The sequence below is a fragment of the Ranitomeya imitator genome, chromosome 5 (genome assembly GCF_032444005.1).
Source record: "Ranitomeya imitator isolate aRanImi1 chromosome 5, aRanImi1.pri, whole genome shotgun sequence".
Taxonomy (NCBI): domain Eukaryota; kingdom Metazoa; phylum Chordata; class Amphibia; order Anura; family Dendrobatidae; genus Ranitomeya; species Ranitomeya imitator.
The window spans coordinates 554,376,630-554,520,808 of record NC_091286.1 but is presented as its reverse complement, the minus strand read 5'-3'; positions in this window follow the sequence as shown (position 1 = coordinate 554,520,808).

Sequence of the window (144,179 nt, the reverse complement as noted above, 5' to 3'; positions counted from 1 at the left end):
CCAGAGACACTTTATTGTACTATGAGGGACCCAGTGGCAGTGCCGTCGACCAAAAGCGGCCACACCCACCTCTTCAGACAAACAGCACTCTCAAGGGTCCAAGCGCAAAGTGGCGATAGCACGGCCCCGTGTGGGGAGTTTGGCCATTTCGTGAGGTGGAAACATGTCGTATGCTGGACAATCAGGTGAAGAAAATTACGAGATTGGAAAAGTCATTCAGAATAGTCCACAGGCAAGACCTTTTCATAGGAAAGCTAGGTGTCAGCCGGGCAGGGTGGGGCAAAAGATTTTGAAATCCAGTTGTGGTTCATTTTAATGAAGGTTAGATCATCTACATTTTGGGTAGCCAGACGAGTCCTTTTTTCTGTTAGTATTGAACCTGCAGCACTGAATACTCTTTCTGATAGGACACTAGCTGCCGGGCAAGCAAGCTCCTGCAATGCATATTCTGCCAATTCTGGCCAGGTGTCTAATTTGGATGCCCAGTAATCAAATGGGAATGACGGTTGAGGGAGAACGTCGATAAGGGATGAAAAATAGTTTGTAACCATACTGGACAAATGTTGTCTCCTGTCACTTTGAATTGATGCTGCAGTACCTGTCCTGTCTGCGGTCATAGAAAAATCACTCCACAACCTGGTCAGAAAACCCCTCTGGCCAACGCCACTTCTGATTTCTGCCCCTCTAACACCTCTGGTCTGCTGGCCCCTGGAGCTCGTGTGAGAACGATCACGGGCGCTGTGTGCAGGGAATGCCAGAAGCAAACGGTCAACAAGAGTTGATTGTTTTGTTGCTAATATTAGTTCCAAGTTCTCATGTGGCATAATATTTTGCAATTTGCCTTTATAGCGAGGATCAAGGAGGCAGGCCAACCAGTAATCGTCATCGTTCATCATTTTTGTAATGCGTGTGTCCCTTTTGAGGATACGCAAGGCATAATCCGCCATGTGGGCCAAAGTTCCCGTTGTCAAATCTGCGGTTGTGCTTGGTTGAGGGGCAGTTGCAGGCAAATCTACGTCACTTGTGTCCCTCAAAAAACCAGAACCCGGCCTTGCCACGCCACCAATTTCCCGTGCCCCCGGGAAAGCTTCCTCATTAAAAATATACTCATCCCCATCATCCTCCTCATCCTCCACCTCCTCTTCGCCCGGTACCTCGTCATGTACACTGCCCTGACCAGACAATCGCTGACTGTCATCAAGGCTTTCCTCTTCCTCTGGTGCAGACGCCTGATCCTTTATGTGCGTCAAACTTTGCATCAGCAGACGCATTAGGGGGATGCTCATGCTTATTATGGCGTTGTCTGCACTAACCAGCCGTGTGCATTCCTCAAAACACTGAAGGACTTGACACATGTCTTGAATCTTCGACCACTGCACACCTGACAACTCCATGTCTGCCATCCTACTGCCTGCCCGTGTATGTGTATCCTCCCACAAAAACATAACAGCCCGCCTCTGTTCGCACAGTCTCTGAAGCATGTGCAGTGTTGAGTTCCACCTTGTTGCAACGTCTATGATTAGGCGATGCTGGGGAAGGTTCAAAGAACGCTGATAGGTCTGCATACGGCTGGAGTGTACAGGCGAACGGCGGATATGTGCGCAAAGTCCACGCACTTTGAGGAGCAGGTCGGATAACCCCGGATAACTTTTCAGGAAGCACTGCACCACCAGGTTTAAGGTGTGAGCCAGGCAAGGAATGTGTTTCAGTTGGGAAAGGGAGATGGCAGCCATGAAATTCCTTCCGTTATCACTCACTACCTTGCCTGCCTCAAGATCTACAGTGCCCAGCCACGACTGCGTTTCTTGCTGCAAGAACTCGGACAGAACTTCCGCGGTGTGTCTATTGTCGCCCAAACACTTCATAGCCAATACAGCCTGCTGACGTATGCCAGTAGCTGCCCCATAATGGGAGACCTGGTGTGCAACAGTGGCAGGTGCGGATGGAGTGTTTGTGCGACTGCGGTCTGTGGACGAGCTCTTGCTTCTGCAGGAGGACGAGGAGGAGGAGGAGGAGGAGGGGGTGCGAACGGCTACAGACAACTGTTTACTAGACCGTGGGCTAGGCAGAACTGTCCCAAACTTGCTGTCCCCTGTGGACCCTGAATCCACCACATTTACCCAGTGTGCCGTGATGGACACGTAACGTCCCTGGCCATGCCTACTGGTCCATGCATCTGTTGTCAGGTGCACCTTTGTGCTCACAGATTGCCTGAGTGCATGGACGATGCGCTCTTTAACATGCTGGTGGAGGGCTGGGATGGCTTTTCTGGAAAAAAAGTGTCGACTGGGTAGCTCGTAGCGTGGTACAGCGTAGTCCATCAGGTCTTTGAAAGCTTCGCTTTCAACTAACCGGTAGGGCATCATCTCTAACGAGATTAGTCTAGCTATGTGGGCGTTCAAACCCTGTGTACGCGGATGCGAGGCTAAGTACTTCCTTTTTCTAACCATAGTCTCATGTAGGGTGAGCTGGACTGGAGAGATGGAGATCGTGGAACTAGCGGGGGTGCCGGTGGACATGGCAGACTGAGAGACGGTGGGAGATGGTATTGTTGCCGCCGGTGCCCTAGATGCAGTGTTTCCTACTACGAAACTGGTGATTCCCTGACCCTGACTGCTTTGGCCTGGCAAAGATACCTGCACAGATACAGCAGGTGGTGCGCTAAATGGTGGTCCTACACTGCCGGAAGGGATGTTGCGTTGATGACTAGCTTCATTGGCCGAGGGTGCAACAACCTTAAGGGACGTTTGGTAGTTAGTCCAAGCTTTCAAATGCATGGTGGTTAAATGTCTATGCATGCAACTAGTATTGAGACTTTTCAGATTCTGACCTCTGCTTAAGGAAGTAGAACATTTTTGACAGATGACTTTGCGCTGATCAATTGGATGTTGTTTAAAAAAATGCCAGACTGCACTCTTTCTAGCATCGGATACCTTTTCAGGCATTGCAGACTGAGCTTTAACCGGATGGCCACGCTGTCCTCCACCAGGTTTTGGCTTTGCCACGCGTTTTGGGCAAGATACGGGCCCGGCAGATGGAACCTGTGGCGATGTTGATGCCTGCTGCGGCCCCTCCTCCTCCTCTGCTTCAGAACTGCTGCCGCCTGCACCCTGTTCCCCCAATGGCTGCCAATCGGGGTCAAGAACTGGGTCATCTAATAACTCTTCTTGTACCTCCTGCGCAACTTCGTCTGTGTCACCGTGTCGTTCGGTGGTATAGCGTTCGTGATGGGGCAACATAGTCTCATCAGGGTCTGATTCTTGATCAGCACCCTGCGAGGGCAATGTTGTGGTCTGAGTCAAAGGACCAGCATAGTAGTCTGGCTGTGGCTGTGCGTCAGTGCACTCCATGTCAGATTCAATTTGTAATGGGCATGGACTGTTAACTGCTTCACTTTCTAAGCCAGGGACGGTATGTGTAAAGAGCTCCATGGAGTAACCCGTTGTGTCGCCTGCTGCATTCTTCTCTGTTGTTGTTTTTGCTGAAGAGGACAAGGAAGTGACTTGTCCCTGACCGTGAACATCCACTAACGACGCGCTGCTTTTACTTTTACCAGTTTCACGAGAGGAGGCAAAAGAGCTAGAGGCTGAGTCAGCAAGATAAGCCAAAACTTGCTCTTGCTGCTCCGGCTTTAAAAGCGGTTTTCCTAATCCCAGAAAAGGGAGCGTTCGAGGCCTTGTGTAGCCGGACGACGAACCTGGCTCCACAGCTCCAGACTTAGGTGCAATATTTTTTTCCCCACGACCACCTGATGCTCCACCACTACCACTACCCTCATTACCAGCTGACAATGAACGCCCCCGGCCACGACCTCTTCCACTAGACTTCCTCATTGTTTTAAAAACGTAACCAAACTAACGTTATTTGTTGCAGTCACACAACTTACACGGTGAGCTATAACTTCAGTATGATTTAGCTACCCCTTTACAGGTTGGTGAGACCACAGCGAAAATCAGGCCCAATGTTACACACTCTTTTTTTGGTGGCTGCAAATTAGAGAGATGCCCCACACGCAGGACTGTCACTGAAGCACAAATGTTAATATTAATGTCACACTATTATTTTTTTTTTATTTTTATTTTTTTCAGGAACACTTTAGAAACCCCCCCAAAAAAAAAACATTGATTTTTGCAGGGAGAATTTAGAAAACAAATGTAACAAACTATATGCTTTCTATGGGCCACTGAGTGAGAGATGACGCACACAGGAATCAGGAGTGGCACACAAGCCCAGAGGCCAATATTTTTTTACCAATGATTGATGGAGTTATTTTCTCTGGTAGATTTTGGAACCCAAATCAAGGAAAAAAAATATAGGCTTTCTATGGACCACAATTGGAGAGAGAGAGAGAGAGAGAGAGAGATGGCACACCCAGGAGTCAAGACTGGCACACAAGCAGAAAGGCCAATATTAATCTCCCACTGTTTTTTTTGGTTGTTTTTTTTTTTTTTTTTTCAGGGAGACTTTAGAAAAAAAAATAATAAAAAAAATATGATTTTATCAGGAAGAATTTAGAAACCAAATAAAATAAAATGATTTTTTCAGGGAGAATTTATAAAACAAATAAAACCAAAAATAGGCGTTCTATGGCCCACTGACTGAGAGATGACGCACCCAGGAGTCAAGACTGGCACACAAGCAGAAAGGCCAATATTAATCTCCCACTGTTTTTTTTTTTTTTTTTTCAGGGAGACTTTAGAAAAAAAAATAATAAAAAAAATATGATTTTATCAGGAAGAATTTAGAAACCAAATAAAATAAAATGATTTTTTCAGGGAGAATTTATAAAACAAATAAAACCAAAAATAGGCGTTCTATGGCCCACTGACTGAGAGATGACGCACACAGGAATCAGGAGTGGCACACTAGCCCAGAGGCCAATATTTTTCTACCAATGATTGATGGAGTTATTTTCTCTGGTAGATTTTGGAACCCAAATCAAGGAAAAAAAATATAGGCTTTCTATGGACCACAATTGGAGAGAGAGAGAGAGAGAGAGAGAGAGAGATGGCACACCCAGGAGTCAAGACTGGCACACAAGCAGAAAGGCCAATATTAATCTCCCACTGTTTTTTTTGGTTGATTTTTTTTTTTTTTTTTCAGGGAGACTTTAGAAAAAAAAATAATAAAAAAAATATGATTTTATCAGGAAGAATTTAGAAACCAAATAAAATAAAATGATTTTTTCAGGGAGAATTTATAAAACAAATAAAACCAAAAATAGGCGTTCTATGGCCCACTGACTGAGAGATGACGCACACAGGAATCAGGAGTGGCACACAAGCCCAGAGGCCAATATTTTTCTACCAATGATTGATGGAGTTATTTTCTCTGGTAGATTTTGGAACCCAAATCAAGGAAAAAAAATATAGGCTTTCTATGGACCACAATTGGAGAGAGAGAGAGAGAGAGAGAGAGAGAGAGAGAGAGAGATGGCACACCCAGGAGTCAAGACTGGCACACAAGCAGAAAGGCCAATATTAATCTCCCACTGTTTTTTTTGGTTGTTTTTTTTTTTTTTTTTTCAGGGAGACTTTAGAAAAAAAAATAATAAAAAAAATATGATTTTATCAGGAAGAATTTAGAAACCAAATAAAATAAAATGATTTTTTCAGGGAGAATTTATAAAACAAATAAAACCAAAAATAGGCGTTCTATGGCCCACTGACTGAGAGATGACGCACCCAGGAGTCAAGACTGGCACACAAGCAGAAAGGCCAATATTAATCTCCCACTGTTTTTTTTTTTTTTTTCAGGGAGACTTTAGAAAAAAAAATAATAAAAAAAATATGATTTTGTCAGGAAGAATTTAGAAACCAAATAAAATAAAATGATTTTTTCAGGGAGAATTTAGAAAACAAATAAAACCAAAAATAGGCGTTCTATGGCCCACTGACTAAGAGAGAGAGAGAGAGATGGAACGCTTAGTACTGGCACACAAGCCCAAAGGGCAATATTAATCTCCCTTTTTTTTTCCAGGGAGAATTTCTAAAACCCCCAAAAAAAAAAAAATAGGCTTTCTATGGCCCACTATTTGTGAGAGAGATGGGACGCTCAGGACTGGCACAGATGGCACGCTCAGGACTGGCACAGAAGCCCAGAGGCCAATATTAATCTCCCTTTTTTTCTGGGAGAATTTATAAAACCAAAAAAATATTTAAATAGGCTTTCTATGGCCCACTATTTGTGAGAGAGATGGCACGCTCAGGACTGGCACAGATGGCACGCTCACAACTGGCACACAAGCCCAGAGGCCAATATTAATCTCCCTTTTTTCAGGGAAAATTTATAAAACCAAAAAAAAAATTAAATAGGCTTTCTATGGCCCACTATTTGTGAGAGAGATGGCACGCTCAGGACTGGCACAGATGGCACGCTCACAACTGGCACACAAGCCCAGAGGCCAATATTAATCTCCCTTTTTTCAGGGAAAATTTATAAAACAAAATAAAAAAATTAAATAGGCTTTCTATGGCCCACTATTTGTGAGAGAGATGGCACGCTCAGGACTGGCACAGATGGCACGCTCACAACTGGCACACAAGCCCAGAGGCCAATATTAATCTCCCTTTTTTTCAGGGAGAATTTATAAAACCAAAAAAAAAATTAAATAGGCTTTCTATGGCCCACTATTTGTGAGAGAGATGGCACGCTCAGGGCTGGCACAGATGGCACGCTCAGGACTGGCACACAAGCCCAGAGGCCAATATTAATCTCCCTTTTTTTCAGGGAGAATTTATAAAACCCCAAAAAAAATAAAATAGGCTTTCTATGGCCCACTATTTGTGAGAGAGATGGCACACTCAGGACTGGCACACAAGCCCAAAGGCCAATATTAATCTCCCACTGTATTTTTATCAGGAAGAATTTATACACCCCACAAAAAAAAATACAGAAAAATAAAAAGGCTTTCTATGGCCCACTATGTGAGAGAGATGGCACACACAGGGATGGCACTCTAGCAGAAATGCCAAATTGCCAATCTTAATCTCCCACCAAAAAAAAAAAAAAAAAAAACACAGGGAATGTCCTACAATTACTATCTCCCTGCCTGCAGTAATCTCAGCCAGGTATGGCAGGCAGCTACTATCTCCCTGCCTGCAGTAATCTCAGCCAGGTATGGCAGGCAGCAATAAGGAGTGGACTGATGCACAAATGAAATAAAAAGTGTGGACAAACAAAAAAGATAGCTGTGCAGAAAGGAAGGAACAAGAGGATTTGTGCTTTGAAAAAAGCAGTTGGTTTGCACAGCGGCGTACACACAGCAATGCAGCTATCAGGGAGCCTTCTAGGGCAGCCCAATGAGCTACAGCGCTGAGGGGAAAAAAAAAAAAAAAAACTTCCACTGTCCCTGCACACCGAGGGTGGTGTTGGACAGTGCAAATCGCTGCAGCACAAGTGGTTTTGTGGTTAATGGACCCTGCCTAACGCTATCCCTGCTTCTGACAAAGCGGCAGCAACCTCTCCCTAAGCTCAGATCAGCAGCAGTAAGATGGCGGTCGGCGGGAACGCCTCTTTATAGCCCCTGTGACGTCGCAGACAGCAAGCCAATCACTGCAATGCCCTTCTCTAAGATGGTGGGGACCAGGACCTATGTCATCACGCTGCCCACACTCTGCGTTTACCTTCATTGGCTGAGAAATGGCGCTTTTCGCGTCATTGAAACGCGACTTTGGCGCGAAAGTCGCGTACCGCATGGCCGACCCCGCACAGGGGTCGGATCGGGTTTCATGAAACCCCGACTTAGCCAAAAGTCGGCGACTTTTGAAAATGTTCGACCCGTTTCGCTCAACCCTATCCATAGCCAATCCCTGGGCAGAGATGATGTAGCCTAGGAAAGGTAAGGACTCCTGCTCAAACATACACTTCTCCAACTTGGCATAGAGGGAGTTTGCCCATAGGAGGTCGAAGACTTTGCAAACATCTCTCCGGTGGGAGTCAATATCTGGAGAGTAGATGAGAATATCATCCAGATAGACTACGACCGAGGTGGAAAGCATATCCCGGAAGATATCGTTCACAAAGTCTTGGAAAACGGCTGGGGCATTACAGAGCCCGAAGGGCATCACCAGATATTCATAGTGCCCATCCCTGGTGTTAAAAGCCGTCTTCCATTCGTCCCCCTCACGGATGCGAATCAGGTTGTAAGCACCCCGCAGATCTAGTTTAGTAAATACCCTTGCTCCCCGAAGCCTATCGAAGAGCTCATATATCAAGGGCAAAGGATACTTATTTTTAACGGCGATGGCATTAAGACCCCTGTATTCTATGCATGGACGCAATTCCCCATTCTTCTTCTGCACGAAGAAGAACCCTGCCCCAGCAGGTGACACTGACTTCCTAATGAATCCTCTTGCCAGATTTTCCTGGATGTACTGTGACATTGCCTCCATCTCCGGGAGAGATAGCGGATAGACCCGACCCCGGGGAGGCTCAGCACCAGGCAAGAGATCAATAGGACAGTCATAGGGGCGATGGGGCGGAAGGATCTCCGCCGCCTTTTTGGAGAACACGTCTGCATAAGACCAATACTGCTTGGGGAGAGAGGAAAGATCTGTGGGTACCTCTGTAGTAGCAACCTGAACGCACTCCCTCTGACACCTACCCCCACAAGATTCGCCCCATCCCAGGATTCTGCCAGAGGACCACTCGATATGAGGAGAGTGGTACCGTAGCCAAGGTATTCCCAACAGGACCTCATCAATTCCCTCAGGAATGATGAGCAGAGATATAATCTCCTGATGAGATGGCGACATGGACAGAGTAAAAGGGATGGTCTGGTGTGTTATCTGTGAGGGCAGTGTCGACCCATTCACCACTCGTACTGTTACTGGTTGAGCTAGCATAACCAGGGGTATTGCGTGACGTTGGGCAAAGGCAAAAGACATAAAATTGCCCTCCGCCCCAGAATCCACGCAGAGCTCTACCGAGTGGGAGAATGAGCCTATAGTAATTGTCCCCTTAAAGGACAATTTAGAGGCAAACGTCGCCGTGTCTAGTGTACCTCCACCTACTACCACTAGACGCTGATGTTTCCTCGACCGCTGAGAACATCTGGTGGCTAGATGTCCTGACTGCTGGCAAACATGACAGACCTTGAGTGCACAAGCGGTCCGGGACTTAGATCCCGCTTGTGACACTTCCCTGGCCTCATGTGACTCAGGAACCAGGACCGGAGATTCCAGAGGTTTGGCGAAGGTAGGAGCCAGCCGAAACCTCTGCTTACACTGGGCTCTCTCTAACCTCCGCTCGTTAAAACGGAGGTCAATTCGAGGGGAGACAGTTATTAACTCCTCCAGTGTGGCAGGAATCTCCCTAGTGGCCAGAGCGTCCTTAACGTGGTCAGTAAGGCCCCTCCAAAATATGGGGATAAGAGCTTTATCCAACCAATCCAGCTCAGAAGCTAAAGTGCGGAATTGGACGGCAAACTGACTGACCAAGGACTCACCCTGAGTTAATGCCAGCAGTTGGAGCGCAGTATCATGGGTGACTTGAGGTCCTAAAAAGACCTGTTTCAGAGTGCTCAGAAACAGCGGAGCACTCTGCACCACATGATCGCCACGCTCCCACAGCGGCGTAGCCCATTCCAACGCCCTGTCCGACAAGAGAGACACTATAAATCCCACCTTAGCCCGCTCTGTGGGAAAACGTGCAGCCAGGAGCTTGAGGTGAATAGAGCACTGACTCAGAAATCCCCTACAAAATTTGCTATCACCAGAAAATTTTTCTGGCAGCGGGAGGCGAGAAAATGTCGGAGCAGGGGTGGCAATGGAAAGGGTTGCTGCAGCCACGCTAGCAGCCTGTACAGCAACTGCGGTAACATCCACAGCTGAGGTTGCGCTCTCAAGAGCCGCCAACCTACCCTCCAGCTGCTGGATATACCGCAAGGATTGATGTTTGTCCGTCATTACTAGCCAGACCCTGGCGCTAGTGTAATGTTAGGGCTAGCGGAACGCACCAAATACTAAGACAGATAGAGTATGGTGCGTTCGTAGCCCGGGGTCCACCGTGCAGAGATGGAACCTGCTGCCAAGTAATGACGGACTATATGGCGGTACTCATAAGTATACACACGTGGGTTAAACTTCACCCAGCGTGAAGGAAGCGATCCTGTTGCATCACAGGATCGCGGTACCGCACATAGAGCGCGAGCAAGTAGTCAGCGAACTCAACCCCAACTAGGATTGAAGTCCGATTAGACCCTTGCTGGCACAACACCGCAACTGGGTGTGTAAGGAAGCTCAATAACAATATTAGGGCACAAGAGTGCATGCGGTGCCGCACTGACGAACGCCACTAACCACCCAGGCTTGGGTAAGGAAAGCACAGAGGAAGTGCACGGCGCCGTACTGGCGGTCACAGCAACTGGACGCTGTAATGTGTGATTCGTGCTGTAGGATAAGTCGGGCGCTAGATAGCAACCATACACCTTCCGCGAACAGACATTCAATAGTGAAGGGGTATCCAAGGACAACTTGCACTCACAACAAACACACGTATGCAAATGTACACTAGCGCATGGCCGTGCGGTCATGCGCAGTTTATATAGTTGCAGCACAGGAAGTGGCCACAGAAACTTTGCCCTTCCAAGACCTGCCAAGAGGACCAATGGAATGTGCTGCAGGGCCTGAGCACATGACCCTCGATCTCCAACAAGAGATCTTGCCCTGGGCATGCTCAGTGTGTGCAGACAAGGACTTAGTCCCAGAGAAGTCTGCTCGCTGCTGACCAGCACTGGCTTTAATGGCAGAAGCTGAAGAAGCAGCAGTAACTCTCTGTACACAGTGAGACTGAGCAAGACGCTGGGACCGACGTCCCTGCTGAGCAGACTCCACTGCGGCTGGATAAGAATGGGAGACCGCAGCGGAGATGGCTCGAGATTCCCCCTGTGCAGAAGCGGGAACTCGAGACCTAACAAACACTCACCCCAGTTTACAATCTATAAATAGACCAAAAAGGTAATAGGCCATCCTAACAAAACTTATATATAACCCATGCAAAATGCTAGAAGTAAAGCAGCCATATAGAAAAATTCAATACACTTTATTAAGTACATATAAAACACTTTTGCTTCTGTATTCTGACTGATAATTAAAGCTTTGCTGATCTTATAACCTTCACCTTTCTTGTGTAAAAAATTATTTTCTCTCTCAGGTCTTGTGACATTTCTTTTCCATGTGGTGCCATTGCTGCCAGCAAGAAATTGGAAGGAGTTTCTTTGTTAAGTAATGTTCTTTTGTAGTCAGCTGTTGGCTGGACACCCTGTTAGAGTAAATAGAGAGATGTTATTTGGTGCGTTCGCAGCCCGGGGTCCACTGTGTAGGAGAGAGCCTGCTGCTGGCAAATGGCAGCCCTATATTGCGGTAGTAACAAACTCTGTTACTTCACAGAGTCGCCTAAAGAAAGCACTGTGTCCTGTTAACCTCACAGGAGTACACAACGACTGCCGAGCAGATAGCAGTTGGTGGTTACGCAAACATACAATCTCCTCACCAAAGGAGCCGGTATTCTAGGGGCTTATTTCAGCCAGGGCCCTAAGTCCATACACACAATCTCCTCACCGGAGGTGCTGGTATTCTAGGGGCTTATTTAAGCCGGGTCCCTGAACACATGCAAGTGTAACCACACTGGCGCAAAGCACATAACTTAGATTTGATACTAGCACATGGCCGTGCAGCCATGCAAACCTTTTATAGCTGCAGCAAGTACAGGACCTTCCTAGAAGGACCAATGAGAGGCTGCCACAGAGCCTGAGGAACTTCAGGAACTTCCTGGAGAACCAATGGGTTTTTGCTGCACTATCTAAGCATGTGACCCTCGATCTCCAATGAGGGATCTTACCCTGGGCATGCTCAGAAGGGAAAAATCAGGACTTAGTCCCAAAAGCGTCTGCTCGCCGCTGCCCAGCACTGGCTTCAATGGCAGAAGCTGGAAAAGCAGCAGTGACCCTTTGCACAGAGTCAGACTGAGCGAGATGCTGGGACCAACGTCTCCGCTGAGCAGGCTCCACTGTGGCAGGAGAAGAATGGGAGACCGCAGCGGAGATGGCCCAAGATTCCCCTTGTGCAGAGGTGGGAACTCAACCCCCAACCCCCAACACACCCGTTTAATGAATAATTAGACTTACCTGTAGTTGAATTTTTGTTAATTAGAGTTTTGCAGTCTAACCTTTATCTTTGCTCCTAAGATTTTAATTGTGTTGTATTCATTTTGCAGCATGATCTTGAATGAATTTTATAAGGAAAATTATTTTTTTTGTGTGTGCAAAATAAAAAAAATCTTGTTTGCAATCAATCGCCTACATTTGTGTGAGTATTTTGTAGTTTGATGTCCCATAGAAAATGTTGATTGGGAAAAGATCTGAAAGGAAACTAACAGTTTTCTGATGAACTATGGAGGTGCATTTATTGTATTGAGCACTTCTTATGATTAGGAGGTTCTAAGGAAAATGCATTTTACCGAGATTCCTTCTTTAACATACTTAATTTTTCCTATTAGTTTTGCCCCAGTCTTTTATAATTTGCTATTTTGCATCATGACCTTTGTCCTAATTCTAACCTTTCCAACTTGGGTTATCTTATTGGCTCATTAACCTACCGGAAGTGTCAGGTTGGCACCGTTGTACTGATTACAGTGTTACCTGGGTGATGAAATCAGTCTTGTGGTTGTTGTTTAATCTGTATTTGCAGACATGATTATTCTGTTATTTGTGATTTAACTTTAAGTATACTTAATGATCCTTGATGGTACATAATATATCTGGGGCTAGGGGGTGTTATATCTATCCTCCACTTCGTGCAATAATTGCCACCTAGCCTTGCTTACAATTAGGTATACCTTTTGTGTTTGCTGGTTTTAGTTAGCTCTATTGGTCTGATCGAATTGTAGGGGTCCGCTACTATGGCTCACTAGTGTAGCTCCTTCAGGCACCACCCTTATACAGTATCCCCAATTTGTATAGGGATTCAGTAAGGGTTAATAGGGATATTCGTCGAGGAGCGGGGGCGCCATTTGCGTTCAAGAGGGTGCCAACCTCCGCTGGTAGGCAGGGACGCCTGGCTAGGGACTCGGTAGGGTGTACTAGCCCTAAGTATAGGCAGTTTGTGCAGGGCGGTGTACGGTCAGACCAGCCCACGTGGGCTTAGTTGTTATTTTTGGTGATTTACCACTTGGCATCGGTTGGTTTTGTTCATTGTTATTTTTCGGGCCCTAGTGTGTGGGCTACTTGGCAGTATTTTCAGTGCTATAGGTTTCCCATGTAGGTATAGGGACCCGTAGGGCCTATAGGGACAGCCGTCGAGGAGCTGGGGCGCCACATTGCGTTCAAGAGGGTGCCAACCTCCGCAGACAGGCAGGGAGTTTTGCAGGGACGTATAGGATCTTGATCCCTTTTTTTACTCCCACCCGTAGCCCTTTATTCTTCGGGCCAGGTTTTTATTGACCCACTCCCATCACATGGGGTTTGGGTGTTGTGTCGATTTTTTAATCCTAGCAGTTTGAAATAAAGTTATTTGAATATTAGTTTTTTTTTGTTTTCTTGTTTAATACTAATTTGGATTATCGGACGTTATACTTCTTTTATCTTAATCATAGCCTCAAATGCAAGTATAGAAACCACTGAGATAAACAGAATAAATTTAGCAATATATTCCAGCGGTGGCCTTTTGTCATCATTTAAATCATGCGCTTTACTTGATATATGAGTAATAAATGTAGCAAAAAAACTAAGAAGTAGAGATAAGCAAATGTTTTGAAATCTGAATTGCCGACTTGCCATATTCTCCCGAAAAATTTGATTTGCAGCAAAAAACATTAGGTGAATCTCAATACTGGACAGCTTGCAACTGCTCAAAAAATACATTTGGGGAGAGAAGAGAGAGAAAAAAACACCCTGCTGACCATAAGAGCTTACACTTTATAGGCAAGAGAGAACGGGAGACCAAGCTGATCGTAAGAGCTTGTACTCTACAGGAGAGAGAGAGAGGATCCCATTGACTATAAGAGCTTAAACTTTATAGACAAGTTTTATAAAAACTTACACTCTACAGGTAGGAGAGAAAGAACACCTCAAGAGTTTGCACTCTACAGAAGAAAGAAACTTCCCTAGTGACTCTGAAGATGGATAATAATGCTGCTGTACAACGTGTGCGTCTCTAGGAGCTGTTGATCTGTGATGTCCCAGGTACTGCCCACCATTGTACAAGATATGATAATTATGGGATTATAATCCGCTACATGTAATACATGCTGCTCATTATCCCACTCTTTAATGTTTTAGCAGTATTTGAAATTGTGCTTGGACAGGGTTGTTGTTTTTTTATAACCATGAATCAAATCTCAAAAAGTTGGAATTAACATGAAACTGTGAATTTCAGGAAATTCAACTCAAACTCAATCTTCTGCGGATCGATCTGCTCATCACTAAAATTAAGTACAATGGTTAAGTTATGTATGTTACCATTACCATTATGAATAGAGAGGAATTTCAAAGGTCATACAGAGGTTTTCAAAAAGTTGAACCATTCTGAAATTCTGCAGTAACACATGATTGACCTGTCAGATGCTAAATCCCAAATTCCTTGTGTTCAACAAGGTCGGATCTTATAAGCAATATTTATGAACATGCATTTTATTGCTATACATAGAAAGAAAGTCATGATAGCTCTAATGTAGTTTGCTAGATGGAAATGATGTAGTTCAGCACATAAATATCATATAATTCCATAACTATGATTCCAAATACGTAGAAAGTCCTTACTAAATTTATGTGTAAGAGCTTGTATTACTAACCCCAGCCCAATTACCTTTAACATGATTTATACATGAATAGTAACCGAGAGCCAGTAATATACAGTATTTAAAACTGTGGACATCATTATCTAAGTCAAAAGGAAATCAATGGAATTAAAAACAAAATAGACCTCCACGGACACTATGGAATTCTATGTTGACCGCTCATGGTGACTATGTTTTTTCAAAAATGTTTACCTTGTTTCAAATGTAAAATACAATTTTTAAAAATCTAATAATGATAATTATATGACCATGAATACACAATATTAGGCCTCGTATCTGATTTTCATCAGTGTTTTGTCAGTGTCAGCTTTTACCATCAGTATTCTATCAGTTATTTTTTACTGATGTAAGGAGAAAAAAAGCACAGCTTCTCCTATCCATTACATTATTATTCAGGGATAGCACATGGACTGTACTGTGATGCCATCTTTGTGCTGCCCACGAATTTCATAGACTTGCATGGGTAATTATCATTCTTGACCTGGCTCAAAAATGGACAATTGAATAGCATCTTAGACTATCATGAGCATGTGTTATTTCCATGTAAAGAACAGTTAACCTACATCTGAATGAGAACTTGTGTTTTTTTTATAATTACCATAATCTACTGCATGATAGATTTTTGTAGGAGAAAAATTAAGCTAAGTGAACAACATTAGAATTGAGATAAATTATAAAAATGACCCAGGCTTCGTGAAACGTCAAGAATCTAATTTCACTTGTTATGTCCATTCTATTCAAGATTTATAAGGAATCAGAATTGAAAAGTATACTCTTAACAAAAAATTGGATGGAGTTTGGAAATATGAGAAATATGTAAGATCTGCCTTAGATTTTACAAAGTAGTGTGTGAAAAAAGTGTTGATGTGCAAAGTATAGTTTAGTAATTATCTATGAATTAGCTATATTTACTAAATAAATCCCAATCCTTCATTACACCTGCTAGTGTGCTGAGAAAGTGGCTGAGGCAGAAAGACTCATTACTCCAGTTTGACAAAGGTCCTCTACCAGACAACCAGACTACCACACCCAAGCCTAAGGTGTAACCAATATTCAAATGTCATAAAGGGCAAAAAAGAATACTACACATTCAACACATTGATGGTATATACAATAACATGTCCTTAAGGCCTTGTATACAGTACGTTAGTGAAACAACACAACGCATACTGTATATACTTGGTTATGATGCTTTTTTTATTCATAATATTTCCAGAATAACTTTGTATAAGTCAGTAATCATGGTCTATTATATTTTTGTAGTTCCAGCTATGCATAGTAACTTTTATAACTACCATAAATGTTGCAAATTATTTATCCAATATTGCCTTAGATATATACTTTACTTATGACTAGTAGTATAAGGAATTAATACAAGAGTTGAGAGAATTAATTAGTTAAAAATCAAATTTGTTACAAATCTCCTGAAAAATTCCAATTTGTCTTCCACTGTTGACGGTGCTCTGATTGGTTTTTATAGCTTTGTGTCTTCAATCTTCTTCTCTTTCTGGGCTTTGCATCATACCTTACACATGGGGCCTCATAAAGAATTAAACCACTGAAGCCCTGGAAAGAGAAGAAGATAGAATGCAGAAGAGAGAAAATGGCATGGAGATGGCCGAGGAGAGGTGAGCATAAGAGGTGTTGTTTTTATTGCTTCCTGGCTGATTGAATTCTTACAGAACCTATTTTACAAGAATCAAATTTCTGGCTAAATTTGTGCTGATGAAGAATTCAGATGACTTTGAAACACGTTGACAAATAAACCCTATTGAATATTCTTCAGTCTCCTGGATCCTTCATCAGCGCAGTTAACCCTTATTATTCCTGCTCCATTTTATGTCTAAAATGTAAAAGTTTGGGCACCTCTGGTAAAAATTACTAATATTGTGAACAGTTAAGCAAGTTGAAGATTAAATGACCTCTAAGGCTACTTTCATACGTCCGTTTTGTGGGGTCTGTCATGGTGCAGCAAAATAACGTATCGACGGACGTCATGAAAATAGGGAAAAACGTGTGCGACGGATCCAGTGTAATGATGGATCTGTTGTACCCAAATTCCGGGAATTAAATGTCTGGGGGATGAGAGAGAGAGAGAGAGACTTTTTCCCGGACTTGAAAATCCTTCTGGGCATGCTCAGAAGGAAAAAACTGGATCTGTCGCTGGATTCCAGTGTGTGACGGTCAGCGCCGGATCCTGCGTCCATAAGCTTCCATTGGAGCCGACGACGGGCAGCGCAGGATGCGTCGCTGACCGATTTTCCGACGTGCACAAAAAACGTTACAATGAACGGTTTCTCTGCATGACATACTGCTATTTTACGACGGATCCAGTGCACGACAGATGAAACGGATGGCCATCCATCACAATCCATCGCTAATACAAGTCTATGGGAAAATGCACGATCCTGCAAATTTTTTGCAGGATCCTGCATTCTCAAAAATCGACGGATTGTGACGGATCTGAAAAGACGGAAGTGTGAAACAGGCCTAAAAGGCCTAAAGATGGTCATTTCCTTTGCATTTTAAAAGTTGCAAAAAGGAAAATGGGCAAATTCCAAAGTTTTGGGCGCCCTTAGAGATTTGTGCTCTCAGATAACTTTGACCAAGCTTTCAGACTTTATTTAGCCTGTTATGGTTGTGGTTTGTTCACAATCATTGTTAGGAAAGGCCAGGGGCCAGGTGATGCAAATTTCCTAGATTATAAAAACCAAGCCTCCTCTAAGCCTGTGCCAAAAAACAGCAGCCATGGGTTCTTCTAAGTAGCTGACTAGCACTCTGAAAATCAAAATGGTGGCGGCCCACAAAGCAGGAAAAGGCTATAAGAAGATAGGTCAAACACCAAAACAGAAAAAAAAAACCTTAAGCAATAACTTTTAATCTTATTCACTTAAAAGTTTAGCAATGTGTAAAATACTCTTTTTAAAACATGTGTAAGATTGTAGTAGCATCGTACACAGTGAAGAAGCAGTGACCCACAAAGTTCCAACACAAAAGTCTCTTTAATGTGTTTCCTCACAGCATTAGAATCCAATTCACACAAATGCATTTAACTTCATTGTATATTATCAGTGTACAGTTCATAGCAATACATATCATATGGCTTTAAACTGCAGTCACTAAACAGGCCAGACATCCCTTGTCCAGTTTCCCTGGGGGACCGCACACCATATTACAGTCTTCATACACACAGACTCATATGTTGCAGACACTGCACACGCCAGCCCCCTCTGACTAGTTCCCGTGGGTGTCCTGCATAACTGTATCACAGTCTCTTAGTGTCTTTTTACTCACGCAGCCGTGCACAGCCAAAGATATCCTCCTTATAGCAGCCGGGCACCATACCCACCTGTTTGCAATTGTTACACATGCTAGTCCTCTTTCTGGCACAGGACATCCATCTCCGGGCACAGGACTGTCCACATCCATCTCTTTCAGGCACAGGACATCCTTCTCCAGGCACAGGACTGTCCACATCCGAGACCAGTACCATGGACGACTTGCATCGCTGTATATGCTGCGGGTGCCAGGCTATTCAGCTGCCCTGGGTGCTGGCTCCACTGGCCTGTGCCTCCATGCACTCAGCCAGCGCTCTGCAGGCCTCTGCTCTGCACACCAGCACACACCAGACTGACACTGATGAGCACCTCACACACCTCACACCTGACACACCCATACCTCTTACTGCAGGGCTTTTAACACACACAAACCTGGGGCCTTCATCCATCTGCATGCACAACCTGAGAATGTCAAGAGTGTGCAAAGCAGTCATCAAAGCAAAAGGTGGCTACTTTGAAGAACCTAGAATATAAGACATATTTTCAGTTGTTTCACACTTTTTTGTTAAGTATATAATTCCACATGTGTTAATTCATAGTTTTGATGCCTTCAGTGTGAATGTACAATTGTCATAGTCATGAAAATACAGAAAAATCTGTAAATGAGAAGGTGTGTCCAAACTTTTGGTCTGTACTGTACATACAGTCCCAGAGATTACTTAGCTCAAAAGGATTGTTCAATCAGAGTCAATATAGTACATTTTTTTTACAAATCCACTATCTCTTCTCCCGAGATCTCAATCTGTGTATGTGCAGCCTCTATCAACCATTTTCCCAAAACCCACCACAGGAATATCAATGGGAAAATGAACTCTGCTTACCGGCACCAACACCTTCTGAGATCCCAGGCCCCCCGTCAAGGACCTGCTCCTTCCATCGCCAGACTCCAGTGACCTCGCTCCACTGCAGCCGGTAAGATAAAGTTAAAAGGGAATGTAAGACACGCCACCATTTTATTTAAATTAAAAAATCCTATTCTTCTCTACAAAACTTGGGGTGCATCTTATGGTCCAGTGTGTCTTATAATCCGCAAAATCCGGTATATACTTATGCCTCATGGCCTATTGCTATGTTTTCCTCTTAGGGCCTTATTTTTATGGTATGTATGGATATACAGGTGCTTCTCACAAAATTAGAATATCATCAAAAAAATGTATTTCAGTTCTTAAATACAAAAAGTGAACCTCATATATTATGTAGAGTCATTACAAACAGAGTGATCTATTTCAAATATTTATTTCTGTTAATGTTGATGACTATGTCTTGCAGCCAAAGAAAACCCAAAAGTCATTATCTCAGTAAATTAGAATAATTAATAAAAACATCTACAAAGCTTCCTAAGCATTCTAAAAGATCCCTTTGTCTGTTTCAGTAGACTCCAGAATCATGGGGAAGACTGCTGACTTGACAGATGTCTGGAAGGCAGTCATTGACACACTCCACAAGGAGGGTATGCCACAAAAGGTCATTGCTGAAGAAGCTGGCTGTTCATGTAGTGCTGTATCCAAACATACTAATGGAAAGTTGAGAAGAAGGAAAAAGTGTGGTAGAAAAAGGTGCACAAGCAAACGGAATAACTGCAGCCTTGAAACGATTGTTAAGAAAAGGCCATTAAAAAATTGGAGGGAGATTCACAAGGAATGGACTGCTGCTGGAGTCATTGCTTTAAGAGCCACCACACACAGAGGTATCCAGGACATGGGCTACAAGTGTCACATTCCTTGCATCAAGCCACTCATGACCAATAGACAACACCAGAATCATCTTATCTGGGCCAAGGAAAAAAAGAACTGGACTATTGCTCAGTGGTCCACGGGGCTGTTTTCAGATGAAATAAAATGTTGCATTTCATTTGGAAGTCAAGGTCCCACAGTGTGGAGGAAGAGTGGATAGGCACACAATCCAAGCCGCTTGAGGTCTAGTGTAAATTTTCCACAATCAGTGATGGTTTGGGGAGCCATGTCATCTGCTTGTGTAGGTCCACTAAGTTTTATCAAAACTAAAATCAGCGCAGCCATCTACCAGGAAATTTTAGACCACTTCATGCTTCCCTCTGCCGACAAGATTTTTGGAGATGGAAATTTCATTCTCCAGGGTATTGTCAGGAGGAAGATGAGAGACACCAGACCCAACAATGCAGATGAGCTGAAGACTGTTATCACAGCAACCTGGGCTTCCATAACACCTCAGCAGTGGCAGAGGCTGATCGCCTCCATGCCATGACGCATTGATGTAGTAATTGGTGCAAAGGGAGCCCCAACCAAATATTGAAGGATAGTTTAACTGTGCTTTTTTATTTCTATTTCAAATAAAGGAGCCATATCTTCCATTCAAATAAAGGATTTCATTCTGGCTGTGTCTTTTTTACAATTCAACTATGCGATTAGTAATGGAGAGGCATCTCATAGATGCCTCACCATTACTAACCTGTGGGCTTCATGTCAGCGGGCAATATTCTTGGCCCCTTACCAGCCTGAGAATAATAGTCCCTAGCTGTCTGCTTTAGCTTGGCTGGTTGTCAAAAATGGGGGGACCCCATGCCGTTTGTTTTAATTGTTTGTTTGAATAATTTACAAAAGCAGCATGGAGACCTCTCTGTTCTTGATATCTAGCCATTGGTTGCAGCCCACAGCTGTCAGTTCTGCCTGACTGGTTATCAAAAATTCACAGGAATCCACGACTGGTTTTTCTTTTTAAATTATTTATTTAGAGAGCAGGTACTCTTTAATCAGCCTATGCCTACAGCTTGTCATCTGACAGCGTGGAAACCGCATCTCTCTAATGGGAGGTAACTCCTTTACTGCTGATCAGAGCGCCGCTGTTTCTCACGGTGTCATGCAGATGACAGCATAAAAAACACCTGATGTTTGGGATGCTGAACTCGAACAGGAATTAAGTGTTTGGGGACTGGACCTGACATTAGATGTTCAGTAGGGACCCCGAACTTTACTGTTCGGGTTAATTCTTCTCTATCTAGTGGCAAAAGTAGAAAATGTTCTGGAAAACACAACATAAATGTAATGACTTACACATTATATGCTGGTATAATTCTATATTACCATATATCTTAAAATCCAGACATGTATTTGCTGCTTCAATTGTCATTGATCTAATAGGCTATTTTGTAAGATTTATTATTTATTTAATTAAGAAACGCCACCTTCCACACACAGGGTTTCCTTCATTCTGCTTTGCAAATAACTATATATTTTGTTAGGTTGCCTTCTTTTTTTCTCATTTCTCCAAAAAAACGCAAGTTTCTTTTCAAATAAATTTTACATTTTTTAATTCCATGTGTAGATCACCATCATCTTAGAACAGGAAAATGTTCTCAATAATTTGCTTTGGAATTGAAACGGCAGCCAAGACAGTAACAAATTCATTTTTCCAGGTGAGGCTGTAAGAAGTTATAGTCTATTTTAGAAGGACTGTTAAATATGTAAAAGTGAACCACATGTTACCAAATATTCAGAATTAGTTATACTTAAAGCCTAAATGAAATTCACATAGTAGTTGTCAATGCTTATAAAATGTTTTACTGAGAAATATTGGAGCTGTGAAAGTAAAATAAAGAAAATCTAGAAGCCAGAAAAAGAGACTTCATTTTAAAGGGGTATTCTACACCATGATTACAAAAAGAGTAGAATTATGATTAGATCAAAAAGAACAGGGTGGTGGCACCCAAAGCGAGGAAAACTTATTGGTAGAAAAATGCTGGTTATTAGTGCAATCCTCCTAAAATCCTACCCATATGTTGATTATTATAGCCATTTTAACTCTTTATGGAATCTGTCATGAAGTTTTTGCTACCTAATTTGAAAGTCCAAAAACACAAAAATTGAGTTTGATATAAGGTGGTATATATTCAGCACATAAACGCATGTTCACTTCGGCCATAAAGCATACAAAACCTACAAGAACCAAAATAAACATAAACCCTACTGCAGGTAAATAAGTAAAAAGCAAAAATGCATTTAAATAACCCAGGTTTCTTAGTAATACTGTTTTTTATCAAAAATAGCATAAAAGCCATCCCACCGTTGACAAGGTGACCCTGATCGGGACGGTCCTATGCTGTATAATATTAAAACCCCTACCATGTGTCACTTCGTTATACCAAGAAACAGAAAGATGATCGGCACAGAGCTTCACTATAGCGCAATTGGAGATTCGCTTAAACGATCTGTTTCAGAAGGACAGATGAGGTCTCCCTTACTGTGAGCTGCGGGTGTTGCTATGCAATCGTCAGAGTTTTGTACAAGACCATATAATGAGAAGAAAAATGATGCAGCACTCACCCTTGCGCTTCTTCCAAGTGTGCTCTTTATTCAGCGAAACATACTATACATAGTATGAACCGGCATACGCAGTGATCTGTGAGGGAGCGGGAGTGAGGAGAGACCGGACTCTCCTCACTCCCGCTCCCTCACAGATCACTGCGTATGCCGGTTCATACTATGTATAGTATGTTTTGCTGAATAAAGAGCACACTTGGAAGAAGCGCAAGGGTGAGTGCTGCATCATTTTTCTTACCATGTGTCAGAGTTGACCTCAATGTCTGAATAAGGGCAGACAAAAGGACCGGGTCTCGACCTATGGACACCAGTCTAGGGAAGCCTTTGAATGTTTAAAAATTGAGCTTGAGTTAAGTTGGTATACATGCTGCGCATATTCACTTTGGCCATAAAGCATACAAAACTAATTTGAGAGTAGCATAATGTGAGACAGAGACCCTGGTTTCAATGATGTACCACTAACTGGGTTGCTTAGTGTAAATATGATAAAATTACTGTTTCATCAGCAGATCATCATTCGAGGACTAAAGGTACCTTCACACTAAACGATATCGCTAGCGATCCATGACGTTGCAGCGTCCTGGCTAGCGATATCGTTCAGTTTGACACGCAGCAGCGATCAGAATCCTGCTGTGATGTCGTTGGTCGGGGCTAGAGGGCCAGAACTTTATTTGGTCGCTGGCTCTCCCACTGACATCGCTGAATCGGCATGTGTGACGCCGATTCAGCAATGTCTTCGCTGGTAACCAGGGTAAACATCGGGTTACTAAGCGCAGGGCCGCGCTTAGTAACCCGATGTTTACCCTGGTTACCATCCTAAAAGTAAAAAAACAAACGCTTCATACTTACCTTCCGCTGTCTGTCCTCCGGCACTGTGCTTTCCTGCACTCACTGTGAGCACAGCGGCCGGAAAGAAGAGCGGTGACGTCACCGCTCTGCATTCCGGCCGCTGTGCTCACAGCCAGTACAGAGAAGCACAGCGCCGGGGACAGACAGCGGAAGGTAAGTATGAAGCGTTTGTTTTTTTTACTTTTAGGATGGTAATCAGGGTAAACATCGGGTTACTAAGCGTGGCCCTGCGCTTAGTAACCCGATGTTTACCCTGGTTACCGGCATCGTTGGTCGCTGGAGAGCGGTCTGTGTGACAGCTCTCCAGCAACCAAACAGCGACGCTGCAGCGATCCGGATCATTGTCTGGATCGCTGCAGCGTCGTTTAGTGTGAAGGTACCTTAACAAACCCACTGACAGGTAGCCAAGCATATTTAGGAGTTGTGTATAACCCCGCCCCCACCACTGATTGGCAGCTTTCTGTGAAGACTGTACATGGGCATTCAGAGAAGTGGTAAATCTGCAGAAGATGAAAGTGATTTTTATTATTGCGTTATTATTTAATTGCTACTCAGAATAAGCATAACTTTTTTAAATATACCGTATTTTCCGGCGTATAAGACGACTGGGCGTATAAGACGACCCCCCAACTTTTCCAGTTAAAATATAAAATCTTAAAAATCGGGGGTCTTCTTATACGCCGTATGTCATCTTATACGGCCGGTGACTAATGTGCCTTTTTTTGGGGGGGAGTGATCCCGATGACGGAGGGGCGTCTCACAGGGAAGTGTGAGTATGCCCCATTACCTCATATTGTAGCTGCAGCGTCAGTGTGGGGTGCTGGGGAGCGGTGGCGGCTGCTCCTTTGTGCCGCGTGGGTGCTGTGGGGCGGCGGTTTTTTTTGGTACAGCGCCAGGGCTCTGTGCTGTGGGGCGGCAGCGGCGGCGTATCTTCAGGGAGAGTCAGTCGGGGCTCCTCCGGCATCTCCCGAAATCCCGGAGGCGCCGGCAGCTCCATTGCTGCGATGCGGTGGCCTCTGGGAAAATGGCCGCTGGGGGCGGCGCAGGCTCAGATTCAAATCTCGTCTCCCGAGATCTCGGGACGAGATCTGAATCTGAGCCTGCGCCGCCCCCAGCGGCCATTTTCCCAGAGGCCACCGCATCGCAGCAATGGAGCTGCCGGCGCCTCCGGGATTTCGGGAGATGCCGGAGGAGCCCCGACTGACTCTCCCTGAAGATACGCCGCCGCTGCCGCCCCACAGCACAGAGCCCCGGCGCTGTACCAAAAGGAACCGCCGCCCCACAGCACCCACGCGGCACAAAGGAGCAGCCGCCGCCGCTCCCCAGCACCCCATGCTGACGCTGCAGCTACAATATGAGGTAATGGGGCATACTCACACTTCCCTGTGAGACGCCCCCTCCGTCATCGGGACCACTCCCCCCCCACCCACCTTAGATACTCGGCGTATAAGACGACCCCCGACTTTTAAGAAGATTTTCAGGGGTTAAAAAGTCGTCTTATACGCCGGAAAATACGGTAATTATGCCCACGTAATATACAAATTTGAAATGCTCTAAAAATCATAAATGCTAGCTTTGTACATGAGCAATATTGCATGTAAAAACAAAACATGTTTTATGAAAGCTCCGATCCAAACCACTAACATTTTTATTTTAAACTAAAAGAAATGAACTGGAATCAAGCTGATATTCATGCAAAATAGAAGCATGTTCACACTGGCCTAAAAAACGGACAAAACCCAAGACAGAAACAAAATAAATAAATATCCTGCTTGTAAGTAAATAAGTAAAAGCAATAGTGCACATAAATAGCATTGGGTACTTAGTAAACGCCGTTTTTAATTTTAAAAAAGCGTAAAAGCCATCCCACCAACTGTAAGGCTATGTGCACACGTTCAGGATTTCTTGCAGAAAATTCCTGAGAAAAATCTGAACTTTTCTGCAAGAAATCTGCAAAAAAATTTGCATTTTACCGCGTTTTTTATGCGTTTTTGATACAGTTTTTTCCGGACATTTCCCAATGCATTTTATAGTGGGAAATCCGCAAAACAACACAAAATTAATGAACATTCTGCGTTTTTTACCGCGATGCATTTTTTTTCACGGAAAAAAACGCATCATGTGCACAAAACATGCGGAATTCATTCTAAATGATGGGATGCATATTGTATGCTGTTTTCTTCGGTTTTATAGCATTTTTATTGCGAAAAAACGCTAAAAAATCGTGAAAAATCAGCAATGTGTGCACACAGCCTAAAGGTGCTGCCTCCCTTCCTTTGAGCAGGATATCACATTTAAAAAGCTCCCACTAGCTGAGTGTCCATGTTTGGGACCCGGTCATGCTCAGCCCTTATTCACATAGGATGTCACTATGAAGCAGGGAAAAGTTTTAATACTAGAGGTTTGGACCATCCTGAATTTGGGTACACATTGATGCTGGTGGGATGGCTTTTACGCTTTCTTTTTTTATATATCAAAAAAATGGTCTTTACGAAGTACCCAGTGTTATTTATATGCACTATTGCTTTTACTCATCTACTTACCGCAGGGTATTTTTTTGTTTTTGATTCTGACTTGGGTTTTGTTTTTTAACTTTTTTATTACGTAAATGTGTCTGTACATGCATGTAATGTAAAAGAGAGAACTTGTAAGGAAGCCAGAAGAATCTATATGCACATTAACAGGTTAAGCCTGAAAGGTAAATGATATAGTAAATAATGGTGATGTGTACATATATCTTGGGTTTTAATGCCAAAAGACTAATTGGTAACAAACTGTATATGTGAAATAACAGAAACAATTGATAATAAAGTCAATAGGACAAGTCACTACAATATAATTAATAATTAAAAACATATTTTATTAATTCAGTAAAAGTGTGACCGGGTTCACACTGCGTTAGCAGCAGCCCGTTCAGCACATACGTTAACGGGCTGCTGTAACTCAAGTGCTGACATTTACATCGCGCTACCGCAGATGGAGCATCTGCTAGCTCTATCTGCGCTAGCAGTGACGGACCCGGAAACACTGCAGCCCACGTCTCAGGGTCCGTTACTCAATGACGGCACATCGCTAGCGCACGCCCATTGTGGGCGTGCGCTAGCGATGCATCGAACATTGCTTTCAATGGTGGCGTTAATGGACTACGTTACACCGTGTTATGCTGCGGTGTAACGTAGTCCGTTTAATTTACCACCATAACGCAATGTGATCCCAGCCTTTGGTGCCTCGTTCTGATGCTCCATAGGCTCACATTGTAAAAGATACTTCTGGGTGTCACATGGAGAGTCTGCAGAGTGGTGATGTCATTGAGAAGCAGAGAAAAATTGCACTGGACACCAGACAGAGCAGCAGTAGGTGAGTTTATTAATACACTTACATTATATGACATGTATGTACACACATTTATTTTATTAAAAAGTTAGTGCGAGTGCTTCTTTAAATGTATCTTTATATTCCACATTTTGTTCTTTTTGAGCTAAATCCAAGAACAAATCTGCAATTAATAACATACCATGAGATATGTGCACATAGGGCACATATGCAGCTGGTTCTCCAGTGTCTTACAGTAAATGTGCTGTGTTGGAGATTTTAAGAAATCTTATGCACATGCGACAGAAAATATTATGAATTAAATTGAGCAGCCTTGTGGCTTTGATATAATCAACCTGTCAATTTATGCTTAGGATTTCACCATGGATTTAACCGTTTGGTGCGAAAAGGGTAAATGTGCAGCTTAATTGTGTCTTTTCCACCTTGAAGTACTGGTTGTCATGCTGTAGTACTGAGGGTTAATGCAGAGTAACACAGACTCCACTAGATGGCAACAGAGTGGAGAGTGAGCTGAAATTCCTGCAATGAAGCAGACCAATAGTAATACAGCAAAGCTACCACTAGGTGGCAGCGGAGTAGTCAGAGAGCCGAGTCAATACCAGAAGATAATGCAGTATAAACGGAAAACCACAGAGCAAAAGTCAGACGAGATCAGAACCAGTCAGTAACAGATATTTCAGAGAGGAGAGACAGAATCAGGTCAGAACCAAGCTAACGTCAAAATCGGTGAATCCAAACACACAAGGGAAAAGGGGCAGGAACAGGTAGGTGAAGGTAAACAGACACAGGTTCGGTCCGAAAAGCGCAGCAGGACAGATCAGGAACTCACCAGAGCCAGCTAGCATATGGAAGGCAAGCAATATAACTGGCACTGCACACAGGTAGCAGCACCAAGATATAGCAGACCGGACAGGGGAACGAGGCACAGAAAGTTAACCCCTGACATGATTAGACTGGGAAAGGAAAGACAAAACCAAAACCCAGCCTGGATCATGACACTGGTGCAGATTTTGCTTGGATTTGCTTGTCATAGAAGGTCCTCAGCATAAATTTGTGCACATACCATGAAAGTTAGAAAAATAGTAGACAGTTAAAATAGTAAACAGTGAAATTCATTTTTTCATATTCCATCAGCCAAAAACTGGGCACTTTATAAAAAAATGTGGTCCTTACAATCTGAATAAAAACTTTTGGGAGAAAAATGTCTCTTGCACTTGTTCCATCGACTGTCTTAGAGAAGTTCAAAACACCAGGAAACACAAGTTTAAATGGTTGTCCAGAATGGGAAAAATGAGACTGCTTATTTTTTTAAAAGCTTTACCAGCCGTTTACAAGTTGTGAGTGGCATTGTAGATGGGCACCATTCACTTCAATGGAGCTGAGTTGGAATACCAGGTATAACCTGTAGACAGGAGCGGAGGTGTTTTTAAAAAAAGGCAAACATTTTTTTCTAATCCTGGACAACCACTTCAAACTGTTTGAAAAAAAAGAAGAAAGGAATTATACATGTGTAAAAAATGATGTTAAATGCTAAAAACAATATATTTTCATAGGTCCATAAAATAAAAAAATATTGGTATAAAGGAAGCTTTAATAATGAAATTTAATTCTATACATCAATATTTATTACAAAGTAAAACCAGTCCTATGAAGGCTTATTCCACCACGTTACCACAATAACAATAAAGTTAAATAATCCTAAATAGTGTGACAAAAAAACAAAAAATGTGTCTGGTCCCAGAAAAGGTCATTAATAATGTCGATGATTCCAAATTCATTGACCAGCTTCATCCTAATAAAGAGAGCATTAGTTGTATATGATGTATTTTAATTTTAAACGTGCACCTATGAAAACAAAATCTGCAATATTTTTTACAGCATAACATATAACTTTTCCAGAAATGTGTGTCCCTTTAACGTTTCCTAGTTTCTGTAATTGAATTTGAATGTTTTCCTTTGCGACGGGGTGTGTGCCGTACTGCCTGACTGCAGCCCATACTGTGGAACAGTTGTAGCTTTGCTTCTTTTCAATGGTGATATAAACATGTAGACAACATTTCATGACAAATGCCCGTGGAGCAGGTCGCATCTGGGTTTCATTAACTTTCACACGATCAGTGATGCTAAGAGGAGAGAGGTCTGATGAAATACTTTGCTGATTGTATTAAAAAATAAAGTTGCAGTTAAAACTTTGCTGCTTATCCATCATAAAATGCCTTGCAAATCAATGCAGGCCGGACCAGCAACACAAATATAATTAATCAATTTCCTCCAGATTTCTGAAGCAATTTAATGGTAAAGCAGGGCCAGATGGAGTGGAAATTGTGACTGAGGAAACTTTTAGGGTACAAAATGTGTAGCCTGGAGCTTACAAGCTCAGTATGAACTTTAGCCATGGATAGGGTGAACATGTCACAAAATTCCTAGGATAAGACTGCTGTCTTAACAGTAAGTCCCCAACCACCATGTGGAAATATTCAACCTTTTTTTTGCATCACCTCGATGTTCTATCTTCTAATTTAGGTCTTTGAAAGTGCGGCAATTCCGAACTCCAAAGTGTTCAGACAAAAAGAATGAGCATGGTAACCTATAAGAATAACTATTATTAAAAGTTGGATACCGAAATGAACTGTTCCACTTTATGCATTTTGGATAGCCGTTTAGTATATTAACCCCTTCACGACGTATGACAAACCTACAGCTCTAGCAAAAATTAAGAGACCACTACATCAAAACCTTGTCATGGGCAGCCCAATCTCCAGACCTGAACCCATTGATAACCTCTGGAATGTAATCAAGAGGATGATGGATCGTCACAAGCCATCAAACAAAGAAGAACTGCTTACATTTTTGCACCTTGAGCAGTGTGAAAGACTGGTGGAAAGCATGCCAAGACGCATGAAAGCTGTGATAAAAAATCATGGTTATTCCACAAAATATTGATTTCTGAACTCTTCCTGAGTTAAAACATTAGTATTGTTGTTTCTAAATGATTATGAATTTGTTTTATTTGCATTATTTGAGGTCTGAAAGCACTGAGGTTTTTTTTTAAGCTTGACCATTTTTCTTTTTCAGAAAAAAAAATCTAAATTTATTGCTTGGAAATTCAGAGACATGTTGTCAGAAGTTTATAGAATAAATGAGCAATTTACATGTTACTCAAAAATATACCTATAAAGAGAAAAATCAGACAAACTGAACATTTTGCAGTGGTCTCTTAATTTTTGCCAGAGCTGTATATGTCATGGTATGGTGGGGGGTCCGGACAAGGGATGAGCGAACGTGCTTGGTTATACTCAGATATCACTCGAGTATTTGGGTGCTTGGATGTACTCGACACTTGATGAGCATTGGCTGGTGCTCGGATTTGAAGCTCAAATCCCCGTCTCGCATGTTTGCTACTGGTACATAGCCAATAAACATGAATAAATTGTCTGCCAGTCACTGTAATGCCTTAGCCAGCTTGGTAGTGGCATTACTGTGATTGGCTGGCATCCTTACCTCATCAGAAGTTATAAAAGAACAGGTGCCGCCATGCTCAACTCACTGACGTCATTGCACAACCCAGAAATAGTTGTGATTTGATGGAGAGAGCAGTTATTTAGGCCTGTGTGTGCACAGTTTAACAAATGAGGGTCCTCTAGTGTTGATCATAATGCTGATGCTGAACCATCATACTAACAGTCATTCTAACCCGCTAACTCTAGAGGACCTTGAGGAGGTCGATCTGCTATATGTGCAGACCCTAAATAGCATTCTTCACATTGAAGACAGTGGCATCACCGAGGAAACCTTCCATGAGATGATACCCCTTGATTCTTTTGTGGGTCAAAGCGCTGATGGAAAAATGGTGCCCATTATCCCTGGAGGGAACAGCATACCCCTAACCTTTTCTAATCGCAAGGAATATGTAGAGCGAGCAATCGATTACAGACTCCATGAAATGGACCGGCAGGTAGCCGCAGTGCGAGAGGGAATGTCGTGGATCGTGCCAGTTCCCCTCCTGTCACTTCTCACTGCCCGGCAGCTAGAACAGATGGTGTGCGGGATGCCAGAGATCTCGGTGGAAGTTCTGAAGAAAGTGGTGCGATACCGAGAGGTCGATGAACAGCACCAGCTTGTGCAGTGGTTCTGGCAGACCCTGGATGAATTTTCTAATGAGGAGCGAGTCTTGTTTATGAGGTTTGTTTCTGGCAGGTCCCGACTTCCAGCTAATACCGCGGACATTTCACAGCGCTTCCAGATTATGAAGGTTGATCGGCCTCACGACAGTCTGCCTACCTCACAGACATGCTTCTTTCAACTTCGACTCCCTCCATACTCGAGTCAGCCAGTGATGGCCGAACGCCTGCGCTATGCAATCAACAACTGCCGATCTATTGACATGGACAATTATATGTTATCCCGTAATGTGGATAATACAGAAGGATCAGACACGGACTACTAGATTCCACCTTAATTCTCCGCTCTCCTGAAGTGAAGAACCATCAAGCATTTTACACCTGCAATTTTTTTCTTTTTAATACCAGAGAAGACTTGTTTTAATTTAATTTCTCTGTGTCATTGTAAGGACTAAACCTGTGCTTTGCTGTTTGTATCAGACACATTTTGCATTTAGCCTAGGGACTGTTGCAGGACAGGGAGAGTGGCAGAATACAGCCTAAAGGCAGGGCTTAGGGCTTTGCAGTCCGTTGATAAATATATAGTTGCTGCACATGACCACATTCTTTTCAGGGGGGGGGCGAAAAAAATGACTATATTATCATCCATGATACAGGAAAGATTTTGAATCAGGGCTACCATCCAAGAACAATTGAAAACCAGATTACAAGAGCCACCAGAATATCAAGGAATCACCTGCTACATTACAAAGCTAAAGAAGAAAATAACCGGGCACCTCTAGTAGTTACCTACATTCCAAATCTGGAGGTGCTAAGGGGAGCTGCACCGAAATTACAACCTTTACTACAAAAAGATGCCAGCTTACAATCCATTTTTCCAGACCCCCCGCCACTGTGTTTTAGGCAGCCCCCAAATCTAAGAAGCATCATTGTCAAGAGCTCCCTCTCCTCTCCAACAGCTGCAGGTACCTTTCGTTGCAATCAGAAAAAATGTAAAACCTGTTCATTTATAATGACCATGGACAAGATAAAGATCCCCAATTCACATCAGAAATACAAGATACCAGGTACTTTCAGCTGTGTCACTTCTAATGTGGTGTACTTAATTATTTGTACGTACTAAATGTCCAACTAGGGGTCTGTATGTGGGGGAGACAGGGCAAAAGCTTAGAACAAGAATGAATTTTCACTGCCACACAATAAGAGAAAAAAGAATGGATCTACCTGTGGCAATACATACAGTTAGGGCCAGAAATATTTGGACAGTGACACAATTTTCGCGATTTGGGCTCTGCATGCCACCACATTGGATTTGAAATGAAACCTCTACAACAGAATTCAAGTGCAGATTGTAACGTTTAATTTGAAGGGTTGAACAAAAATATCTGATAGAATATGTAGGAATTGTACACATTTCTTTACAAACACTCCACATTTTAGGAGGTCAAAAGTAATTGGACAAATAAACATAACCCAAACAAAATATTTTTATTTTCAATATTTTGTTGCAAATCTTTTGGAGGCAATCACTGCCTTAAGTCTGGAACCCATGGACATCACCAAACACTGTGTTTCCTCCTTCTTAATGCTTTGCCAGGCCTTTACAGCCGCAGCCTTCAGGTCTTGCTTGTTTGTGGGTCTTTCTGTCTTAAGTCTGGATTTGAGCAAGTGAAATGCATGCTCAATTGGGTTTAGATCTGGAGATTGACTTGGCCATTGCAGAATGTTCCACTTTTTGGCACTCATGAACTCCTGGGTAGCTTTGGCTGTATGCTTGGGGTCATTGTCCATCTGTACTATGAAGCGCCGTCCAATCAACTTTGCAGCATTTGGCTGAATCTGGGCTGAAAGTATATCCCGGTACACTTCAGAATTCATCCGGCTACTCTTTTCTGCTCTTATGTCATCAATAAACACAAGTGACCCAGTGCCATTGAAAGCCATGCATGCCCATGCCATCACGTTGCCTCCACCATGTTTTACAGAGGATGTGGTGTGCCTTGGATCATGTGCCGTTCCCTTTCTTCTCCAAACTTTTTTCTTCCCATCATTCTGGTACAGGTTGATCTTTGTCTCATCTGTCCATAGAATACTTTTCCAGAACTGAGCTGGCTTCTTGAGGTGTTTTTCTGCAAATTTAACTCTGGCCTGTCTATTTTTGGTATTGATGAATGGTTTGCATCTAGATGTGAACCCTTTGTATTTACTGTCATGGAGTCTTCTCTTTACTGTTGACTTAGAGACAGATACACCTACTTCACTGAGAGTGTTCTGGACTTCAGTTGATGTTGTGAACGGGTTCTTCTTCACCAAATTAAGTATGCGGCGATCATCCACCACTGTTGTCATCCGTGGACGCCCAGGCCTTTTTGAGTTCCCAAGCTCACCAGTCAATTCCTTTTTTCTCAGAATGTACCCAACTGTTGATTTTGCTACTCCAAGCATGTCTGCTATCTCTCTGATGGATTTTTTCTTTTTTTTCAGCCTCAGGATGTTCTGCTTCACCTCAATTGAGAGTTCCTTTGACCGCATGTTGTCTGCTCACAGCAACAGCTTCCAAATGCAAAACCACACACCTGGAATCCACCCCTGACCTTTTAACTACTTCATTGATTACAGGTTAACGAGGGAGACGCCTTCAGAGTTAATTGCAGCCCTTAGAGTCCATTGTCCAATTACTTTTGGTCCCTTGAAAAAGAGGACGCTATGCATTACAGAGCTATGATTCCTAAACCCTTTCTCCGATTTGGATGTGGAAACTATCATATTGCAGCTGGGAGTGTGCACTTTCAGCCCATATTATATATATAATTGTATTTCTGAACATGTTTTTGTAAACAGCTAAAATAACAAAACTTGTGTCACTGTCCAAATATTTCTGGCCCTAACTGTATTTGTCTCCCAAATCATAACATTATGGACATGAAATTACTTGTGTTAAAAGGTAGCTTCAAATCTCAGAGAGACAGAAAAGTCTTGGAATATAAATTGATGACGACCTTTGACAGTCTTAATGCAGGAATGAATGTGTTGCACGAATTTATGTCTTTTTACATCAACTAAGGAACTTGCCCCTCAGACTATGAGGGGTCATCACAACAGAGACCCTAATCAGAGGATAATAAAACATTCCTTATCTAAGAGCTGGCCCAATATTTATGGACATAACTGTTTATCACCCATGGTAATTCTGCTTCATGTCACCTGTCTTATCCATGGTTTCCCCCCCTTTTGTTTCTCTCTCTGTGCTATGTTGTGCATAAATATGTGATTCTTCAGAATTTGTTTTAGTGTTTGCCTGATGAAGAGACATGTGTAGTCTTGAAAGCTTGCAATTTGTTACCATCTTTTCAGTTAGCCATTAAAAGGTATCAACCACTGAGGACTCTCAATTCTAAATATTTTTCTCTATTATCATCCATGCAGTTTAACATGGTTTTTGTTACATTACAGTGGTATATAAAACTAAAAACATTTTTTGGATTCAATTAGTCATCCATGTAGTTTAACATGCTTAGTGTTAAATTATGGCGATATATAAAACTCTGAGAATTTTTTTTATTTTTTATTTTCTGGATTCTGTTTCTCATCCATACAGTGTTAAGGACCGGCGGAACGCACCAAGTAAAGATGATATGAAACTAGGTGCGTTCGCAGTCCGAGGTCCACCGTGCAGGTAAAAGACCCTGCTGCTAGTAAGACGGACTATATGGCGGTACTAAGAATACACACATGGGTTAACTTCACCCTGCGTGAAGGAAGCGATCCTGTTGCGTCACAGGAGCGCAGTACCGCACATAGAGCGCGAGCAAGGAGTCAGCGAACTCAACCCCTACACAGGATTGAAGTCCGATTAGACACTTGCTGGCACAACACCGCAACTGGGTGTGTAAGGAAACTAATTAAATAGAATCTATAGGCACGAGAGTGCGTGCGGTGCCGCACTGACGGACGCCACTAACCACCCAGGCTTGGGTAAGGAAAGCGCAGAGGAAGCGCACGGCGCCGTACTGGCGGACACAGCAACAGGACGCTGTGATGTGTGTTACGTGCAGATGGCTAGTCGGGCGCTAGATAGCTACCATCATCCGCGAGCAGTCAACAACTCTAGGGAGGGATACTTAGGAGCTTTCATCCATCGACATACATCCATCTACACACACACATAATATCAAGACAATACTAGCGCATGGCAGTGCGGTCATGCGCAGTTTATATAGTTGCTGCACAGGAAGCAGCTACAGAAGTTTTGCCCTTTCAGGACCTGCCAAGAGGACCAATGGGATGTGCTGCAGTGCCTGAGCATGTGACCCTCAATCTACAACGGGAGATCTTGCCCTGGGCATGCTCAGTGTGTGCAAATAAGGACTTAGTCCCAGAGAAGCCCGCTCGCCGCAGATCAGTGCAGGGTACAACAGGAGAGCCAGAAAAGGCAGCAGTAACCTCCTGCACAGAATCAGTCCCAGCAAGACGCTGGGAGAGACGCCTCCGCTGAGCAGAGCCCACTGCGGCCGAAGCAGAATGGGAGACCGCAGCAGACACGGATCGAGATTCCCCCTGTGCAGCAGAGGAAACTCGACTCCTAACATTACCCCCCCTCCTAGGGCCCCCCCTCCTTGGGCCTCGCTACGCTTGAAGGCAGCAATAAGCTGCAGAGCCCAAATGTGCTCAGCAGGCTCCCAGGACCTATCCTCAGGACCGTAACCCTTCCAGTCCACCCAAAAAAATGTTTTGCCACGTACCACCTTGCACCCCAAGATAGCGTTCACCTCGTAATCGTCCATAGACGAACCCGATGTCTTAAGAAGGGACACATGAAAGGTGTCGGTGATACCAAGGCGTGGAGGAAGGGCCAGACGGTAGACCACAGGATTAACCTGTTCGAGGACCTTGAAGGGGCCCAAGTAGCGAGGAGCAAACTTAGTGGACTCAACACGCAGCCTGATGTTACGGGCGGAGAGCCACACTAAGTCGCCAGGAGCAAAGGTCGGAGCGGGGCACCGATGAGCATCGGAGGAAGACCTCATTCTCTCCTTAGAGGCCCGAATGGCATCCTGAGTGCGGTCCCAAATATCCCTTGCCTCCACAGCCCAGTCTGCCACCCTGGAGTCTGCGGAAGACACGGGCATAGGCACAGGTACCCGTGGATGCTGACCATAGTTGAGGAGGAATGGGGTTTGTCCAGTGGAGTCGGCAACGGCGTTGTTCAGCGCAAACTCTGCCCATGATAGCAAGGATGCCCAGTCATCCTGCCTGGCTGAAACAAAATGTCGCAGGTATGTGACCAAGGTCTGGTTGGCCCTCTCTACCAACCCATTCGTCTCGGGATGATAAGCGGAAGAGAGATTCAACTCAATACTGAGAAGACGACACAGCTCTCTCCAGAACCGAGACGCAAACTGGGGACCCCGGTCACTGACAATTTTGTCAGGCATACCATGTAGGCGGAAGATGTGCTAAATGAACAACGCTGCCAAGGCCCGTGCAGAAGGTAACCGTGGTAGCGGCACCAAATGCACCATTTTTGAGAAATGATCGGTGATGACCCAAATGATGGTACAGCCGCGAGATTTGGGTAAACCCACGACAAAGTCCATCCCGACCATCTCCCAGGGCCTATCTGCCACCGGCAAGGGATAGAGCAACCCAGCTGGCCTTTGACGCGGAGATTTATTTTTGGCGCAGGAGACACACACCAGAATATAATCCCTGACATCCCGGACCATACGTGGCCACCAGTACGTCCTCGCCAGTAGCTCAGATGTCCTTTTTGTCCCAAAGTGTCCACCCACCCTGGACGAATGAGCCCAAGAGAGAACCTCCGGTCGCAAATTAATGGGTACAAAAGTCTTGCCCGGAGGCACAGACTCTAGCGAAACCGGCGCGACGGTTCTCAGGCTCTCAGAAGGGACAATAAGCCAAGGCTCCTCTTCCTCCTCCTCAGTTGACATAAGGGAGCGAGAGAGAGCGTCGGCACGAATATTCTTCTCCCCGGCGAGATAATGCAGAGTAAAATGGAACCGGGAGAAAAATAAGGACCATCTGGCCTGACGAGAATTCAGCCGCTGGGCTGTGTGTAAATACACCAAATTTTTGTGGTCCGTGAAAACCTGGAAGGGAAACCGTGCACCTTCCAGAAGATGTCTCCACTCTGAAATGGACAACTTCATTGCTAGCAACTCCCTATCCCCGATGGAGTAATTTCTCTCCGCTGATGTGAAGGTCTTAGAGAAGAAGAAGCATGGATGCTTCCGACCTTGAGCGTCCTTTTGATAGAGGACTGCTCCAGTACCAACGGATGAGGCATCCACCTCCATTAGGAATGGCTTATCCACATCGGGGCGATGTAAGTGGGGAGCGCTAGCAAAATGAGACTTAACAGAAGTGAAGGCCTTGGAGACCTCTTCTGACCACAATTTGGGATTCGCTCCCTTCTTGGTGAGGGCCACTAAAGGAGCTACCAGAGTTGAGACGTGGGGAATGAACTGGCGGTAATAATTAATGAACCCCATAAAGCGCTGCACCGCCTTAAGAGAATGGGGTTCCTGCCAGTCCATCACAGCCTGTAGTTTGGCAGGATCCATAGCCAATCCCTGGGCGGAGATGATATAGACCAGGAACGGTAAAAACTCCTGCTCAAACATACACTTCTCCAACTTTGCATAGAGAGAGTTTGCCCGTAAGAGGTCGAAGACTCTGCCAACATCTCTCCGGTGGGATTCAATATCTGGAGAAAAGATGAGAATATCATCCAGATAGACTACAACCGAGGTGGAAAGCATATCCCGGAAGATGTCGTTGACAAAGTCTTGGAAAACGGCTGGGGCATTACAGAACCCGAAGGGCATCACCAGATACTCATAGTGCCCATCTCTGGTGTTAAACGCCGTTTTCCATTCGTCCCCCTCACGGATGCAAATCAGGTTGTAAGCACCCCGCAGATCTAATTTAGTAAACACTCTAGCTCCCCGAAGCCTATCGAAGAGCTCAGATATCAAGGGCAAAGGATACTTGTTCTTAACGGTGATAGCGTTAAGACCCCTGTAGTCTATGCATGGACGTAGTTCCCCATTCTTCTTCTGCACGAAGAAGAACCCTGCCCCAGCAGGTGACACTGACTTCCTGATGAACCCTCTTGCCAGATTCTCTTGAATATACTGAGACATGGCCTCCGTCTCCGGGAGAGATAATGGATAAACTCGACCCCGGGGAGGCTCTGCACCAGGCAAGAGATCGATAGGACAGTCATAAGGGCGATGGGGCGGAAGGGTCTCCGCCACCTTTTTGGAGAACACATCTGCATAAGACCAGTATTGCTTGGGGAGAGAGGAAAGATCTGCGGGTACCTCAGTAGTAGCAACCTGAATGCACTCTCGGTGACACCTACCCCCACATGATTCACCCCATCCCAGAATTCTGCCTGAGGACCACTCGATGTGAGGAGAGTGGAACCGTAACCAAGGTATCCCCAACAGGACCTCATCAATCCCCTCGGGAATGATGAGCAGAGATATGATCTCCTGATGGGATGGTGACATGGACAGAGTAAAAGGGATGGTCTGATGTGTTATCTGTGCGGGGAGTGTCGACCCATTCACCACTCGTACCATTACTGGTTGAGGTAGCATAACCAGGGGTATTGCGTGACGTTGGGCGAAGGCAGAAGACATAAAATTGCCTTCCGCCCCAGAATCCACGCAGAGATCTACCGAGTGGGAGGATGAGCCAAAAGTTATTGTCCCCTTAAAGGACAATTTGGAGGCAAACATCGCCGTGTCTAGTGCACCTCCACCTACTACCACTAGACGCTGACGTTTCCTCGACCGCTGGTGACATCTGGTGGCAAGATGTCCTGACTGTTGGCAAACATGGCAAACCTGGAGTGCACGAGCGGTCCGGGACTTAGATCCCGCTTGAGACAATACCTTTGGTTCATGGGACTCAGGAGCCTGGACTGGAGATTCCAAAGGTTTGGCGAAGGTGGGAGCCAGCCGAAACCTCTGCCTACACTGGGCTCGCTCTAACCTCCGCTCGTGAAAACGGAGGTCAATACGAGTAGACACTGCTATTAATTCTTCCAGTGTGGCGGGAATCTCCCTAGTGGCCAGGGTGTCCTTAACGTGGTCAGCCAGCCCCCACCAAAATATAGGAATAAGAGGTTTATCCGACCACTCCAGCTCAGATGCTAGAGTGCGGAAGCGGACGGCAAAATGGCTGACCAAGGACGAGCCCTGAGTCAATGCCAACAGTTGGAGCGCCGTATCATGGGTGACACGAGGTCCTAAAAAGACCTGTTTCAGAGTGCTCAGGAATAACGGAGCACTCTGCACCACATGATCGCCACGCTCCCACAGCGGCGTAGCCCACTGCAACGCCCTGTCCGACAGTAAAGAAACGATAAAGCCCACCTTAGCCCGCTCTGTAGGGAAACGAGAGGCCAGAAGCTCGAGATGTATTGAGCACTGACTCATTAAACCCCTACAGGACTTACTGTCACCAGAAAATTTCTCTGGTAGCGGGAGGCAAGATAGCGTCGGTACAGGGGCGGCAGTGGACAAGGTAGCTGCAGCCACACTTGCAGCTTGAACAGCGACAGCAGTAACATCCACAGCTGAGGTTGAACGCTCAAGAGCCGCCAACCTTCCCTCCAGCTGCTGGATGTACCGCTGTAAACGCTGATCGTCCGTCATTACTAGCAAGACCTTGGCGCTAGTATTATGTTAAGGACCGGCGGAACGCACCAGTAAAGATGATATGAAACTAGGTGCGTTCGCAGTCCGAGGTCCACCGTGCAGGTAAAAGACCCTGCTGCTAGTAAGATGGACTATATGGCGGTACTAAGAATACACACATGGGTTAACTTCACCCTGCGTGAAGGAAGCGATCCTGTTGCATCACAGGAGCGCAGTACCGCACATAGAGCGCGAGCAAGGAGTCAGCGAACTCAACCCCTACACAGGATTGAAGTCCGATTAGACACTTGCTGGCACAACACCGCAACTGGGTGTGTAAGGAAACTAATTAAATAGAATCTATAGGCACGAGAGTGCGTGCGGTGCCGCACTGACGGACGCCACTAACCACCCAGGCTTGGGTAAGGAAAGCTCAGAGGAAGCGCACGGCGCCGTACTGGCGGACACAGCAACAGGACGCTGTGATGTGTGTTACGTGCAGATGGCTAGTCGGGCGCTAGATAGCTACCATCATCCGCGAGCAGTCAACAACTCTAGGGAGGGATACTTAGGAGCTTTCATCCATCGACATACATCCATCTACACACACACATAATATCAAGACAATACTAGCGCATGGCAGTGCGGTCATGCGCAGTTTATATAGTTGCTGCACAGGAAGCAGCTACAGAAGTTTTGCCCTTTCAGGACCTGCCAAGAGGACCAATGGGATGTGCTGCAGTGCCTGAGCATGTGACCCTCGATCTCCAACGGGAGTTCTTGCCCTGGGCATGCTCAGTGTGTGCAAATAAGGACTTAGTCCCAGAGAAGCCCGCTCGCCGCAGATCAGTGCAGGGTACAACAGGAGAGCCAGAAAAGGCAGCAGTAACCTCCTGCACAGAATCAGTCCCAGCAAGACGCTGGGAGCGACACCTCCGCTGAGCAGAGCCCACTGCGGCCGAAGCAGAATGGTAGACCGCAGCAGACACGGATCGAGATTCCCCCTGTGCAGCAGAGGAAACTCGACTCCTAACATACAGTTTAACGTGATTAGTGCTACATTACAATGGTATATAAAACTGCAAAAAAATTAAAAAATGTTTTTGGGGATTCAGTTAGTCACATACAGAGTTTGACATGGTTAGAGTTACATTACGATGGTATATAAAACTGCCAAAAAGCATTAACAAATTTTCTTGATTCGATTAGTCTTTAATAGAATTTTAACTTGGTTAGCCTTATATGATGGTATTATATAAAACTCATAAAAAGTTTAAAAAAATGTTGTGGATTGAATTAGTCTTCCATAGACTTACAGTGGTATATAAAACTAAAAAAAAAGTCTGTTTCTGGATTCAATTAGTTATCCATACAGTTTAACGTGGTTAGTGTTACATTATGGTGATATGGAAAACTCCAAAGAAATGTTCATATTTTTTTCTGGATCTACCATATTTTTGGATTACAAGACGTACTGGACCATAACACGCATCTAGGTTTTAGAAGAGAAAATTAGGAAAAGAAATTTAAGCAAAAAAATGTGGTAAATTCTTTACTTATTATCCCCTATCCAGGTATATATGGTCCCCTCATCCAAATCTTGGTAAGCATGGCCTCATCATACCTATCCTGGTATGCATGGCCCCCTCATCATTATCCTGTGATGCATGGCCCATTCATCCCTATCCCGTTATACATGGCTCCCTCATCCCTATCCTGGTGTGCATATCCCCCTTATCTGTAGCCTGGTAGGCATGGCCCCTCTCACCCTTATCCTGGGAGGAATGGTCGTCCTCATCCCTATCCTGGTATGCAGCGCACTATTTCATCCTAGTAGGAATGGCCCCATCCCTATCCTGGTATGCAAGGCCCCATCCTTAACCTGGTATGATTGGCCCTCATCCTTATCCTGGTATGCAAGGCCCCATAACAAAGCATAAAAAAATGTCACTTATTTTCCCGGCTCTCCCTTGCAAAGTCTTGTTCTGATTCCAACAGTTGCTTTATGCTTGTAAGCAGTGCAAGGTAGGGACGTCATGCGCTGCTTGCAAGCCAAAGGGCAGCTGCTGGAATACTCACTGTTCTCCATGTCAGGACTGTGTGCATGCAGAGCAGTCATTATTCATTGCTCTTTAATAGCAAGCACAGTGTCTGCCGGAGCCTTCCTGCTGCTGCCGGCGCTCATGTGTGCCACTACTTAAGAGAAATTAATGTTGGTGCACTCATCCATGAATATTCATTTCTCTTAAGTAGCGGCACACACGACCGCTGGCAGCTGCAGGCAGGCTCTGGATGACACTGTGCTCGCTATTAAAGAGCAATGAATACTCAATGCTCTTCACGCACCCAGTCCCGATGTGGAGAACAGTGAGCATTCCAGCAGCTGCCCTATGGCTTGCAAGCAGCGCATGATGTCCCTGCCATGCGCTGCTTACAAGCATAAAGCAGCTGCTGGCATCGGAACAAGATGATGCGAGGGAACGCTGGGAAAATAAGTAAAGTGTTTCTTTTTTAAGTTTTCTGATATACCAGGTATACCAGGATGGGGGTTGGAGCCAATCATACCAGGATAACGATGGGCCCATGCATACCAGGATGGGGATGGGAGCCAATCATACCAGGATCATATTAATGAGACATGAATATTCATTGCCCTCCTTGCCCATGGGAATGGAATGCAGTGAATATTCATTTTTCTTTAACGGCGGGCACAGGAGTTAGCAGCAGCAGCTGGTTCCTACCTCTGTAACCAGCTGCTCCACCACTACCGCCTCTCCACATCCCCACCAAAGCCAGAGCAGGTACATCACGACTATAAGAGGCATCCCACATTTTCCTCCACATTTTTGGAAGAAAAAAGTGTGTCTTATAGTCTGGAAAATACAGTAATCAGTCATCCATACAGTTTAACATGCTCTCTGTAAAATTAGTATGGTTTAAAAATTTTAAAAACCGCTTAGCCTGCTACATTTGACCAGATTCTTTGCTTTTTTTAAAAAATGTAGTCTCCATTAATAAAGGGAACTTGGTTTCCAGAGAGTTAGCAATTAAAAAATGCATTAGGCATGTGGGAGGGACGAGAAAGTGGATGTGCTGATGATGGTGCCCAAAGACACTGAGGATGAAGGCAGGTTCATCTTCTCCTGTTGCCGATGCACAAGAAACAAATTAAATAAACAAAGTTTCCCATCCCACTTTACAGGGAGGCGGGGGACACCACTTCTCAAACCATGACAGTTCAAACAGGTGGGTGGTTGGATAGCAGATAATGCTTACAGCAAGCTTGCAAGAACCACACAGTCTTACACAGGGCCCTTTCTCACCTGCAAGTTTTGTCTAAGGAGGAAGATGATGATTAGCCACAATAGTGGATAAGTCAGGTTTTTTGTTAAGTCACCAAGTCAAGAGGACCTGGGTGCAGTGGTGGTAGACGAGGTATAAAGCTGGCACGCAGAGCGAGGCCAGTAGCGCTGAGGAAGAGGGATTGTCAGCACCGAAACAGGTAGGAAAAGCCAATGTGGGCAACTTTTCCACAGAGCACCGACACTCGTGAAATTCTCCTTCAAAGAATTAGATGTTCCCCAGGCTGGGACATTTTTTATACTGGGGTCTGAGACAAAAAATGGTCATTTTCAACCTGTACCATGCCAAGATCAGCAGGGAACTGACCACTAAAAGATTAAGTACCACCAGCTGGGCAGCCTGCCTGATAATATAAGGGCATCATTAATAGGCTGCAAGCCAGACACATTGCATTACACTTGCCTGTGTGACTGGTGTCCTACGCAAGCCAAATCACTCTGCATTTTTTCTACTACGCAGCCAACCCCTCCATAATCTGGTAGATGTCTGGGTGGCTGTTTTTATCAGTAGTTTTCTCCTGTGCTACCCCTTGCCTTCATTAGTGGAGGCCTGCTGCATCCTGCTAGATGTGCATTTGTCATCAGACAGAGTTATGGTATGTGTTTCTAACACCAGCATGATCAGATATGTCATCTAAGCACCCAACTCGGTGGGCCAAATGCCTTGATTAACAATCGTTCTATGACACTGTCCATGACACTGGTGTAGATGCCTCCCACCCTGCACATATCTTTTCGCATTCTGAGGCACTATCATTGGGCACTTCAAAAAAATTTCCCAGCACAGCATTCATCTGTCCCTACCCAAAGTGTTGGAATGTGAAAGAAATTACCTAGCCACCCACTCAAATGTCCAAATGCTAAATAGGCACATTTATAGGCTACTTGCCTTGGAAATGTTGTTGTTTACACTTATAGACATGGAGGATTTCCGCTGAATCGTAGTTGCAATCCCAGCCGCCACTATTTCTCCTAGTGTGGCATCCCTGCCTTGTACCAGCATTTTTCCAGGAACATCACCTGTGCCATTATCATTGCAGTTACTGGGATTGTACACTTAATGACTGACGCATGGGTGAGCATTTTGGTCAGAGATGCTACATTTCCTTGACGGCACACTGGGTGACCATTGTGAAGGCTGGGGTCGAGTCCCACCCTCGCCGGGCACATATGCTCCCAACGCTGAGGATTTATGGCCCTTCTTATATCATGGTTTCCTCTATCTCCTACAGCAGTTCCTGTACTCCCTCCTGCTCCTCCTCATCCTCCATCTCTGATTTGATATCTCAGGGTACTTCTTCCACATCAGCCAGAAGATGGAACCTCTGCAGCACTGCCACAGTGAAGCGGCAACAGGCTCTGCTGAAGCTAATTTGTATAGGAGATTAACGGCACACTGCAGCATAGTTACTGAAATGAATAACAGACCAGACAGATCTGTGTCTGTGAGCCTCCAACCAGGCATAGTCATGTGTGCTAATGGTCTTAGCCTTGTGGAGGCTGTGAAGCCTGGCAAGCTCACACATGTACCATGCTTTGCCCAGATGCTGAACTTGGTGGTTCAGTGGTTTATGAAAATATTTCCAGATTTGCCAGAGCTTCTGGTCAAGGTATGCCGCATCAGCACTCATTTATGCAAGTCAGCTACAGCTCACTGATTGGTGTGCGACTTTACCATGTACTCAGACTCCACTCTACACATGCTGACAAAGTATTCTAAGCAGCAGAGGCCAATAGTCAAATACCAATTTCATCACACCCGTTGGTATTCTGGGCAGCCTCCACACATCACAACTGAAGAGTAGGCATGGACGTTTGACCTTTGTGCAGTTCACCAAGACTTTGAGGACTGCACAAAGATGGTGAGCTGTGAAGGTGCCATAATCAGAGCAACAATCCCACTTCTGTGCCTAATTAAATAGTTGCTGCTCATAATTAAAGCTGAAGCTTTGCATGTGTACCAGGTAAAGATGGAAGAAGACATGAGACACGGAGATACTACCCAGCTCAGCATCATGTCATCTGCTCAGCATGGATTGGCTAACAGTGAGGAGGTGGAAGCTGAGGAGGAGGAGGAACAAGAGCTGGTTGACAGTGCATCAGAAGTTATTAACCACAGAAGCTTCATCCCATCTCTCCTACATGGATGGGCTTAGGAAGGGGATGGGAAGGAAGAGATGTAAGTGGATATGTAGATTAGTCATCATGGAGGAGACAGGGAAAGGTTTGCTGCAGGGAGCTTGGTACATATGCCCAACTTTATGTGCTGCAGCCTTCCCCGTGACCCTCACGGTCCATTCATCTTGGTTAAAATAAGTATTGGTTGTTCACTCTGCTAGACCCACTCTACAAGGAGAAGCTTGCCTCTCTCCTACCTGAGGTGGAGACGTCTACTAAAATGGTGCTATAACAGAAGGCCATTGTGGAAAATATGTTGAAAAAATTCCCAAAAGACAATGCTAGAAGCAGGGGGTGAGCTTCCTTGCCCAACCAAGGAGGAGAGGTGAGGAAGACACACAACATGTACAGCAGAGGCAAGGGTAAACTGTCAAAAGCCAGTTTTTAAAGATGTCAGGCAATACCTTACTGACAAGAATAGCGTACTCCTTAATTCCTCTGCAGGCTTCAACTATTGGACCTCAATGCTGGATGCATGACATGTTCTGTCCCTCTAAGCCTTGGAGGTGTTGTGCTGCCCTGCCGCCAGCATCTTGTCTGGGCGGGTTTTTAGTGTCGCAGGGGGGTCATAACAGACAGGTTCTTTCGGCTGTCACAGAAAATGCTGACAGGCTCACTCTGTTGAAAATGAACAAAGCCTGGTTTAGCAGCACATAAAGTGTTATTAATCTTCAATATTTCCATGAGGCCCGCCAGTTGTTTCCTTCAAGTGTCTATGGATGACTGCAGAACCCTACTTATAAATTTTTCCTGACTTTGCAGTGTGTGCAAAGCCTTTATATGAGTGAAGGAGTACATTGACTACGTTTTCAAAATCTTTGATTGAGACCCACCAGTTGTTGCCTTCAAGGATCTATGGATGACTCTGCTCCTGCACTTCTCCCTCATATAAAGCACTCTTTTTTAGATATACTTACAAGATTAGTGTAATCTATGTACAATATATTTGAGTCGTTTTCAACTTCTTACAAATAAAATAACCCATTTTTGCAATATATGATAGAAAAGCAACAATGTTCAAGCGCCTTAAAAAATTAATACAAAATCTAAAATCCCAATGGGGCAGGCACCACCAATGACGATCGGATCACAGGTCCTATGGCGTCCACAGTGCCTCCATCTGCCTCATTATAGAGTATATTCCGCCGGGGGTTCCGTTTAAATCACGTATTTCAGAGATTTACACAGAACCCCCGGTGTAAGTACTCAGCACAGAGAGCAGGATAAATGTGCGCCGATCCTTACTGTGATCTTTGGGAAGCAGAATGAAATAATCGACATCATGTGAAGAATTGATTTTATTTATTTTTTACACCATTCCTCGTGCAGTTTAAGTGATAAAGTGACTTTATTCTTCGGGTCGGTGTGATTACAGCGATACCAGATTTATATCGGATTGTTATGTTTGGCTGCTGTCACACACTAAACGATGCTTTTTATTGCGAAAACTAGTTTTGAATCACCATATTTTGAAAGCTATAATTTTTCCATATTTTGTTTGACAGAGTCATGTTATAGCTTGTTTTTTGTGGGACGATCTAGTATTTTTTATTGGTACCATTTTCGGGCATATGACTATTTTTGATTGCTTTCTATTCTGATTTTTGTGAGACAGAATGAACAAAAACCAGCAATTCAGAAATTGCTTTTTCATTTTTTTTCTATCGTTCTGCATGTATTAAAATTGGTAAGGCAGCTTTATTCTTTGGGTCAGTATGATTACAGCGTTACCACCAGGGGTGGATTAAGGGTAGCCAGGGCCCCGGGCTGTTCAGACACTGTGGGCCCCCCGGTCATGTGACGGGGTCATGCGACGGGGTCATCATATACCTGAACCAGATTATTCCAGAAAAATAGTTGCTGTGTGAAACTATAACCTGTCAAACATCCATTGATCTAGTCAATTTACTCTTCAGTTAGGAAGAAAAAAACAACAACACAATACTATCACCATAAGTGCCAGTATTCACAGGAGATCTGTACTTAGTATGCCGTGTCTGTGTAGAGGTAATACAGTGATCACCGGTGACATTATACACAGGACCTCAGTATATAGTATACAGTGTATAGTGTCAGTGTATAGGTAACACTGACTCACCAGTGACGTCTCTAGGTGAAGACCTTCATCTTTCATCCAGCACAGACCGCCATCACTTCATCCAGCAAGGACTTGTCTCTGCAGGAAATAACGCAGTTATCTCAAGCTCGAATGTGTCCAGCATATTCCCCCCAGTGTGTCCAGCATATTGCCCCCAGTGTGTCCAGCATATTGCCCCCAGTGTGTCCAGCATCCTGCCCCCAGTGTGTCCAGCATATTGCCCCAATTTGTCCAGGATATTGCCCCCAGTATGTCCAGCATATTGCCCCAGTGTGTCAAGCATATTGCCCCCAGTGTGTAAAGCATATTGCCCCCAGTTTGTCCAGCATTTTGCCCCAGTGTCTCCAGCATATTGCCCCCAGTTTGTCCAGCATTCTGCCCCCAGTCTGTCCAGCATTCTGCCTCAGTGTCTCCTGCATATTGCCCCCAGTTTGTCCAGCAATCTGCCCCAGTGTCTCCAGCATATTGCCCCCAGTGTGTCCAGCATATTGCCCCCAGTGTGTCCAGCAATCTGCCCCAGTGTCTCCAGCATATTGCCCCCAGTCAGTGTGTCCAGCATATTGCCCCCAGTGTGTCCAGCATCTCTGCCCCCAGTCTCTAGTATATTGGCCCGGGCCCCCCGGATTGCCGTTCGCAATAAAAAAAAGAAGAGTTCTCCTCACCTGTCCGCGCTCCTTTGGCAAAGTTGTCTCCTCGCAGCTGAAGCTCGCACTCGCCGGCGACTGACAATGGCATCAGACTCCAGTGACGTGCACGCTGCGGCTGATGTCAGCTGCTAGCCTCCGATTGGCTGGCGGCTGTTAACTATTGACGTGCGGGCGCGCACGCACATCAATAGCATTTAACTGTCGCAGCGCCGGTAGGGGCCTGGTGAGCAGATGAGACGGGGCTCCTCTGCCCACCGGGCCCATATGCCAGTCAGGGCAGTAATGCCCTGATGGTGGCGTTCAATCTGAGCAGTAGCCCAGGGCCCCCACACCACTGGGCCCTGGGCTACCGCCCGGGTTGACCCCATTATAATCCGCCCCTGGTTACCACATTTATTTTTTTAATGTTTTGGCCCTTTTAGGCTACGTTCACATTAGCGTTCCGCTAATGTGCGTCGCTGTTGCGTCGGAGACGCAGCGGCGACGCGCCCCTATGTTTAACATAGGGGACGCGTGTGGTTTTTTGGTTGCGTTTTTCGACACGTGCGTCGTTTCCGATGCTAGCGTCGGACGCAAGAAAATGCAACAAGTTGCATTTTTCGTGCGTCCGATTTTCGTCAAAAAACGACGCACGCGTCGCAAAACGCAGCGTTTTTGCGCGCGTTTTTTGTGCGTCGAGCGTTGCGTCGCCGACGCAGTGGCGCGCAACGCTAATGTGAACGTAGCCTAACACAATAACATTTTTTTTATAGAAAATATAATTAATTTTGCATCGCTTTATTCGGATAGCTATAAATTTATTATTTTTCTGCTGATGGAGCTATATGCTTTTTTCTTGCTTTTTTCGAGACAAGATGACATTTTCAGCTGTACAATTTTTATTTACACTGGTCTTTTTGATCGTGTTTTGTTGCACTTTTTGTTCGGGGGTGGTATGATGATAAAGCATTGTTTTTTATTTTATTTATTTTTTTAAGGTTTTCACTGAAGGGGTTAACTGGTGAGACAGTTTTATAGAGCGAGTCGTTACGGACTCAGCCATACCAAATATGTGTACTTTTATTGTTTATTTTTTTAACATAAAGAAATGTATTTATTGGAAAAATATTTGTTTCTTTTTTTTCTTTATTTGGTGATTTAAAAAAATATATTTTTACACTTTCTAATATTTTCTTTTTTTACTTTTTCACATTGTCCCAGGATGGGACATTACTGTATTACATCAGATCGTTGATCTGATGTTCTGCAATGCATCTGCACTGCAGAATATCGGAGCAGCGACTGACAGGGAGGGAAAGAGGCATCTCAGGTCCTGCTCTGAGCAGGCACTGACAACATCTTCTCTGAAGAACGCCACGGCCATCTTGCTGCCAGAGGTCTCCATGGAGACCATCTGGACAACGCGAACTCATCTTGTTGTCCTGATGGAACCGCACAGGGAACTGATTCCCTGCTTGATGCTCCTCTATGTTGCTATGTCTACTGACAGCAGCATCAGTGCCCATGTTTGGTGCTAGCACCAATTATGAGTGCTGCAGCGGGGTGTCAGCTCTCACTCATCACTGCAGGGCTCAGCGTGAGGCCACGCGATCGGTGCACCGTACCTGTACTGCTGTTTGCGGGAACGCAGCTCATGCAGAGCAGTACATGTACGTCGCATGTTGGGAAGGGGTTAAAGTACTATACAAAGTAATCTGCTTCTACAGTCTAAAAATAAGATGTGAAACTCAAATGGACAGATTATATTAATTTCTACATGCAGTGAGAAATGGCAAACCATGAGATCTATCCTTGGAAAACATTGGTACATATTATGCACTGACCTTCTTTCAAATCATACCTACCTGATACTCCATTAATGAGATTAAAACAATGTAAAAACCTTATATATACTGGTTAAAAGTCACTATGTACCATCTATACCCAAGGCATTCGGATCCTTAGGGACAGTTAATGGATGTTTTCCAATTGGACATTGTCTTGCTTGCACCAATGTCTCTCACTGCACCACTTTTGAGATTATTAGCGGTCATCGCCAATTTATAATTAATCATATATTTTGCAGCAGTAATAATGTGATAAGCTAAGCTGTCTGAAGTTGCCCTAAAATTTACATGTGAATTACTACATTTGAGGGGAAAATGGGGGGGCATCTTATAATCCAAATTTAGTTTATTGGGAGGGGTGGGGAGGATTGGTTGGAGCGGAGTTCCAGGAGGCATGGTTGTTGCTGCAGGACGTTGGCAGCTGGAGTGGGGCGATGATGCGGACCCCAGGCTGGGAGGAGGGGGTGTTCAGCAGTGCAAGGCTGCGGTGGGCTACGGGCTTGCAGAAAATGCGGGTGGAGTCCTCACACTTCCCATATAACATAAATATTATACATCAATGCATTATCACGAAGGATTATTACTAAATTTTACTGAAAACAATTGGTGACTCCTGAAATAATTTTGACTATGTGGTGCATAGATTAAACATCATAAGCATAATCGAATATATGCCCCTGTTTATAGCCACAAAAAATGTTAACAGTCAGAATAAGTGGAGATGATAACAATTTTACAAGGTGAGTACTGGATATATTATGGTGTGCTCACACATTCACTATGAAATACTAAGGAGTCACATAAATCTAAAATCTCCCCTGTTGAATTTCACATAGACAAAAAATTGTGATTTCAACGGTGGGTAAAGAACAAGTAAAGTGATATAGTACTTACAGCTAGATAGGAACATAAGTATTACTGTCATGATCCAGACCGGGTTTTGAGTCCTGTTTTCCCCTTTATCCAGTCTGGTCATGTCAAGAGTTAACCTTTTTCAGCCTCTATCTGGGTTCAGCCTAGTGCTGCTGTAGCTGACTCTGATTGCTCTGATTGGTCCTGCTGCGTTTGCTGTCAGAACCCGTGTCTCTGATTTCCCCTATTCCCATTTTGACTCAGTGTTTCCCTTGAGTATGCAGACTCTCTGGTTTTGACTTGGCTTGTATCCTGACCTGTTTCTGTTCTTTGTCTTTTGGCTTATCTGCTCCTGACCCCCCCTGGCTTGTCTCTGTCCGTGAGTTTGCTTAAGGTACCGTCACATTTAGCGACGCTGTAGCGATATAGACAACGAGTCGATCGCTGCAGCGTCGCTGTTTAGGTTGCTAGGAGACGTCAAACACCGGCAACAGCTGAGCGATGCAGGAGCGATCCAGTGACGTACTTATCGTTCTCACTGGTTGTTCGATCCATTGAAAACCATTGCATCGTTGCTTTTGCTGTCAAACATGACGAATCGCGCTGACCTGACAACCAAATAAAGTTCCGGACTTTCAGCGACGACCAGCGATGTCACAGGAGGATCCTGATCGCTGCTGCGTGTCAAACACAACGAGATCGCTATCCAGGACGCTGCAACGTCACGGATCGCTGTCGTTTTCGTTGGAAAGTTGTTCAGTGTGAAGGTACCTTTATTCCTTTGGTACTGCGCTACAGTCTAGGATTTGACCCGGCTTGTTTGACTATTCAGCTGCCACCTGTGGTAGCCTCACTGCTGCACTGCAGGTCAGCAGTATTTAGGTGCAGACCTGCTTACTCTCTACTGCCATCTAGTGAACCCTGCATCTACCTGCATTGCAGCAGCATGACAATTTCAATTATTGTACTACTGACTATTTAAAGATTGTATGCAAATTGCCTCTTCAGAGAAAGAGAGGACTTAAACTCTATAGTGCCACCTGTTGGAAATAGCAATCCTACAAGTCACAATCAACCCTTTAACGAGTCGTGCAATATGACTTAGGATAAAAGCCAAATCAGTATCTCAATTCGCAGACATGGTGTTTCGAACTGTTGCTTTTCTGGTACCATTGCTGCAGGCCGCTGGCTGGGATGAGGGGGTGTCCGGCGGTGCTGCTGCAGGTGTCCAGTGCTGCGGGGGTTTCCAGCACCGTGGGAGTGTCCGGTGCTGCTGCAGGTGTCTCGGGTTCTGCCAACATTTTGTGAAAGACCAGAGATATCAGCACTGTGCATGCGCCACCTCCGGAGGCCATTTTCCCAGAGTCCACTGCACAGGAAACCATGGAACTACGGGGGGCTCTAGCCTTTCACAAAATGTCAGCAGAGCCCCCCCCCCGCAGCACTGGACATCCCCGCAGCACTGGACACCCCCACAGCACTGCCAGGCTGCCCCACAGCGGCACAGGAAACCCCACAGTGCCGGACACCCCCACAGCTACAGACACCCGTAGCAGCACCACCAGGCACCCGGGGCAGCACGGACACTCGCAGCGGCACGCCGCACATCGGAACACCCACTCATCCCATCCTGCAGCATCACTCCACTCTTGCCTCCTCCAGCAGCGACACTTGGTCCCCGCTTCACTGCAGCCCCCACCCTCTTTAAGCAATAAGATGCATAGATTATAAGAAGCACCATTATTTTATTAAAAAACATTTTTTTCTCCTCAAAATTTGGGGTGCATTTTAAAATTCGGAGCATCTTATAATCCAAAAAATACGATAAATGACACTGTACCTTTCATATCATAAACTCCCAAACATTTAAAGCTTTTTGAAGTATCACATGTAATCATCAGGCCCAGTTCACGTTAGAGAGGTTAAGGGAAAAAATCTATAAAGCAATCGTAAGTGAAATAGATTTTTACTTAGGGTTAAAGTAGAATGCCCGATCTTGACTATAGTACTGACTTCTAATGATGATAAACATCCTTGGTGCCACTAGTGCACTGTTGTATATAGAGGTGCAAAAGCAAAGGAGTCACATCTAGGCTGCTGGAAAGTCACAAACTGCCTCTGAGGGGATGAGCGGACCCAGGAAAGTTTGGGTTCTAGAATCCTATCCAAACTTTATATAAAAAGTTCAGTTCTTTGCTTGAACTTGAACCAGAACCTGAACACCATTGAAAACAATGAAGACTTGAACTTTTGAGCTGAATAATATTCTCTCTCTCTCACAGACTTTCCCTGAACTCCAACAGACTTAGTGGAGAAGTCTGTTTTCGGCATTTAGCACTAGACACAAACTGCGGGTTTACTCATCTCTACCCCTAACCAATTAGTTGGAGAATACTATATTAAAACATAATACATATTGTAGACAACAGAAAATTAAGAAGTTTGATCTAACTTTTGGATATTTTCTGTTGCAGTTCAATTTCTTAGCAAGATATATTTTTTAAAAAATGGACAAAAGTAGGTAATAATTTCCTTTTACTCTATAGTCCTTTGTTGACAAAGTTGCAGCAGTGGCATCATTTCTATAATATGTGACTACTGCATTCAGTTACTGGCCTCAACAGTCATAGTGAGGTTGGCAGTGGAGATGTGATGTCTGACCATTAATGTAAAAGGTTTGAGAATCTGCTAGATGTCAAAACTTCAGGGCAATTTGAGGAGGCCCGCACAGCAATGCAAAATTATGTTAGTGGCTCTCTGATGCTTCACCAGGGTGAGAAGTGGAGCCAGTAAATGTTTTTATTTTTTGTGAACAGTGAATCAAATTTCAAAATGTTTGATTTCTTGTGAAATTACATATTTCAGGTAGTTCAACTCAAACTTAAACCACTGATTGCCAGCACCAAGCCACTGTGGTGATTGGCTGCAGTGGTCAAGTGTTGTAGACAGTAGACAAAAAAAGAGAAAAGCAGTACAATACCAATGTGCCCACATACAGTATATAGGGTGTATAAATTATTTAAAAAATGACAAATCTACCCATATTTAAATCCAACTCATACTAGTTATAAATTATCTGCATCTCTGATATTATAAAAATATATGAAGTGTTCTCCAACAGAAATAAAAAGCAAGTAACAGTGATTGCTATAGGCAACAGCTACTTTTACTGAGCTGGGGCAAGCACAGCTGTGTATGAGTGGCCAGTGTCTGTTCTGTTTAGTTAGCTCCTGGACAAGGCTAGGGATTTATGTTTATATGTTTGTTTTGATGCTGTGCAACCAGTGGAAAGCAATAAAAACTTCATGTGTTTGGACCAAAATTGCATTGCCTGTGTAAACGCTACCTAAGACCTGATGCCTAATGCCTATCATAGTGAGTAAATCCCCACAATTGGTGTTTTGGATGCAGGCACATAATCCCAAGAAGCACGGGTGATTGCTGGATAAAAAAAACTTCATGTACTGGACAAATGCAACCACAGCATCGCTGGACCTCCAAACGCCTCCTGTGATCCCGCTTCACCAGCACTGCCAAAATCCCCCCCCCCCCCCCCCGGTAAGCTGAATGCAGACCGCAAGATGGACCCCCACTTGACAAATTGATTTTTTTCCCTATTTTCCTTCTGAAAAGTTGTGGTGCGTCTAATGGTCTGGTGGGTCTTGTAGTCCAAAAAATATGGTAAGTTCTGCATCTTCTTATTTTTAAGTATTAATTGCTTTCCCCATTTTTTATTGGACAACCATTCATTATTTCAATAAAATATATACTTTGTTCTTTTCTTTTGCTGTCCATTAAATTCCTTCAATTTTTTTCAGACGGTATATAAAAATATTCTCAGTCTTATAGATTATAGGATTACACTGAACATAGAACTTGGCAGATGGAACTAAACATTGTGCATGGTGAATTTTCTGTAAATACCTTTACATCTGTAGAATCACATTAATCTGACTCGTCTACACTAGTGTTGCCAGAACACTGCTGTTTTGGGCCTCATGTGAATACCGTTGGCTGGATATTATACTCACTTTACTATTTGATTGTCAATGTCTAGGCAGAAATACTTTAAACTTTTAGATGCATAAATGAACATGAGATTTGTCAAACTTTGACCATTTTGATAATGTCTGAAAATGAAAGGTAACAATTGATGTACAGCGGTCATACGAGGCGGCTAACACCCCACTTTCTTCTCACAGTTGCACATCATGTTGAAACGATGACCAAATAATTTGCAATATATGTTTCTGATCAGTTTTACAATCCATGCCCTCTGGGTAATTTTATGTTCGACCAAAAAAAAAAGTAAAGACGGCATAACAAATGAACTCCCCAGAACCCTCACTAACTCAGTGTTTTCATTCCAGCGAGGAAAAGGATATTAAATACAAGAAAGCCAACTATGTTGAGAAAACAAAAGAAATCTATTAAACAGAGGATGTGTCCTTCATTAAATCTTTAACGTGGATTTTCTTTCTCACCAGCATCCCAAGGATATCTAATATTAAAGCAGCAGGCAGCGGCACATTCTTTGGCTAAGTTCTATTTTGGTTTTACAAATTACGCTGGCTTCTCTCTTTTCACCCCAGTGACATAATACATTGTGGAATCCTTCAGTACTTTTTGAAATTGTTTCGATGTTCTTAGAAAATAGCCTGAAAGTGTGTGAGGTTTTTTTTCTACAAAGATCACTTCTAAACTAAACTTCACCCTAGAGTCAGGTCTACCACATGTTACATTGGTTTCTTCCTAGTCAAAAGTTTGGAGAATTTTGAAAAATATTTAAAGGTCTGGGATAGATTTTCATTGAGTCAAATGGATAAGTCACATGAGTTGGATTAGCTATCCTGACAATTTCCTCTCTTTTTAGTATGGATACCTCAAGTATTACAACATGCACAAAAACACTGCTCATAGGAAATATATTTATAATGGATATTACTAAGCTCCAAGGGGCTTGCCACGTTATCCTTATTTTACTAAATGTATTAAGGACATGATTTTCTGACACTTATATAAGAGCATGATGGGTTCTCCTCCATTGGGAATAACACTAGCATTGTAGATTCAGCCTTCCTCATAGACAGCACCCAAATCCTGCACTCAAAAGAATAATGCATTGTCCAAATGAAAAGCAGTGTTTTTATATTAGAGCTGTTTCATGGGCAGGTCAGTCTAGTCACATGATTCTTCATGATGCTGTTCAGTCTGTGAGGAAGCTGCAGTAACAAGACAAACTTATCACTCTCACCTACAAAGCTCTTCACAGTTCTGCATTGCCCTACATCACCACCCTACCTATGCCTCTCCGTTCTGCTAATGATCTAAGACTGTAGTGCTCAATCACCGCACACTCTTGATAGATGGTTGTGAAGTCTTTATTATACAGATGTAAATGCAGCGATAACACAATTCATGAATAAGAAATTGGTGCAGGGATAGAGGAAATGGTGAGGCAACAAGAACATAATGTCCTGGGTAGGTCCGGCGCACCTGCACCTTGGATTGTAGGCTGCAGAGATTATCTGCAAAGAGGTGTGGACCAAAATTCCTCCTGACGTGTACGCAAACCTCATCATCAACTACAAAAAAGTTTGACTGCTGCGCTTTTCAACAAGGGTTTTGCCACCAAGTATTAAGTCTTGTTTGCCAGAGGGATTAAATACTTATTTCTCACTGCAAAATGCAAATAGATGTATATGATTTATACAATGTGATTTTCTGGATTTTAATTTTGATATTCTATCACTCAATGTTAAAATTAACCTACCCTTAAAATTATAGACTGTTCATGTCTTGGTCAGTGGACAAACTTGGCTTGGCCGCACAGCATCATCATGAGTATAAGAGACCTGGCGCCGCCCTGCTCGCCGCATTCAGCTCTGGATTCAGCGAGGGTAGAGAGAGCTGCTGCACAGATAGGGTCAGAATTGTGATTTTTTTAGAGTGTAGGTCTGCAACTGTTCAGTCCACAACTCCTGAGAAACCAACAGTCCTTTTTAGGGCTAATTCGTGGGTCCCGAGATTGCAGCGCTAGGCAGGCAGGGTGTAACAACTCTGCTGGCATCACGGCATGGCCTCTCATTTCTCACACAATCTTACCCACTGCTCCAGGCCATGATGTGGTTTCTGTTTCATGCCAGCTGCATGTTCTGTCTCTCTGCATGCTTCCTGGCTGTGTGCATAGGGGGTCAGCGCCTAAACTCTCTGGTTCTTATAGGAATCAGGTGCATCTGTCTAATCTGTTCCTGACCAATTACCAAGAGGCCTCCAGTATATAGTGCTATAGTGCAACTCCACCCAGTGGACTGGGCCTGTGCAATGTGTTAGCTCAGTTACTGTTTAGCTTCTGAGTTTGCCAGGCCTTGCTCTGAGTTACTCCCTCTCTGGAGGCTTTTCTCTGTGCTATAGCCTTGATCTTGTTGTCCGCCCTCCAGGAGGCAGAATATCCTGGTCCCTGTGTCTTTGTCCTTGTGTCTTGTTCCAGTGCCTTGTCTGTACTTTGTCCTATCTCGGTCTCCTTGTCTGTGGCTTCCTTCCCTGCTGTGTCTTTCCTTGTGTTCTCAGTCTGCTTACGCTCTGCACTCTTGCGGCTCTGCCTGCTCTGTAGCTTTGTCGCTTGATCTCTACTCCGCACTCCTGTGGTTCTGCTCCATTCTGCTCTGCTCCGCTCCCGTTGCTGCACTAATCTTTTGCTGCAGCTTCTCTCCGCAATCCTTGCAGTTCCACTCTGCTTAGCTTCAGCAGTATCTATTGCTGCAGCTTCTCTCCGCAATCCTTGCGGTTCCACTCTGCTTAGCTTCAGCAGTATCTCTGCTTAGCTTTTATTGCTGTGCTATCTCTTGCTGCTCTACCGCTCCTATTCGCAGCCTTGCAGTTTGCTTCCAGTCTGAACAGGTCCCAACCTGTTCCCTCTTACTTCTTTCTGTTTGTTTCCTTATCTGCACCTCCAGTGTGAACAGGTCCCTTCCTGTTTATTCATTCTCCATATCCATACCTGCACCTCCTGCACACCTCTTGTGTGAACAGGTCCCTACCTGTTCTTCCATATTACATTTCCGTACCAGCACCTCCAGTGTGAACAGGTCCCTTCCTGTTTATTCATTCTACATATCCATACCTGCACCTCCAGTGTGAACAGGTCCCTACCTGTTCCTCCTAACTACATATCCGTACCTGCACCTTCAGTGTGAACAGGCCCCTACCTGTTCCTTCATATACCACATCAATCAGTCCTGTGTTCTCTGCCGTGCCTTCCAATCCTGTGTTCCTGCCAGTCCTGTCGTTGCTGCCGTTTCTTCCAGTCCTGTGTTCCTGCCGTCCTAGCCAGTCCTGTGTTTCCTGCCATCCCTGCTAGCCCTGTGTTCTCTGCTGTGTCTCTGCAAGCCCTGTGTTCTCTGCTGTGTCTCTGCCAGCCCTGTGTCTCAGCCGTGCCAGCCTACTCGTCTGAGTTCCAGCCGTGCTCTTCTGTCAGTCCTGCCTGATGTCCGCACCAATCCTGGTGTTCCTGTCTCCCAAGTGGGATCAGCAGCCACAGCCAGACACCACCCTGGAGTAGCACCTGGCAGCTGCCTGCTGCACAAGCCTGACCTCACCATCAGAGGTTCCAGTGAAAACTCAGGCAGCTGCCATAGTCACGCCCCTTCCAGGGTAGTCTGGTTTGTGGCACAGTGGGGCCACATACCCCCCGAGCTCACGCCCACCAGTCAGGGCATGAGCGTGACACAGGGCACAGCATATACACATCAGTGCAAGGCCTGTAGGCACTGTATGAGCGTACACAGCTCCCACTGCATCCCTCCCTAAGCTCCATAACTGTCTGCTGCTGCTTATTTACTATATACAGTGCCTTGCGAAAGTATTCGGCCCCTTGGAACTTTTCAACCTTTTCTCACATATCATGTTTCAAACATAAAGATACCAAATATAAATTTTTGGTGAAGAATCAACAACAAGTGGAACACAATTGTGAAGTTGTACGAAATTTATTGGTTATTTTAAATGTTTGTGGAAATTCAAAAACGGAAAAGTGGAGCGTGCAATATTATTGGGCCCCATTAACTTAACACTTTGTTGCACCACCTTGTGCTGCGATTACCGCTACAAGTAACTTGGGGTATGTCTCTATCAGTTTTGTACATCGAGAGACTGAAATTCTTGCCCATTCTTCCTTGGCAAACAGCTTGAGCTCAGTGAAGTTTGACGGAGAACAGCAGTTTTCAGCTCTTTCCACAGAATCTCGATTGGATTGAGGTCTGGACTTTGACTTGGCCAATCTAACACCTGTATACATTTATTTGTGAACCATTCCATTGTAGATTTTGCTTTATGTTTGGGATCATTGCCTTGTTGGAAGATAAATCTCCATCCCAGTCTCAGGTCTTTTGCAGAATCCAACAGGTTTTCTTCAAGAATGGTCCTGTATTTGGCTCCATCCATCTTCCCATCAATTTTAAACATCTTCCCTGTCCCTGCTGAAGAAAAGCAGGCCCAAACCATGATGCTGCCACCACCATGTTTGACAGTGGGGGTGGTGTGTTCAGTGTGATGAACTGTGTTGCCTTTACGCCAAACATATCGTTTAGCATTGCTGTCAAAATGTTCGATTTTGGTTTCATCTGACCAGAACACCTTCTTCCACATGTTTGGTGTGTCTCCCAGGTGGCTTGTTGCAAACTTTAAACAACACTTTTTATGGATATCTTTGAGAAATGGCTGTTTTCTAGCCACTCTTCCATAAAGGCCAGATTTGTGCAGTGTCTAACTGATTGTTGCCCTATGGACAGACTGTCCCACCTCAGCTGTAGATCTCTGCAGTTCATCCAGAGTGATTATGGACCTTTTGGCTGCATCTCTGATCAGTCTTCTCCTTGTTTGAGATGAAAGTTTAGAAGGATGGCCGGGTCTTGGTAGATTTGCAGTGGTATGTTACTCCTTCCATTTCAATATGATCGCTTGCACAGTGCTCGTTGGAATGTTTAAAGTTTTGGAAATTATTTTGTATCCAAATCTGGCTTTAAACTTCTCCACAACAGTATCATGGACCTGCCTGTTGTGCTCCTTGGTCTTCATGATGCTCTCTGTGCTTCAAACAGAACCCTGAGACTATCACAGAGCAGGTGCATTTATACGGAGACTTGATTACACACAGGTGGATTATATTTATCATCATTAGGCATTTAGGACAACATTGGATCATTCAGAGATCCACAATGAACTTCTGGAGTGTGTTTGCTGCACTGAAAGTAAAGGGGCCAAATAATATTGCACGCCCCACTTTTCAGTTCTTGAATATCCCAAAAAATTTAAAATAGCCAATAAATTTTGTTCAAGTTCACAATTGTGTTCCACTTGTTGTTGATTCTTCACCAAAAATGTACATTTGGTCACATTTGGTATCTTTATGTTTGAAGCATGATATGTGGAAAATGGTTGAAAAGTTCCAGGGAGCCGAATACTTTCGCAAGGCACTGTATCTAGCTGCAGTTTTCTTTTTTTTTTTAAATTCACCAAACCCCCCCAAAAAATTTATACAGTCTGTTATGTCACACTGAGGCCTGGTGTATCTGTTTAAAAATCATAGTTTTGCAGGCATACATAGCATAGTTCTGTGTGATAACCTTGTGCCACTCTATTTTTTTTTTTGTTTTAAATTCACCAAAAAGCAAAAAACACATTAATACAGTTATGTCAGGCTGAGTCTTGGTGTATCTGTTTTTGAAAAACCGTATTTCGGTAGGCAGACGTAGCATAGTTGTGTGTGATAGCCTTGTGCCACTCTTTTTTTTTTGTTTTTGAAATTCACCCAAAAGCAAAATAAAAAAATTCATACAGTCTGCTATGTCAGGCTGAGGGCTGGTGTTTCTGTTTTTGAAAATCGTAATTCCGCAGGCAAACGTAGCATAGTTCTGTGTGCTTGCCTTGTTCAATTTTTTTTTGTTAAATTCACCAAAAAGCAAAAAACACATTAACAGAGTCTGCTATGTCAGGCTGAGTCCTGGTGTATCTGTTTTTGAAAAATCGTATTTCCGCAGGCATATGCAGCATAGTTCTGTGTGCTAGCCTTGTGCCACTCTTTTTTGGGAGGTTTTAAATTCACCAAAAAGGCCAAAAAAATGTAGTACAGTCTGTTATGTCAGGCTGAGTCCTGGTGTTTCTGTGTTTGGAAAATTGGAGCTTTGCAAGCATACTGATCAGATATAATTTAGCTCCAAATAAATACATTTGTGTTGAGCTTTTGAAGTAGTGCAGTAGTCCACTTAAAATAGGCAAGGCAAGGGGCAAGGGACAGGGAAGTGGATGTGATGCTGATGGTGCATGCAGAGGACGAGTCCATGGCAAAGCTGAAAGTGGGCCACAACAAAGACCCACATCTTCTCGCTCGATCTTCCTGTCCCAGATTCTAGGGGACCGCAGCACACCTCTATTAAAGCCAGAGCAGTGTGAAATGGTTGTTGGTTGGATAGCGGATATTGGTTCCAGTCACTTAGCCACCACCACCACCTTGTCTTCCAGACAGTCAAGTCTGAGAAGCCATGAGTGTGGCCCGGATACTCCTCACCCTGATCCTCCTTCCTCCCACCATTCCGAGTGCCCTGAGACAACTGATCCCACACTTGGACACTTCGAAGAGCTGTTCAGTTTTCCCTTTCAAGATTCCAGACTTTCGGCCGGTCAGCTTGCAGTGGGGACAGATGAGATCGCATGTAGCGATGCTCAAAGATTTGACCAGCCACGGTCACACGAAGGTGAAAGTGGGAAAGTGTCACAAGAGGTGAATGATGATGAGACGCAATTGCCAGGAAGTCAGGAGGAGGAGCAAGGTGCTGATGTGGAAGACAAGGTAGTGGATGACATAGTGACTGACCCAACCTGGCAGGAAGGCAAGCAAAGCGAGGAGAGCAGCACACATGGGGAAGGAGGCATATCACCCCAACAGGCAGGAAGAAGCAGTGTGGTGGCCTCAGACAGAAGGTGTGCATCAGTTCCCCGTAACACCAACATAAGGGAAGTTGCCATTCCAACTGTTAGACCTTCCCGAGTCTGGTTATTTTTTCACGAGTCTGCAGATAACCCCAAACAGGCCATTTGCAGCACCAGTCATGCTGCATCAGCAAGGGTAGGAAAACTACCAGCCTGACCACCATGATCAGGCACATGGCAGCAAAGCACCCAACTTTGTGGGCCAAACCCCAGGCTCCAGGAACACTGTCTGCAGGTGACACCGCTGCTTCTTCCACTGTTTTGCGTAGAAGCAAATCCCCAGTCCACCGTGCATGTGAAGATGCCTCTAGCCCTGCACCTGTTGTTGCCCACAGTCAAGTAGCACCATCATCAAGCCCATCCACGTCCTTATCCCAGCACAGCCTTCAGTTGTCTATACCCCAGTCATTGGAACGCAAGCAGAAATACTCAACCAATGCCCCACAGGCCACAGTCCTAAATTCTAACATTTCTCTTCTGCTTGCGCTCAAAATGTTGCCTTTTTAGGCTCGTTGAGACAAAAGCTTTCCGCAACCTAATGGCAGCGGCTGTCCCAATGTACTCGCTCCCCAGTCGCCACTATTTCTCCCGGTGTGCCATACCGGCATTACACCAGCTTGTGTCCCAGAACATTACCCGTGCCCTCAACAATGCTGTTACAGGGAAAGTCCACCTAACCACGGACACGTGGACAAGTGCTTGTGGGCAGGGATGGTACATCTCACTGACGGCATACTGGGTTAACATAGTGGAAGCCGGGACCCAGTCGGACCTTGGGATGGAACACATCCTCCCAATGCTGAGGATTGCGGGCCCTACATCAATGAGGGTTGCCCCAACAGCTCCTGCATCCCTCCTCTTCAGCCTCCATCTCTGAAATCAACACATCAGTCAGAAGCTGGAAACACTGCAGCACTGCCTCAGCCAAGTGGCAACAGGCTGTGCTGAAGCTGATATGCATAGGTAACAAAGCGCACAATGCTGAAGAGTTGTGGACAGCGCTAAAAGAGCAGTCAGATATTTGGATGACACCGCTGAACCTACAGCCAGGCATGGTCGTGTGTGACAATGGCCAGAACCTGGTGGTGGCTCTGAGGCAAGGTGAGCTCACAAACGTACCTTGCTTGACCCAAGTGCTTAACATCGTGGTTCAACGTTTTCAGAAAAGCTACCTGGAGCTGCTGGATCTGCTAGTGAAAGCACGCCTTCTGTGTGCCCATTTTAGAAAGTCAGCTACAGCTTCAGCCGCCCTTGCCGTGCTCACCGACTGGTGTGTTATGGCCCCATGCGCTGGAAGTCTATGCTGCATATGTTGGAAAGGATTTGTGAGCAGAAGACGGCAGTTGTTGACTACCAACATCACAAGGCTGTCGATATTCAGTTCAGAATCCACACATAAGGCTGGTTTCACATTTGCGTTTCTTGCCGCTGCGTTTGTAACGCATAATAACGCATGCGTCTTGTTTGCCTATATTTAACATTAAAAACGCATGCGGTTTTTTTTGTACGCGTTTGGCCGCGTTTGACGACGCATGCGTCTTTCTGTCTCTTGCGGCTTGGCACGGAAATGCAACATGTAGCAATTTCTAGAGGCTTTTTTTGCCGCAAAAACGCATGCATTCGATTGCGTTAAAAAACCTATTGCTGTCTATGTAAACGCATGCGTTTTTAACACATGCGTTTGCTTGCGTTTTTTGAATGCATGCATTTTCATAGAAAAAAACAAGTCTAGACACTGATAAGCCACTGCCCACCATCAAGGTGATAAAGGTATCCAAACCCTAACCCTAACCCTAGCCCTAACCCTAACCCTAAGCCAAAAGGGATCCAAACCCTAACCCCAAAGGGATCCAAACCCTAACCCTAACCCCAAAGGGATCCAAACCCTAACCCTAACCCCAAAGAGATCCAAACCCTAACCCTAACCCCAAAGGGATCCAAACCCTAACCCTAACTCTAGCCCTAACCCTAACCCTAGCCCTAACCCTAACCCTAACCCCAAAGGGATCCAAACACTAACCCTAATCCTAACCCCAAAGGGATCCAAACCCTAACCCTAACCCCAAAGGGATCCAAACCCTAAACCTAGCCCTAACCCTAACCCTAACCCTAGCCCTAACCCTAACCCTAACCCTAACCCTAACACCAAAGGGATCCAAACCCTAACCCTAGCCCTAACCCTAACCCTAGCCCTAACCCTAACCCTAGCCCTAACCCTAACCCTAATGGGAAAATGGAAATAAATACATTTTTTTAATTTTTCCCTAACTGGAGTTGATGAAGGGGGTTTGATTTCTATTTATAAGGGGTTTTCTAGTGGATTTTTATGATTGGCAGCTGTTACACACTGAAAGAGACGCTTTTTATTCCAAAAAATATTTTTGGCGTTACCACATTTTGAGAGCTACAATTTTTCCATATTTTGGTCCACAGAGTCATGTGAGGTCTTGTTTTTTGCGGGACATTTTTATTGGTAACATTTTCGGGCACGTGACATTTTTGATTGCTTTTTATTCCGATTTTTGTGAAGCAGAATGAACAAAAATCAGCTTGTGAAATTTCTCATCATGCGTACCAAAAGCGCAAACGCAGGAAAAAATGCATGTAAACGCGTACAAACGCGGTGTTTTTTTAACCGCAAGCGACAACGCATGCATCTAAAAAACACAGCGTTTGTACGCGTTTATATGCATTTTTAGCACCACTTGTGGATGCGTTTAAAACGCTGCAGATTTAAACGCAAATGTGAAACCAGCCTAAGACCTCAGGATTGGACATGGATGTCAGACATATGTACCATCCTCCAAAACTTTGAGGACTGCACCAAGATGGTGAGCGGCAATGATGCCATAATTAGCATCACCATCCCGCTTCTCTGCATTCTGAAAACCTGTCTGCTCACAATTAAAGAGGATGTATTGCAGGCAGAGCACGAGGACATGGAGCAAGGAGCCATGCAGGGCGATTATACTCAGCCCAGCCTCATGTCTTCTCAACGTGGATTGGTAGGCAATGAGGAGGAGGAGGAAGAACAGGAGCTACTTTCATGCTCTGTAGATGGTACAACAAGCACAGCTGTCATACCGTCTGTTCAGCGTGGACAGCCTGAGGACAGGAAGGAGGAGGACAGCATGGTCAGTCATCCTGTTGGTGATGACACGGAAGTCTTGCCTGTTAGCAGTCCGGCACATATGGCTGACTTTATGTTGTGCTGCGTTTCACATGACCCTCGCATTACAAAATTTTTGGTGACACTCATTACTGGTTGGTGACACTTCTAGACCCACGCTACAAGGAGAACTTTCAATCTCTTCTGCCAGAGGCAGAGAGGTGTACTAAAATGTTGCAGTACCAGAGGGCCCTTGTAGCGGAATTACTTAGAAAATTCCCATGTGAGAACTCTGGCAGCAGACGTCAGAGTTTGTTGTACAACCAAGGAGTCCAAGTGAGAGAGACAGAAGTACAATCCAGCTCAGGCAGGGGAACAATGGCAAAGTTCTGGGACAGTTTTCTCAGACCCTCCCATCATGCCGACACAGAGGCAAGTGGTGCTGTCACAAGAAGTGCAATGTTTGGGAAGATGCTGAGGGAGTACCTTGCAGATCATACAAATGTCCTGCAGGAATCATATGTGCCTTTTAATTAATGGGTATCCAAGCTGGACACGTGGCATGAACTGGCTCTCTACGCCTTGGAGGTCCTGGCCTGCCCTGCTGCTAGTGTTCTGTCAGAGCGGGTTTTTAGTGCTGCTGGTGGAATTATAACAGATAAGCGCATCAGCCTGTCAACTGAAAATGCTGACAGACTGACTCTTATGAAAATTAACAAGGGCTGGATAGGGAAAGACTTATGTACACCACCGAATGAAAACAGCAAAACATAACCTCTTTTTTGTGGAGGTGTATTCTCATGCACCTCTTCACAACCACACATGGGTATGCGCTTATTGATTTGGTCTGTTTGGTGCTCTCCTCCTCCTTATCCTCATCCTCAACATACACAACTATATGAACACCAGGGTGAGCGTATTCTGTGATGCAGAAGTCACTCATTTTTTGTGCAAGGGTGTTTTTATGATGCCCGTTAGTAATTTTAAACTAAAAAATATTTTACTAACCCATGGGGAAATGTTTTTCAGCCCATACACTTAGTGCATGTGCATTACAAGTCTAGGAGGCCCGCTCCTGTACATTGGGCCTAGTTTTTAATGAAACAAAGAGAGAGTGGAGGGCACATGAATGGTATCATCCGGGGAAATGGTACAGAAAGGTCATGGACCTACTCACAGCAGGCGGTTATGCTGAACAAGCATGACAATGTGGAGTGGCTCAGGAGGATTCCTAGTCCTGTGGGACAGATGAACGGCAGTTCCCAGACCTCGGCACAGTGGTATCCAGGTGTCGCAGGACGATTAGAGACAGCTGGAATCCGGAGATCTGATGAAGTGCAGGAGACTCCGGGTACTGCATCACACGTGATCAAGGACTTGCCAGTCATGTGGTGGAAGGTCCTGGAGCAGCGAAGGAAAATGTGGCTTGTCAGCTACAGCTCCCACCGCGGTCCCTCAAAAAGGGAGCAGCAATGCAAATAAAAATGTATAAAGCGGTCTGGATGGAGCGCTGATAACAGAGGCCACTGCGGCACAGGTTGGAGGTTTTTTTTAAACTTTTATCACAATGCGTTTCAACAGCCAATCACTGTCTTCTTCAGGTGATAATGAATGTTTTTATACCCATGTGTGGTTGTGAAGAGGTGCATGAGAATACACGCTTTATACATGTTTATTAGTTTTTAACGACGCCTTCATCAACTAGGGTTGAGCGACCTTGACCTTTTTAGAGTCGAGCCATGTTTCGCGAAACCCGACTATCTTAGAAGTCGAGTCGAGTGGAATCGGCCGATTATCGCGAAAAGTCGGGTATCGCCCGAAACACGAAACCCAATGCAAGTCAATGGGGGAACATAGTCGGCAGTGAGTGGAGGCCAGGAAAACACCTACACTGCCCATTTTAATGGCAAAAACATCCATTCTTGTTAAAGAAGCTTGTCAATCGTAATTTACCTTATAATAATTGGAAGGCATTTGAAATTGGGGGTCATTTGGCTAAAGTTGTGGGGGGTAGGGCTGGTTCAAGTAATTAGTGGGCCCAGTAAATCTGGACCACGTCACGGCAGTGGAGCAGGGAGAGGTAAGTATTTCAACTTTGCAAGTGCTGTGATCCTGAGCAAGCAGGGGGGGCCCACTCGTTGGCATTGGCACTGGCACAGGGCCCCTCAAAGTACAGCGGTGTGTTTGCACGGCGGGGGCGCCTCCCACCGGCAGCAACACTTTTGCGTACTATGAGAGGCCCTGTGCCAGTGACGTCGCCAACTAGTATTCCTCCCCCCACCTGATGAAGGAACCTGCACTTTCATCTGCACCTTCCTCTTTGTCCCCGTGTAAGGTGGTATGGTATGCGGGAAGAGGAACCTGACTTTCAGCAGGGTCACAATCTTGCTGTGTAGCGTGCACGGGGAATTTTGCGTTATGGGTCAATGTACCAGCAGACTCATCTATCACTGGCTGGGCAATGGGCAGGATGAGGAGGAAACACAGATATAGGCCCAAAGAATAAAGTTGGCTAAATGCAGTTCAAAATTGGTAACACAGGACTAACCAGGGGGCATTGCAGTGGAGGACAACTGGAATGAGAGGCTGACACAGAGAGTAGGCCCAAATCAATAAGTAGTCGAAATGCAGTTCAAAATTGGCAACCGTAGTAAACAGGCGGCACAGATTTGTTCAGTGGAGGAGAACAGCAAGGAGTGGCAGACACCGATAGTAGGCCCCAACCCAACTAGTAGGCCAAATGCAGTCTAACATTAACAACTACTTAAAGAGAGCCTGAAAATGGAATTTCAGGACAGGAAACCAGGAGAACAGCAAGGAGTGGCAGACACCGATAGTAGGCCCCAAACCAACTAGTACGCCAAATGCAGTTGTTCCGTTTAACCACAATTTAATGAGAGCCTGAAGATAGAAGTTCAGGAAAGGCAACCTGGAGAACACCTTGGAGTGGAACACACCATCTCTCTACACCCCATACCCAATTTGTAGGCCTAATGCAGTGTAGTTTCCAAGAACTACTAAACGAGAGCCGGAAGATCGAAGCACAGGAAAGGCAACCTGGAGAACACCTTGGAGTGGAACACACCATCTCTCTACACCCCATACCCAATTTGTAGGCCTAATGCAGCGTAGTTTCCAACAACTACTAAACGAGAGCATGAAGATCGAAGCATTGGCGAGGAAACCTGGGGAACACCTTGGAGTGGAACACACCAGCTCTCTACACCCCATACCCAATTTGTAGGCCTAATGCAGCGTAGTTTCCAACAACTACTAAACGAGAGCCGGAAGATCAAAGCTCAGGAAAGGCAACCTGGAGAACACCTTGGAGTGGAACACACCATCTCTCTACACCCCATACCCAATTTGTAGGCCTAATGCAGTGTAGTTTCCAAGAACTACTAAACGAGAGCCGGAAGATCGGAGCTCAGGAAAGGCAACCTGGAGAACACCTTGGAGTGAAACACACCATCTCTCTACACCCCATACCCAATTTGTAGGCCTAATGCAGTGTAGTTTCCAAGAACTACTAAACGAGAGCCGGAAGATCGAAGCTCAGGAAAGGCAACCTGGAGAACACCTTGGAGTGGAACACACCATCTCTCTACACCCCATACCCAATTTGTAGGCCTAATGCAGTGTAGTTTCCAAGAACTACTAAACGAGAGCCGGAAGATCGAAGCTCAGGAAAGGCAACCTGGAGAACACCTTGGAGTGGAACACACCATCTCTCTACACCCCATACCCAATTTGTAGGCCTAATGCAGCATAGTTTCCAACAACTACTAAACGAGAGCATGAAGATCGAAGCATTGGCGAGGAAACCTGGGGAACACCTTGGAGTGGAACACACCATCTCTCTACACCCCATACCCAAATTGTAGGACTAATGCAGCGTAGTTTCCAACAACTACTAAACGAGAGCCGGAAGATCGAAGCTCAGGAAAGGCAACCTGGAGAACACCTTGAAGTGGAACACACCATCTCTCTACACCCTATACCCAATTTGTAGGCCTAATGCAGTGTAGTTTCCAAGAACTACTAAACGAGAGCCGGAAGATCGGAGCTCAGGAAAGGTAACCTGGAGAACACCTTGGAGTGGAACACACCATCTCTCTACACCCCATACCCAATTTGTAGGCCTAATGCAGTGTAGTTTCCAACAACTACTAAACGAGAGCATTAAGATCGAAGCAATGGCGAGGAAACCTGGGGCACACCTTGGGGAGGCAGACACCGTTAGTAGGCCCTACCAAAGTTGTACCCCAATGCAGTTTTAAAATTCCTAGAGGCTGAAAACAAGACTATTGACGCTCAGCTTTTTTCAAAGGAACACAGCTGAATTGAGTGGCGCAGACAGACACAGGTAGTAGGACTTAACCCAAAAATGTGGCTCACTGCAGCTTAAAAAAGTTACAGGGGTACACAAGCAGCAGTGCTCTGGGCAGTGGAGGACAATTTCAATAGTGGACCGCAGACAGACTTTGTACGCCTACTATTAAAAAAAGGATGCTCAATGCAATTAAAAATAGGTTCCAGGGGTCCACGGGCAGCAGTGGTGTGGTCAGTGGACGAGTATTGGAAGGAGGGACCGCAGACAGGCATAGTAGGCCTAACATAACAAAATTAGGCTGTAGACACTGTAAAATTGGTTCCAGGGGTACACGGGCAGCAGTGGTGTGGTCAGCGGAGGAAAATTGGAATTAGGGACTGCAGACAGACTTTGTAGGCTGTCCCCTGTGGACCATGCATCCAACACATTAACCCAGTGCGCCGTAATGGACACGTAACTTTTTGTGGACATGCCTACTGGTCCATGCGTCTCTTGTCAGGTGCACCTTTCTACTGTTTGATTGCCTGAGTGCTATGACAATGCAGACTTTTTCATGCCGGTGGAGGGCTGGGATGGCTTTTCTCGCAAAAGAAATGTCGACTGGGTAGCTTGAACCGTTGCACAGCGTAGTTCATCTGGGCTTTCTAAATATAAAACAAAGAAAAAAAGGAGGCTACATGCACTTTCAGCTGGGTTCCAGGGGTACACGGCCAGCATTGGTCTGGTCAGTGGAGAACTATTGGAAGGAGTGACCGCAAACAGGCATCGAAGGCCTAACATAATAACACATTGCTGTTGGCAATTTTAAATTGGTTCCAGGGGAACACGGGCAGCAGTGGCCTGATCAGTGTAGTAGTAGTAGAAAGAACGGACTGCAGACAGGCATCGAAGGCCTAAAATAAAAAAATTGGGCTGGCTGTAGGCAATTTTAAATTGGTTCCCGGGGTACACGGGCAGCAGTGGTGTGGTCAGTGGAGGCCTAGTGGAAGGAGTGACCGCAGACAGGCCTCGAAGGCCTAAAATAAAAAAATTGGGCTGGCTGTAGGCAATTTTAAATTGGTTCCAGGGGTACACGGGCAGCAGTGGCCTGGTCAGTGTAGTAGTAGTAGAAAGAACGGACCGCAGACAGGCATCAAAGGCCTAAAATAAAAAAATTGGGCTGGCTGTAGGCAATTTTAAATTGGTTCCAGGGGTACACGGGCAGCAGTGGTGTGGTCAGTGGAGGCATAGTGGAAGGAGTGACCGCAGACAGGCATCGAAGGCCTAAAATAATAACACATGGCTGTAGGCAATTTTAAATTGGTTCCAGGGGTACACGGGCAGCAGTGGTGTGGTCAGTGGAGGCCTAGTGGAAGGAGTGACCGCAGACAGGCATTGAAGGCCTAAAATAATAACACATGGCTGTAGGCAATTTTAAATTGGTTCCAGGGGTACACGGGCAGCAGTGGTGTGGTCAGTGGAGGCCTAGTGGAAGGAGTGACCGCAGACAGGCATCGAAGGCCTAAAATAATAACACATGGCTGTAGGCAATTTTAAATTGGTTCCAGGGGTACACGGGCAGCAGTGGCCTGGTCAGTGTAGTAGTAGTAGAAAGAATGGACCGCAGACAGGCATCGAAGGCCTAAAATAAAAAAATTGGGCTGGCTGTAGGCAATTTTAAATTGGTTCCAGGGGTACACGGGCAGCAGTGGTGTGGTCAGTGGAGGCCTAGTGGAAGGAGTGACCGCAGACAGGCATCGAAGGCCTAAAATAATAACACATGGCTGTAGGCAATTTTAAATTGGTTCCAGGGGTACACGGGCAGCAGTGGTGTGGTCAGTGGAGGCCTAGTGGAAGGAGTGATCGCAGACAGGCCTCGAAGGCCTAAAATAAAAAAATTGGGCTGGCTGTAGGCAATTTTAAATTGGTTCCAGGGGTACACGGGCAGCAGTGGCCTGGTCAGTGTAGTAGTAGTAGTAGAAAGAACGGACCGCAGACAGGCATCAAAGGCCTAAAATAAAAAATTGGGCTGGCTGTAGGCAATTTTAAATTGGTTCCAGGGGTACACGGGCAGCAGTGGTGTGGTCAGTGGAGGCATAGTGGAAGGAGTGACCGCAGACAGGCTTCGAAGGCCTAACATAACAAAAATGTCAATACAATGGTATTGTCAGTGGCAGGCATTGAAGGATGTCAGCGCATAGACTAAACATTGGTGGAGCTGTGAGATAATTTTGCAAGTGGTAGAGCACTGTTTGAGCTGGGGGGGGGGAACTGTCTTGTGGCCGGCGGTACAGGCCCAGGGCCCCTCATATTACAACGGTGTGTCTGACGTTGGGTGCGCACCACCACCGCCAGAGACACTTTATTGTACTAGGAGGGACCCAGTGGCAGTGCCGTCGACCAAAAGCGGGCACACCCACCTCTTCAGACAAACAGCACTCTCACGGGTGCTGTCGCCAAGTGTCGATACCACCGTGTGGGGAGTTTGGCCATTTAGTGAGGTGTAAACATGTCGTATGCTGGACAATCAGGTGCAGAAAATTACGAGATTGGAAAAGGCATTCAGAATAGTCCACAGGCAAGACCTTTTCATAGGAAAGCTAGGTGTCAGCCGGGCAAGGTGGGGCAAAAGATTTCGAAATCCAGTTGTGGTTCATTTTAATGAAGGTTAGATCATCTACATTTTGGGTAGCCAGACGAGTCCTTTTTTCTGTTAGTATTGAACCTGCAGCACTGAATACTCTTTCTGATAGGACACTAGCTGCCGGGCAAGCAAGCTCCTGCAATGCATATTCTGCCAATTCTGGCCAGGTGTCTAATTTGGATGCCCAGTAATCAAATGGGAATGACGGTTGAGGGAGAACATCGATAAGGGATGAAAAATAGTTTGTAACCATACTGGACAAATGTTGTCTCCTGTCACTTTGAATTGATGCTGCAGTACCTGTCCTGTCTGCAGTCATAGCAAAATCACTCCACAACCTGGTCAGAAAACCCCTCTGGCCAACGCCACTTCTGATTTCTGCCCCTCTAACTCCTCTGGTCTGCTGGCCCCTGCAGCTCGTGTGAGAACGATCACGGGCGCTGTGTGCAGGGAATGCCAGAAGCAAACGGTCAACAAGAGTTGATTGTTTGGTTGCTAATATTAGTTCCAAGTTCTCATGTGGCATTATATTTTGCAATTTGCCTTTATAGCGAGGATCAAGGAGGCAGGCCAACCAGTAATCGTCATCGTTCATCATTTTAGTTATGCGTGTGTCCCTTTTGAGGATACGTAAGGCATAATCTGCCATGTGGGCCAAAGTTCCAGTTCTCAAATCTGCGGTTGTGCTTGGTTGAGGGGCAGTTTCAAGCAAATCCACATCACTTGTGTCCCTCCAAAAACCAGAACCCGGCCTTGCCGCGCCACCAATTTCCAGTGGCCCTGGAAAAGCTTCCTCATTAAAAATATAATCATCCCCATCATCCTCCTCGTCCTCCTCCTCCTCTTCGCCCGCTAACTCGTCCTGTACACTGCCCTGGCCAGACAATGGCTGACTGTCATCAAGGCTTTCCTCTTCCTCAGCTGCAGACGCCTGATCCTTTATGTGCGTCAAACTTTGCATCAGCAGACGCATTAGGGGGATGCTCATGCTTATTATGGCGTTGTCTGCACTAACCAGCCGTGTGCATTCCTCAAAACACTGAAGGACTTGACACATGTCTTGAATCTTCGACCACTGCACACCTGACAACTCCATGTCTGCCATCCTACTGCCTGCCCGTGTATGTGTATCCTCCCACAAAAACATAACAGCCCGCCTCTGTTCGCACAGTCTCTGAAGCATGTGCAGTGTTGAGTTCCACCTTGTTGCAACGTCTATGATTAGGCGATGCTGGGGAAGGTTCAAAGAACGCTGATAGGTCTGCATACGGCTGGAGTGTACGGGCGAACGGCGGATATGTGAGCAAAGTCCACGCACTTTGAGGAGCAGGTCGGATAACCCCGGATAACTTTTCAGGAAGCACTGCACCACCAGGTTTAAGGTGTGAGCCAGGCAAGGAATGTGTTTCAGTTGGGAAAGGGAGATGGCAGCCATGAAATTCCTTCCATTATCACTCACTACCTTGCCTGCCTCAAGATCTACAGTGCCCAGCCACGACTGCGTTTCTTTCTGCAAGAACTCGGACAGAACTTCCGCGGTGTGTCTGTTGTCGCCCAAACACTTCATAGCCAATACAGCCTGCTGACGTTTGCCAGTAGCTGCCCCATAATGGGAGACCTGGTGTGCAACAGTGGCAGCTGCGGATGGAGTGGTTGTGCGACTGCGGTCTGTGGACGAGCTCTCGCTTCTGCAGGAGGACGAAGAGGAGGAGGAGGGGGTGCGAATGGCTACAGCCAACTGTTTCCTAGACCGTGGGCTAGGCAGAACTGTCCCAAACTTGCTGTCCCCTGTGGACCCTGCATCCACAACATTCACCCAGTGTGCCGTGATGGACACGTAACGTCCCTGGCCATGCCTACTGGTCCATGCATCTGTTGTCAGGTGCACCTTTGTGCTCACAGATTGCCTGAGTGCATGGACGATGCGCTCTTTAACATGCTGGTGGAGGGCTGGGATGGCTTTTCTGGAAAAAAAGTGTCGACTGGGTAGCTCGTAGCGTGGTACAGCGTAGTCCATCAGGGCTTTGAAAGCTTCGCTTTCAACTAACCGGTAGGGCATCATCTCTAACGAGATTAGTCTAGCTATGTGGGCGTTCAAACCCTGTGTACGCGGATGCGAGGCTAAGTACTTCCTTTTTCTAACCATAGTCTCATGTAGGGTGAGCTGGACTGGAGAGCTGGAGATCGTGGAACTAGCGGGGATGCCGGTGGACATGGCAGACTGAGAGACGGTGGGAGATGGTATTGTTGCCGCCGGTGCCCTAGATGCAGTGTTTCCTACTACGAAACTGGTGATTCCCTGACGCTGACTGCTTTGGCCTGGCAAAGAAACCTGCACAGATACTGCAGGTGGTGCGGAAAATGGTGGCCCTACACTGCCGGAAGGGATGTTGCGTTGCTGACTAGCTTCATTGGCCGAGGGTGCTACAACCTTAAGGGACGTTTGGTAGTTAGTCCAGGCTTGCAAATGCATGGTGGTTAAATGTCTATGCATGCAACTTGTATTGAGACTTTTCAGTTTCTGTCCTCTGCTTAAGGTAGTTGAACATTTTTGACAGATGACTTTGCGCTGATCAATTGGATGTTGTTTAAAAAAATGCCAGACTGCACTCTTTCTAGCATCGGATACCTTTTCAGGCATTGCAGACTGAGCTTTAACCGGATGGCCACGCTGTCCTCCAACAGGTTTTGGCTTTGCCACGCGTTTTGGGCAAGATACGGGCCCGGCAGATGGAACCTGTTGCGATGTTGATGCCTGCTGCGGCCCCTCCTCCTCCGCTTCAGAACTGCTGCCGCCTGCACCCTGTTCCCCCAATGGCTGCCAATCGGGGTCAAGAACTGGGTCATCTATTACCTCTTCTTGTAGCTCGTGTGCAACTTCGTCTGTGTCACCGTGTCGGTCGGTGGTATAGCGTTCGTGATGGGGCAACATAGTCTCATCAGGGTCTGATTCTTGATCAGCACCCTGCGAGGGTAATGTTGTGGTCTGAGTCAAAGGACCAGCATAGTAGTCTGGCTGTGGCTGTGCATCAGTGCACTCCATGTCAGATTCAACTTGTAATGGGCATGGACTGTTAACCGCTTCACTTTCTAAGCCAGGGACGGTATGTGTAAAGAGCTCCATGGAGTAACCCGTTGTGTCGCCTGCTGCATTCTTCTCTGTTGTTGTTTTTGCTGAAGAGGACAAGGAAGCGACTTGTCCCTGACCGTGAACATCCACTAACGACGCGCTGCTTTGACATTTACCAGTTTCACGAGAGGAGGCAAAAGAGCTAGAGGCTGAGTCAGCAAGATAAGCCAAAACTTGCTCTTGCTGCTCCGGCTTTAAAAGCGGTTTTCCTACTCCCAGAAAAGGGAGCGTTCGAGGCCTTGTGTAGCCGGACGACGAACCTGGCTCCACAGCTCCAGACTTAGGTGCAATATTTTTTTTCCCACGACCAGCTGATGCTCCACCACTACCACTACCCTCATTACCAGCTAACAATGAACGCCCCCGGCCACGACCTCTTCCACCAGACTTCCTCATTGTTTTAAAAACGTAAACAAACTAACGGTATTTGTTGCTGTCACACAACTTACACGGTGAGCTATAGCTTCAGTATGATTTAGCTACCCCTTTACAGGTGAGTGAGACCACAACGAAAATCAGGCACAATGTTACACACTCTGTTGTTGGTGGCAACAAATGAGAGAGATGCCACACACGCTGGACTGCCACTGAAGCACAAATGTAAATATTAATCTCCCACTGATTTTTTTTTTTTTTTTTTCAGGGAGACTTTAGGAAAAAAAAATAATAGAATAAAATGATTTTTTCAGGAAGAATTTAGAAACCAAATAAAATAAAATGATTTTTTCAGGGAGAATTTAGAAAACAAATAAAACAAAAAAGGCTTTCTATGGCCCACTGAGTGAGAGATGACGCACACAGGAGTCAGGAGTGGCACACAAGCCCAGAGGCCAATATTTATCTCCCACTGATTGATGTAGTGATTTTTTCAGGTAGATTTTGGAACCCAAATCAAGCTAAAAAAATATTAGGCTTTCTATGGCCCACAATTGGAGAGTGAGAGAGAGATGGCACACCCAGGAGTCAAGACTGGCACACAAGCAGAAAGGGCAATATTAATCTCCCACTGATTTGTTTTTGTTTTTTTTTTCAGGGAGACTTTAGGAAAAAAAATAATAGAATAAAATGATTTTTTCAGGAAGAATTTAGAAACCAAATAAAATAAAATGATTTTTTCAGGGAGAATTTAGAAAACAAATAAAACAAAAAAAGGCTTTCTATGGCCCACTGAGTGAGAGATGACGCACACAGGAGTCAGGAGTGGCACACAAGCCCAGAGGCCAATATTTATCTCCCACTGATTGATGTAGTGATTTTTTCAGGTAGATTTTGGAACCCAAATCAAGCTAAAAAAATATTAGGCTTTCTATGGCCCACAATTGGAGAGTGAGAGAGAGATGGCACACCCAGGAGTCAAGACTGGCACACAAGCAGAAAGGGCAATATTAATCTCCCACTGATTTTTTTTTTTTTTTTTTCAGGGAGACTTTAGGAAAAAAAAATAATAGAATACAATGATTTTTTTCAGGAAGAATTTAGAAACCAAATAAAATAAAATGATTTTTTCAGGGAGAATTTAGAAAACAAATAAAACAAAAAAAGGCTTTCTATGGCCCACTGAGTGAGAGATGACGCACACAGGAGTCAGGAGTGGCACACAAGCCCAGAGGCCAATATTTATCTCCCACTGATTGATGTAGTGATTTTTTCAGGTAGATTTTGGAACCCAAATCAAGCTAAAAAAAAATAGGCTTTCTATGGCCCACAATTGGAGAGAGAGAGAGATGGCACACCCAGGAGTTAAGACTGGCACACAAGCAGAAAGGGCAATATTAATCTCCCACTGATTTTTTTTTTTTTTTTTTTTCAGGGAGACTTTAGGAAAAAAAAATAATAGAATAAAATGATTTTTTCAGGAAGAATTTAGAAACCAAATAAAATAAAATGATTTTTTCAGGGAGAATTTAGAAAACAAATAAAACAAAAAAAGGCTTTCTATGGCCCACTGAGTGAGAGATGACGCACACAGGAGTCAGGAGTGGCACACAAGCCCAGAGGCCAATATTTATCTCCCACTGATTGATGTAGTGATTTTTTCAGGTAGATTTTGGAACCCAAATCAAGCTAAAAAAATAATAGGCTTTCTATGGCCCACAATTGGAGAGAGAGAGAGAGAGAGAGAGATGGCACACCCAGGAGTCAAGACTGGCACACAAGCAGAAAGGGCAATATTAATCTCCCACTGATTTGTTTTTTTTTTTTTTTTCAGGGAGACTTTAGGAAAAAAAAATAATAGAATAAAATGATTTTTTCAGGAAGAATTTAGAAACCAAATAAAATAAAATGATTTTTTCAGGGAGAATTTAGAAAACAAATAAAACAAAAAAAGGCTTTCTATGGCCCACTGAGTGAGAGATGACGCACACAGGAGTCAGGAGTGGCACACAAGCCCAGAGGCCAATATTTATCTCCCACTGATTGATGTAGTGATTTTTTCAGGTAGATTTTGGAACCCAAATCAAGCTAAAAAAATAATAGGCTTTCTATGGCCCACAATTGGAGAGAGAGAGAGAGATGGCACACCCAGGAGTCAAGACTGGCACACAAGCAGAAAGGGCAATATTAATCTCCCACTGATTTGTTTTTTTTTGTTTTTTCAGGGAGAATTTAGGAAAAAAAAATAATAGAATAAAATGATTTTTTCAGGAAGAATTTAGAAACCAAATAAAATGATTTTTTCAGGGAGAATTTAGAAAACAAATAAAACAAAAAAAGGCTTTCTATGGCCCACTGAGTGAGAGATGACGCACACAGGAGTCAGGAGTGGCACACAAGCCCAGAGGCCAATATTTATCTCCCACTGATTGATTTATTGATTTTTTCAGGTAGAATTTAGAAATCAACCAAAAACATAAGTAGGCTTTCTATGGCCCACTATTTGTGAGAGAGATGGCACGCTCAGGACTGGCACACAAGCCCAGAGGCCAATATTAATCTCCCACTTTTTTTTTTTTTCAGGGAAAATGTATAAACCCAATAAAAAAATAAATAAATAGGCTTTCTATGGCCCACTATCTGAGAGAGAGAGATGGCACGCTTAGGACTGGCACACAAGCCCAAAGGCCAATATTAATCTCCCTTTTTTTTTTCAGGGAGAATTTATAAAACAAAACAAAAAAAAAAATAGGCTTTCTATGGCCTACTATTTGTGAGAGAGATGGCACGCTCAGGACTGGCCAGAGGCCAATATTAATCTCCCACTTTTTTTTTTTGTTCCAGGGAAAATTTATAAACCCAATAAAAAAAAATAATAAATAGGCTTTCTATGGCCCACTATCTGAGAGAGAGAGATGGCACGCTTAGGACTGGCACACAAGCCCAATGGCCAATATTAATCTCCCTTTTTTTTTTTCAGGGAGAATTTAGGAAAAAAAAATAATAGAATACAATGATTTTTTTCAGGAAGAATTTAGAAACCAAATAAAATAAAATGATTTTTTCAGGGAGAATTTAGAAAACAAATAAAACAAAAAAAGGCTTTCTATGGCCCACTGAGTGAGAGATGACGCACACAGGAGTCAGGAGTGGCACACAAGCCCAGAGGCCAATATTTATCTCCCACTGATTGATGTAGTGATTTTTTCAGGTAGATTTTGGAACCCAAATCAAGCTAAAAAAATAATAGGCTTTCTATGGCCCACAATTGGAGAGAGAGAGAGAGATGGCACACTGTTGTGAATTCTGTGGCTGAATTCACTCCTGTGGTCACAAGTGGTACTGCAGCTTCTGAGCTTACTCCCTCAGGTGTTCTGGTGAGCTCGTTGGCTGCTTTGTTATTTAACTCCACCTGATTCTGTCTTCCTTGCTCCTTGTCAATGTTCCAGTGTTGGACCTGAGCTTCTGGATCTTTCCTGTGGCCTGCTGCTCTGCTTAGATAAGTGCTTCTTTGCTTTTGTTGCTACTTTTTCTGTCCAGCTTGTCTATTCGTTTTTGCTGGAAGCTCTGAGACGCAAAGGGTGCACCGCCGTGCCGTTAGTTCGGCACGGTGGGTCTTTTTGCCCCCTTTGCGTGGTTTTTTGCTTTAGGGTTTTTTGTAGACTGCAAAGTTCTCTTTGCTATCCTCGCTCTATCTAGAATATCGGGCCTCACTTTGCTGAATCTATTTCATCCCTACGTTTGTCTTTTCATCTTGCTAACAGTCATTATATGTGGGGGGCTGCCTTTTCCTTTGGGGTATTTCTCTGAGGCAAGTCAGGCTTGTTTTTCTATCTTCAGGCTAGTCAGCTCCTCAGGCTGTGCCGAGTTGCATAGGTAGTGACAGGCGCAATCCACAGTTGCCTTTAGTTGTGTTTAGGATAGGTTCAGGTATTGCGGTCTACAGAGATTCCACGTCTCAGAGCTCGTTCTATTGTTTTTGGGTTATTGTCAGATCACTGTATGTGCTCTGATTGCTGGCACACTGTGTCACTGGATTGCCTACATAACAGTACAAGGAGCCAACCTAATGATTCTCAATAGAGGGAAAAAAGAAGTTCTGACATCATTTTTTTTTCTCAGCTTTGTGTTCAGTCTTTTTTTTCCCCTAGACATTTGGGTGTTTCAGGACACAGGTGTGGACATGGATATTCAGGGTCTGTGCTCTTCAATGGATAATCTCGTTACAAATGTACAAAGGATTCAAGAAACTATTGATCAGAAATCTATGTTAGAACCAAGAATTCCTATTCCTGATTTGTTTTTTGGTGATAGAACTAAGTTTCTTAATTTCAAAAATAATTGTAAGCTATTTCTGGCCTTGAAACCTCATTCTTCTGGCAATCCTATTCAACAGGTTTTGATTATTATTTCTTTTTTGCGCGGCGACCCTCAGGACTGGGCATTTTCTCTTGCACCAGTAGACCCTGCATTGAGTAATGTCAATGCGTTTTTCCTGGCGCTCGGATTGCTTTACGATGAGCCTAATTCAGTGGATCAGGCTGAGAAAAATTTGCTGGCTTTGTGCCAGGGTCAGGATGATATAGAAGTATATTGTCAGAAATTTAGGAAGTGGTAAGTACTCACTCTGTGGAATGAATCTGCGCTGGCAGCTTTGTTCAGAAAGGGTCTCTCTGAGGCTCTTAAGGATGTCATGGTGGGTTTTCCTATGCCTGCTGGTTTGAATGAGTCTATGTCTTTGGCCATTCAGATCGGTCGATGCTTGCGCGAGCGTAAATCTGTGCACCATTTGGCGGTATTGTCTAAGATTAAACCTGAGCCTATGCAGTGCGATAGAACTATGACCAGAGTTGAACGGCAAGAACACAGACGTCTGAATGGTCTGTGTTTCTACTGTGGTGATTCCACTCATGCTATTTCTGATTGTCCTAAGCGCACTAAGCGGTTCGATAGGTCTGCTGTCATTGGTACTGTACAATCCAAATTCCTTCTGTCCATTACCTTGATATGCTCTTTGTCATCGTATTCTGTCATGGCGTTTGTGGATTCAGGCGCTGCCCTGAATCTGATGGATTTGGATTATGCTAAACGTTGTGGGTTTTTCTTGGAGCCTTTGCGGTGTCCTATTCCGTTGAGAGGAATTGATGCTACACCTTTGGCCAAGAATAAACCTCAGTACTGGACCCAGCTGACCATGTGCATGGCTCCTGCACATCAGGAAGTTATTCGCTTTCTGGTGCTACATAATCTGCATGATGTGGTCGTGTTGGGGTTGCCATGGCTGCAAACCCATAATCCAGTATTGGATTGGAACTCTATGTCGGTATCCAGCTGGGGTTGTCAGGGGGTACATGGTGATGTTCCATTTTTGTCTATTTCGTCATCCACTCCTTCTGAGGTCCCAGAGTTCTTGTCTGATTATCAGGATGTATTTGAAGAGCCCAAGTCCGATGCCCTACCTCCGCATAGGGATTGTGATTGTGCTATCAATTTGATTCCTGGTAGTAAATTCCCTAAAGGTCGATTATTTAATTTATCCGTGCCTGAACACGCCGCTATGCGCAGTTATGTGAAGGAATCCCTGGAGAAGGGACATATTCGCCCATCGTCATCACCACTGGGAGCAGGGTTCTTTTTTGTAGCCAAGAAGGATGGTTCGCTGAGACCATGTATTGATTACCGCCTTCTTAATAAGATCACTGTTAAATTTCAGTATCCCTTGCCATTGTTATCTGACTTGTTTGCTCGGATTAAGGGGGCTAGTTGGTTCACTAAGATAGATCTTCGTGGTGCGTATAATCTGGTGAGAATCAGGCAAGGAGATGAATGGAAAACTGCATTTAATACGCCCGAGGGTCATTTTGAGTATCTAGTGATGCCGTTCGGACTTGCCAATGCTCCATCTGTGTTTCAGTCTTTTATGCATGACATCTTCCGTGAGTATCTGGATAAATTCCTGATTGTTTACTTGGATGACATTTTGATCTTCTCAGATGATTGGGACTCTCATGTGAAGCAGGTCAGAATGGTTTTCCAGGTCCTGCGTGCTAATTCTTTGTTTGTGAAGGGATCAAAGTGTCTCTTCGGTGTGCAGAAAGTTTCATTTTTGGGGTTCATCTTTTCCCCTTCTACTATCGAGATGGATCCGGTTAAGGTCCAAGCCATCCAGGATTGGACTCTGCTGACATCTCTGAAAAGTCTGCAAAAATTCCTGGGCTTTGCTAATTTTTATCGTCGCTTCATCTGTAATTTTTCTAGCATTGCCAAACCATTGACCGATTTGACCAAGAAGGGTGCTGATTTGGTTAATTGGTCTTCTGCTGCTGTGGAAGCTTTTCAGGAGTTGAAGCATCGTTTTTGTTCTGCCCCTGTGTTGTGTCAACCAGATGTTTCTCTTCCGTTCCAGGTCGAGGTTGATGCTTCTGAGATTGGAGCAGGGGCGGTTTTGTCACAGAGAGGTTCTGGTTGCTCAGTGTTGAAACCATGTGCTTTCTTTTCCAGGAAGTTTTCGGCTGCTGAGCGTAATTATGATGTGGGCAACCAAGAGTTGCTGGCCATGAAGTGGGCATTCGAGGAATGGCGTCATTGGCTTGAAGGAGCTAAGCATCGCGTGGTGGTATTGACTGATCATAAGAACCTTACTTATCTCGAGTCTGCCAAGCGCTTGAATCCTAGACAGGCCCGTTGGTCGTTATTTTTTGCCCGCTTCGATTTTGTGATTTCGTACCTTCCGGGCTCTAAAAATGTGAAGGCGGATGCTGTGTCTAGGAGTTTTGTGCCCGACTCTCCGGATTCTTCTGAGCCGGCGAGTATCCTCAAGGAAGGAGTCATTGTGTCTGCCATCTCCCCTGATTTGCGGCGAGTGTTGCAAAAATTTCAGGCGAATAAACCTGATCGTTGTCCGGCGGAGAAACTGTTCGTCACTGATAGGTGGACTACTAAAGTTATCTCTGAACTTCATTGTTCGGTGTTGGCTGGTCATCCTGGAATATTTGGTGCCAGAGAGTTAGTGGCTAGATCCTTCTGGTGGCCATCTCTGTCACGGGATGTACGTACTTTTGTGCAGTCCTGTGGGATTTGTGCTAGGGCTAAGCCCTGCTGTTCACGTGCCAGTGGGTTGCTTTTGCCCTTGCCGGTCCCAAAGAGGCCTTGGACACATATTTCGATGGATTTCATTTCTGACCTTCCCGTTTCTCAAAAGATGTCAGTCATTTGGGTGGTCTGTGATCGCTTTTCTAAAATGGTCCATCTGGTGCCCTTGGTTAAATTGCCTTCCTCCTCTGATTTGGTGCCTTTGTTCTTCCAGCATGTGGTTCGTTTGCATGGCATTCCTGAGAATATTGTTTCTGACAGAGGTTCCCAGTTTGTTTCGAGGTTTTGGCGAGCCTTTTGTGGTAGGATGGGCATTGACCTGTCTTTTTCCTCGGCTTTCCATCCTCAGACTAATGGCCAGACCGAACGAACCAATCAGACCTTGGAGGCATATCTGAGATGTTTTGTTTCTGCTGACCAGGATGATTGGGTGTCCTTTTTGCCGTTGGCTGAGTTCGCCCTTAATAATCGGGCCAGCTCGGCTACCTTGGTCTCTCCATTTTTCTGCAATTCTGGGTTCCATCCTCGTTTCTCTTCAGGACAGGTTGAGTCTTCGGACTGTCCTGGTGTGGATTCTGTGGTGGACAGGTTGCAGCAGATCTGGACTCAGGTAGTGGACAATTTGGCCTTGTCCCAGGAGAAGGCTCAACTTTTCGCTAATCGCAGACGCCGTGTGGGTCCCCGACTTCGTGTTGGGGATCTGGTTTGGTTATCTTCTCGTCATATTCCTATGAAGGTTTCCTCTCCTAAATTTAAACCTCGTTTTATTGGTCCGTATAGGATTTCTGAGATTCTCAATCCTGTGTCTTTTCGTCTGACCCTCCCAGACTCCTTTTCCATACATAATGTATTCCATAGGTCGTTGTTGCGGAGATACGTGGCACCTATGGTTCCATCTGATGAGCCTCCTGCCCCGGTTTTGGTGGAGGGGGAATTGGAGTATATTGTGGAGAAAATTTTGGATTCTCGTGTTTCTAGACGGAAACTCCAGTATCTGGTTAAATGGAAGGGTTATGCTCAGGAAGATAATTCCTGGGTTTTTGCCTCTGATGTCCATGCTCCAGATCTTGTTCGTGCCTTTCATGTGGCTCATCCTGGTCGGCCTGGGGGCTCTGGTGAGGGTTCGGTGACCCCTCCTCAAGGGGGGGGGGGGTACTGTTGTGAATTCTGTGGCTGAATTCACTTCTGTGGTCACAAGTGGTACTGCAGCTTCTGAGCTTCCTCCCTCAGGTATTCTGGTGAGGTCGTTGGCTGCTTTGTTATTTAACTCCACCTGATTCTGTCTTCCTTGCTCCTTGTCAATGCTCCAGTGTTGGACCTGAGCTTCTGGATCTTTCCTGTGGCCTGCTGCTCTGCTTAGATAAGTGCTTCTTTGCTTTTGTTGCTACTTTTTCTGTCCAGCTTGTCTATTCGTTTTTGTTGGAAGCTCTGAGACGCAAAGGGTGCACCGCCGTGCCGTTAGTTCCGCAAGGTGGATCTTTTTGCCCCCTTTGCGTGGTTTTTTGCTTTAGGGTTTTTTGTAGACTGCAAAGTTCTCTTTGCTATCCTCGCTCTATCTAGAATATCGGGCCTCACTTTGCTGAATCTATTTCATCCCTACGTTTGTCTTTTCATCTTGCTAACAGTCATTATATGTGGGGGGCTGCCTTTTCCTTTGGGGTATTTCTCTGAGGCAAGTCAGGCTTGTTTTTCTATCTTCAGGCTAGTCAGCTCCTCAGGCTGTGCCGAGTTGCATAGGTAGTGACAGGCGCAATCCACAGCTGCCTTTAGTTGTGTTTAGGATAGGTTCAGGTATTGCGGTCTACAGAGATTCCACGTCTCAGAGCTCGTTCTATTGTTTTTGGGTTATTGTCAGATCACTGTATGTGCTCTGATTGCTGGCACACTGTGTCACTGGATTGCCTACATAACAGCACACCCAGGAGTCAAGACTGGCACACAAGCAGAAAGGGCAATATTAATCTCCCACTGATTTTTTTTTTTTTTTTCAGGGAGACTTTAGGAAAAAAAAATAATAGAATAAAATGATTTTTTCAGGAAGAATTTATAAACCAAATAAAATAAAATGATTTTTTCAGGGAGAATTTAGAAAACAAATAAAACAAAAAAAGGCTTTCTATGGCCCACTGAGTGAGAGATGACGCACACAGGAGTCAGGAGTGGCACACAAGCCCAGAGGCCAATATTTATCTCCCACTGATTGATTTATTGATTTTTTCAGGTAGAATTTAGAACCCAAATCAACCAAAAACATAAATAGGCTTTCTATGGCCCACTATTTGTGAGAGAGATGGCACGCTCAGGACTGGCACACAAGCCCAGAGGCCAATATTAATCTCCCACTTTTTCTTTTTTTTTCAGGGAAAATTTATAAACCCAATAAAAAAATAAATAAATAGGCTTTCTATGGCCCACTATCTGAGAGAGAGAGATGGCACGCTTAGGACTGGCACACAAGCCCAAAGGCCAATATTAATCTCCCTTTTTTTTTTCAGGGAGAATTTATAAAACCAAAAAAAAATAAATAAATAGGCTTTCTATGGCCCACTATTTGTGAGAGAGATGGCACGCTCAGGATTGGCACACAAGCCCAGAGGCCAATATTAATCTCCCACTTTTTTTTTTTTGTTCCAGGGAAAATTTATAAACCCAATAAAAAAAAATAATAAATAGGCTTTCTATGGCCCACTATCTGAGAGAGAGAGATGGCACGCTTAGGACTGGCACACAAGCCCAAAGGCCAATATTAATCTCCCTTTTTTTTTCAGGGAGAATTTATAAAACCAAAAAAAAATAAATAAATAGGCTTTCTATGGCCCACTATTTGTGAGAGAGATGGCACGCTCAGGACTGGCACACAAGCCCAGAGGCCAATATTAATCTCCCACTTTTTTTTTTTTTGTTCCAGGGAAAATTTATAAACCCAATAAAAAAAATAATAAATAGGCTTTCTATGGCCCACTATCTGAGAGAGAGAGATGGCACGCTTAGGACTGGCACACAAGCCCAAAGGCCAATATTAATCTCCCACTGATTGATTTATTGATTTTTTCAGGTAGAATTTAGAACCCAAATAAAGCAAAAAAAAAAAAAAGGGCTTTCTATGGCCCACTGAGTGAGTGATGATGCACACAGGAGTCAGGAGTGGCACACAAGCCCTGAGGCCAATATTTTTCTCCCACTGATTGATGTAGTGATTTTTTCAGGTAGATTTTAGAACCCAAATCAAGCAAAAAAATAAATAGGCTTTCTATGGCCCACTGACTGAGAGATGGCACACACAGGAGTCAAGAGTGGCACACAAGCCCTGAGGCCAATATTTTTCTCCCACTGATTGATGTAGTGATTTTTTCAGGTAGATTTTATAACCCAAATCAAGCAAAAAAATAAATAGGCTTTCTATGGCCCACTGAGTGAGAGATGGCACACACAGGGATGGCACTCTAGCAGAAATGTCAATCTTAATCTCCCACAAAAAAAAAAAAAAAACAGGGAGTGTCCAACAATTACTATCTCCCTGCAGTAATCTCAGCCAGGTATGGCAGGCAGCAATAAGGGGTGGACTGATGCACAAATTAAATAAAAAGTGTGGACAAACAAAAAAGATAGCTGTGCAGAAAGGAAGGAACAAGAGGATTTGTGCTTTGAAAAAAGCAGTTGGTTTGCACAGCGGCGTACACACAGCAATGCAGCTATCAGGGAGCCTTCTAGGGCAGCCCAATGAGCTACAGCGCTGAGGGGAAAAAAAAAAAATGTAGCTTCCACTGTCCCTGCACACCGAAGGTGGTGTTGGGCAGTGGAAATCGCTACAGCACAAGCGGTTTGGTGGTTAATGGACCCTGCCTAACGTTATCCCTGCTTCTGACGAAGCGGCAGCAACCTCTCCCTAAGCTCAGATCAGCAGCAGTAACATGGCGGTCGGCGGGAACGCCCCTTTATAGCCCCTGTGACGCCGCAGACAGCAAGCCAATCACTGCAATGCCCTTCTCTAAGATGGTGGGGACCAGGACCTATGTCATCACGCTGCCCACACTCTGCGTTTACCTTCATTGGCTGAGAAATGGCGCTTTTCGCGTCATTGAAACGCGACTTTGGCGCGAAAGTTGCGTACCGCATGGCCGACCCCGCACAGGGGTCGGATCGGGTTTCATGAAACCCGACTTTGCCAAAAGTCGGCGACTTTTGAAAATGAACGACCCGTTTCGTTCAACCCTATCATCAACGTCTCATCTTTCTCCGCCACTACATCACCAGGGTTAAGTTGTTCCTTTCTGCCACAGCCAGTCAATTTTTGGGCAAGGATGTCTATGATTCCCCCCCCCAAATTTTTTTTTGTTAAATGTACACCCCACGGGGAAATGTTTGTGAGCCCATGCACTAAGTGTATAGGCATTACGAGTCTAGGAGACCCGCTCCTTTGTAATGGGACAGTTTTTTTATGAGGCCCTCCTCTATGTTTCTTTCAAGGGGTATATTGTGTTGGGTGCAAATTTGGGTCAAGGCGGCCCTTGCATTCAATGCATAAGGGAATATGAAGTGGGTTTTCCTGTGGCCATCCAGTACTTGGGTTCAAAGGCTTATTGGGGTGCATATGACTTGGTAGCAAGGAAGGCCTTGCAGTCAGTACATAAGAAAACAGTATGGGATTTCAAAATAATTAATGTGAAGTGGATTTTCCTGTGGCCATCCAGTACCTGGGTTCAAAGACTTATTGGGGTGCATATGACTTGGTAGCACGGCAGGCCTTGCTGTTAATACATAAGAAAACAGCATGGCAGGACCAACTGAGTAATGTGAAGTGGGTTTTCTTGTGGCCATCCAGTACCTGGGTTCAAAAGCCTATTGGGGTGCATATGTCTTGGTAGCATGGAAGGCCTTGCAGTCAATGCATAACAAAACAGTATGGGATTACACAATGACTAATGTGAAGTGTATTTTCCTGTGGCCATCCAGTACCTGGGTTCAAAGGATTCTTGTGGTGCATATAACTTGATAGCAGGGCAAGCCTTGCATTCAATGCAATATTTTTTTCAGGAAGCCCTTCTGTACCCCTCATGAAAGGGGTATTGGGGTGCATCATAATTCTTTGCAGCCCAGCCACTCACTGCACAGGCAATAACAGAAAAGGAGACCCACAGTTTAATAATGTCCCTTTAAGAATATTAATGCCGCCTGATGCCCCACTAAAAATAGGCTTTGTGACTTTAAGAGTCATTCCTTCATAAATGAAACAAGATGTGTTTTCTTATGTGTCACACAACACATAGCCAGCTAGAGTTGTTAAACGTTGCAATTACATTTCCCAGTGAATGCATTTGTATTGGTTGAAAGCAATGTTAAAGTTGAAAAACGCATCAAAAACGCTGTGTGTGGACATAGCCCAAGTTGTGGAGGAACGTTTTTGGTCTGGGGTTATTTTGCCTTATATACAAGTCATTACCCTGGAAAGGATGTACCTTAACATATTCCCAGAAAAATCCATTTTGGTTTAGTTTTTGTAAGTTTTTTGGTGCACCTGTAAAAATGGCGTAAAACTCGGATAACATTGCTTACAGCTGTGATCTAAGAGTCAGTAATGCTTCCAGGGGTGATCCCCATGATGTGCCAGTGTCATTTGAGCAGTGTTTCCATCATTTTCAGACGTTTTTAGACCTTTAAAAGGACCCTGGGGGGATCGCGGTAAAAATACTCAGGTTTCCCATAGACTTATATTGGGCTCGCTACTCGGGTCGAGTACCCGAGTATTCCAATTTGCAAGACCAGAGCACCAGAGCATTTTAGTCCTCTCCCATCACTAGTTAAAAATTGACCAGCCATTTTTTATTTTTCCAACAAAATTGACAGAACCATATTTTTATGGACCACATCATAATTGAAGTCACTTTGATGGGTCTAAATATTAGAAGATACCCAGAAGTGACATCGTTCTAAAAACTGCATGCCTCAAGGTGCTCAAAACCACTTTCAAGAACTTTATTAACCCTTCAGGTGCTTCACAGGAATTTTTTGAATGTGGAAAAAATGAACATTTAACTTTTTTTCACAAAAAATTTACTTCAGATCCAAGAAAAACGGACCTAAAATGTCTTGGGTAATTTCTATTGAGAATGAAGATTCCTTATATGAGGGATAAAACCACTGTTTGGGTACATGTCAGAGCTCAGAAGGGAAGAAACATCATTTGACTTTTTGAATACAAAATTTGCTGGAACAATTGGCGGATGCCATGTTGCATTTAGAGAGCCTCTGATGTGCTTAAACAGTGAAAATTCCCCACAAATGACACCATTTGGAAACTAGACCCCTCAGGGAACTGATCTATATGTGCAGTGAGCACACTGAACACTCAGGTGCTTTACAGAAGTTTATAATGTTGAGCTGTGAAAAAAAAAGCTAATTTTTCCCCGAAATATGTTTTAGCCCCAAGTGTTGCATTTTCATAAGGGTAATAGGAGAAATTGTGCTACATAATTTGTTGTGCAATTTCTCCTGAGTACGCTGATATCCAATATGAGGGAGAAATCTACTGTTTGGGCGCACGGCAGAGCTTGGAAGGGAAGGAGCATCATTTGACTTTTTGAATGTACAGTAATATTTCTTGGAATCATTAGCGGACGTCATGTGCCATTTTGGAGAACCCCTTGTTAGGGTTGGCGGAACGCACCAAATATATAATTTATTAAATGGAATTGGTGCGTTCGCAACCCGGGATCCACTGTGCAGGAAAGCACCTGCTGCTAAATAATGGCGGCTCTATATGGCGGTATATACCAACTCTGTTAGCTTCACAGAGTAACCGCGAGAGGAAAGCTCTGTGCCCTGTTAGACTTTCACAGAGGCACAGGCCAACTACCCAGATGTGAGCAGTGAGTGGTCATGCATGCATACAAAACTCCTCGCCGGAGATGCCAGCATTCTAGGGGCTTATTTCAGCCGGGTCCCTGAACACACTTAAACACAATCTCCTCGCCGGAGGTGCCAGCATTCTAGGGGCTTATTTCAGCCGGGTCCCTGAACACATTCAAACACATGACCACATTGGCGCAAAGCATATAGCATAAGACGATACTAGCGCATGGCCGTGCGGTCATGCACAGTTTATATAGTTGCAGCACAGGAAGCTGCTACTGAAGTTTTTGCCCTTTCAGGACCTTCCAGAAGGACCAATGGAAAGTGCTACAGTACCTGAGCATGTTTTGCCGTTTCAGGACCTTCCAGAAGGACCAATGGAATGTACTGCAGCACCTGAGCATGTGACCGAACATGTGGCCATCGACCTCCAATGGGAGACCCTGCCCTGGGCATGCTCAGTGTGAGTAAACAAGGACTTAGTCCCAGAGAGGCTCGCTCGCCGCAGATCAGTGCAGGGTACCATAGGAAAGCCAGAAAAGGCAGTAGTGACCCTATGCACCGAATCAGCCCCAGCGAGACGCTGGGAGCGACGTCTCCGCTGAGCAGAGCCCACTGCGGCCGATACCGAATGGGAGACCGCAGCAGACACGGATCGAGATTCCCCCTGTGCAGCAGAGGAAACTCGACTCCTAACACCCCTGATGTACGTAAACAGTGGAAAACCCACACAAGTGACCCCATTTTGGAAAATAGACCCCTCAAGTAATGTATTTAGATGTGTGGTGAAAACCTTGAACCCCCAGGTACTTCACAGAAGTTTATAACGTTAAGCTATGAAAATGATTAAATCACTTTTTCCTCACAAAAATTTTTTTTTGGCCCCATATTTTGCATTTTCATAAGGGCAACAGGAGAAATTGCACCATACAATTTGTAGTGCAATTTCTCCTGAATATTCCAATGCCCCATATGAGAGAGAAAACTACTTTTGAGGCACAGTGCAAAGCTCAGAAGGCAAGGAGCACCAGATTTTACTTTTATGGTTTGCAGGTGCGATGACCCCCTGTGAAAGTCCATGAGGTGCCAACACAGCAGAACAAGAAGTGAGTAAAAAAAAGTGGTTCATGCTTGGAACCCTTATTTGGCTGAATTACAACACTTTTGCAAAGATGAGTGTGCAAAAATTCCTCCAGAGCTTTGTAAAAGACTCATTGGTAATTATTGCAAACGCTTGATTGCAGTTGTTGCTGCTAAGGCTGGCCCTACCACTTATTAGGTTTAGAGGGCAATCACTTTTAAATGCAGGGACCTGTAGGTATGGGTTTCGTTTTCCCTTAATAATAAAGATCTTCATTTAAAGATTGCATTTTGTGTTTACTTGTGTTATCTTTGTCTAGCATTTAAATTTGTTTGGTGATCTGAAGCATTTAAGTGCGACAAACATGCAAAATAGCCAAGAATTATGGTTTCTCCTTGCAGAGACTGACATGCTAAGCATGCCGAGACGAGGAGACTTAAAGCCGCAATGCTTAAGAGACAAGAAACATGCAAAAGCATTGGAAATCAGTAAGGGGGCACACACTTTTTCACTCCACTGTATACGCTGCATGCATTTTGAAAGCTAGTGACAGGTACACATTAATTTTACAAATGTGTACCAAAATTGCATAGTTCCTTTTCTGCCTTTTGTCTCTTTATAATGCATTTAATACAGTTTCAGACATAAAATCCTAGCCATGTGATGTCATTTCTAGAACCAATACATGTATTAGCTGTCAGGCATACAAATGTTCATGTTACCACTTGACTGCTGCAGCACAATGCTTAATCATTCAGAGGAAAATGGCCGTGAAAATCATCGTCAACAAACTCTAAATTTCCTTCTTAGTGATTTCATTTTCTGCATAGAAGAATTTTAACAAAGAAGTCACTGTGAAATCTCCAAGTGAATTCCGGTAGCAGACAATTGGATGTCTTTATGAGCAGCTATTCTAGGAAGCCATCAACTACCACCTTATTTCCAAAGATCTCGGAGAGACTCACAATAACAGTAGTATTGTAAAAGAGAAATGTTTTCTTAACATCAGTGAACAAATCTCTACTGTACAATTAATTACAGCTATAGTTGGTAAAAAACAAAATGTAGGTTGTTGCAATCTATACAAAAATACAGACTCTAAAAATAATGATTAGGTGGGAAAATCATAGAATTATATTCAGAATGACTAATCTACAAACACTGCCTGCAGTGGCACCTCAATTGTGCGTAACTCATCCATTTGATAAGTTCTATAGGTACATTACAGATATTGGACTAACCACCAGAGCGAATATTTGACCTCTGACATCTACAGCCTAACTTACAACCAAAGGCCGAGGCCTTAATTTCCAGACGTGGTTGGATTGAACAGTGACTCTAGCCTTCACCAGTGATGCCTTACCTGACATTTGGCCTAAGGGCTTCTGCTATTAAGAAGCACACTTCTTCACCATCTACTGAAAAGACCTGCTATAATATTATACCCTGAAACACCTTGTTTATATTGATCTTGGTTATTTGCTGTCTTACAGAATAGATTTTTTTTTTATCTAGGCGTTTACAAGTTATCATATTATGCTTGTATAACTGTAACCTATGCTTTCACTGATCAATTTGTGTTTTGTCTTAAAGAATCTAAAAGAGGACGAAATGAAATAACAGTTGGATAAAACATAATCAAATCTAGAAATATTTTAGGGGGAGAGAGCTTATAAAATGGTACTTATGTGACACTATAAAGCATTTCTAGTTTAACAATAACACCAGAGGACATTGATGTCTTATCCCGAGGTCCAACGACCAGCACCACAACCGATCAGCTGTTATTAGCTGATTTATTCATTGTGTAGTGGCCACTGCCGAGTTCTGCAGGGCATCTTCTATGCTAGAGAATAGGAGCTGTTCTGCCACACTTGGCAGCACTCATCAATATCCAGACTAGGAGCTGTTCTGCAGTACCCGGCAGCGGTCATCAATATCCAATAGGCACTGTTCTGCAGTACTTTGCAGTGGTTACTAACATGGAGAATAGTTGTCCTGCAGTACTGGGCAGCGGTCATCAATATCCAGTAGGCACTGTTCTGCAGTACTTTGCGGTGGCTACTAACATGGAGAATAGTTGCTCTGCAGTACTGGGCAGCGGTCATCAATATCCAATAGGCACTGTTCTGCAGTACTTTGCGGTGGCTACTAACATGGAGAATAGTTGCTCTGCAGTACTGGGCAGCGGTCAACAATATCCAATAGGAACTGTTCTGCAGTACTTTGCGGTGGTTATTAACAGCGAGAATAGTTGTTCTGTAGTACTCAGCAGCGGCTGCTGTACTTTGAATGGAGCTACACTTTGCCCATTCATTCAAAGTGTTTACAACTGGTCACCACTGAAATTAATAACAGCTTTTTGGTGGAGGTGTCAACTGTCCAACCACCACCAATGTGATTTTGATGGCCTGTCCATTGCATAGGTCAATATGTTACGACTTACGACCATAAAATCCCTTTAAGGTGAAATAAGGACTGACAAACTCCATGTTTTTTGCATTATAAGTGCTTATATGTCTCATAAAGGCGAAGTTAGCACTTATTTGCTTGTAGGGATATTTGTACTTCTTAAATATTTCAGTAATCATGGCAAAAAACAAATCTCCTGCTGGAGTCCACTATCAGGGCTCTGCTTTATGTATATCCTGATGTGCCAAGTAGGTACTGTAGATGCTGGGTGAAACAGGTTGAGGCTAAGAATATAATGTAACAAAAGATACACACTAGCTCTTATGTGCTGAATACAACTATACCTAACAGTCTTTGAACCCATAATTATCAGTCTCAGAAAAATTGTATTAGAGGGGGAGTAATTCCAAAATGGGATAGATATTACCTCTTTGTTAGCTCTCAGCTTTCAGGCGTTTTTCATCTCTCTTAATATTCAACTTTAACTTAATAAGCACAATAGTAAGTGATGTAAACGAGACTTGATAGTGGCATGAGAATATAGTAATAGTATTTTAGTAGTGATTAACCAGGGTTTCCAATTTTAATTACCTAATTGACAACTGCAGTCAGTGATAAGTGTTCAGTCAGAGTGGGATACGGATCAGATCTAGAATCAATGATCTGTGCTAAATATTTTTGGGTGACATTATTCTTTGGTGAAATATTAAGCTCATGAGATGTTTCTAAGGCAAACATAATCAATGTATACCCTTATATAATAATTCAGACCCTGCAGGAAACATCAGACAACAGCAGATTCAGTGATGGGCCACTCAAATCATGATGAAAATATGTGAATTACAGTACCCAGAAAGAAAGATGTACCCAGAAAGAAAAAAACAACTATTGACCAAAAAAATTAAAAAATTGTGTCGCACAGAAAATGGCGACACAAACCAATTTTTTTTTTTTAAAGAACATGAAAAACTATATAAATTTGGTATCCCGATAAGAATAAGAATCATTAGGTAAAATTTACATCAATTTTTACCAAAAAGTGAACAAACCCCTAAAAAACAATAGTGGAATTATTCTACCTAGAACGTGTTCCCAATAACAACTGCAATGTTCAAAAAAATATATATATAAATGGAATGGCTGTTGGATGCAAAGAGTTGAAATATAATGCAAAGATGGGCACACTGGGACTTTATCACCCAATAGCCCACATGCACCTGGATCAGTAATGGTCAGATCAATGGGGGACTGATCAGCTGTTACTGGCTACGGTGAATGGGGCAGAATATCACAACTTCATTCAATGTGCCAGGATGGGATATCGAACCATAGTTAAGGAGATATTGATATAGGAAAGATTTTTCTTTCAATAGTGACTTTTTTGTGCTCCTCTAATTTACTTGGATAATGGAAGTGAGCAGCCGCAGCAAATGGAAATAGCCAATTAGATCTCACAACAAGATGCAGAGCAGCTTTATTATGTCTCGCCCGGAAACTTGTAGAAGCTCCAACATCTCCTACCTGTGACCATTGATGCTGTATTTTTTACATCCTTAGGCTCTCTAGTTACCAATATACGGCATCAGGACTTGTTGTGGATGCATTGAAATCTAAGGCTCTGTTCATGTCCAGTAGTCATTTGCTATATCTAATATATAATTGCCTAGAATACTACTTCCTGCAATTTGTGCCAACTTCCGTGGCTTTGTCCGGAGCTAATGTCCGGAGCTAATGTCCGGAGCTAATGTCCGGAGCTAATGTCCGGAGATTAATTGCCTAGAATACTACTTCCTGCAATTTGTGCCAACTTCCGTGGCTTTGTCCGGAGCTAATGTCCGGAGCTAATGTCCAGAGCTAATGTGCGGAGATAATGTCCGGAGCTAATGTCCGGAGCTAATGTCCGGAGCTAATGTCCGGAGCTAATGTCCAGAGATAAGTGACGTCAACAGTGTCCAGTGTCTGATTGGTTGCCGCCTGCTGCGAGCGACCAATCAGAAACGTGCCGTACTGTGACACACTCCGCCCGCCATTTTGGTGTGATTTTTGAATTTTTACCTCACAGCAAGTTTCTACTGCGTGGAGGCGGGCCCAGTGACGTTGCTCTTCAAGCTCCTGCCGAATTTCGTCAAAAAAATGATAATACCATTTACCAAAACTATATATATTTAGTTGTGAAGTGGTTCAGTGACATTTTCACACCAATTTTGAACTTTTGTTTGGTGTTTTCTCCATATACTGCCTATTATTCACTGACTGTTATACTGAGAGACTGCCGTTTATTAACCTCTTCTTTGCCACATTGGGTATATTGCTCTATTATTTGCCACATAAGGACATTGTCCATTATTGCCCAGCAATTTCTCTGCAATATAAACTGCCTATTTATTAATATCTGCATTCCTGCAAAGAAATATTGCCTATTATTAACTGGCTATTTTCCTACTACCTGACACTGCCTCTTATTAACCTGTTGTTTGCCACCACCACGCTTAAAGCTGTTTAGCTTAGCCAACATGAGCTCTAATAGTAAGGATACTAAAGACACAGAGCCCAAAGCTGCTGATGGCGCACGTAAGATTAGGTCTGATAGAAAGTATACTAATAATGCAGAGCAAAAAGACGCCGATGCCGCACGTAAGCGCAAACAGCGTGCTAACAAGAGTACAGAGGATAGATGCAAGCGCATGGACACTGTTAAGTATACTAATGACACAGAGTCCAAAGCTTATGATGGCGCACGTAAGATCAGGTCTGATATAAAATATGGTAATGATGCAGAGCGAAAAGCCGCCGATGCCGGACGTAAGCGCAAACAGCGTGTTAACAAGAGTACAGAGGATAGATGCAAGTGCCTGGATACTGTTAAGTATACTAATGACACAGAGCCCAAAGCTGCTGATGGCGCACGTAAGATCAGGTCTGATATAAAGTATGGTAATGATGCAGAGCGAAAAGCCGTCGATGCCGCACGTAAGCGCAAACAGCGTGTTAACAAGAGTACAGAGGATAGATGCACGCGCCTGGATACTGTTAAGTATACTAATGACACAGAGTCCAAAGCTGCTGATGGCGCACGTAAGATCAGGTCTGATATAAAGTATGGTAATGATGCAGAGCGAAAAGCCGCCGATGCCACACATAAGCGCAAACAGCGTTCTAACAAGAGTACAGAGGAGAGATGCAAGCGCCTGGACACTGTTAAGTATACTAATGACACAGAGCCCAAAGCTGCTGATGGCGCACGTAACATCAGGTCTGATAATAAGTATACCAATGACGATGAGCGAAAAGCCGCCGATGCCGCACGTAAGCACAAACAGCGTGCTAACGAGACTACAGAGGACAGACATAAGCGCCTGGACACTGTTAATGCTGCTTGCAATAAACGCATTACTAATGAGTCTTTTGAGGACAAAACTAATCGATTAAGTAATAAAGCTGCTGCTGCACGCTCTCAACGTTGCAAACATAATATTTCCACGTCCTCAGTCATAGATTCTGCCCACAATACAGCTTCTTTGTCTCCATTCATAGAATGTGTGCAGCTTGAAGCTCCTTTAACCATTGGTAAATCTGCACGTAAGCGCAAACACTGTCCTACTTACACTCCAAATGATAAACGCCGTCGCCTGCACACTGTTAAGTCTGCTTATAAGACATGCTTCACACCTGACTCTTCTAAGGCAACAAACAAACCATTACCAAATGCAGCTGGTGCACGCCGTGAATGGCGCAAAAAAACCGCTTGCACCTCCATATTAATAAACTCTGACCATGATACACCTTCCAACTCCTCAGTGATTGAATCTGTGGACAGTGAAGATCCTCTACCAGGTCCACGCTTTATATACAGTGGGGCAAAAAAGTATTTAGTCAGTCAGCAATAGTGCAAGTTCCACCACTTAAAAAGATGAGAGGTGTCTGTAATTTACATCATAGGTAGACCTCAACTATGGGAGACAAACTGAGAAAAAAAAATCCAGAAAATCACATTGTCTGTTTTTTTATCATTTTTTTTGCATATTATGGTGGAAAATAAGTATTTGGTCAGAAACAAACAATCAAGATTTTTGGCTCTCACAGACCTGTAACTTCTTCTTTAAGAGTCTCCTCTTTCCTCCACTCATTACCTGTAGTAATGGCACCTGTTTAAACTTGTTATCAGTATAAAAAGACACCTGTGCACACCCTCAAACAGTCTGACTCCAAACTCCACTATGGTGAAGACCAAAGAGCTGTCAAAGGACACCAGAAACAAAATTGTAGCCCTGCACCAGGCTGGGAAGACTGAATCTGCAATAGCCAACCAGCTTGGAGTGAAGAAATCAACAGTGGGAGCAATAATTAGAAAATGGAAGACATACAAGACCACTGATAATCTCCCTCGATCTGGGGCTCCATGCAAAATCCCACCCCGTGGGGTCAGAATGATCACAAAAACGGTGAGCAAAAATCCCAGAACCACGCGGGGGGACCTAGTGAATGAACTGCAGAGAGCTGGGACCAATGTAACAAGGCCTACCATAAGTAACACACTACGCCATCATGGACTCAGATTCTGCAGTGCCAGACTTGTCCCACTGCTTAAGCCAGTACATGTCCGGGCCCGTCTGAAGTTTGCTAGAAAGCATTTGGATGATCCAGAGGAGTTTTGGGAGAATGTCCTATGGTCTGATGAAACCAAACTGGAACTGTTTGGTAGAAACACAACTTATCGTGTTTGGAGGAAAAAGAATACTGAGTTGCATCCATCAAACACCATACCTACTGTAAAGCATGGTGGTGGAAACATCATGCTTTGGGGCTGTTTCTCTGCAAAGGGGCCAGGACGACTGATCCGGGTACATGAAAGAATGAATGGGGCCATGTATCGTGAGATTTTGAATGCAAACCTCCTTCCATCAGCAAGGGCATTGAAGATGAAGCGTGGCTGGGTCTTTCAACATGACAATGATCCAAAGCACACCGCCAGGGCAATGAAGGAGTGGCTTCGTAAGAAGCATTTCAAGGTCCTGGAGTGGCCTAGCCAGTCTCCAGATCTCAACCCTATAGAAAACCTTTGGAGGGAGTTGAAAGTCCGTGTTGCCAAGCGAAAAGCCAAAAACATCACTTCTCTAGAGGAGATCTGCATGGAGGAATGGGCCAACATACCAACAACAGTGTGTGGCAACCTTGTGAAGACTTACAGAAAACGTTTTACCTCTGTCATTGCCAACAAAGGATATATTATAAAGTATTGAGATGAAATTTTGTTTCTGACCAAATACTTATTTTCCACCATAATATGCAAATAAAATGTTAAAAAAACAGACAATGTGATTTTCTGGATTTTTTTTTCTCAGTTTGTCTCCCATAGTTGAGGTCTACCTATGATGTAAATTACAGACGCCTCTCATCTTTTTAAGTGGTGGAACTTGCACTATTGCTGACTGACTAAATACTTTTTTGCCCCACTGTATGTTGGCTTACAGAAACATTCCAATGCTCCGTTATCACAACCTGTACCTCAACATCCTACAGGTTTTACTAATGATGACAGTACCATAGTAGAACACTCCTGTGGTCCTATGAACTATTTATGTGAACATTGTCAAGCATTACATTTTAATGCTGAGATACCAGCAGATAAAAATTTTACTCTGTGTTGTCACAAGAGTAAAGTGCATATACCTATACCCCAATATCCCGAGGTCTTTAAACGATTGCTGACAGGGGAGAGTGAGTTCAGTAAGAATCTCATGGAAAATATTCGTAGTATTAACACAGCTCATTTGCTTTCGCCTCCATGGGTGCCAATATATCCCCTCCACCTGGACATGGCCCTTACTGTTTCCGTATACATGGACAAATATATCATCGTACTGGAACTCTACATCCCAGTGATGATCAAGTTCCAGCTTATGCCCAACTGTATATTTTGGATACCGCTACCGCGAATGAACAACGTTTAAACTGTGAACAAAATCAAAAATGTCATCCCACTTTGATGAGTATAATTGCTCTTCAGTTAGACAATGTGAATCCCTTTGTTGCTGCCTACAAAATGTTACGAGATGTGGAACATGAAGAACATCTTAAAGCTGAAGCTAATGGCACTCTCATGCCAAATATCATCATGGCCCTTAAACAAGATCGGAATCAAGACCCTCGCCGATATAATAATCCAACTGTCAATGAAGTTGCTGTCGTATTTGAAAATGACAATGGAGAGCCACCATTTAATCGTGATATTTTAATACATTTACAACCGGACCCCAAAAATCCTTTGGCGCCAAGAACCCAACAGGTCAGCATTCTACACAGTAATTTAGATGCTTTACTCTATCCTTTATTTTTCCCTTACGGAGACCAGGGCTGGCATGATGGCCTCAAGCAACAAGGGCAAAGTCCACGCAGAGTTACACAACTGCAATATTACTGCTATGTGCTGTCTGTCCGTAATCAGTTTAATCCACTCCTGAATGGTGGCAAACTCACTCAGCAGTACTTAGTGGATGCTTATGTGAAAATCGAGGCAAATCGCCTAAATTATATCCGTCAACACCAAAAGGATTTGAAAGTAGAGGATTATTGTGTACTCCAGGAACATCTCCAGAAAAAATCCATTGAGAAGGGCATCCCCATTGGAAAAACGGTCATTTTACCATCTTCGTTTGAAGGCAGTCCCAGGAATATGCAGCAGCGGTACCAGGATGCCATGGCTATTGTGACTAAATATGGTCGTCCTGATCTATTCATCACCATGACCTGTAATCCGAAATGGAATGAGATTACTGAGAATTTGGAACCTTGGCAGCGTGTGGAACATAGACCTGATTTGGTGGCACGTGTTTTCAAAATAAAACTGGAAGCACTCTTAAAAGACATTAACAATGGATTATTTGGGAAAGTTTGCGCTATGGTTCATGTAATTGAATTTCAAAAACGTGGCCTTCCACACGCTCACATTTTGATTATTCTGGACAGCAACTCCAAATTAAGGACTGAGGAGGACATAGACAATACAGTGTGGGCTGAAATTCCCAATCCTACCCACTACCCTCAGCTCCATAAAATTGTTCTCCAACATATGATTCATGGTCTGTGTGGAGAACACAACCCAAATTCTCCCTGTATGGATCTGGGGAAGTGTACAAAAGGTTTCCCTAAAGATTTGCAACCAAGAACCATCATAGCTAAGGACGCCTATCCTACTTACCGCAGACACTTTGGCCCATCTTTTCAACACCATTCTAACATGATTGATAATTCGTGGGTGGTTCCATATAATCCGTTCCTGCTATTAAAATACAAGTGCCATATAAATGTCGAAGTTTGTGGTTCCATTCAGGCTGTGAAATATTTATTTAAATACGTCTACAAAGGACATGATAAAGCCAATCTTGAAATCTGCCAGACTAACATCCAACATGATGAAACACACCAATTCATGGATTCAAGATATGTCAGTGCACCAGAGGCAGCTTGGCGAATATTCTCATATCCAATGCATAAACAATCTCATAGCATCATTCGCCTTGCTGTACATCTACCGCATTCTCAGCCACTCTATTTTCATGAGGATGACTCTATTGGAAACATCAAACAAAAGCTCCATCAAAATTCTACACTTATGGCCTACTTCAAGCTTAATCAGAACGACCCTCATGCTCATATTTATTTATACCGTGAAATTCCCGAAAACTATGTTTGGAAAGAAGGTTCTTGGGAAGTTAGAAAGCGAGCAGGTGGTTCTGTGATTGGACGAATGTATACTGTCAGTGTGAAAGACCAAGAACGCTACTATTTAAGATTGTTATTGTTACATGTCAAAGGTGCAACCAGTTTTGACAGCATAAAAACTGTACACGGAGTCACACATGAAACCTTCAAAGATGCGGCATTAGCTCTTGGCTTACTATTTGATCATAGTCTGTGGAGAAATACATTACTTGATGCCAGTATTCTCAACATGCCAGCAGAGCTACGTGACATGTTTGCCTACATTTGTATTTTTGGTCCTCCAGCTAAACCTCGGGACTTATGGGATGAATTTAAGGAACACTTTGTAGAAGACTACTGCCATGCATACCACTCCGACACTCTGGAGTGTGTCAATTGTGAAGGCTATGCTATGACAGATGTCCAACATGTTCTTAAAGCTCATGGCAAAACTTATATTGATTTTAATTTGCCACGTCCAGTCAAGAAACAACACCTCCTCCCACAGTATGATAAAGATTATGAGTTATCAGCAGCTGCTGAAATGAAAGCTACTCTAACTGAGGACCAACTTTTTGCTTTTGATGCTATCACTCAAGCTTTAGAAGACACTAATTCTACAGCAAAGTGTTTTTTCCTTGATGGTCCTGGTGGCAGCGGAAAAACGTATCTATATCATCTACTCCTACATCAGCTAAGAGGACAAGGAGACATTGTGTCACCTGCTGCCACTACTGGAATTGCCGCCAACTTGCTACAAGGTGGACGAACCATTCATTCTCTTTATGGGATTCCAATTCCTGTGAATGAAACATCTGTTTCCAGGATTAAGAATGATACCGATGCAGCAAAAGATTTGCACAGCACTAAACTTTTTATTATTGATGAGTGCACAATGCTATCCAAATATGCATTGCATGTCATTGATAGAGTTTTACGTGATGTCATGACAACAAATGTAGCTCACAAAGAAAAAACACCGTTTGGAGGTAAAGTGATTGTTTTTGGAGGCGACTTTAGACAATGTCTTCCTGTCATCCCTCATGTGACAAGAACTGATGTTGTAGAGAGCTGTATAAAATATTCACAACACTGGCAACATTTTACTCGCCTGCCACTTATTAACAACATGCGCTCCATTGATCCTCACTACAGCAGTTGGTTGCTTCAACTGGGAAATGGTGAACTATCTAATGAACATAACCTTGGAGATGATGTAATTGAAATTCCTCCAGACATGGTATGTACTGGCTCTTTAATAATTGAAATTTTTGGAGATAATCTTTGTATTGATGTGAATGACACCGAAAGTATAAATACAGCTGCATCTCATGCAATTTTATGTCCAAAAAATGAGGACGTTGAGAAAGTCAATTCCCAAGTCATGGATTTATTGATAGGTGACTATACTGAATATATCAGTGATGATTCCATCGATCCTGATGAAGCTGATGACCTCGATCAATACCCACTTGAGTTTTTGAATTCACTAACACCAACTGGTATGCCTTCACATCGGCTGAAACTTAAAATTGGCACCATTGTCATGTTATTACGTAATGTGAACACGAACAAAGGTCTCTGCAATGGTACGCGGCTCATTGTCACTGCCTTACATGCCAATATCATACTGGCTAAAGTAATTAGTGGGTCAGCAGCAGGAAATGTGGTATTCATTCCACGAATTGATTTGTGTCCATCAGAGACTGGATTACCTTTTAAATTAAGACGGAGACAATTTCCCATCAAGCCCGCATTTGCAATGACCATAAATAAATCTCAAGGCCAGACCCTCCATCGAGTTGGCATTTATCTACCAGAACCTGCTTTTGCCCATGGTTAGTGTTGAGCATTCCGATACCGCAAGTATCGGGTATCGGCCGATACTTGCGGTATCGGAATTCCGATACCGAGATCCGATATTTTTGTGATATCGGGTATCGGTATCGGAAGTGTAAAATAAAGAATTAAAATAAAAAATATTGTTATATTCACCTCTCCGGCGGCCCCTGGACATCAGCGGGAGGATCCGGCGTCCGGCACGGCTTCTTTCTTCAAAATGCGCGCCTTCAGGACCTGTGGAATGACGTCCCGGCTTCTGATTGGTCGCGTGCCGCCCATGTGACCGCCACGCGACCAATCAGAAGCCGCGACGTCATTCCTCAGCTAAAGTCCTAGAATGAGCGCCTTCTAGGACCTGAGGAATGACGTCGCGGCTTCTGATTGGTCGCGTGGCGGTCACATGGGCGGCACGCGACCAATCAGAAGCCGGGACGTCATTCCACAGGTCCTGAAGGCGCGCATTTTGAAGAAAGAAGCCGTGCCGGACGCCGGATCCTCCCGCTGATGTCCAGGGGCCGCCGGAGAGGTGAATATAACAATATTTTTTATTTTAATTCTTTATTTTACACTTTAATATGGATCCCAGGGCCTGAAGGAGAGTTTCCTCTCCTTCAGACCCTGGGATCCATGAGGATACATTCCGATACTTGATGTCCCATTGACTTGTATTGGTATCGGATATCGGTATCGGCGATATCCGATATTTTTCGGGTATCGGCCGATACTATCCGATACCGATACTTTCAAGTATCGGACGGTATCGCTCAACACTACCCATGGTCAATTGTATGTTGCTTTTTCCAGGGTGAAGCAATGTTGCAATGTGAGGGTTAAAGTGGTTAATACACCACTTCAAGGACAATTATTGGCTGATAGTACTAAAGTCTTCACACGTAATATTGTGTACAAAAATATTTTAGTTTAAACTTCATTTTCTTTTTTTTCATTATTCAGTTTTTCTAATAACATAGACAGCAATAGGCAAATTCTATGTGTAGAGATAAGGAAAAAAAAAAAAATTAAAAAAAATTAGTGTAGCCATAGACATATAGATTTTAAGTACTTATGTAGGAAATACGTATATAACATACGTACTCATTAGCATATAGGGTTAATAACTCTATATCATATCTACATAAATTTAGAAATATGATATATCAATACATATTTTTATAGGTAAGTAGAACACACATTAAGTACAAGATGTAAGATGTGTATCATTCAAATGCCTGTATTTGGTGATAGGAACCTGTATTTGAAGCTCCAGCAGTATAGCTGCTGAGAGATTTCATTTTGTTTTTAAAAAGGGTGAGGTTTTTGTGAACAGGTAAGAGACGGGTGGGATGGCTGTTCACACACATCTCTATCTTCAGGTGTGTTCTGTACATAGAAATAGATATATAGATAGGTACATTTTTAGATAGATAGGGAAAGAATAGAGATTTTGCTTTCACATCAACATTTTTCTGCTATTTGGAGAATTTATGGTGGAAAAAAGGCTATTTCTGCACTTCCTGCCTAAGGGCTGACCCACGCCACTCTTGCTGTAAGTTGCATGCAATGTATACGGAATTTGTACTTCACTTGCGGCAGGTGCGGCACATGTGGTTTCTGCTGTTTTCGCCACAAAATCTCCACTTACCAGTGTTTTTGTTGTGGCTGCATTTAATGCAATTGCCGAAGCCGCGTTTGCTGCATTTACTGCAAGTTAACTCCAAGCTTCATCTACATTGCATGGCACTTGCTGAAAGTGTGTTGTAGGTCAGTTCTTTGGTGCCAAGTGTGGAAGTTGCATTGTTTTTAACATTACTTCTGCAAATATCAGAAACATGCAGATGTGAAAGAGGTCTGAGTATTAAGAAATAGGAATCAGTTAGTTAGGACCCATCAGTTCAAAGGCTACCGTGATGTGGTTGATGGGCATGCTTATATTAGCCCATCGGTGTACTATGAACGTTGATTTCTTAAATTTTACACTTCTGTAAAAATAAACACAAAAAATTTGGGTACACAAAAAGGCTTTTATTTCTGTTGTACCTATTAGAATTATTTAAAATGAAGGCTTAGCTAAGCCCAAGAGATGATTAAAAACGTTTCATACCAACCCATCAGATGTAAAATTACTGTGAAAATACCTGATGGGCACACAAGTATGCGCCAGTATGGGTACTAAGAGCCTTTCCACATAATAATGAAATATTTTAAAATGTCATAGAACATACCAATATACATAGTTATTGATACATATTATTTATTATTTACATTATTGTTCTTAAGCAAAGAACCGTTGTTGTGGCATTTGCCACAACACGCAAAGTTGTCGTCTGATGTCTTTCATCCCTCCCCTCATAAGCATGTTCATGGATCCTGTGTAACTGTACCTTAAATAACAAGAATTGTCAAGAGCTGGTGAGTGCAGCCTTTTTTTGTTCTTTCTTACTATTATTTATTAATTGTATTATTCTTACATTTGAATAAATAAAGTATATATGGATTCTAGACTCCCGATTCTTTAGAATCGGGCTGCCATCTAGTTTAAAATAAATATCCTGTTAGAAATGTAGCAAAAATGAACACAAAATGGAATCCAAATAATTGAATGGATCATCTTAAAAAAAAATGGATGGATGCTTTTAAAATCAATCACTTTGCTTTCTGCTCCATTTACAATGGATCTGTTTTTACTAGGGGCGTGAACACCTCTATGGGTTCTTGGCATGCACAGTGCAAAAAAAGAGATCCACTAACACATGCCATAACAGATGACGACCATCCGTTTCCCTTTTCAATAAAGAGAAAATACACTTCTCCATTTGAAAACTAGATTTGTGCAGAGTTTTTGTTTCGTAGCTGGAAGGTAGCCAAATGGAAGTCATTTTATTACACTTTCTTTCCCATTGAAATAATGGTTCCTCTAATGGAATTTTTTTTCTCTTTTTAGAATTGCCCAAATGGATCAAAATGCTGGACTTGTACAGAGTCCATGGGGTATTTAGCAGCAGTGAGCAAGGGATTGTAGTATTTACAGATGACATAAAAATGATTCTGTAAGTAATGCATGGGCCTAATTTATAATATCTTCAAAATATCATTAGGATTTAATTAGAACCTAATTTCCTTCTCACCTAATTTTGATCAAAATCAATATTACTAAGAGCAATGTGCTATTTAAATGCATTTTTGCTATTTACTTATTTAGTTACAGTAGGGTTTATGTTTATTTTGCTTCTTGTAGGTTTTGTATGCTTTATAGCCAATGTGAACATGCGTTTATGTGCTGCATATCTACCAACTTAAATCAAGCTAAATTTTTGTGCTTTTTTTGCATTCTGTGCAAGTTGGGGTGTGGCCTCCCCCTCCTGAGCTGGAAATCACATTTTATTATTATTATTTATTGTTATAGCACCATTTATTCCATGGCGCTTTACATGTGAGGAGGGGTATACATAATAAAAACAAGTACAATAATCTTAAACAATACAAGTCATAACTGGTACAGGAGGAGTGAGGACCCTGCCCGCGAAGGCTCACAAGGGATGAGTGAGGATACAGTAGGGGAGGATAGAGCTGGTCATGCAGCAGTTTGGTCGATCGGTGGTTACTGCAGGTTGTAGGCTTGTCAGAAGAGGTGGGTCTTCAGGTTCTTTTTGAAGGTGTCGATGGTAGGCGAGAGTCTGATGTGTTGTGGTAGAGGGTTCCAGAGTAGGGGTGATACATGAGAGAAATCTTGTATATGATTGTGGGAAGAGGAGATAAGAGGGGAGTAGAGAAGGAGATCTTGTGAGGATCGGAGGTTGCGTGTAGGTAAGTACTGGGAGATGAGGTCACAGATTTATGGATGAGACAGGTTGTGGATGGCTTTGTACGTCATGGTTAGGGTTTTGCACTGGAGTCTCTGAGCAATGGGGAGCCAGTGAAGGGATTGACAGAGGGGAGAAGCTGGGGAATAGCGGGGGGACAGGTGGATTAGTCGGGCAGCAGAGTTTAGAATAGATTGGAGGGGTGCGAGAGTGTTAGAGGGGAGGCCACAGAGCAGGAGGTTGCAGGAGATGATGAGGGCATGGACTAGGGTTTTTGCAGATTCTTGGTTGAGGAATGAACGGATTTGTGAAATATTTTTGAGTTGAAGTCGGCAGGAAGTGGAAAGGGCTTGGATATGTGGTTTGAAGGAGAGATCAACGTCAAGGATTACCCCGAGGCAGTGAGCTTGTGGGACTGGGGAGAGTGGGCAGCCATTTACTGTAATGGATAGGTTCGTTGGGGGGGTCATGTGAGATGGGGGAAAGATGATGAATTCTGTTTTGTCCATGTTAAGTTTGAGAAATCTAGCGGAGAAGAAGGATGAAATAGTGGACAGACATTGAGGGATTCTGGTTAGTAGGGAGGTGATATTTAAAGGCTTCCCCAGACTGTTGTCGACAAGTCGGGATCCGATCCTTTTGTCTGCCCTTATTCACACACTGAGGTCAACTCTGACACATGGTAAGGTTTTTTATATTAGACAGTGTAGGGCTGTCCTGATCAGAGTCACCTTGTCGACGGTGGAATGGCTTTTATGATATTTTTGATCAAAAACAGTATTACCAAGAACCCTGTGTTATTTAAATGCATTTTTGCTTTTTACTTATTTAGTTACAGAAGGGTTTATGTTTATTTTGCTTCTTGTAGGTTTTGTAATTTCCTTCTATGTATACTGCAAAATAAATATCAAAGGAAACTATCAATCAATAAAAGAAAAACATTTACTTGTTATCTGAAATCACTATTTAGAGTATAACTAACCTTCAAATAAGTTAGTTTTTCCTCCAATATTCTTTTTCTAAATGTCTTAAATAAATCTCTATCCCTGTCCAAGCCTTGACATTAATATGGAGGAAGCGTCTTAAGTATGTTTGAAGGACATTCAAAACCATAGTTCTGGACTATAATCTATGATAAAAGTACATCAGAAAAACAAATATAATACCCTCTATCTACTCCCATGGGAGCAAGGAAGTAAAATGAGGCTCTGTGACCTAGAAATGCACAGGCGCTGCGTAATTTGGAAATTGCATCACAACACGCAGTCTTGGAATATACAGTCATTGCCTCTCAGTTTATCAGAATTAACTCATCACCACATTAGTTTATTAAGCAGCTAAATACTGATTCTGGCAATTACTTGCTTCTAGCAGAGAATCAGAAGCTATTAGAGGTGCTACGGAGACTATAATGGCTCTACCTACTGCTGATGTGCCGAGAGAGAGCGAAATAGATGCTAGTATCTCCCCTTTATGCTCCATTTACAATTAGATACAATAAAGCCAGAGGCTTTAGCAGATGTGCAGTGGCCTTAAATTCTAACTACTAAGGAGGGAATTTGCTGAATGTATTAAGAACCTGTTAACATTGTGCCTTAGTAGTGAAGCCTACAACACAACAAAGAGGCAAATTATTGCCATAACAAAAAATACCAAGAAAGGTATAGTGTATTTACAAAAAAGGTAGCATAATATATTGGCACTGTGTAAAATACGTAATGCTATATTAACAAACTAAAATGTTGTGTTATTTCATGGAAATGTATTAACTTAATGCTATGTGCATAACTGTATGAAGGATCCTATAAGCCGAGGGTCAAGGTGAGCAGTACGGACCAGAGGTAATGATGCAGTGGAGCTAGAACTGCAGGATAGCACATGAAACATTGAGAACCAGGACGCAGGGTATGTAGGATAGTAGATGAACAAGTGGAATTAGAAGCACCTGATGTCGCTAATTTGTAGGTATTTACAGCATCGGTACTAATAATAATAATAATAATAATCCATATTTTTATATAGCGCTAACATATTCTTCAGCGCTTTAGAGTTACCACACATTATCAGTATCGGTATTAGCAGAAACGAACTTGTTTTCAGGTACCTGTTACAGCAGAGTTGTAGGTGTGAACAGTACTTTAATCCTGAAATGAATGTGTAACTTGAAACTTGATACAGTTGAGTAGATAATAGAGAACAGCAGTATTCACTGGTTTGAGCTCAGAAATAATAGTAGCTGAAGGGATGTCATAGAGTAGAGGGATCATCATTATTCTCATTTGCAAATGGAAACATGAGAAGCCATGGAATGAAACTGAAAGGGAGAAGATACAGATTAGATAATATAAAAAAAATTTGACAGTGAGGGTGATCAATGAGTGGAACAGGCTGCCACGAGAGGTGGTGAGTTCTCCTTCAATGGAAGTCTTCAGACAGAGGCTGGACAGACAACTGTCTGAGATGGTTTAGTGAATCCTACATTGAGCAGGGGGTTGCACACGATGACCCTGGAAGTCCCTTCAAACTCTAATATTCTATAATTTTATGATTCTTGGTTGCTAGAAAGCTAACATGAGTTGTAGAGTAGATAATTAGCTACTTGTCTGAAACTGAGTTTATTCAAAGATGAATCCATTCCTGCAAAAGCATATAGAAACAATGTGCTTACATTGATTACCTTGAAACCTGTCAACATGTGGAATATGAAAGGCAGCAAGAAAACATTCAGTTGTTGAAGGTGTTGGTTTAGACGCCAAAATATTAGTCTACTGTATTATTTGTGTAATAAAAGCATGGGAAATTAAGACGGCTCGGGTGGATCACAGCATTTTCAAATGGCAGGATGTGTGCCCAGTGTTTCCATTGTTCAATAGTTATTACTTGCTAAAAGTGCTGCAAGGAGGGATAAGCAATGAACTGGCAATATGGTCATAGGTGAGCAAGGCTAGGTAATATATTTAGTGAAATAACCCATCTGGTTCAATCCCATTTAAGAACCACTCTAGCATAGGTTGCTGAAAATGGTTATGCGCAGATGAGAGGGGTTTGGGAGCTGTCAACGTAATCCAAAAGCAACCAAATGAGACTAAGTCCAATCTGAAACACAGGTGGGTTCCAGTACTGCTGGTGAGCACAGCCTTGTAGGAAAACTGGAGAAGAATAAATCCGGCACACCAGCACTGTTAATAAAAAAACATAGAGAACACCTGACGCGTTTCTGGCATGTTAAAAGTGCCCTTAGTCATAGGTTCCTATAACTAAGGGCACTTTTAACATGCCAGAAAAGCGTCAGGTGTTCTCTATGTTTTTAACCATGGTTTGATATGCCAGAATAAAGATTTTTTGATTTTTATTAACAGTATTGGTGTGTCGAATCTATTCCTCTCCAGTTTTCCTGAAAATGGTAACGAAGACTCTGAGCACACCATTTAATCACACTGCTCATGCTGACCCTTCTACGTAGTTAAAAGTATTTTCAATGGGAACATAAGCATTAGAGTTGGTCTATGGAGCAATAGAAAAAGATGGCTTGATTTGTTGACAGACATTTTTATCTACATCATGTCAACAGCTATATGTGTGTCACTTCTTTGAGAAAGAGATGGCACCACAAAGTAATTTGATTAGCAGGCAGAGGCAGTGAGATCTTCTGCGTAATCTTCTGCTGGAAATCCTGTAGGTCCTGGTTTTCATATGAATGTTGCTTTGACACATACCACCTACGTAAACAGTGTAGAGACCAAGTACATACCTTCATAGTAACAGAATTCTAATTCAATATGACAGTGCTAGTCTTCATGTTACTGAAGTGTGTGAGCAGTTCCTGCATGATGAAGCCATTGATACTATATACTGGCTTGCCCGCTCCCCAGACCTGAATCCAGTCGAGCACATCTGGGACATCATGTCTCATTCCATCCACCAACGCCATGTTGCACCATAGACTGTCCAGGAGTTCACTGATGCTTTAATGCAGGTCTGGAAGGAGATCCCTCAAGAAAAAATCCACCGCCTCATCAGGAACATGCCAGGCATTGTAAGGCGGTCATACAGGCATGTGGAGACCACACGCACTACTGTGCATCATTTCCTGGTCTTGAAGCATTTCCACTGAGTTTGGATCAAACTGTAATTTGATTTTCCAATTTGATTTTCATTATCATTACAAAACCAGACGTCAATGGGATATCAATTTTAATAATAATAATAATAATAATCTTTATTTTTATATAGCGCTAACATATTCTGCAGCACTTTACAGTTTTTGCACACATTATCATCGCTGTTCCCAATGGGGCTCACAATCTAAATTCAGTATGTCTTTGGAATGTGGGAGGAAACTGAAGTGCCCTGAGGAAACCCACACAAACACGGAGAGAACATACAAACTCCTTGCAGATGTTGTCCTTGGTGGAGATTGAACCCAGGACTGATACCTGCAACCAGGCACAGCACATATCTCTGATATGATCTAAGCACACAGAATTTCTTTTTCCCATATGCCTCCTGAGGAACCATATAATGGGGGGGAAACGCGTAGAGGCGAGAGCTGAACACAGATAACTGTATCAGTGTTTTTAACTGTTTATTGGTTTTTCACTGTTTGTGGCTTTACAGCCAGTGTATAGGCTTGCACCAAGTGATATCTGTGTATACCAAAGAATGCAATTTATAATATAGGACTTATCTGATGTATAGATACTAGGCAAAATGTGCTGCAATAAATAGATCTGTATCTATGCATGTATACTTGGGGATTGGAGTTGTTATACCGCTCTCTACTTTTTGGATTAATTGCAACTGGGTCTGGTGAGCCGTAGAAAATACCCTAGTTTTTGACTATTTGGTTTAAGTGTTTCTTATTAATCTGGGAGTTGTATAATTTATGGTCTGACCGATTTATAGTGGTCCGCGGGCATGTTTCACTAGCATAGCCCCTGAGGCACCCCCTTTTTTCATAGGATCCCCGTTTGTTGTAGGGATTCAGTAAGGGTCAACAGGGATAGCCGCCGAGGAGCAGGGGCGCCATTTTGCGTTCAAGAGGGTGCCAACCTCCGCTGACAGGCAGGGACATCCGGTTAGGGACTCTGGAGGGTGTATCAGCCATCAGAGTAGGACGGCTACATATATAGGGCATTGTATGGTCAGACCAGGCTGGTTTGGCTGAGACACTTAGGTGAATTACCACCTGGCATCGATTTGGTGTGTGCAGCATTTTTGGGCCCTAAAGTGTGGGCAATTTAGGGTTAAGCATATCAGTAGGAGTCTAGTATTCCCACGCAGGTTAGGGGACTCATAGGGCTGACAGGGTTAGCTGTTGAGGAGCGGGGGCGTCATATTGCGTCCAAGAGGGTGCCAACCTCCGCAGACAGGCAGGGAGCATTTTAGGGACGTGTAGAACAGACATTCCATTTATTTGTTCCCACCCGTCTCCCTCCATTCATAGGGCCAGGCTTTTATTGACCCACTCTCTTTGCAAGTGGTTGGGTGTTGTGTGAGTTTTTAATCCTATTATTTTCTGGTATGAAATAAAATTATTGTAAATATTAGTTTTTTTTATATATTTTTATTGAACCCAGGACTCCAGCACTGCAAGGCTGCAGTGCTATCCACTGAGCCACCGTGCTGCCCGTAAATTTTGATTTACATTAATCATTTTTATGTTTTATTGTTCTCAACACGTTCCACTATGTAATGAATAAAGATTTGCAACTGGAATATTTAATTCAATGTTATATAGGATCTGGTTTTTTAGTGTTCCCTATTTTTTGAGCAGTGTACGTTGTGAAAAGAGGAACTGCATTTGGTGCCAGCTTATTGCTTTCTCATTACTGAAAAAAATGCACATTTTGCTGAAGCAAGCACCGACTGACATTAAAAGTGTATGGGCACATTTAGGCAGCTGGCAGTGGAAGATTGTGCTTTTTATATTTTCAATGGAAATATAATTTCACAATAACCATTTTGAACATATCTGTAGATTTGGTGGAGTATGCTTGCTCATGTCTTTGAAAGAACCTTATTTATCTTTTTAGCCGAGAATAGTTTATTTTTTTAACAATATTTCAAATTTAGTGACCAAAATATACCTAGAGTGGCAAAACTCAATAATTGATGCAGTTTTGGAATTAGTAATTTCATTTCCAGAAAAATATTTTATTCAATGACCGTAAAGAGCAAGAATGCTGAATTTCTATTACAAATGGGATGATTGGTAAAGTCCTGGTAATCTCTCCTCCGGGCACAAATGGTGTTAAGAGCACTTTGAGTCTATTGAAAGCTTTTGCTAATATGAAAAATGCACACCAGTCACTTCTGTATTGGCAGCACTGCTGCACTTTTCAGCACTCAAAGTAAATAATACGATTATAGAGAATGTGGAGAAGTATAAAGCTGACGTTTCAATCCTATTTTCTATCTCTGGAGTCTCTCTTAATGTGATATTATAAGTTCATCACCGCTCAGAATGACTGGATTAGTATATTCATGTTACTTTTGGTCCCCTGGTAAAGCTGCCCTGCCTGGTCCAGAACTTTCCACCTTTATGATGACATTTTACATCGACAAATCCTATTTTCTTTTTATTGTCCTTAATGCTGAAAGCTAATTTGTGAGGTCAAAATGGACTTATATTGACTGTTCAGCTAAGGCCTTATACAAGTCGATTTTGTATAATAACGCAATGATACTAATATGAATGGTTCCTAGCATATTGCTATATATTAAAGATGAGTAAATCTATTTGTGAATCAAATTTATGCCAAATTATTTCTTTATTAAATTCTCGACTCCTGGCTAATTAAAATAATTTCCTTTTTAATTTGTCAAATCACAAAAAAATGCAAACTGCCATTTTACACAGGTCAGAAAATTGCATCAGCCAAAGTAGGCTGACATAATCTCCAGAGCTGCTGAAAAGGCTTCCCCATAATGCCTTGAGCTATCACATCACATGGTACAGCACAGCCAATTAGGAGGAACTATAATAACCTTTATAAAAGCTAAGGCAGGGAGTGCAGGAGCCATTTATTGGGTAATTTAGGATACTGAGATGTCATATTTTCGCAATAGGGATTGGAAAAAGAAGCCATAAAACATTAAACAAATAATGTAGACAGCATTGTGTTGTAAAACTGCAGCAGTGAAGAACACAAGTGTGATCTATGAATAATATGTGGGCGTGGAAAACGCTAATTGTGCCATATGAGGCAATCGAGGACAGGGCAAGGTCTTTGATGCCAAGGGTAGAATGAATCAGTATGCAGTGGTCAACTGTGTCGAAGGCAGAGGGCAGGTCAAGATTTAGGAGGATGGAGAACTGTCTGTTAGCTTTGGCTTGGAGTAAGTCATTAGTAATTTTTGTCAGGGCAGTTGGTGGAGTGGTGGGGGTCCAAGCCAGATTAGAGGTTGTCAAGGACAGAGTTAGACTAGAGGTGAGAGAAAAGTTGAGCATGGACATGCTGCTCAAGGAGTTTGGAAGCAAATGGGAGCAGTGATATGGGGCGATAGCTGGGCATAGCAGTTGGGTCAAGGTTAGATTTTTTGAGGATGGGTGTGAAGGTGGCATGTTTGAAGGCAGAGGGGAAGGTACCAGAAGATAGCGATAGGTTGAAAAGATGGGTTAGGGCTGAAAAGAGCATGTTAGTGAGGTTGGGGAGCAGGTGGGAAGGGATGGGGTCAAGTGCACAGGTAGTGAAGTGTGATTTGGAAAGGAGGTGAGTTAGCTCTCCTTCAGTGATGTTATTAGGGAAGGGCAGAGTTCTGGTATATGGAGTGGTTGGGGTGGTGGAACAGTAAAGGTTTGCCTTGTTTGGTCGATCTTATTTTTGAAATAGGTGGCAAAGTCCTCGGCAGAGATGAGGGGAGTTGGAGGTGGCACTGGTGGGTGGAGGAGAGAGTTGTATGTGCTGAACAGTTGTTTTGGGTTGTAGGATAATGATTGATAGCGTGTCAAGATTAAAACCTGAAAAAGTCCTTTCAACTATTGTGCTACTTTCCCAGTATTTATTTATATATTTATTACAAATGGTCTACATTTGCAATCAAGCATCTTTTTTATTGTTTGACATTGGGATTTTTACTATCAAACTAGTATACCATAACATCAGAGACATTCCCACGAATCCTATGTTCACATAAGGCTAATATGTTTTTCCATCTGGATTTTCCCATATTTTAGTTTTTCAGTGATGCTCAGGATGACATCTACTGTATATCCTCAGCAAAATCCACAGCAATTTAGTATGTATCTCATTCAGATTTTGTTGTACATTTTTTTTCAGACCTGTAGCAAAATCAATTGTGGATTAATTTTTTCCATGTCACGTCCCATGTGGATGCACCCTCAATGTTCTCTTACTGTTCCTGTATGAAATTCCAATTTCTGAATGTATTTTAAAATGTATTTACTCAGTGACTAAAATATAAAAAGGCTAAATATTGGCCATAATATCACACCTTTAATAAATATCATAAGTGTTATAGTGTTTCTGAAACTGGTATCTGGACAACGATGACATCCCAATATTGTGATCCACTTCCACTCATTATCACAATCTAATAAATTCAGCTCCTGATAATATTCTGCCAACACCAAATTTTAACTGTGACATTTTGAAAGCGCAATAAAATATCTGCCCAGGAAAAATATTTCTCACTCCTAATTTGCTGCATATAAACCCATGCCCGAGATTTTCCCTGTAATCCTTCCCATAATACTTTTGACTCTTTCTTGCAGCTTGAGAAGTACTAAAGCATATGTAAAGCACTCAGTCATGTGGATTTATTGCCGGGATAATGATATATAAACATAAACTGTCTGGCCGCTCTCATCAAAGTGCTGTCATCACTTCCACCTTCTATAAAGACTTGCTAAATGCAACAGGCACTTGGAGGAAATTAAGATGTCTCTCCCACTTTGAGCTCTCAGATCAGCTAACACCAGCACAACCAGGCCATGGCCCTCCAGGGCATCAAGAGACATATCATTTAATGTCATCGTCAGAAGCCTGTAATGCCATAGCAGAAGTAATTCATGAGACATTAAGAATTTAGGAGATTTATAATATATATATATATATATATATATATATATATATATATATATATATCTTTGGCCCAATAAACCATTGGCTTCAAGTAGCATAATAATTGATTTATCATCATAAACCTTTACTTGCTGTACAATGTCAACTGAATCAATGTAACCCAAGAGGAAACTATTGATGGAGTGACATCCTGATTTGGTTCTACAGGCAATTCATTAATTGATACGATCTAAAGAAAACTAATAGGAGGTTTTTTTTCCCAATGAATTTTCATAGAGCTTTATATAGTAACAAACAGACACTTGGACAGATAATAAAAGTCCTGAATCTTTTAGCAGGTCATGGAAACAATATTTAGATGGGTTTTTTTGCTGCTAAATTATATCCAGTTTATTGTTTCTCCATATGTTTTATTATTCACACCTGCAGTGGGAAAAAAATTATTTAGTCAGCCACCAATCGTGCAAGTTCTCCCTCTTAAAAAGATGAGAGAGGTCTGTAAATGACATCATAGGTAGACCACAACTATGAGAGTCAAATTGAGAAAACAATTCCAGAAAATCACCTTGTCTGATTTTGCAAGATTTATTTTGCCAATTATGGTGGAAAATAAGTATTTGGTCACCTAAAACATGCAAGCTTTCTGGCTCTCACAGACCTGTAACTTCTTCTTTAAGAGGCTCCTCTGTCCTCCACTCATTACCTGTAGTAATGGCACCTGTTTGAACTTGAAATCAGTATAAAAGACACCTGTCCACTACCTCAAACAGTCACACTCCAAACTTCATTACGGTGAAATCCAAAGAGCTGTCGAAGGACACCAGAAACAAAATTGTAGCCCTGCACCAGGCTGGGAAGACTGAATCTGCTATAGGCAAGCAGCTTGGTGTGATGAAATCAACTGTGGGAGCAATACTGGCTTTAAAATGATCACAAGAACAGTGAGCAAAAATCTCAGAACGACATGGGGGACCTAATGAATGACCTGCATAGAGCTGGGACCACCGTAACAAAGGCTACGATCAGTAACACATTATGCCACCAGGGACTCAGATCCTGCAGTGCCAGACGTGTTCCCTTGCTTAAGCTAGTACATGTCCGGGCCCGTCTGAAGTTTTCTAGAAAGCATTTGGATTATCCAGAAGAGTATTGGGAGAATGTCATATGGTCTGATGAAACCCAAGGCAGAACTGTTTGGTAGAAACAAAACTCATCATGTTTGGAGAATGCTGAATGGCATCCAAAGAACACCCTACCTACTATAAAGCATAGGGGTGGCAACATCATGGTTTGGGGCTGTTTCTCTGCAAAGGGACCAGGAAGACTGATCCATGTACATGAAAGAATGACTTTATAGTGAGATTTTGAATGCAAACCTCCTTCCATCAGCAAGGGTATTAAAGATGAAACATGGAAGGGTCTTTCAGCATGATAATGATCCCAAGCACACCACCAGGGCAGTGAAGGAGTGGCTTTGTAAGAAGCATATGAAGGTCTTGGAGTGGCCTAGCCAGTCTCCAGATCTCAACCCCATAGAAAACCTTTGGAGAGAGTTGAAAGTCCATGTTGCCCAGCGAAAGGCCCAAAACATCACTGCTCTAGAGGAGATCTGCATGGAGGAATGGGCCAACATACCATCAACAGTGTGTGCCAACCTTGTGAAGACTTACAGAAAATGTTTGACCTCTGTCATTGCCAACAAAAAATATATTACAGAATATTGAGATGAACTTTTGTTGATGACAGATACATATTTTCCACCATCATTTGCAAAATATATCTTGCCAAATTAGACAAGGTGATTTTCTGGATTTGTTTTTTCATTTTGACTCTCATAGTTGTGGTCTATGATGTCAATTACAGGCCTCTCTCATCTTTTTAAGTGGGAGAACTTGCACAATGGGTGGCTGACTAAATATTTTTTTCTCCAATGTGTGTTCTGCGCAGTACTGGAGAATTTAGACCCAATGAAATATAAGCAGCAAATTGTCATATATCACTGATCTTTAACTCCAATTCAACATTTTCATTTTTTTCTGAATTTTTTATTTTTTGTCTTGGGGTATTTGCTGACATTTATTGCGTCTAACTCATCAAAATGGTGCACGCGCTTCATGAATTTTCTGCAAAGTAAAAATTGGACATTTTTTCTGCAATTTTTGCTAAAACATTTATTTTTTCAAATGTTGCAAACAATGGGAAATTGAGCTTAACATGCATGAAATCACTCCAAGGGGGTTAGTGGAGTGGAGTTATGTCAAACTGTTTGACTTCTTATGAAATTTGCAATTAATAAATAATCAAAAAACATCTGAAAATCCTAAACTCTGCCCACAAAGCGGAAATAAAAAAAAACAGGTGAGAACATGTAATATACCCTTCAAAAAGGACATAAATAAAACAATGAATTAATTGCAAGCAAAATAAAGGCACAAAAGACATAAAATTAGACAAAAAAACTGGCGCAAGGGAAACTAGAAATCAGGGCTTGAATTTCTTTATTGAATTTAACTCACACCAAATAATGAAAAAATATGTTTTTATTGAAGGAGAAAAGACACTGAAAAGCAATCTAAATATGTTAAAATGTGCAAAATGTGTACAGAAAGATCAGGGTGTGGACAAAATAGTCCACTATTGAAACACCCAAGAGACCAGATTGCCCTCATTATTAGCCTCCCTGCATCAGCTTCATTGGCGGTATTTCTGCCCCTGTGTTTGACTCTGCAATGCTGCGGCATTTTAGAGAACTTTAATACTTTAATAGCCAACCAGGACCAAGCCACATGGTGGCTAGATGGAAAGGTGGGTCTCTGATGGCATTTAACCTCCTGCTTCTTCCCTCCCAAGTGACGGTTCTCTCTCTGTGTGCAACTAGATGCTGTCGGAGATCATGCTTTTCGACTAGTCATAGTCACCCATGTGGCTTGGTCCCCTGCTGACTGTTAAAGTACTTTACAGCATTTCAAAATCATACATACTTGGGTGAAAACATACAGCCCAATCCATAAGCAGCAAGTATCAACTTTCAGATTCCTTTTAAAATGTATAAGCATCACATCATATATGCCAGGATATAGAGTGCTCACCATAAATGAGTAGACCCTAGCAGATTAGGTAGAAAACCTTGAGTTTTCAGAATCAGCATTTTCAATGTGATACCATATTACAAAATACTCCCATAAATGTGGGCCATTGATTACAGACAACATTTGCTATTTTGCACTCCCTAATTTTTTTTAACAAATTCATTGAAGACCATGTGCAAAAGTAAGTACCAGTGAAAGTCTAAGGAATGAAGCTAAAAGTTTAGACTAATTGAGACACAGGTAAATCTATCATTAAAAAGGTATCCAGCAGACAGTTGGTAATAATAAGTCATTGCTTAACAAAGAAAAACTCTTCCCATTTCATGCTGTCGGTAGTGGTACCATCCAGGAGCATCCAGGCTCTAACAAAAGTCGTTCTTGAAGAATGTAAAAAGACAGAAGTTGCAATATTTCACCAACTTATTCATTCTATGCCTATAAGACTTGGTGTTGTCCTTAAAAATCATTTATGTCATACAAAATACTAGTTGTTGATGTGGAATGTATTCATTTTTGCATGAACTAATTTGCGTAAAATTGAGGATTTTGTAATGAAAGTTATTAACCTTACTTGCATGTTATGGGTTAAAAAATGTACTATGGGGGGCGTGGTTTGCCAAGGGACAGGAGCAGACGTGCTTGTCTGAAGCTCCTGCTATTCCCTTGTTTTGCTACTATTTAAACATACTTATACGTGGACTATCTTACTCCCCAACCAACAAGAACATGTCAGGACCAGGGGGGACGAAGAAAAATGCCGGCACTCCGACGAAATCTCCCTCATTTGGGCTCAGAAGTACCCGGGAGAATCTCAGCAATGGCGGCCGCAAGCTCCCTTCTGGAGAGAGAGGAAGTAGTTCTGTGACTCAGAGCAGCGGAGCGGCTGGTCGGAACACAGCGAACCTGCAGCCCCAAAGATTACTGAAGACCACCCAAGCGACTGTGCGGAGGTCCCCTGTCCCTGCCTCTACCCCGGCACAGACTGCAGATAAGCCGGTAAGAAGCAAAGACACCGCCGGGTTCCACTACGCAGCGTCGCGGCGGAGGTATACCGCAAATAGTGCAGCGGCGCCAGCGACAAAGATCCCTGCACCCGTCCAGCTACCGCTGACAGGCGGGGAAGTAGATAGAAGACGCCGAGAGTCCGCTCCAGCGTCGCAAGCCCCGGCATCGCTGAGGAAGCCGACAGAGGAGACACAGGCAGCTCAGCAGGTAAGCCGCGGAGAGATCCCCCTGACACACCGGAGCACACTAAGGTACGATGCCCAAGAGTTCGTACCTGGATATGAAGGGGGCAGAGGGGATCAATCACGGGGAGTGGCGGCAGAGGATAGTGAGGCCGGAGAGCAGCGGCAAGGCTTAACCGCTTCACTACACCCTGAGAGAGAGCATTACGGGTGCCAAACACCCCTCCAGAGCAGGCGGGGGAAATTCCCTTATGATAAAAGGAGCGGCAATAAGTGTAATCCATTAGACTGGGACAGACCCCTTAGGGATGGGACAGAATCGTACCCACAACAGGGACACAATTACAGAGACAACTCCCTATCACCTCCAGTGTTGAATTTTGAGGAGGAAGAAGAAGAGGTACTATCACTGGAGCTGGGGATCCAGCTCAACACCACCAATGACTGTGTATCCTCAAAAAATAAATCCAATATGTGTAGGAATAAATCCTCTTCACTAAGAGAAATAGCAGAACTTGCTGCAACGATGCCCCAGGCATTTATTGACTCACTCAATGCACAACTTGAAATCCTTACTGGAGGGATATCTAAAGATCATCCCAATACTGACTATTCTCAGTTAACCCCTGACCCTCCTATGTCACCATTAGAAGAGAAATATGCACACCCAGACGACTGTATGGAATCTTCAGTCTCCTCCGACATTGACTACAACGGCTCCTCTGATGACTTTGACAATGAGGGCCTATCAGACCCAGACGGGTACTCAGAGGGATCTGGCGACACTGAGGATTTGAGCGGCTCAGACGACACGTCAGGGTCCTCAGATAATAGCGACATGGAGCACGAACAGTCTTATTATGAGGTCCCTAATTTCTCCTTGATAGACAAAATCTCAGCCTCTGACAGCTACCCATCAGTGAAATTCATGGTTAATCTATGTAAGGCTCTCCTAACATCTATGGACATAACGGGTACCAGAACATCTGAGAAAATCTTCAAAAAATTATTTAAAGACATTTTTTCACAAATTAATGCTGTTCCAACCTCTAACTTTAAAGTGTCCTCTGTCAAACCTCCCGTCACCCTGAAAAAGTCTGACGCCTCTAGGGAACGTCACGAGTTGAAGTCTTCCCATAATACAGGGGGTGAACCTATACAACCAGATCCTATGACCAATCTAAAAAAGGATATAGTCACATTTAAGAACAACTTATCAGATTTTGAAAACTTTAAAAGAAAAAACAACTTGAAAATACGAGGAATCCCAGAATCAGTGGGAAAATCTCAACCGGGAGACTATGTCTCATCTATGATATCTTACTTGCTCCCTGATACGAAAGGGAAAAACTTAGTTGCGAAAACATTCAGGATACCCAGACCACCGTCTCTCCCGTCAAATCTAGCTGCAGACGTGATTGTCTCATTCTATCCCAACTGGTTAAGAGACTCATTGCTCGATGTCGCAAGGGAATCAAAATTTCTCTCTTCCCCGTATAGCCACTTGTCCTTCTACAGGGACCTGTGTAAGGATACTCTACAAAAACGAAAATCATTCCAACACGTCACCTATAGACTACAGCAGGCTGGAATGCAGTACATTTGGCATCAGTTCTCCAGCCTAAGATTCTATTTTGCGGCAAAGTGGCGCACCTTCACTTCCCCAGACGGGGCGGCGGACTTCCTGGATTGTGCGGGAATTGGTCCTCCTAGATCTCCTCCTGGCCCTGCGTCCATACCCAAACCAAATTGAGAACTTTGAGGGACATCTCACTTCTTTACGTTTAGTCCACGTCACAGCCTGTATTGGAACCGAACACTTTGCCCACAAGGTCCTTAGGTCATCTGATGATGTCCGGGAGCCGACAGGCCTTCACATAATCTTCATTTCTACTGGTCAGCTTTTAAGCCATCTATATTTACGTGTATAATATGCCATCACTGAATAGCTTCAGAGCTAATGCATTACTTATGTCTATGCTTTTCTTAACTAACCTTTTTGTTTGTAGGTTGTATTTTTGGAGCTGCAACACATCGTCAGAGTTATCTAATCAAGCCTAGGTGTGGCCTTCATATATTTGTTTTTTATATGTAAAATAATGGCCACTATATTACTCTACAAACCTACTATGATGCTTTATTTCAATGCCACTGCAACTTTGTATATTCTTACTGTATTGTGTGACGGTCCGTCTCCCCTATTTTTATAGGGGTACTTTCCCTACACTCATATCCCTCCCTTTCCCTCCCTTCCCCCTCCCCTGATTTACCCTCCCCAGTTAAAAAGTTTGGAAAACCCAATAAATTCCCTTGGAAAAAAAAATGTACTATGAAATTCAGTCTTGTTAATATTTTGGAAATATTTCTTGTGTTCAGTGAGATATTTAATACAATTAAAGGGAGTGTATTTACTTATGCTAAGCATTGTACATTTAGTCATTATCCTTTAGATCAGGGGTGGGCAATTATTTTTCCCGAGGGGCCACATGAGAGACCATGACTGTTGTGGAGGGCTGAACTAATAGCTTGAAATTAATTCTACTCAATATTAATTTATTAATATTAATTGCATCACTAAATATTGAGCATAATTAAGTATGCTGACACTCAATATATATCGTTGAACCCCCCACAGCCCCTTATATACAGCATGAGCCTCCCACAGCCTACTACATATGCGGCATGAGCCTCACACCGCCTCCCTACATACGGCATGATCCCCACACAGCCTCCCTATATATGGCATGAGCCCCCACACAGCCTCCCTATATAAGGCATGAGCCCCCCACAGCCTCCCTATATACGGCATGAGCCCCCCACAGCCTCCCTTTATACAGCATGAGCCCCGCACAGCCTCCTTATGTACAGCATGAGCACCACACAGCCTCCCCATGTACTGCATGAGCCCAAGTTTCCCCATATACTGCATGAGGCCCCACACAGCCTCCCAATAAACTGCATGAACCCAACACAACCTTCTTATATACAGCATGAGCCCCACAGTCTCTCCACATACTGAATGAGCCCCCACACAGCCTCCCATATACTCCATGAGGCCCCCACAGCCTTTCCATATATTGCATGACAGTATAATGTACAGCCTTCCCATAGCCTCACCATGTGCAGCATGTCACCTCCATAGCCTCTCCATGTGCAGCATGATACCCCCATAGCCTCACCGTGTGCAGCATGACACCCCATAGCCTACTCATGTGCAGCATGACACCCCCATAGCCTCCCCGTGTGCAGCATGACTCCCTCATAGCCTCCCCATGTGCTGCATGTCACTCCCATAGAATCCCCATGTTCACCCCCATAGAATCTCCATGTTCACCCCATAGAATCCCCATGTTCAACCCATCGAATCCCCATGTTCACCCCCATAGAATCCCCATGTTCACCCTATAGAATCCCCATGTTCACCCCATAGATCCCCATGTTCATACACATGAAAAAAAGGACCGTCACCACAAACTCACCTCGGTCCCATTCCCAGGCGCCCTGCTTCTGCTTCTGTAGCTGTTGCTGTCTCCGATGTGCTGACTCTCCGGCGGTAAACAGCTGATGCGATGACATTACGTCATCGTGTCAGCTGTTTCGCACTCTGATTGGTGGAGGAAGTGGCCGGAGGTCCCTCCTCTACCAATGCTGACTGCGGGAGACAGCGAGCGAGCAGGTGGGCACAGTGCGGCCCACGGACCTCAGGTTTTCAGCCCCACGGCTGTCTCGGTCTGTGGGCTGGACTGAGACAGCCAGAGGGCCGGATGTGGCCAGCAGGCTGCACTTTTCCCAGGTCTGCTCTAGATGAAAAATGAACCCATGCATGTTATTTTTTTTAAATATCAATAAATTTGATGAAAAAGAAAGACCAAAAGACAACCAAATCTTGGGTTTTAATCACTAAAAAATATTGCACAGGACAAATAATTAGTAACCACTGCTCTTAATCGATTTCTGCCCATCTTTTATATAAAACCACATAACTGTACAAAATGTAAAGTGAGATTTGTATAAATTTACATTGTTGGAGGATTTGGGGGAAATAGCTGTTGGATGAATGTGTACAAGGGGATTTAGACAAAAGTTGGCCACACACGACATAGCTGTTGGCTAACGTTTGCTTGGCAGATGGTTATTTCTTCCATCTCTCCTGAACATGATACTGCTTGGTTCGGAAGAAAGTTTATGTGTTTTCAATGTGTAGAGTAGACAGCTGACACCAAACATCTCTGGCAGCAGCTTATCGTATAATGACCAGAGGAGGGTCAGAACATCCCAAACATATCAGATGGTCAGCCGTTCATACCAAAATCGTTGAGTTCAGTTGGCTTTCATCTAATATGTGTGAGGGTCCTAATGTTTGATTCGGTGATCAGAGTGGAAAAGAAAAGTGATCAGAGAGGAAAAGATTTTAGGATCTTTGCTAAAAATATATATTTTTAAATATCTTTACTATACCAAATATATGTTTCCAAATATTTATATATATTTGATTTGGTTAACAAGAGTAGTCCAGCACATCTTGTGTACGGCATGTTGCCTTAATAAAAATTACGTTTCTTTATGGGAAATCGTTTGCATACATGTCATCTTAAATGTTTTCACTTTTTCTAAACCAAAGTATTAAATAAATAAAAACAGAATCCAAAACAATTAATGAAGTACATAACAAATGAAAGCTAGACTCAATAAAATTGTAACAATAAAAATCTATTAACATGTCTGTCTCCTCATACTAACACTTTATAAGTCTTTAGCCATGTTCTTTTAATCACTGTTGATCTCTTCACTAAAATATATTACTGGTGGTCACTGAGATAAGGATATCAATTCAAAGAAAATCCACAGGTTATAGGTTAGGTCTTGTATCTCAAGTGGAGAGGTGACTAGAAGAATGTTATCAGAATTCACCAAATATAGGGATTAAGAACATGGCAGTTGTTTGAGACAAGCATGAAATCTCCTTGTTCTTGGAAGATAAGGAGTAAAGAGAAGTTTATTCACCATTAGAAAGCCTTAGGAACTTCACATAACACTACAAGCATCCCTGACAGGAATTATTTATAGGTGGCTTATGTTGCCAAACCAAAGCCAAAACATGAATCCCTCATTTCATGTCCCATGTCCGTACTACAGATGCATGTTCTATGTATAGCTGAATCATTTGCCTTTTTGTATCTCTGAAGCACACGTAACTTTTTCAGTATTTTTCATCCGATACCATATGAATCTCTGATCACACCTACATTTTGAGTTCCATTTTTTTGGTCTTTTCAGGATTAGAGAAATGAAATTCATTTAGAACACTTCTGTTAGAAAATGGAGGCAAAGTTATGCAGAAGGTACCATGGACTGTGATTTTATGAAAATGAACCAATGGGACTCTCATTTGTGCAGGCCAAATTACAAAGTTCTATGCTGAAATGATTGTGGGATGGCAGACATATTGTTACCATGAAGCATAGAGATAACTTTAGGATACGATACGATACAATACACTTTATAAATCCCGAGGGCAATTATGGTATTACAGCAGCGTTACAAAACAGCAGTTCAAAGATTACAACATACCATATTTTTCAGATTATAAGACGCACTTTTGTTCCTCCAAATTTTGGGGGAAAGTGGAGGGTGCGTCTTATAATCTGAATCTGTGTGCTGTGCTGAAGAGGAAGGGGGGCGGCTCTGTAGTGGTGTCAGGGGGCTGGGGTGGGCTGGCTGCGGGCTGCTAAGACAGCGGGAGATCATGTGCTCTTGCTCATTAGCCTCATGTAATATTCACTGCACCCCCTCTCCACCACCTCGGTGCTGAAGCCGCAGGAGTTGGTTGACAGTGGAGCAGGGAATATTGCATGTGTCTGCACTCTCCCCCCCATCATGTATATGGCCCCCCCGGTCACTCTTATATGCCCCCTGCTGCTGGCACACACATGAACCCCCGTCACAATATGCCCCCCTGCTGGCAAGCACATGATAAAATAACAAACTCTTAACTCACCTTCTGATGATGGCTCCATGCTCCCGCCTCCTCTGTTGCGCTTCCTGTGTCTGTGCTGACATCTGATCATGTGATCGGCACAGCACAGTGATGACATCACTGTGTGCCCAGGTCACATGATCCGATGCCTAGGAAACAGGAAGCACAACAGAGAAGCTGGGAGCATGGAGCCATCATCAGAAGGTGAGTTACCGTATATACTCGAGTATAAGCCGACCCGAGTATAAGCCGACCCCCCTAATTTTGCCACAAAAAACTGGGAAAACTTATTGACTCGAGTATAAGCCTAGGGTGGAAATGCAGCATTTACCGGTGAATTTCAAAAATAAAAATAGATCATTATTTCCCCATAGCTGTGCCATACAGTGCTCTGCACTGTTCATATTTCCCCATAGCTGTGCCATATACGGTGCTCTGCACCGTTCATTGTGCCCCATAGATGTGCCATATACGGTGCTCTGCACCGTTCACTGTGCCCCATAGATGTGCCATATACGGTGCTCTGCACCGTTCACTGTGCCCCATAGATGTGCCATAAACGGTGCTCTGCACCGTTCATTGTGCCCCATAGATGTGCCATATACGGTGCTCCGCACCGTTCACTGTGCCCCATAGCTGTGCCATATACGGTGCTCTGCACCGTTCATTGTGCCCCATAGATGTGCCATATACGGTGCTCTGCACCGTTCACTGTGCCCCATAGATGTGCCATATACGGTGCTCTGCACCGTTCATTGTGCCCCATAGATGTGCCATATACGGTGCCCTGCACCGTTCACTGTGCCCCATAGATGTGCCATATACGGTGCTCTGCACCGTTCACTGTGCCCCATAGATGTGCCATATACGGTGCTCTGCACCGTTCACTGTGCCCCATAGATGTGCCATATACGGTGCTCTGCACCGTTCATTGTGCCCCATAGATGTGCCATATACGGTGCTCCGCACCGTTCACTGTGCCCCATAGCTGTGCCATATACGGTGCTCTGCACCGTTCACTGTGCCCCATAGATGTGCCATATACGGTGCTCTGCACCGTTCATTGTGCCCCATAGATGTGCCATATACGGTGCTCTGCACCGTTCACTGTGCCCCATAGATGTGCCATATACGGTGCTCTGCACCGTTCATTGTGCCCCATAGATGTGCCATATACGGTGCTCTGCACCGTTCACTGTGCCCCATAGATGTGCCATATACGGTGCTCTGCACCGTTCATTGTGCCCCATAGATGTGCCATATACGGTGCTCTGCACCGTTCACTGTGCCCCATAGATGTGCCATATACGGTGCTCTGCACCGTTCACTGTGCCCCATAGATGTGCCATATACGGTGCTCTGCACCATTCACTGTGCCCCATAGATGTGCCATATACGGTGCTCTGCACCCTTCATTGTGCCCCATAGATGTGCCATATACGGTGCCCTGCACCGTTCACTGTGCCCCATAGATGTGCCATATACGGTGCTCTGCACCGTTCACTGTGCCCCATAGATGTGCCATATACGGTGCCCTGCACCGTTCACTGTGCCCCATAGATGTGCCATATACGGTGCTCTGCACCGTTCATTGTGCCCCATAGATGTGCCATATACGGTGCCCTGCACCGTTCACTGTGCCCCATAGATGTGCCATATACGGTGCCCTGCACCGTTCACTGTGCCCCATATATGTGCCATATACGGTGCCCTGCACCGTTCACTGTGCCCCATAGATGTGCCATATACGGTGCTCTGCACTGTTCATTGTGCCCTATAGCTGTGCCATATACGGTGCTCTGCACCGTTCACTGTGCCCCATAGATGCTCCACATAAATCTCTGCCGCCGCCGCTGCTGCTGCTGCAATAAAAAAAAAAAAACACATACTCACCTCCCTTGATTGCAGCTCCCGGCGTCTCGTTCCGGCGCCTCCATCTTCCCGGCGTCTCTGCTCTGACTGATCAGGCAGAGGGCGCCGCGCACACTATATGCGTCATCGCGCCCTCTGCCTGAACAGTCAGAGCGCAGACGCCGGGAAGATGGAGGCGCCGGCCGGGAAGATGGAGCGACGCTCGGCGGCTGGAACGAGGACAGGTGAATATGCTATACTTACCTAGTCCTGGCGATCCTCGCGCTGTCCCTCTGCCTGGTCTTCGGTGCCGCAGCTTCTTTCTCTATCAGCGGTCACCGGCACCGCTGATTAGAGGAATGAATAGGCGGCTCCACCCCTATGGGAGGTGGAGCCGCTTATTCATTTCTGTAATGAGCGGTCCCACGTGAGTGCTGAAGAGGGGAAGAAGCTGCAGCACAGAAGACCGTGGGACGGCAGGGACAGCGCGAGGATCGCTGGGACTAGGTAAGTATGCCTCAGCGCCCTCACCCCCTCACCCGCCGACCCTGCCACCCACCTTGACTCGAGTATAAGCCGAGAGGGGCACTTTCAGCCCAAAATTTTGGGCTGAAAATCTCGGCTTATACTCGAGTATATACGGTAAGTGTTTGTGATTTTATCATGTGCCTGCCAGCAGCACATGGGGCATATAAGAGTGACCGAGGGGGCATGTGCCTGCCAGCAGCACAGGGGCATATAAGAGTGACCAGAGGGGCATGTGCCTTCCAGCAGCACAGAGGGCATATAAGAGTGGCTGGGGGTGTGTGCCTGCAAGCAGCACAGGGGGGCAAGTGCCTGTCAGCACCACAGGGGGCATATTGTGACCGGGGGTCATTTGCTTGCCGGCAGCACAGGGGGTCATATAATGACCGGGGGGGCATGTGCCTGCCTGCAGCACAGGGGGCATGTTCCTGCCAGCAGCACAGGGGGCATATAGTGACCCAGGGGGGCATGTTCCTGCCAGCAGCACAGGGGGGCATATTGTGATCGGGGGGTATGTGCCTGCCTGCAGCACAGTGGGGCATGTGCCTGTTGGCAGCACAGGGGGACATATTGTGACCGGGGGGCATGTGCCTGCCAGCAGCACAGGGGGACATATTGTGACTGGAGGCATGTTCCTGCCAGCAGCACAGGGAGCATATAGTGACCAGGGGGGGCATGTGCCTGCCAACAGAACGGTGGGGTCACGTGCCAGCACAAGGATGGAGGTTATATAGATACCAGGATGAGGGACATAAGATTTGTAAGACGGACACTGGCATTATAAGACAGACCCCCATGTAACATAATAAAATATTGTTTTCTCTTTTTCTTCACCAAGTTTAAGGGTGTGTCTTATAATCAGGTGCGTCTTATAAAGTGAAAAATACGATATTACAACATTACAAACAGCATTACATATAGTAATTACTAGATAAAGGTCTAGCACATGACTAACCACACAGCTATGATTTTATATATAAAAGAAAAAAGGGAGAATGTTTTCTGTCTTTCAAAAGGCTTATTACTAGGGATGAGTGAGCACTAAAATGCTCAGATGCTTGTTGCTTGAACCGAGCAATTCCAAATTCTTGTGTGATCATTTCAAGTAACAAATATAATGGGAGTCAATGGGAAATCCAAGCATTTTTCAATCAGACCTTATAAGGAGGTATGGGACAGTGAAAATGTTGAAATGGATGGAAAAGTGCTGAATAGAGAAGAACAGCACAGGGGAAACCCTTGGAAGTATCTCTGACTTTCAGATCACTGCTGAGAACTATGGTCTCACACTTTTATTCCACTTTAAGAACTGACAATAAAACTTTCAAAATCAACGAGAAATTGCATTTTGCAAAAAAAAAAATATTAAGAAGCAATTGTTTCCTTTATAATGACTTGTATGTAAGGCAAATTTTTTAAAGTATGTAAAAAAAAGTAATAATTTAAGTAATCAAAATTGAATTTTTTTATAATTTTTATTACATTTCTAATTTTATTTTTACAAAAAATTCAGTGTAAATTATGAAGAAAGCAAGAGCTGCCAAAAAAATAGATGGAACAGGGACTTAGATACACCCTGTATTAGACATAAATGAGGGCCTCATACACATTATTTTCAAATTGTCATGTAGTGGTACTCCTTGACTCATAAAGGCTATGCACTAAGTGCAAAGCCTGACAAAAGTTACAAGCAGGGTTATCCATACACCCGTGAAGGCACCAACTGTAGTGCGTCTTTGAAATATTGTGAACAAGCTGTAGTTGTCCTACTCCTACACTCATAAAAGCCATGTATACAGTGGAAAGCCTGCCAAAATTTACAAGCAAGGTCAAGTCATCCATATACCCTTGAAACCATCAACTGTAGCACCTCATGCAAATAGTCTGAACAAAGTGTTGTTGTAGTACTCCTACAGTCATAAAGGCTCTGCACACAGTACAAAGTCAGAAAACAATTAAAAGGTGGGTCATCCATATACCCTTGAAAGCACCAAATGGAGTGCCTCATAAAAAATAAGAAAGTATAGTTGTGGCACTTCCACACTCATAAAGGTTTTGCACAAAGTGCAAAGCCAGAAAAAAATATAAGGAGGGTCATCCAGTCATCCAAAGATGATCGTTGTGCAAGGCAACAACTGGTGGCCTCATTCAAATATTTTGAAAGTGTAGTTGATATACTCCTACACTCATAAAGGCTTTGCACAATGTGCAAAGCCAGGAAAAAGCTAAGAGGAGGGTCATCCAGTCATCCACAGACCCTTGAAGGCAGCAACTTGTGGGCTTCATTGAAATATTTTTAAAGTGTAATTGATGTACTCTTGCACTCATAAAGGCTTTGCATAAAGTGTCATTCACCAGTTCCTGAAAAATTGCTGAGTCCAAACGGCATTACCCGATACTCATAGTGGCCATCATGCATATTAAGCGCTGCCTTCCAGTCATCTCCTCAGCGAATTCAGATCAAATTGTTTGCTCCACACAAGCCTTGTTTAGTGAAGAATCTAGACCCTTTCAACCAATCAAATAGTTCAGAGATGAGAGGCAGAGGATATTTATTCTTTACCGTTATCTGATTCAGTCCCCTATAATCAGCTGTCCTTCTTCTTTATGAAAAGCAATGCAGCTCCAGCCAGGGAGGACGACTTGTGGATAAACCCCTAGCCAGGTTCTCCTCAATATATTCAGATATAGCATGGGTCTCAGCTTGAGACATGCGATAGATTCGACCTCTAGGAGGGGGTGTACCCTTAAGGAGGTCAATGGCATAATCATATGGCCGATGTGGTAAGGTCTCTGCCTCCTTTTTGTCAAAGACATTGGCGTACATCCAATACGGTGCAGGCAAACCTGGTAAGTTAGATGGAGAAACCGGATATCGAGCTGGACGGATGGAAACCAGGCAGGTCTCGTGCCATCCCTTTCCCCAAATGAGGACTTCTCCAGAACTCCAATCTAAGACAGGCTCGTGTCTCCACAGCCATGGCAAACCTAAGACCAGAGGGTGAGATAGGCTGAACAACACATAGAGAGAGATCTTCTCAGTATATAACTTCCCTACGAACTGGATGGTCTCATCCATTGAAGAGATCAACATCAGTTCAAGGAGGCATAGGATTGGGATTTGATACCGCTGAAATACAGCCTGTTGAGCAAATTTCTTGCGGAAGCAGAGTACAGATGGGCTAGCTGAATAAAAGAGCTTTTGCCGTAGATGGCTGATACAGTCAAAGTCAAATATGGAGAGGGGAAATCTTGCCCAAGGTAGCCTCTCCAACAGACCCTAGTCACTGGCATTTCCTGGTCTCTTAGAACAGGATCGAATGAAGTGCTCCTGACTTCCAAAATAGAAACACATTCCATCAGCATGACAAACATCCTGGCGATACTTAGTCAGCTTCACCTGATCAACCTGCATAGGTTATTGGAGTGATGTTGCTGCTGAAACTTGCTTGGAGATCGGCCTTTGAAAGGTGAGGGCCACGTTCTTGGTTTGCTCTTGGAACCTGATGTCTATCCAGGTTGCTAAAGACCTCAGGTCATCCAGAGTGGTAGGCATCTCCCGACCTGCGAGTTCGTTCTAGATTTACCTGGCGAGGCCCTAGAGCCTCTTTATTCCCAGTGAGTTCAGACTACGGAAGGTACAGAAATGACTGCATGCTGGCCCATGGAGAGAATACCCTGGTGTAACCAGAGAAGAGAAGCAGCCAGGCTGGTCGAAGATTTTACTAAAAGCTTCTGGGAAGGACTTGAGATTCACCAGATAGATGGGACTTGATGAAGGCCACTTGGGCTCAGTCTGAGGCAAACTGATGAGCCAGAACTTTGAAGTGCAGCCTACACTGGTTAATGGACCCCCGACATAGTGGGGGATCTCCGCTACAGTGTGGCGGCATCAGCAAATGCTCTCTGGTACCAGGTATGCAACTAGCGGCCTGATAATTAACCATTGGGAAGACCTCGCCTGTGAGGATGTAGATGCAGCTGGCACTGCCATTGTATCAAGGTGGGTATTCACAGTCAGTAGATAGGATAGAATCTGATCCTGCTGATCTTTCTGGTGGGAGACCTCTTGGTATTTGTCCAAGATGGAAGATGCCTGAGAAACAGCGGATTCCATGGCCTGTGCAAACTGTAATTGGCTGAGTGATGGAAACACTGTGCTGTATCCCAAGAAAGACCTGAAGGGATGTGACTAAGAGCTTCATCTAATGCCTCTTTCACACTTCAGTCTTTTTGTTTCTATCACAATCCGTCGTTTTGTGAAAAAAACGGATCCAGCAAATGTTTGTGCTGGATTTGTTTTTTTCTCATAGACTTGTTTTAGTGACTGTTGGCCTTCCGTTTCATCCGTCGTATGACGGATCCGTAGTAAAATCTGTCTTCATCGGGCAGAGACAACTCACATAGAAACATTTTTAGTGTACAGTCATGGCCAAAATTTTTGAGAATGACACCAAAATTATATTTTCACATGATCTGCTGCCCTCTGGTTTTTCTTAGTGTTTGTCTGGTGTTTATATCACATACAGAAATATAATTGCAATCATATTATGAGTACCAATAGGTTATATTGACAGTTAGAATGAGTTAATGCAGCAAGTCAATATTTGCAGTGTTGACCCTTCTTCTTCAAGACCTCTGCAATTCTCCCTGGCATGCTCTCAATCAACTTCTGGACCAAATCCTGACTGATAGCAGTCCATTCTTGCATAATCAATGCTTGCATTTTGCCAGAATTTGTTGGTTTTTGTTTGTCCACCCGTCTCTTGATGATTGACCACAAGTTCTCAATGGGATTAAGATCTGGGGAGTTTCCAGGCCATGGACCCAAAATCTCTATGTTTTGTTTAATGAGCCATTTAGTTATCACCTTTGCTTTATGGCAAGGTGCTCCATCATGCTGGAAAATGCATTGTTGGGCCCCAAACTGCTCTTGGACGGTTGGGAGAAGTTGCTCTTGGAGGACATTCTGGTACCATTCTTTATTCATGGCTGTGTTTTTAGGCAAGACTGTGAGTGAGCCGATTCCCTTGGCTGAGAAGCAACCCCACACATGAATGGTTTCAGGATGCTTTACAGTTGGCATGAGACAAGACTGGTGGTATCGCTCACCTCTTCTTCTCCGAATAAGCTGTTTTCCAGATGTCCCAAACAATCGAAAAGGGGATTCATCAGAGAAAATGACTTTGCCCCAGTCCTCAGCAGTCCACTCCCTGTACCTTTTGCAGAATATCAGTCGGTCTCTGATGTTTTTTTATGGAGAGAAGTGGCTTCTTTGCTGCCCTCCTTGAAACCAGGCCTTGCTCAACGAGTCTCCGCCTCACAGTGCGTACAGATGCACTCACACCAGCCTGCTGCCTTTCCTGAGCAAGCTCGGCACTGCTGGTAGTCTGATCCCGCAGCTGAAACAGTTTGAAGATACGGTCCTGGCGCTTGCTGGTCTTTCTTGGGCACCCTGGAGCCTTTTTGACAACAATGGAAGCTCTCTTCTTGAAGTTCTTGATGATGCGATAGATTGTTGACTGAGGTGCAATCTTTGTAGCTGCGATACTCTTCCCTGTTAGGCCATTTTTGTGCAGTGCAATGATGGCTGCACGTGTTTCTTTAGAGATAACCATGGTTAACTGAAGAGAAACAATGATGCCAAGCACCAGCCTCTTTTTAAAGTGTCCAGTGATGTCATTCTTACTTAATCATGACTGATTGATCGCCAGCCCTGTCCTCATCAACACCCACACCTGTGTTAATGGATCAATCACTAAATCGATGTTAGCTGCTCCTTTTAAGGCAGGACTGCAATGATGTTGAAATGTGTTTTGGGGGTTAAAGTTCATTTTCTGGGCAAATATTGACTTTGCAAGTACAGTAATTGCTGTTAAGCTGATCACTCTGACATTCAGGAGTATATGCAAATTGCCATTAGAAAAAATGAAGCAGTAGACTTTGGAAAAATTAATATTTGTCTCATTCTCAAAATTTTTGTCCATGACTGTACGTCGGAAAATCACACAGAAAATCGCTGGACTACGTCAGCGATGGAGAGAGTATTTCTCTCTCTCTCTAGAATTTTGTTCCTAAAACTTCTGACTGCACCTGCTTCAACAGATCTGTTAAAAAAAACGATCCAGTGCATCAGATTTTTACAATCTGCACAGGATCCGTCTTTTCCACAATTTGATGAATTGTGACTGATTGTAAAAAAACGGAAGTGTGAAAAAGTCCTAATCTGACCATGGATATGCAGCAGCATATGACACCAAGATCCAAGGAGAGACAAGGAAGGTGGTCCGAGTGCTACTCCGGGACTTACCTTGGGTAGATGTCAGCCAATCCACTAGGAAAAGGTAGCTGGGGTGGCCTGAGTGAATGTCCAATAGACACAGGCAGGTGGAGTAAGATAACTGGTACCACAGATGCAGATAAGACCGGCAGGTGAGAATATGGGCACTGGAGGTGCAAGTTCGGTCGGTGGAGAAGCAGGCAGGCATGGCTGATAGACAGGATGATGGGCACAGCAGATAGACAGGCTGGCATTCAGGAATACTAGCACTGGGACCTGAGAACTGACAAGGATGTTAGGAACACACTTATAACATTGCACAGGCACCTCCCACCTGATGGTGATGCTTTAAATAATAAGTGCTCCCCAGAAATTAGCTGGGGACATTTTCCAGTCCCAGTATGGCAGCACGATCGCGCGGCTTCACAGTGAGCGCCGCGGCGATTGCGTGCGGTTGTCAGCTGTATATGACAGCTGACACCCCGCAGCAATGCCCACAATCGGCGCTAGCTCCAATGCCGATCATGGGCATTTAACCCCTCTGATGCTACAGTCAATAGTGACAGCGACATAGAGGGGCATCGTGCAGGGATGGGGGCTCCCTGCGCTCCCCACCAGAACAACGCGATGCGATCACATTATTCCGGTGATTCAGAAGGAGTCCCCAAATCCAAGATGGCAGTGGGACTCCTTCCGGGTCATGAAGTGAGGTGGCTAGCTGGCGCCTGCTCAGAGCAGGCACCGGAAAGCCTCCTGCACTGCCTGTCAGATCGCTGATCTGACACAGCGCTATGCACAGTGTCAGATCAGCGATCTGATCTTATATAGTGATGTCCCACCCTGAGACAATGTTAGAAAGTAAAAAAAAAATAGAATGTACAAAAAAAATCCCAAAATAAAGAAAAAAAATATATATTTGACAATAAATCCATTTATTTATGTAAATAAATGAAACAATAAAAGTACACATATTTGGTATCGCCACGTCTGTAACGACCCGCTCTATAAAACTATCCCACTAGTTAACCCCTTCAGTGAACACTGCAAAAAATAAATAAAAAACGAGGCAAAAAACAACGCTTTATTATCATACCGGTGAACAAAAAGTGGAATAACACGCGATCAAAAAGACGGATATAAATAAACATGATACGGCTGAAAACGTGAACTCGTCCTGCAAAAAACAAGACCTCATGACTCTGTGGGCCAAAATATGGATAAATTATAGCTCTCAAAATGTGGTAATGCAAAAACTATTTTTTGCAATAAAAAGCGTCATTTAGTGTGTGACGGCTACCAATCATAAAAATCCACCAAAAAAATGCTGCAAAAGTAAATCAAACCCCATTCATCACCCCCTTAGTTAGGGAAAAATAATACAATTTTAAAAACGTATTTATTTCCATTTTCCCATTAGAGTTAGGGTTAGGGTTAGGGCTAGGGTTAGGGTTAGGGTTAGGGTTAGGATTAGGGCTTGAGGCTATGGCTAGGGTTAGGGCTAGGGTTATGGTTAGGGTTAGGGTTGGAGTCAGCGTTGGGGCTAAAGTTAGGGTTGGGGCTAAAGTTAGGGTTGGGGCTAAAGTTAGGGTTTGGATTACATTTACGGTTGGGAAAAGGGTTGGGATTAGGGTTAAGGGTGTGGTTAGGGTTATGGTTGGGATTATGGTTAGGGGTGTGTTTGGGTTAGGGTTTCAGTTAGAATTGGGGGGTTTCCACTGTTTAGGCACATCAGGGGCTCTCCAAACGCGACATGGCATCCGATCTCAATTCCAGCCAATTCTGAGTTGAAAAACTAAAACAGTGCTCCTTCCCTTCTGAGCTCTCCCGTGCGCCCAAACAGGGGTTTACCCCAACATATGGCAGCGTACTCAGGACAAATTGGACAACAACTTTTGGGGTCCAATTTGTCCTGCTACCCTTGGAAAAATAAAAATTTGGGGGCTAAAATATCATTTTTGTGGAAAAAAATATATTTTTTATTTTCATGGCTCTGCATTATAAACTTTAGCGAAACACTTGGGGGTTCAAAGTTCTCACAACACATCTAGATAAGTTCCTTGGGGGGTCTAGTTTCCCATATGGGGTCACTTGTGGGGGGTTTCTACTGTTTAGGTACATCAGGGGCTCTGCAAATGCAACGTGACGCCTGCAGACCAATCCATCTAAGTCCGCATTCCAAACGGCACTCCTTCCCTTCCGAGCTCTGCCGTGCACCCAAACAGTGGTTCCCCCCACAAATGGGGTATCAGCATACTCAGGAAAAATTGGACAACAACTTTAGTGGTTCGATTTCTCCTGTAACCCTTGGGGAAAAAAATGCAGGCTAAAAGATCATTTTGTGGAAAGAAAAAATGATTTTTTAATTTTCACGGCTCTACATTCTAAACTTTAGTGAAAAAATTGGGGGCTAAAAGTGCTCACCACACATCTAGATAAGTTCCTTATGGGGTCTTCATTCCAAAATGGGGTCACTTGTGGGGGGTTTCCACTGTTTAGGCACATCAGGGGCTCTACAAACGCGACATGGGTTCCGATCTCAGTTCCAGCCAATTTTGCAATGAAAAGTCTAAATGTCGCACCTTCCCTTCCGAGTTCTGCCATGCGCTCAAACAGTTGTTTACCCCCATGGGAAAATAAAAAATTTGGGGCAAAAAGGTCATTTTGCGAAAAAAAATGATTTTTTTATGGCTCTATATTATAAACTTCTGTGAAGTACTTGGGGGTTCAAAGTGCTCACCACACATCTAGATTAGTTCCCTAGGGGGTCTACTTTCCAAAATAGTGCCAATTGTGGTGGTTTCCACTGTTTAGGCACATCAGGGGCTCTCCAAACTCAACATGGTGTCTGATCTCAATTCCAGCCAATTTTGCATTGAAAAGTCAAATGGCGCTCCTTCCCTTCCGAGCTCTGCCATGCGCTCAAACAGTGGTTTACCCACACACACAGGGTATCAGCATAGTCATGAAAAATTGCACAACAACTTTTAGGGTTCAATTTGTCCTGTTACCCTTGGAAAAATAAAAAAATTGGGGTGAAAAGATAATTTGTGTGAAAAAAATGATTTTTTTTACGGCTCTACATTATAATCTTCTGTGAAATACTTGGGGGTTCAAAGTGCTCACCACACATCTGGATTAGTTCCCCAGGGGGTCTACTTTCAAAAATGGTGTCACTTGTGGGGTTTTCCACTGTTTAGGCACATCAGGTGCTCTCCAAACGCAACATGGTGTCCAATCTTAATTCCAGCAAATTTTGCATTGAAAAGTCAACTGGCGCTCCTTCCCTTCCGATCTCTGCCATGTGCCAAAAAAAGGTTTACCCCAACATATGGGGTGTCAGCGTGCTCAGGACAAATTGTACAATGACTTTTGTGATCCAAATTCTCCTGTTACCCTTGGTAAAATAAAACAAATTGGATCTGAAGTAAAAATTTTGTGAAAAAAAGTAAAATTTTTTTAAACATTCCAAAAAGTCCTGTGAAGCACCTGAAGAGTTAATAAACTTTTTAAATGTGGTTTAAAGTACCTTGAGGGGTGCAGTTTTTAGAATGGTGTCACTTTTGGGCATTTTCTGTAATATAAACCCCTCAAAGTCACTTTAAGTGTGAGGTGGTACCTAAAAAAATGGTTTTGAAAATTTTGCTGTAAAAATGAGAAATTGCTGGTCAATTTTTAACCCCAATAACTTCCCAACAAAAAAAATTATGCTTCCAAAATTCTGCTAATATAAAGCAGACATGTGGGTAATGTTGTTTATTAACTATTTTGAATGATATGACTCTAATTTAAGGGCATAAAAACTAAATTTTAAAAATTGCAAAATATTCAAAAATTTTGCCAAATTTCCATTTTTTTCACAAATAAACGCAAATCAAATCGAATAAATTTTACCACTATCATAAAGTACAATATGTCACGAGAAAACAATCTCAGAATCACCAGGATCCGTTGAAGCGTTTCAGAGTTATGACCTCATAAATTGACAGTGGTCAGAATTGAAAAAAATGGCCTGGTCAGGAAGTTGAAAACAGGCTTTGGGGTGAAGGGGTTAAAGCCTTGAAACTGAAGGAAGATCCCCATGTTACCTGCAGATCTAAACAGCACAAAAGCATTGCACAGTGCCAATGTGCACCAACAATTTTTTGGACCATATTTTAGCTTTTCGCATTGGACTGTTTGGGTTGAGGACCTGATCTGAGAGATCTAAACCCCCATATGCTTATAATCCAATATACAATCTGGCTTTGTGACTTGTGTTGTGGTACCTTGTACAGTGACAAGGGAGTTATTGTCACGATGTATGGTGGTCAAGATAATGACATCCCTCTTGTCCTTATACTTGACCACCATCACGTTGTCACTGCAATGGGCTCTGCTTTCACCCTTTCTTTGCAGTTGCCCAATTAGCAACTCAGGGAGGTCTCTGATGTTTTCACACGGTGCGACACGCAACTATACCTCTTACAGAGAAGGTCTGGGAGAGTGGGATGCTGGTGTAACAGTTATCTATGCAGAGGTAATAACTCTTATCCAGCAGTGGTGCAGCAATTCCTACACAATTTTCCCACTCACTCCAGGACAGGAGGGCATTCAGGGGGTAATCTGTACGTCACTCCCTTTGTATACCATAAATCTATGGGTGTAACTTGTGGTTCTTTCGCACAGCTTGTATAGTTTAATTCTGTACCTGACCTTGGGCAGGTATTGTCGGAATTTTACCCTCCTGTTGAAATGAGCCAGAGATTTTACAATACAGAAATCCCTTTGGGAGTTTTATACCTCAACAAATTTTTTGCTGAAGTATTCATCTACTCGCCGAATTGTATAGACGATCAAAGTTAGGAATGTCTCTGGGAGAAGACTTTGCATTAATCACCATAATGCAAAAATGTATGGATCACTTCAATTCATGTCCTTGTCATGGCCAAACAGAATACCAGTGTGCTGTAGAGTACCAGTATCAGTACTACAGTATTGACAAATCTCTGGTTTTATGACTATGACCATATGCAGCACAATGCCCCAAAATGTCATAATTTCTGCTGCATTTACAGGGTCCATATGGCGTGTGATAATTTTGGGTGAAAAATTGAAGCGAATACAAATTAGCATGGGCCACCATAAGACATATTGTTTCCTCACTGAAAAATTATTTGAAAAAGTACATTTCAGTGAGGCCTGTAACGTCAAATTGGATTCCTCAGGTGCCAAAATATTTGGAATAATAGGCTGATAATTTTCAGAGAGTGGGGTCCATATGGAATTGATTGCTGAAAGGGTGGCCTTGCTGGGGTTCTTCCTTACTAGATGAGTAGGAGGAGCAGGAAGAAAAATAGAAAAATGTTGGATCTTCCTCACTACCTAAATCTGTGTCGGAGGCAAGGAAAGTGTATGCTTTCTCTGGTGAATAGTAGCGTTTTCTTGATGAATGGGCCATTTTTATTTTAGTTTTCAAAACGCTGGGGATGTACAGTGGGGCAAAAAAGTATTTAGTCAGTCAGCAATAGTGCAAGTTCCACCACTTAAAAAGATGAGAGGCGTCTGTAATTTACATCATAGGTAGACCTCAACTATGGGAGACAAACTGAGAAAAAAAAAATCCAGAAAATCACATTGTCTGTTTTTTAACATTTTATTTGCATATTATGGTGGAAAATAAGTATTTGGTCAGAAACAAAATTTCATCTCAATACTTTGTAATATATCCTTTGTTGGCAATGACAGAGGTCAAACGTTTTCTGTAAGTCTTCACAAGGTTGCCACACACTGTTGTTGGTATGTTGGCCCATTCCTCCATGCAGATCTCCTCTAGAGCAGTGATGTTTTTGGCTTTTCGCTTGGCAACACGGACTTTCAACTCCCTCCAAAGGTTTTCTATAGGGTTGAGATCTGGAGACTGGCTAGGCCACTCCAGGACCTTGAAATGCTTCTTACGAAGCCACTCCTTCGTTGCCCTGGCGGTGTGCTTTGGATCATTGTCATGTTGAAAGACCCAGCCACGTTTCATCTTCAATGCCCTTGCTGATGGAAGGAGGTTTGCACTCAAAATCTCACGATACATGGCCCCATTCATTCTTTCATGTACCCTGATCAGTCGTCCAGGCCCCTTTGCAGAGAAACAGCCCCAAAGCATGATGTTTCCACCACAATGCTTTACAGTAGGTATGGTGTTTGATGGATGCAACTCAGTATTCTTTTTCCTCCAAACACGACAAGTTGTGTTTCTACCAAACAGTTCCAGTTTGGTTTCATCAGACCATAGGACATTCTCCCAAAACTCCTCTGGATCATCCAAATGCTCTCTAGCAAACTTCAGACGGGCCCGGACATGTACTGGCTTAAGCAGTGGGACACGTCTGGCACTGCAGGATCTGAATCCATGGTGGCGTAGTGTGTTACTTATGGTAGGCCTTGTTACATTGGTCCCAGCTCTCTGCAGTTCATTCACTAGGTCCCCCCGCGTGGTTCTGGGATTTTTGCTCACCGTTCTTGTGATCATTCTGACCCCACGGGGTGGGATTTTGCGTGGAGCCCCAGATCGAGGGAGATTATCAGTGGTCTTGTATGTCTTCCATTTTCTAATTATTGCTCCCACTGTTGATTTCTTCACTCCAAGCTGGTTGGCTATTGCAGATTCAGTCTTCCCAGCCTGGTGCAGGGCTACAATTTTGTTTCTGGTGTCCTTTGACAGCTCTTTGGTCTTCACCATAGTGGAGTTTGGAGTCAGACTGTTTGAGGGTGTGCACAGGTGTCTTTTTATACTGATAACAAGTTTAAACAGGTGCCATTACTACAGGTAATGAGTGGAGGAAAGAGGAGACTCTTAAAGAAGAAGTTACAGGTCTGTGAGAGCCAGAAATCTTGATTGTTTGTTTCTGACCAAATACTTATTTTCCACCATAATATGCAAATAAATTGTTAAAAAAACAGACAATGTGATTTTCTGGATTTTTTTTTCTCAGTTTGTCTCCCATAGTTGAGGTCTACCTATGATGTAAATTACAGACGCCTCTCATCTTTTTAAGTGGTGGAACTTGCACTATTGCTGACTGACTAAATACTTTTTTGCCCCACTGTATGTGTAAGTGGTGCTTTGACACTTGTATTGTGTGGGGCTTGTGTAAAGGTTACTATTTAATTTAAAATGTAGAGAGAAAGAAGTAGAGAAAAAGGTAAAAAGGAAAAATGTAGAAGAAACAGTAAAAAAAAGGAAAAGAAAAATCAGTAGATGTAAAAAAAAGTTTGTATAAAAAATTATACTGATGTTCACTATATTAATACCCTACCTCAGTAGCTAGGGTTTTGGTTCGAGGGGGACAAAACTTCTGAGTGGGTTCCTAACCAGCTAACCCAGATTACAACTATGTTGGTGCACCCTATTAGTGGATGCAGGAGAACCTCAGCAGATGACAGAGCTGTTACTAAAATAAATCTATGTACAAAGACCAATAGTGACGTTACCACCATAAAGTGACCATATAATGGTAGATAACAGTCCTGCAGATCATGAAATAGATTACTGTGCAGTTACAAATAGTAACTTACAGCTGATGTTCTTTCTGGTGGAGTCGTTCATTTTTCCCGTCTTTTCCACCTGGCTAAGACCAACATGACAACTTTTACAGCCAGCACTCGCCTGTAAAGATTACAACAATGACTCATTTATTTACATTTCAGCACCATCCCCATCTATTACCAACCTGCACAACCTCCTCATCCTGATACTCCAATACTGAGTCGCTGCTGCCTTATGCATCCCTATTACTGCACCTACTGTGTGCCCTCTAGATCGTAAAACAAACCTATAAAATATGTAATGCTGTGCGCAAGTGCCCGAGAAAACAGTGCCCACATTTTGCCCCTAGAAAGTAATAATGCCCTCGATGTGCCATTTTGACAGACACAATAACCTTTGTTCCCCTTTTAACAATAAGTGCTCATTTTACATTTAATGCCTTGAATCTCCCCCCGCACAGCTCCCCTATACACAGTATGATGCTCTTATACATAGTATGATGCCCACTAACTGTAACGTGCCCCACATAGTACACGGATACCCCATATATAGAAGGACACCACTGCTTGGGCACACGGCAAAATTGTCTGCAATCAAGAGCGGATGCCACATCTCCCCTTATACTGACCCCTTAGTAGCCCCCAAACTGTTGATGACTTCAACACTGTACAAAGACCTCACATTATCTCCTACACTGTATGATGGCCCCCTCACTAAAATCCCCACACTGTATGATGGCCCCCTAAATAGCCTCCATATAGTATAATACATCAGATAGTCCTCAATATAGTATAATGCACTCCCCATAGGCCTCCATATAATATAATGCTCTCCCCATATAAAGTATAAGGCACTCTCTATAGGCAGACTCTGTTTTTTATAATGCACCCCCTAGGTCTCTATAGTATAAAGCACCCCCGTAGGCAGACTCTATATAGTATAATGCACCCCCCATAAAATATAAATACAATACTATACTCACCTTTTCTCCTCATTCCCCTACTGCTCCAAGCAGTCAAGCATCCGTTCATCTCAGGACAGTGGGAGCCAAGTAATTACTTCATCGTGTCCTCTGTCAGTGTCTGCATCAGGGACGTCAGACGCTGAGAAGGGGTTGATGGGAGAGAGCGCGTATCACTCTCTGTCTCATCAAGGCTTTCAACTGTATTGGCATCCAGCTGATACACTTGAATTTGCGATGATGAGTGGGGGGGGCCCAGTGCTGGCAATGGGCTGCTCTCCTGCTAAGGGGCCCCATAGTAGGCAGGTGGCAGTGTAGTCTCCCTGCTCTGCTGCAGACTGTAACTGTATCAGCGTGCTGTGCACACCCATACAGTTAACAGTAGTGTAGCAACCGGGTGGGCCCCTCAGAGCGCGTGGTCTGTCCACTGGTAGCTACGCTACTACTTCACATATAAAGTTACTCGACTCCAACTATTCCTTTTTTTTTTGCAAAAGAAAAAAGGACATCACTAACACTTCGAGGAACGCTGCTTTAAAGTTACTCGGTGCTAACTTTTGGGGTTTTTTTTTAAAGAAAAACGGACCCCACTAGCACTGCAAAGTACATTCCCTAATGTACTATCTGGGAAATTACCGGTGATAACAATTCTTTTTTTGTGTGTAAGAGAAATAGACGTAACTAACGTTGCACCCCTAATGCACTAGGTAAAATTTAATTCAGCACTACCTATTCTTTGTTTTGCAAAAGAAGAATGGACGTCACTAACCTTGCGATGTACGCTCCGCTATTGCACTAGCTAAGAAATTGCCAGGCAATAACAATTGTTTTTTTTTACAGAAGAAAAACGCTACATCCCTAACTATAAAGCTACCTTGTACTAATTTTTTTTCTAAAAGAAGATTGGACATCACTAATATTATGACATACTCTCCCCTAATGCAATACCTCTCTACCTAAATTTACCCTGTACTATTATTTTTTTTTATAAAAGAAAATCGGAAGGCACTAACACAGTAAAATCGGCTACTCTAAAGTGCTACCTGCCTTACCTATGAAGCTACTATGTACTAACTACTTTTATTTATTTCTTCTAAAAGAAAATCAGACGTCACTAACAGAGCGACGTCTGCTACTCTAATAAGCTTCCTGCTTACCAATTAAGCACCTCTGTACTCACTACGATTTTTTCTAGCAGAATATAGAACATCACTAACCATGTGACTTCTGCAACACTAATACGCTACTTTCCTATCTATAAAGCTACACTGTACTACTATTTATTTTTTCTAAAAGAAAATTGTGCGTCACTTACACTGCGACATCCGCTACTCTAACTAATTCAAAAAAACAAAAAGTTCCTTGGCACAGACTCTGATCAGCAACGGTACTGATCAGAGTGTTGTGTTCATGAGAAGAGCACGAATGCTCAGCGCAGGACGAGGAGCACATTAAAAGAAGCACAAAATTTTTTGCAAAAAATACAATTAAGAGTGGGGGTATTGAAGGTGTTTGATGGGTGAGAGCAGGAACAGGGATTGGGGAACTGCTGCTGTTGTCATCACAGATCAATCAGACAACAGCCAGCTCACAGACAGCAGAGATCGCATGAGACAGACCGCAGGGGACATAGCACAGGAGGATCGCCCTGGTCACCAATGAGTTTTTGTTTCTCTCACATAACAGGAGGGTATACAACCACTCTGAACGCCAACTTTGAGGTAAAAATAGTGATTGCTATTTTAGGTGAACTCCTTTGGCGCTGGTTGGTAGGCAAGTATTGCTCAGCCAATCAGCGCCGAAGGGGTTGATCAAGAGAGTTCACGTCTCGATCACCCCATCCATTGCGACTAGTGTGATTCGTGCTCAGACAGCACCAATCACAGCATGTCCCATGTTTTGTTTTTTGTTTTTTTTAAAGTTTGTGACATCGCTGTGATTGATTTCTTCATTTAGGAAAGAAAATCTCCAAAAAGGGATAATGTGTGAAAAGCCACTGCATGTTGACTTCGGTTCAGGGTGGGGGCAGAGACTGCGGTAGTGACC